Source organism: Rhinopithecus roxellana, chromosome 20, assembly GCF_007565055.1.
Source record: "Rhinopithecus roxellana isolate Shanxi Qingling chromosome 20, ASM756505v1, whole genome shotgun sequence".
Classification (NCBI taxonomy): domain Eukaryota; kingdom Metazoa; phylum Chordata; class Mammalia; order Primates; family Cercopithecidae; genus Rhinopithecus; species Rhinopithecus roxellana.
In genome coordinates this window covers 62,241,843-62,386,021 of record NC_044568.1, presented here as the reverse complement: position 1 = coordinate 62,386,021, position 144,179 = coordinate 62,241,843, and positions in this window count along the sequence as shown.

Sequence of the window (144,179 nt, the reverse complement as noted above, 5' to 3'; positions counted from 1 at the left end):
CAGGTGTTGTGTGTCTCAGTTCCCCTGGCTAGGAAAAGGGATTCCCTTCCCCCTTGCGCTTCCCAGGTGAGGCGATGCCTCGCCCTGCTTCAGCTCTCGCTGGTCAGGCTGCAGCAGCTGACCAGCACCGATTGTCTGGCACTCCCTAGTGAGATGACCCCAGTACCTCAGTTGAAAATGCAGAAATCACCGGTCTTCTGTGTCGCTCGCGCTGGGAGTTGGAGACTGGAGCTGTTCCTATTCGGCCATCTTGCTCCGCCCCACAATTCATTTTTTAAGATATCTTTTGGTGGGCAGGGCCTGGTGGCTCATGCCTGTAATTCCAGCAGTTTGGGAGGCTGAGGCGGGAGGATTGCTTGAGCTCAGGAGTTAGAGACCAGCATAGGCAACATAGCAACACCCTGTCTCTACAAAAAATAAAGAATTAGCCTGACATGGCAGTGTGTACTTGTAGTCCTGACTACTCGGGAGGCTGAGGTGGGAGGATTGCTTGAGCCCAAGAGGTCCAGGCTACAGTGAGCCAAGATCATGCCACTGCAGTCCAGCCTGGGTGACAGAGCCAGACCCTATCTCAAATATATGCATATGAATAATTTCATCAAGAAATCTCCTTAAGATAATTATATCACAACAAAACTAAGTTATTTTTTGTTATATTGTCTTTTTACATTTTTATAACATCTTTATTTTCTGTTGATTGTAAAAGAAATATACACTAATAAAATAATCAGATTAAAAAATTAATTTAGGTTTGGGGTACATATGCAGGTTTGTTACATAGGTGAACTTATGTCACAGGGGTTTGTTGTACAGATTATTTTGTCACCCAAGCACTGTGACTAGTACCCAATAGTTATTTTTTCTTCTCTTCTCCCTCCTCCCACCCTCCACCCTCAGGTAGGCCCCAGTATCTGTTGTTCCTTTCTTTGTGTCCATCAATTCTCATCATTCAGCTCCCACTTACAAGTAAAAACATGCAGTACTTGGTTTTTTGTACCTGCATGAATTTGCCAAGGATAATGGCCTTCAGCTCCATCTATTTTCCCACAAAAACATGATCTCATTCTTTTTTATGGCTGCATAGTATTCTGTGGTATATATGTACCACATAAAATAATCAAATTAACAAACTCCAAAGTGAAAGCTTACTTAATCTTACTTGAAGATTACTTACTTACTGTCAATGATTTGTTATGTAACTTTCTCTTTGGTGTGTATATGAAAAAACAATTTTATTTTATTGTGGTAAGAACATTTAACATGATCTCTACCCTCTTAACAAATTTTGAAATATGCAATACAGTATTGTTTACTAAAGGTACCATTTTGTACAGCAAATCTCTAGAGCTTATTCATATTGCTTAACAGGGAGGGGCTTGTGTAACCCTCTGAATGTTTACATATGTGTTTAGAATGTAAATGGCTTGCCGGGCGCGGTGGCTCAAGCCTGTAATCCCAGCACTTTGGGAGGCTGAGACGGGCGGATCACGAGGTCAGGAGATCGAGACCATCCTGGCTAACACGGTGAAACCCCGTCTCTACTAAAAATACAAAAAACTAGCCGGGCGAGGTGGCGGGCGCCTGTGGTCCCAGCTACTCGGAGGCTGAGGCAGGAGAATGGCGTAAACCCGGGAGGCGGAGCTTGCAGTGAGCTGAGATCCGGCCACTGCACTCCAGCCTGGGAAGACAGAGCCAGACTCCGTCTCAAAAAAAAAAAAAAAAAAAAAAAAAGAATGTAAATGGCTTACATTAACCATATTCTCCAGTGATATACTTTCCACATCTAATGATGAATGTCTGTCCTATATAATATCATTCTTTCTTTGCAATGGATGCCTCTGATTCCCTTTTGTGGATGTATTATACTTTGTTTAGTCAATACTCTATGTACGCAATTTATTTAGTTCTTTCTTTTGTTTTTGTTTTTGCTATTAAGAGTATTGATTTAACAAAAAGCCTTACAAACCCATATGTATGGATTTGTGCTATTATCTCTGTTTAATTCCTAAATTGAAATTCTAAGTTTAAATATAAGCATATTTATGTATACATTTTAATTTTTAATTTTTGTGGATACATAGTGGGTATATATTTTTATGGGATGCATGAGATGTTTTGATGCAGGCATGCAATACATAATAATCACATCGTAGATAATGGGGTATCCATCCCTTCAAACATTTATGCTTTGTGTTATAAGCAATCCAATTATACTCTTTTAGTTATTAAAAAATGTACAATTAAGTTATTATAGACTATGGTCACCCTATTGTTCTATCAAATAGTAGGTCTTATTCATTCTTTTTCTTTTTCGTACTCATTAACCATTCCCACCTCCTCCCCATTCTTCCTAATTCCCTTCCCAGCCTCTGGTAACCATCCTTCTAGTCTCTATGTTCATGAGTTCAATTGTTTTGATTTTTAGATCCCACAAACAAGTGAGAACATGTCCTGTTTGTCTTTCTGTGCCTGGTTTATTTCACTTAACATAATGATCTTCATATATTTTGAGAGGCATTACCATCCACTATCTGATAAGTTTTACAAATTCAGTCCTGTAATTTAATGAAGGGCATATGTTCCGGGAAACACGTCCATAGATGATTTTGTTGTTGTGTGAACATCCAAGAGTGTATATAGTATTTATATAAACCTAGATGGTGTAGCCTACTACACACCTAGGTTATGTGGTATAGCCTATTGCGCCTAGGCTACAAACCTGTACAGTATGCTACTTACTGAGTAATGTAGGAAGTTATAACACAAATTACTAGGCCATAGGAATTTTTCAGCTCCATTTTAATCTTATGGGACCATTGTGGTATATATGGTCTGTTTTTGACTGAAATGCTGTTATGTGGCACATGACTGTATAAAAACCCACTCACATGAGTGTTCCTCTGGGGTTTTCTTGAAGTGGAGAACAACTGCATCTAAGAATGAATCATTTTAGATCAGGGTTGTCTAGGATTGAAATGTCCCGGGATCAGGTAGCATCCAGAATAGCCTTTACCTTTTCTGGTATATGCTGCAAAATAATTGCCAGAAGTATCATTGATAATTTGCATTCTTGGTATATCTACGTAAAGGAGATGTCCTTCGACTGACAGCTGGTAATACTTCTTGCAGATCTCAGCGCTAACTGCATGTTGAGGTTCAGCATCCACTCTGGTGATTTCGTGATTTGAATTTTCAGATCTTGAGCTGTGTAATTTCAGGAGGCTTTCTTCTCTGTCGGAAGGAAGGCTGGAGTGATGCAATTATCCTATTGGAGTACATTTCCTTTCAATTCTGTTCTCAAAATATATTTTTTTCCAGAAGAAAAAATTAGCATCATTTTTATTGGATAGGGGAGGTGTAGGAAGGGGATTTAGATAAAAAGAGTAGAACCATTCATCTGCTTGTATTCCTTTTCAGAAGATGTGGTTAAAGTAGTTTTTTCTAGTCATTTTTACATCTTTTTTTATGGGAAGGACTTGTATTATAGTACACATTTTATTTTGCTAAGTGAGGCAGTTATAGTGCATGCAAACATACACACACACTGCCCACATTCCTTCAAGAAGCAACTAACGCTAGCAACATCATTTAAATAATGCAATAATAAGAATATTATTATTGGCCGGGCGCGGTGGCTTAAGCCTGTAATCCCAGCACTTTGGGAGGCCGAGACGGGTGGATCACGAGGTCAGGAGATCGAGACCATCCTGGCTAACACGGTGAAACCCCGTCTCTACTAAAAAATACAAAAAACTAGCCGGGCAAGGTGGCGGGCGCCTGTAGTCCCAGCTACCCGGGAGGCTGAGGCAGGAGAATGGCGTGAACCCGGGAGGTGGAGCTTGCAGTGAGCTGAGATCTGGCCACAGCACTCCAGCCTGGGTGACAGAGCGAGACTCCGTCTAAAAAAAAAAAAAAAAAAAGAATATTATTATTAAGTCCATCGTTTATTAGCTGTTTGACCTTGGTCAGGTTATCATATCACTCTGTTCATCTATAAAATAGAGTAACTGTGAATATCAAGTGAGATATGTATAATGCATAGTACATGGTAAATAGTATATGTTAGTATATTCTTATTTTTTGTCATTAAAGTTTCCTTTAAGGAAAGGTATGGGACTTGTGATATAATAAGAAATATTTATTTGGTCATATCTGCTCCAGTTCCTGGCACAGAGCTTCAAAAACTCTTGTAATTTCCTGAGTAAATGGGGTGCCAGGATGATCTTTTGTTTCAATATTTGGTTTCTAACCCTTGTTCCTAACAGAAATCCTAAATCCCTTGGTATTTCCTGGGCAATAGAAGCATCTTTTGTTCTAATGAACCAACTTTTGGTGGGCTCCTGAATGGAGAGAGAGAGCTCTCTCCCTCTCTCTGTGCCTGTGTGTATGTATGTTTGTGTGTGTGTGTGTGTGTTTGTGTGTCTACATTTGGGATCGTAAGTATTTAAACTGCCCACACGTTGTCCTTGGTTGATATGTTTTCTAAGTCTCTTTGAATCTATAGATTTTACCTTTTTCATTTTTTTGTTTTAATTGTCATCAGAAACACAAGACACAGTTAGAAGTTTGAAACTTTCAACCTCACCCCACCTCCTCTTGGGGAAAGAAGATTGGGTTAATAAGCCTCCATAATAATCCCTAAAGTACCGAGTTCTTGGTGCTTCTGGGTTGGTGAACACATCCAAGTATTGGGAGGATGGTGCACCCCAACTCCATGGAGACAGAAGCTCCTGCACTTGAGACCCTTCCAGACCTTTGCCTATATCCCTCTTCATCTGTATCCTTGATCATATCCTGTATAATAAACCAGTAAATCTAAGTAAACTTAAGTGTTTCCCTGAATTCTGTGAGCCATCAGCAAATTACCAAACCTGAGGAAGGAGCCATGTGCACCCTCAATTTGTAGGCAAGCTGTACAGAAGTGTGGGTAATCCGGGGACCCCCTACTTGTGAGTGGCATCTGAAGTGGGAGGCAGTCTTGTGGGACTGAGCCCTTGTCCTGTGGGGGGTGCCCTAACCCCACGTAGTTAGCATCATGATTGAATTGTAGGACATCCACTTTGGTGTCCAGAGAGTTGGAGAATCGGTTGGTGTTGGAAAAAACCCCACATATGTTGAATGTAGTAGAGAAAAAGGTCTGGTTTTCTCATACACCTCTGCTTGTATTCATTTTTCTGTCTTAGCTTGGGTTCTCCCAGAAGCACACTCTGAGCCAAAGAGTTGGGAAGCACAGGGGACACGACGGGGAAACAATACAGGGAAGGGCTGATACAAGGAATATAGGAATGATGCAAGGCAGCCAGATACAGGGAGAGATTTTAGGCAATGCCTGCAGTTGGCTGCTGGGGCATTACCCCACGGGGAAGCTCTGGGAAACAGTGCGAAGCACAGACCTCGGAATTTACTAGTGGATGGGTTATGAAGCTGTGGGATGTGGGCAACAACTCCTGGCAGTCATTTGTGAGGATTATTCCTTGAGCGGTGATTTCCTCAGCTCTCCCAGCCTGTCATGCACATGTGCAGACAGAGAGGCCCACAGGTATTGTGATGTAGGTTCAGGCCGTGGGAAGCCGGCAGAACATCTCGAAAGGTGAGGCACTAATAATACCTGCTACAGCCGTGGACTCTTGAACACCTAGCCTGTAAGACCACTTAGGAACTACTGTGGAAAGTCAAAATTCTCTCATCTGTTTCTCTTTTTTCACAGGTGGAGCAAGTGAATTAATTAGGTGGTACAAAAGGCTGCATTTTTTACATATCATGTTCAGTTCTAAACAGAATCTACCCAGCCTTTTGGAATAAAAAATAGTCTATGGTTCTGGACCACAAACATGTATTTTATTTTTTGTTTATTTAAATTTTTTTCATTATGGAAAATTTCAAACATATATAAAGATAGAGTGAATAGCTTAATGATTAATCACATATTCATCACTCAGATTCATCTTGTTTCATAAATAAACCCATCTATGTCCCATACCACTCCCTACTGGATGAATTTTAAGTAAAATATATCATTTCATCCATGAATATTTCAGTGTACTTCTATATAATACAAAAATACTTTCACTATTCTGCTTACATTATTAACAATAATTAATCAATATAATTAAATACCTAGTTCTCGTACAAATTTTCGTGTCTTTTTTTTTCTCCTCCTCTCTGTGCCTATGGGGTGTGTGTGTGTGTGTGTGTGTGTGTGTGTGTGTTTACAGTTGGGATAATAGAGTAAGTACCTAAATTGCCCACATATTGTCCTTGGTTGATATGTTTTCTGAGTCTCTTTGAATCTATAGATTTTACCTTTTTCATTTTTCTGTTTTAATTTATTTATTGAAAAAACTAGACTAGTTGCCCTGTAGAATTTCTAGTACTTTGGGTTTTACTAATTGCAATTTTTTTTTTTTTTTTTTTGAGACAGGGTGTCCCTCCATCACTCAGGCTGGAGTGCAGTGCCACAATCATGGCTCATTGCAGCTTAACCTCTGGGGCACAGGTGATCCTCCCACCTCAGCCACCTGAGTAGTGGGGACTACAGGAGTGTACCATCACCCCTGGTTAATTTTTTGTATTTTTTGTAGAGATGGGGTTTTGCCATGTTGCCTAGGCTGGTCTTGAACTTCTGAGCTCAAGTGATCTGCCTGCCTTGGCCTCCCAAAGTGCTAGGATTACCGGCATGAGCCACTGTGCCCAGGACTAATTGCATTTTTGATGTTATGCAATATGTTCATCTGTTTACTCTGTTTCCATTATATTGATACTTGTATCTAGAAGCCTTGATCTGATTTAGGTTCAATTTTATTGGCAAAAGTATTTCATAAGTGATGTTGCACATTTTCATCATGAGTACTAGATGTCTGATTTTCTCTTTTTGGAAATGTGGGAAGCCATTTATCGCCATTGCCTATCTCAGGAGTTTGCAAAATTCAATTCGATGATTCCTTCTTCCTGTGTTATTTGGAGTGATTATATGAAAAGAAACTTTTCTTCCTCAAATATTTGGTTACCCTGTAGTGTAGTTGGTCTAAGTAAAGCAGCTCAAATATTTAATTTGTTTATTTATCAGTTTTCAGAAAAATGCATTGATTCCCTGGTACTCTAAAGGTGACTAATGAATTTTAACATATTTGATGTGTTATTATTCTTTTTTTTTTTCTTTTTTTTTTTTTTTGAGACGGAGTCTCGCTCTGTCGCCCAGGCTGGAGTGCGGTGGCCAGATCTCAGCTCACTGCAAGCTCCGCCTCCCGGGTTCACGCCATTCTCCTGCCTCAGCCTCCCGAGTAGCTGGGACTACAGGCGCCCGCCAGGTCGCCCGGCTAGTTTTTTGTATTTTTAGTAGAGACGGGGTTTCACCATGTTAGCCAGGATGGTCTCGATCTCCTGACCTCGTGATCTACCCGTCTCGGCCTCCCAAAGTGCTGGGATTACAGGCTTGAGCCACCGCGCCCGGCCGATGTGTTATTATTTTTATTGATGTTTTGGTCAGTCGGGAACTTTTCAGATTGGCTCCTTTGTTTTTGTGATATAACCCCAAATGTGTTAGAGATCTTGCTTGCTTGCCGGTATGACAAGACGTCATCTAGTTTTGTGTATTTCCTGCTCTAGACCTGTAATCAACCATTTTTTTCCAAAGTGCTTTAATTTTTAAATAAAAAGTTGATGTTTACTTACATTTAGAGGGCAAAATCTGCGTGCTTAAGGTGTTCAGTACTGCTTGGTTGATCTTTGTTTCTAGGCTTTTTTTTTAAGTGGCCAACTCTTTAATTGATTTGACAACAGCCATTAACAACCATTTTCACTGATGCCCTTGCTGTTGTGACATATCATGAGTCATATATTATCTTCATTGATAGTGCTTTATGTTTATTTAGCAAGAAATTAATAAGAGCTTATATCAATGTGATTTGGTAAGATCATTTTAGCCTGAGGAAAGAGCATGAACAAAACCACAACCTGGAAAAGGCAAGAAATCCAATTTGGACAGGGTTGCTTGTATAGGTAGGAAAGTGGTAGGTACTAAAGTCTAGAAAAAGTGTGTTGGGACCAGTTTCAGAGCTGGGGAGAAGTGCCAAAGGCTGCCAAGTAGCTGAGAATAGAGCATTGTATCTTTTTTTTTTTTTTTTTTTGAGACAGAGTCTCAATTTGTCACCCATGATGGAGTGCAGTGGTGTGAACACAGCTCACTGCAGCCTCGACCTACCAGGTTCAAGCGATCCTCCCATCTCAGTACCCCAGGTAGCGAGGACTACAGATGCACGCCACCATGCCTGGCTAATTTTTGCATTTTTTGTAGAGAAAGAGTTTTATAAAGATCAGCTCAGGCTGGTCTTGAACTCCTGAGCTCAAGCGATCTGCCCGCCTTGGCCTCACAAAGTGCTGGGATGACAGGCATGAGCCACTGTGCCTAGGCCTGATATGATGCTCAGGGCTAGGCATGGTGGCTCATGCCTATAATCACAGACCTGTTGATGGATCATGAAGAGTATGATGGGCAGCAGATGGTATGGTATGCCAGCATTGGAATCAGACAGACCTGGGCTTTAATCCTAACTTTACCAATTATTGCACAAGCAATAGCTTAATTTTATTTAGGTGATGATAAACCACACAAATATTCCACTAAAGCAAAGGCAGGATGTATGATCACCTACTACCACCTTATATCATTTAATCCAGACTTCAAATTGCCCATGTTCACTCTGCTACCACTTTAGCAATGGGAAGTAAAAGGAGGAAAAGTCAGAATGAAAAGAGAGAGCAGTCTCTTCAATGATAAATAAAATATATCTGCAAATTGTAAAACATTGGACCATGTGGACATATTGCTAGAGCAATATGGTATGAAGTCTCTTAACTCTTTATGGAGTTACTGAGCTAAGATGTACTCATCTTTATGCTGAGTGATTTGGGGTTCACAGACATGGTGACCAGAGAGATCATCAGGACTTTAAGGCAAGAAGAACCTAGAGACCCATAAGACAACTTTCTCAAATAAGAGCCCTTGAAAGTTAAATCTTACTGGTTTCATGGTCACTCAGCTTTGAGTATGAAGAAAGGAGAAGAACAAGGACTTCTGCCTTGAGTCAGTTTTCCTTAGTGAGGGCAGCATAAACCCTGGAAGCATTTGAGAAGATAGTACCTCTCAGGCTTCTTGGCCCTCCTTGACTCTCAGTTTTACACACACACACACACACACACACACACACACACACACACACACAGTCCCATGGATTTTCTTAGCTCTGAACCAGTAAGGAGAAGATCTTAATGAATGGTATTCTTTACACCAATGCACACAGAGAAAGTCCACTTTAAACCTAGATCTTGATAGAATTGTGGTTTATCATTTCTCTTAACTCTTTATGGAGTTACTGAGCTAAGATATACTCATCTTTGTGCTGAGTGATTTGGGGTTCACAGACACGGTGACCAGAGAGATCATCAGGACTTTAAGGCAAGAAGAACCTAGAGACCTGTAAGACAACTCTCTCATTTCACAGATGAAGATACTAATACCCCCAAGAAATTTATAATCTTATAGGAGAGGATTAAAAAAATAAAACTTGAAGTAATTAAATAGTAACCTACAAGGTCACAGGATGAAGGTTTCCATTTTATATGGGTTATATATGCTCTAGGAATCCAACGAGGCATCCATTGTTGTAGCCATCAATGGAGAGAGATAAGAGCCTTGACATTTACTGAGGGTATGAAGTGTGTAAGGGGTTTTATCCGTGTGATCTTGGGTCTAATATTTGCCCAGGGGATTAAAGAATAAGAGGGAAGTATCTGACAGAACTTGGGAAGTTCAAGAAAATGCTCAAATGTAGAAAACTATGGCTTGTCTGGAAGATGGTGGTAGAGAAATGGGATGCACATTTGGATAGAAAAGAAACAAATGTGTGAGAATGAGACACTCATGAGTATGAACCAGGATCTCCAGCAAAGGATTAGCAATCACTGGCTTGGCAGTTAAAATTTGTATTTTAGAAAGAATAGCTCAGGAATTATAAAGTCTTACTGCAGTCACTGATAATTTCATAGTCGCCCTTGTCCCCAAGAGAGCTTAAACCTTCAAGATCACAAAAACAGATGAACTGAACTATTAATATACATTAATGCATTAATTGCATAAAATGACTTTACATACAAAATTTAAATGGTTTTACTATAATTAGTGGGCAGAAAGGTCCACTTTGCACCTATTGTCACCCTAATTTAAATCTTCACATAAAATCCTGTGAAGACTGTTCAAAAATGTAACCATGGCTTGCAATCAGTTACGTGCATTAATATTGTCATGCACCTTTTAAGAACAAATGTTGCCATGTCTTATCATGTCTAATCATTAGCGATCCCTTTAGATTGTCAGCACTCTGGTAGCAGACACTAGCATGCTGATTTATTATGCCATTTGTCTCTCGAAAGACAAAAAACAAAAAAACCCAAAAAACCCCCAAAACTTCAAAACCAAATTCTCTCTCTCTCTCTCTTTCTCACTCACACACACACACACACACACACACACACACACACATACACATATGTTTTCACTGTATATAATGATCTGTTGTAGCACCCTGTTAATACATGTTTTCCTCATACTCCAAGGGCTATCCCTGTGCTCGCAGCCAATGGGAGCTAGCCCGTATTTTTCTCCGTTTTATGTTCTGGGGCCATGAATGGTGCAATGCTTTTGGCTTACGAGCACTCTACCACTCTGTCCAGAGGATGTGGTTTCCTAGATGATGTTGTTAAGAGCTATTTACTACACAGTGACCTTTCTTTCTGCAATTTATTTTGTGTCCTAGGGAACTTTTTTGACCCATATTTTTCCCATAAAGCCTGGTAAAACTGTGCAAATGGTAGACGCAAACTTGCCCCATAGGAACAAACGATTCTATCATGAACATTTGGTAGAGTGTCATGACCGACAGAAATTAGGGACTAATGGAAATCCTTATGGAGGTCATAAACATCACTGCAGCCTAGAGGAATCAGGCCACAATTTGGATAGGAACCTGGAGAAATCGATGGCAAGAGGCATGACATGATTCCTGGGAACTTGGAGGGTCTTTGCTAATGGCCCACTCCAGGAATGCATCTTGGGGGGACGTATGTAGCGTGGTGAAACTGGGGCTAGGGATGGAGCTGGGGCTGACTTTGGAAGAAGTACCTGAGGCTGTGGGGATAAGCTTGGCACAGCCCAGTGCACGTTCTAACCTCTCCCACTCAATCTTTATAAAGAAGGAAACATGTCCCTCCAGGAATCCTGTAATGAGAGTGTTTATAGACTAGAATTGAGTGACAACAGTTCCCCCCACCCCAATAAGAAGAGCTGAGAGAGATGATTTTGCAGTATTTCCTCTCATCAAAGTAACGCAGGCTTGTCTCTTGCTTCCTGACACAGAAAATTGCATTTTGTCACCCATTTGTCAGTTCTTACAGATTTTAAGATAATTAAAGCACATTATAGCAGGTGACAGCTGTTGCCGAATTCTGTGTTGCTAGTTCTTCTGCTTGCTGGATGCCTGTGAATCTCGAATGATGATAGCTTGGTGCTCCAGGTTTAATTAGCTGGTTGTTTGGAATCTGTCTAGGCTCTCAGGTGTGGGGTGAGCAGGCTTGCAGTTTGTCGAATCTGAGCTGTGCTCATCACTGGCTGTTGGAACTGGGTTTGATCAACTCATGGAAGAGCCAGCTGGGGGTGCCCTGACTGTTATCAGACAAGGGCACCAAGGGAATGAGGAATGCAGGGTTTTGGTGATGGCTATTAGGAGAATCCCATGCTGATTGGTTTCCTGATGTTCTTGCATCAAATAAGGCTTTTGCTTTTTAAATTTATTTTCTGATTACATCTCCTTCAAGGCCATGTCTTTTATTGTACAACACAGCAATCATAATCCTTCGGGATTTATTTACAAGTTCGCTTGCCAAAAACTTCCTCACATGCAGAGGGAGATCTAAGTGGTCTCAACTCTGGCTTTTAAGTTTGCCCTCACCCCCAAATCATCCATGTTTTCAAGCTAGTCTTAAAACACAAAAGTGGTTTCAGGAATAATTTTAAAAATTGTCTTTAACTTACATGAAAAGTTCATTTCTAACAATATACCCTGAATCATTACAAGTGATACAGTAGAAGTATAACCGTTTCTATTTTAGAACTGCAGGGAAAGTCTGCTGCTTATAGAAATGACTTATAGTCCCTCAGATCACATGCATTCTTTCAGCCTTTTCTTTCACACCATTCTGCCTTTTTTTGAAATTTTTCTCACTTTTGTACACTAGGCAAATTCATACTCATTTCAAATTTTTTTAAAATTTATTTTTGTTTTTTTTTTTTGTGAGTATATAGTAGGTGCACATGTTTATGGAGTACATGAGATGTTTTGATGCAAGAATGCAGTGTGAAATAAGGTACTGGCACACAGACCACCTTTTTGAAACCTTCTTAGATTCCACCTCGTGGATCTAGGCCCTTTTCTGTTCGCTTCTGCTTCCTGTGCTCTTTGCATGCAAGTTTCTCTATTCAGAATCAAAGTCATTGATACAGCGTATGGTCTACATTCATGTGACTTGATTATTTCATTGTCTTCAACACAGCTTTTCTTTCTTTTCCTTTTTTAAAATTATTTATTGTTTTGAGATGGAGTCTCGCCCTGCCACTCAGGCTGGAGTGTAGTGGCATGATTTCAGCTCACTGCAATCTCTGTCTCCCAGGTTCAAGCTATTCTCCAGCCTCAGTCTCCTGAGTAGCTGGGACTACAGGCACGTCCTGTTTTTATTTTTTTTGGGTACATAGTTGGTGTATATATTTATGGGGTACATGAGATATTTTGATATAGGGATACAATGTGTAATAATCACATCAAGGTAAATGGGGTATACACCACCTCAAGCATTTATCATGTCTTTGTGTTACAAACATTTCAATTATACTCTTTTTGTTATTTCAAAATGTACAATAAATTATTGTTGAATGTAGTCACCCTGTTGTGTTATCAAATACTAGATCTTATTCATTTTATCTAACCATATTTTTGTATCCATTAACCATCCCCACTTCCCCCCTCCCCCACTACCGTTGCCAGCCTCTAGTAGCCATCATTTTCCTTTCTATCTCTATGAGTTTAATTGTTTTAACTTTTAGTTTCCAAAAGTGAGTGAGAACACGCAAAGTTTGTCTTTCTGTGCCTGGCTTATTTCACTTGACGTAGTGACCTCCAGTTCCATCCATGTTGTTGCAAATGACAGGACCTCATTCTTTTTTTATGGCAGAATAGTACTTCATTGCATGTATGTACCACATATTCTTTATCCATTCATCTGTTGATGGACACTTAGGTTGCTTCCAGGTCTTGGCTATTGTGAATAACGCTGCAATAAACATGAGAGTGCAGATATCCTTCGACATGCTGATTTCATTTCCTTTGGATAAATACCCAGTAGTAGGATTGCTGGATCATATGGTAGTTCTATTTTAAGGTTTTTGAGAAACCTCTAAATTGTTCTCCATAGTAGTTGTACTAATTTACATTCCTACCAACAGTATACAAGGTTTCCCTTTTCTCCCCACCTCACCAGCATTTATTATTGCCTGTCTTTCGGATAAAAGCCATTTTAACTGGGGAGAGATAATGTCTTCCTGTATTTTGATTTGCATTTCTCTCCTGATCAATGATGTCGAACACCTTTTCATATGCCTGTTTGCCATTCATATGTCTTCTTTTGTGAAATGTCTATTTGGATCCTTTGCCTATTTTTTTAATGGGATTATTAGATTTTCCCCTATAGAGTTGTTTGATATTCTGGTTACTAATCCTTTGTCAGATGAATAGTTTGCAAGTATTTTCTCCGTCATTGTCTTCAACACAACTTTACTATTTCATGAGGCTCTTTTTGAGGAAGATACAAGTTGTGAATAATTTTATTTTTTACTCCAAGGATTTACAGAGAGTCTTGTCAACTTAATAGAGTGCATCAGTGAACAGTTTACAAAGGACTCTTTGAACCCTTTGCTTCAAAATTCTTGCACTACTGTGTTCACCAATCCTAAACTATGATCCTTACTCAATTCTAATCAGGCCTCTATATTGAAAGATCTGCTTAAAACCAGAATTAAAAGTCTCATTAAAGATCTTGGCCAGGTGCGGTGACTTACACCTGTAATCCCAGCACTTTGGGAAGCCGAGGAGGGTGGATCACCTGAGGTCAGGAGTTTGAGACCAGCCTGGCCAACATGGTGAAACCCTGTCTCTACTAAATAAATATAAAAAAATTAGCTAGGCCTGGTGGCACATGCCTGTAATCCCAGCTACTTGGGAGGCTGAGGCAGGAGAACTGCTTGAACCCAGGAGACAGAGGTTGTAGTGAGCCGAGATCACCTCACTGCACCCCAGCCTGGACAACAAGAGTGAAACTCCATCTTGGAAAAAAAAGAAAAAAAAAAAAAAAGATCTTGACTTTGCCCTGTCCTCTCTGGGATATTACTAAGGCTCCGTTGACCTACTGTTCTCCCTTACCATGGCGAGCAGTAACTCAGCTTTGTTTTATCAATGCATACTTTGGTGATACTTTGGGGAAACCAGCATTTGACACCATCATAGCCCATGTTACTTTGTCTTGGGCTTGATTGTGTCTCTTTTCCCTGTTTACCACAAACTCTTGAGGATAAGAATTATGTCTTTACCCTCCTGCCTATCCTGGGGTCTTATGTGTAACATAGAACCTAATAAATAAATATGCATGTCTTGGAAAATGGACTTAGTGAGATGGAGAGGAAGCTTATGTCTTGATACATAGAGAAAGCATACTGCTTGACCAGATTCAAACTTGCTCAGTGTTTTTCCAAGTCCTTTTCAGCCTGAGTTTTAACAATCTTTATGTTTAGCCCCAATCCATCCACCTAACTATATTTCCAACACATTCTCCACTCCCATAAACTGATCTTCCTTAGTGGTCCGTGCGCTGATGCACCTACAGGTAACCATGTATTCTGTTTCATGTGCTAGGAATGCCTGATGCTAAACTTTGCGCAAAATTTAAGGTCAAATTAATTCTAAATTCTCTAGGTAGTCCTCAACTTTTCCACTACATTTGATTCTCTTTTTACTTTTCACTTTTATAGTACTGGTATAGCCAGAACCTCATTTTTTTTTTTGGCACTGATCTCCCATAACTGATATTTATTCAGTTAATTTTGATATTGAATTCGGGTGCAACATCCTCTACTCATCCATTCACTAATTTATTCAACTAATGTTTATAGAAACCCATTATGGCAATCTACTTGATAATACAAGGGATGCAGCAATGATTAAGACAGCGTGATCTTGTACATTTTAATTTTTTTTTTTTTTTTAGTATCCACAAGTTCCTTAGCACATGGACAAGTAAAACATCAATGCTCAGCCAACTCTTTTGGTTATCTGGTTCTCCCTCCAGGCCTTCTACACATTCATCAAAGCTTTCATGGAACCACAGGGAGGCTGGCTCGATATTTTGTACCCAGTTTTATTGAATATTTCTATCAACCTTGCTAAAAATAAACTTACTGTAGAGAAACTTAACATCAGTAACCATAGTTGCTGACAACTTTTGATTATCTGGAGTAAGAAATGGTAAACAAAAAGTGAGATTAAATTGGCCTAAAATAAATAAGATGGTATAGGACTTTGAATGTTGACTGGTAAGGGGTGGAGAGAGAAGCAGGAAAGTGCAGGGGGTAGTTAGTAGAACAAACAAAAGCCAAGTTGGCTTCAAATAAAGTGGCTATGTGTCCACAACATTGTCCATAAGGAAAGGGCTGAAGAGAGCACTTTCCTAGCCAACTATGACATTGCATGGGGCTGCTTTGTGGGGATCTCTAGGTGGTGAAAATATTTGTCATCAATGGATAGTTCAGAGTTCCCAAGGTTATGTCATCTTCGAAGTTGTGTCTGATGTTACAGGTGCACATACTGGCTGCTGGAAGAAGGGGACAGTCAAGGGCGGGAGGAGGAGCTGGCTAGGTTCATTGTTAGAAATCTATCCACATGATAGCAAGTTCAAGGAGGACCCTAGATCCTGTAGGGAAGACAGAATATCATCAGGAGAAGAAAGCATAGTTGCATTCTTTAGCAGGAGTCAATTTGAAGGGAAAATGCTCAGTAAGTATGCCATACCCAAGACTTTCTTGGATTGGGGAAGCAAGACTATTGGCAACCACACAGACATGGTGCTGGTGCATTTATTACCACATATATAGATAGGTTTGGCAGAATCGGCTCCACCTTTGAGTGGCGTAGAGGTAGAGTTGCAGGTCAAAGGTTTTTTCATACCCAGGGGAACGCTGAAAGTAATAGGTGAAACTGGGACCAGCAGGCGTTGACATTGTAACAGTTTAGTCCTTTTCCATTTTTTCTCCTTTGACACAACTAGAATAGTTTACATTATTTTGTCTTTCTTCTTCTCATGTGGAAGGTAGAGAAATTAATTAGCTGTGAAATGACTCATGCAGAAACAAAGATCAAATATGAAGGGAAAGCAAGGAAAATAAATATAAATGTATTGGATAGCCAACTCCTGAATATTCAAGGCAAAAACAAAACAAAGAAACCACAAAAAACCCACAGGCATTGTTTTGAAAATGAAATAGCGTGCTGATGGAAGATCAGGTGGTTTCACCAGAATTTGAATTAGTCTTCTTGTGAGCGAACCCTTCTTCCAACTTACAAATAGAGAATTTAAGGAAAGATAATACACAACGAAGATTAATATGCAGTCATTGAAACAGAAATTATTGGAATAGCGCAGATTGGAGCATTCAGAAGAAAATCTGTATTACAATTCCTCTTTCATTGTATATGAACCTATTAAAACAATTTGCAACTTTCATTTACCAGAATAGCACTCCCTCTCATGAACAGGTATTGGCACTAACTCAATCACATTTGCTATATTAATTTATTTTTCTTTTATATCACTGATTGCCACAGTATATTCACTTTGATTTAAAAAACCAGAACACAACTTAATTTTAACAAATAAGGTAATTTAAAAGAACTATTTGAGTCCTATACTAAATTGTATTTTTTCCCATAGAGTATTGCCATATAAAGTTGAATTTTCAAACTTTGCTTCCCATTTCTTCCAGCTTTTTTTCCCCCCCACTAGGACTTTTCCATTCTTTTATCTGAAAGAAACAATCCCTTTTCAGTTTTCTTATTAAAAACATTTTACCTATAACTGATCAGAGCATAGTCATCCTAAAAGTAGATTTATTCAGAAGACAGATAATAATCCAGTTGCTGAGAAACTAAATGGGTAAATTAGTTCTTAATTCTGACATGCTCTGTTTTAACACACATTATCAATGTCTGAAATTTTTTTTCTGATAGTCATTTATATTGTCCATATCTACACTTTCTGTTTTCTCTTACGGTAGTCAGGCTCTGCTGAGGTCAAATATAAGGCATTCCCAGAGAGATTATGCTCTGGTTACAAAGCAGAAGACTGGTCATTTCAAATCCTCCCTTCTACTTTTGGCAGATGGCTGTGGGATTGCAAAACTAGTAAGAGCTGTTTGTGACTCAGTTTTTCCAACTCTTAAAAGGGGAATAACATACCAAAATCCATCTTGCACTTACAGAAATTTGTGGAGAATATGTGAAATAATTTGATAATTTCTGTAAAAATGGTTTCTATGTTTTGTTGAAACTATTTTGTTTTAAAATTTCATATATTCTCAGACAATAAAATGGTGATATCAAAGTGGGCTTGATTACCAAGCTTATTTTTATAAGATAAAAAAACTGCTTATCTTACATTTACTATAGGTTTGAAAACAAAACTTTGTTCAAATGAATAATTTTCTGTGGAAAGCACGAAAAAGAGGCTTTTCAAAATGACTACTAAAATAATTATTACCTTTTTGAACTCAACCACAGCATGACCATAGTATAAAATGAAAAAAGAAATGGCAAAAGCAATAATCATTAATAACGCTTCCAATAGTAAATCTAACAAAAATATTACTGATGGAAAAAATTGGCTTAGAAAGTACGTGCTTTAGTATTAGTCTCAGTATTATTGCCATTATTCTAACAACAGAGCATGCATTAAATTGTAAATCAAGTGTAGTGTATACTTGGGGGAGGGGACATACTGTGAGTGATGCAAAATGATTCTTCTAACAGCCTTAGGTCGTAACAATGAGCAGGCATTCTACAGAAGCTCAAAGCAGGAGGTGCATCCCGGCTTTCAGTTGTTAGAGGATGACATGGGCTCCCTTTTGAGTTGGCCAACGCTGTGGTATTTTAGAGTATACAAGAAGAGCATGCATGACTACTGGGTGAGTTTTAGAATGGATTCATCCATATGGAATGGGAATGCATTAGGTGATCTGAAAAAAAAAAAAAAAAAAAAAAATCTCTTCCAGTGTTGACATTCTATGATTCTAGCTAGTCTTTTTGGAAAGAAACTCATAGATTTGATCCTTGTACCTCGGGACTGTATACTCTATAGCAGACACAGAGGTACATATGTGGAGGGTTGTTCACCCACAGAACTGGACACATTTTCATCAACGCCTTGGTGATCATGCTGCTTTTAATGATATCAGCAAGACTTGTTTTTATCATGATCTATTGCCACAGGACTGTGTGTACTGTAAATGTGATTGCTGTTTTTACTCTGAGTATAACTCAGGGAGGAAAGAAGTAGCAGCTTTGCCTCTGGTGGTGAGAGGCAGGAAACGAGAGTCAGGGCATTGCCATGGCACAAGTAATAGCCATGCAATCAGTGATCACTCTCTCCTAGTCCTGATTAAACTGAATGCTGATGGGCTGATTAAGGTCCCTTCTAAACTTCCAGGACATCTGCTACCACCAAATGTTAGTGGCTCATAAGCATTATGCAGTAATCGAAAGTAGAGAACTGAAACTCTTCTTAATTTTGTAACTGTGAAGAGCAAGTATATTTTATCTTTTAGTTTTGTACCTCCAACCTCTAAAAATCATTAAATGCTTCCTTGGAAGGGGTATTTTTTTCACTTACCACCATTATTAGAATAAAAAGTGTGGAGTAATTTATCCATAGATCAGGATCAAGAAATTTGAAAAGTTCTACTCCTTACCTCATGAAGCTGCTAGCACTGCAGATGAGGTGGAAGGAGAGTGATTTTGAAGGAAGGCAGATGTTGTTCAAACTCTGTGCCTGCCACTTGCTAAATGAGGGATCTTGATAGAGTTAATTAGCCTTTGGAGTCTTAGTTTCATCACCTATGGAATAAGGATACCAAAACAATTTATAGTGGTTGTTGTACTGGATACATAGGCAGCAGGAAACAAATGGTGGAGAAGGTCGCATTTGTTGTAGGGATTTGACTATAGACAATTGAGGGATCTTGTTAAAGAGTTTATGCACAGTTACTGCATCTGTGTTGGTTGCTGCAGCTTGCAGTCAGCTTGGTCAGGAAGAAAGATGGAAGAAGATGGGTGAGAAGAAAGATGGCCAAGAAGTAGGAGAGAGTGAGTACAGATTGGAACCTTCAAGGAAGGGCTGGAGCGCTCAAGGATGAAATGGAACTCAGGTGAGGCTCATAGCCTGCAGGCCTCCCACTTCGGTGAGGTGGATGATCCAGCAGTATCTGGAGGAGCTAAAGCCTGGGTGTTGCTTCACTCCAAGGTGAGTCAGCAGATTAGAATGAGCATGAGCTGCAGGAGTGCTGGCAACAGCGTCTGCAGCTCTGCTCCAGCCCTCCGAGTAGCAAGAGAATATGGCATCCATTTCACTTCCACCTTCCATGTCTCATGTAAAATGTCTCCGGTGGCCCAAGTGAATCTAGAACTGTCCAGAGAAAGGGGATTCTTTTCTGGTTAACAGTCCCAGTGAGCTAAGTTAACACAGAACAAAGCCACAATAGGGTAAAGTACCTATTGATATTAAGAATTCCTTCCACCCTTCTTTTCTCTTGATCATCCAGCCTGTTCTCACACCTTGCATGCAGTTGCCATTCTAATTCCTCCTGGTACTCAAGCATACACAGTGAAATTCTCTCTTCCTCAACATATCTCTATATCAGCAGTTCTCGACCAAGGTGACTTTGTCCCCCAGGGGACAGTTGGCAGTGTCTGGAGATATTTGGGGTTGTCATGACAAGGGAGAGAACACTACTGTCATCTAGCGGGTAAAGGTCAGGGATGCTAAATGTCCTGTGATGCACAGAACAACCTATAACAAAGAATTATCCAGCTCAAAATGTCAATGATCCTAAGACTGAGAAACCCTGTTGTGTCTTTACTTGCTCATTTATCTCCATGGTTTCTGAGGAAGAAACATTCACTTCTTTCCTAAAGTCAGTTCCTTCACCTGTTGAAGAAGTCCATTTGCTCGCTTCTCTCTCCATCTACCTCACAGACCAAACAGATTTAAAACAATCACATTTGCTTTTCCTTTATATCTTTTGAAGTTCCATGCACTTGCTAGCCCTTTCTTTCATTACAAACTCTAATCAAAGGATCCAGTGATTACTTGTTTCCTCCATACCCCTGGAGTCTGGTGCCTCTTAGCAAAAACTTCACAGCAAAAATTTTAGATTCGTGAGACTTATTCTGAAAAAACTTGTGGATTTTTAAAAGGTTAAATTAATGGACTTTTTAGTCAAATTAATTTTATTTCTTATATACATGGTCTTCAAATTCTCTCTCCTATCCCCCTCATGAAGTCATCATGTCAAATTTTTATCCCTAATATTGTAACAAAACTTTTTTTTTTTTTTTTTTGAGACGGGGTCTCGCTCTGTCACCCAGGCTGGAGTGCAGTGGCCAGATCTCAGCTCACTGCAAGCTCCGCCTCCCGGGTTCACGCCATTCTCCTGCCTCAGCCTCCCGAGTAGCTGGGACTACAGGTGCCGCCACCTCGCCCGGCTAGTTTTTTGTATTTTTAGTAGAGACGGGGTTTCACCGTGTTAGCCAGGGTGGTCTCGATCTCCTGACCTCGTGATCCACCCGTCTCGGCCTCCCAAAGTGCTGGGATTACAGGCTTGAGCCACCGCACCCGGCCCAAAACTTCTTTTTAATATCTCCAGCGACTTCCAGGTTGCTTAATCCCTTGGTCATTTCCCACTCTTCTTTGTATTCACCTGCTCATCAGTATTTGGCATCTTTTTTTAACTTCTTAATTTTGTTTATTTCAATAGATTTTGGGGAACAGGGAGTGTTTGGTTACATGAATGAGTTCTTTAGTGGTGATTTCTGATATTTTGGTGCACTCATTACATGAACAGTGTACACTGTACCCAAGGTGTCGTCTTTTATCCCTCGCCCACCCCCCACCCTTTTCCCCGATTTCCCAAAGTCCAATGTATCATTCTTACACCTTTGTGTTCTCATAGCTTAAGTCCCATATATGAGTGAGAACATATGATGTTTGGTTTTCCATTCCTGAGTTACTTCACTTAAAATAATAGTTTCCAATTCTATCTAGGTTGCTGTGAATGCCATTATTTCATTCCTTTTTATGGCTAAGTAGTATTTCATGGTATATATATACCACAATTTCTTTTTTTTTTTTTTGAGACGGAGTCTCACTCTGCCGCCCAGGCTGGAGTGCAGTGGCCGGATCTCAGCTCACTGCAAGCTCCGCCTCCCGGGTTTATGCCATTCTCCTGCCTCAGCCTCCCGAGCTGCTGGGACTACAGGCGCCCGCTACCTCGCCTGGCTAGTTTTTTGTACTTTTTAGTAGAGACGGGGTTTCACCATGTTAGCCAGGATGGTCTCGATCTCTTGACCTCGCGATCCGCCCGTCTCGGCCTCCCAAAGTGCTGGGATCACAGGCTTGAGCCACCGCGCCCGGCCCACAATTTATTTATCCAGTCATTGACTGACAGACATTTGGGCTGGTTCCATAGTTTTGCAATTGCAAATTGTGCTGCTATAAACATGCATGTACAAGTATCTTTTTTGTATAATGACTTCTTTTCCTCTAGGTAGATACCTAATATTGGGATTGCTGGATTAAGCAGTAGATCTACTTTTAGTTCTTTAAGGAATCTCCACACTGTTTTCCACGGTGATTGTAGTAGTTTACATTTCCACCAACAGTGTAAAAGTGTTCCCTTTTCACCACACCCATGCCAACATCTTTTTTTTTTTTTTTTTTTTTTAATGGCCATTCTTGCAGGAGTGAGGTGGTATTGCATTGTGGTTTTGATTTGCATTTCCCTGGTAATTAGTGATGTTGAGCATTTTTCCATATGCTTGCTGGTCATTTGTATATCTTCTTTTGAGAATTGTGTATTCATGTCCTTAGCCCACTTTTTGATGGGGGTTTTTTTTCCCCCTGCTGATTTGTTTGAGTTCTTTGTAGATTCTGGATATTAATTCTTTGTCGGAGATATAAATTGTGAAGATTTTCTCCCACTTTGTGGGTTGTCCATTAACTCTGCTGATTGTTTCTTTTGCTCTGCAGAAGCTTTTTAGTTTAATTAAGTCCCATCTATTTGTTTTTGTTGCGTTTGCATTTGGATTCTTGGTCATGAAGTCTTTGCCTAAGCCAATGTCTGGAAGGGTTTTTCTGATGTTATATTCTAGAATCTTTATGGTTTCAAGTCTTAGACTTAAGTCCCAGCACCATTTGTTGAATAGGGTGTCCTTTCCCCACTTTATGTGCAAGATGGAGCAATCTTGGGTTGATTTTTGTATAATGTGATGAGGATCCAGTTTTATTCTTCTGCACATGGCTTGCCAATTATTCCAGCACCATTTGTTGAATAGGGTGTCCTTTCTCTACTTTATGTTTTTGTTTGCTTTTTCAAAGATCAATTAGCTGTAAGTATTTGGGTTTATTTCTGGGTTCTCTATTGTGTTCCATTGGTCTATGTGCCAATTTTTATACCAGTATCATGCTGTTTTGATGACTATGGCTTTATAGTATAGTTTGAAGTTGGGTAACGTGATGCTTCCAGATTTGTTCTTTTTGCTTAGTCTTGCTTTGGCTATGCAGATTCTTTTTTTTCTTGGTTCCATATACATTTTAGGATTTTTTTCTAGTTCTGTGAAGAATGATGATGGTATTTTGATGGGAATTGAATTGAATTTGTAGATTGCTTTTGGTAGTATGGTCATTTTCGCAGTATTGATTCTAGCCATCTATGAATATGAGATGTGTTTCCATTTGTTTGTGTCATCTGTGATTTCTTTCAGCAGTGTTTTGCAGTTTTCCTTGTAGAGGTCTTTTGCATCCTTGGTTAGGTATATTCCTCAGTACCTTTTTTTTTATTTGGCAGCTATCGTGAAAGGGGTTGAGTTCTTGATTTGAATCTCAGCTTGATCACTGTTGATGTATAGCAGAGCTTCTGATTTGTGGACATTAATTTTGTATCCTGAAACTTTCATGAATTTATTTACCAGTTCTGGGAGCTTTTTGGATGAGTCTTTAGGGTTTTCTAAGTATACAATCATATCATCAGCAAACAGTGAGAGTTTGATTTCCTTTTTACCAGTTTGCATGCCCTTTATTTTTTTCTCTTGTCTGATTATTCTGGCTAGGACTTCCAGTACTATGTTGAATAGAAGTGGTGAATGTGGGCATCCTTGTCTCATTTCAGTTCTCAGAGGGAATGCTTTCAACTTTTCCCCATTCAGTATAATGTTAGCTGTGTTTTTCGTAGATGACTTTTACAACCTTAAAGCATGTCCCTTCTATGCTGATTTTGCTGAGGGTTTTAATCATAAAAGGATGCTGGATTTTGTCAAATTCTTTTTCTGCATCTATTGAGATGATCATGTGATTTTTGCTTTTAATTCTGTTTATGTGGTATATGACATTTATTGGCTTACATATGTTAAACCATCCCTGCATCCCTGATATGAAACTCATTTTATCATGATGGATTATCTTTTTGGTATGCTGTTGGATTCGGTTAGCTAGTATTTTGTTAAGAATTTTTGCATTTATGTTCATTAGGGATATTGGTCTATAGTTTTCTTTTTTTGTTACGTCTTTCCCTGTTTTGGTATTCGGATGATACTGGCTTCATAGAATGATTTAGGGAGGATTCCCTCTTTGTCTATCTTGTGGAATAGTGTCAGTAGGATTGGTACCAATTCTTTGAATGTCTGATAGAATTTAGCTGTGAATCCATCTGGTCCAGGACATTTTTTATTGGCAACTTTAAAATGACCATTTCAATCTCACTGCTTGTTACTGGTCTGTTCAGAGGTACTATATTTTTCTGTTTTAATCTTGGAGGGTCGTATATTTCCAGGAATTCATCCATCTCCTCTAGGTTTTCTAGTTTATGTGTATAAAGGTGTTCATAGTAGCCTTGAATAATCTTTTGTATTTCTGTGGTTTCAGTTGTAATATCTCCCAATTGAGCTTATTTGAAGCTTCTCCCTTCTTTTCTTGATTAATTTTGCTAATGATCTATCAATTTTATTTATCTTTTCAAAGAACCAGCTTTTCGTTTCATTTTTTTTTTTTGTATTTTTTTTGGTTTCAATATCATTTTGTTCTGCTCTAATCTTCGTTATTTCTTTTCTTCTGCTGGGGTTGGACTTGAATTGTTCTTGTTTCTGCAGTTCCTTGAGGTGTGACCTTAGATTGTCTATTTGTGCTCTTTCGGACTTTTTGATGGACGTATTTAATGCTATGAACTTTTCTCTTAGCAACACTTTTGCTGTATCCCAGAGGTTTTGATAGGTTGTGTCACTATTATTGTTCAGTTCAAATAATGTTTAAATTTCCATCTTGATTTCATTGTTGACCCAAAGTTCATTCAGGAACAGGTTATTTAATTTCCATGTATTTGCATGGTTTTGAGGGTTCCTTTTGGAGTTGATTTCCAATTTTATTTTACTGTGGTCTGAGAGAGTACTTAATATAATTTCAATTTTCTTTTTTTTTTTTTGAGGCGGAGTCTCGCTCTGTCACCTAGGCTGGAGTGCAGTGGCTGGATCTCAGCTCACTGCAAGCTCCGCCTCCTGGGTTTACGCCATTCTCCTGCCTCAGCCTCCAGAGTAGCTGGGACTACAGGCGCCCGCCACCTCGCCCAGCTAGTTTTTTTTTTTTTTTTGTATTTTTAGTAGAGACGGGGTTTCACCGTGTTAGCCAGGATGGTCTCGATCTCCTGACCTCGTGATCCGCCCATCTCGGCCTCCCAAAGTGCTGGGATTACAGGCTTGAGCCACCGCGCCCGGCCAATTTCAATTTTCTTAAATTTACTGAGACTTGTTTTGTGGCCTATCATATGTTCTATCTTGAAGAATGTTCCGTGTGCTGATGAATAGAATGTATATTCTGCAGTTGTTGGGTAGAACATTCTGTAAATATTTGTTAAGTCCATTTGTTGTAGGGCATAGTTTCTTTGTTGTTTCTTTGTTGACTTTCTGTCTTGATGACCTGTCTGGTGTTGTCAGTGGAGTATTGAAGTCCCCCACTATTATTGTGTTGCCATTTATTGCATTTCTTAGGTCTAGTAGTAATTGTTTTATAAATTTGGGAGCTCCAGTGTTAGGTGCATATATATTTAGAATTGCGATATTTTCCTGTTGGACTAGTCCTTTTATCATTATATAATGTCCCTTTTTGTTTTTTTAAACTGCTGTTGCTTTAAAGTTTGATTTTTCTGATATAGGAATAGCTACTCCTGCTTTCTTTTGGTGTCTATTTGCATGGAATATCCTTTTCCACCCCTTTACCTTAAGTTTATATGAGTCATTATGTGTTACGTGTCTCCTGAAGACAGCAGAAACTTGATTGGTGAATTTTTGTCTATTCTGCCATTCTGTATATTTTAAGTGGAGCATTTAGGCCATTTACATTTAATGTTAGTATTCTATTCATCATGCTATTTGTTGCCTAAATATCTTGTTTTTTTCTTTTTTCTTTTCTGTTGTGTTATTGTTATATAGGTACTGTGATATTTATGCTTTAAGGAGATCCTATTTTGGTGTATTTTGAAGATTTGTTTCAAGATTTAGTGCCACTTTTAACAGTTCCTGTAGTTCTGGCTTGGTAGTGGCAAATTTGTTCAGCATTTGTTTGTCTGGAAAAGACTATATCTTTCCTTCATTTATGAAGCTTAGTTTTGCTGGATACAAAATTCTTGGTTGAAATTGGTTTGTTTAAGGAAGCAAAAATAGGACCCCAGTCCTTTCTAGCTTGTAGGGTTTTTGCTGAGAAATCTGCTGTTAATCTGATAGGTTTTCCTTTATAGGTTACCTCTTGCTTTTGCCTCACAGCTCTTCAGATCCTTTCCTTTGTCTTGACTTTAGATAACCTGATGACTATGTGCCTAGGCAATGATGTTTTTGTGATGAATTTCCCAGGTGTTCTTTGAGCCTCTTGTATTTGGATGTCTAGGTCTCTAGCAAGGTCAGGAAAGTTTTCCTCGATTATTCCCTCAAATATGTTTTCCACACTTTCAGATTTCTCTTCTTCCTCAGGAACACCAATTATTCTTAGGTTTGGACGTTTAACATAGCCCCAAACTTCTTGGAGGCTTTGTTCATTTTTAAAAATTCTTTTTTTCTTTGTCTCCAATAGATTGGGTTAATTCAAAAGTCTTGTCATTAAGCTCTGAAGTTCTTTCTTCTGCTTGTTTGATTGTATTGCTAAGACTTTCCAATGTGTTTGGCATTTCCCTAAGTGTGTCCTTGATTTCCAGAAGTTGTGATTGTGTTTTATTTATGCATCAATTTCACTGAAGAACCTTCCTTTCATATCCTGTATTACAGTTTTGACTTTTTAAAGTTGGACTTCACCTTTCTCTGGTACCTCCTTGATTAGCTTAATAATCAGTCTTCTGAATTCTTTTTCTGACAATTCAGATTTCATCTTGGTTTGAATCCATTGCTGGTGAGCTGGTATAATCTTTTGGGGGCGTTAAAGGACACTTTTTATTTATTATTATTTCTCTTGGAAACTGTGATTTTGTTTTTGTTTATCTTTTATTTTAGGTTCAGGGGTACATGTACAGGTGTTTAGTTACATGGGTAAACTTGTGTCCTGGAGTTTTGTTGTGCAGACTATTTCATCACCCAGGTATTAAGCCTACTATCTATTAGTTATTTTTCCTGATCCCCTCCAACCAACCTCCACCCTCTGATAGGCCCGAGTGTGTCTTGTTCCCCTCTATGTTTCCATGTGTTCTCATCTTTTAGCTCCCACTTATAAGTGAGAACATGCTGTATTTGGGTTTCTGTCCCTGTGTTAATTTGCTAAGAATAACAGCCTCCAGTGCCATCCATGTTCCTGCAAAGGACGTGATCTTGTTCTTTTTCATGGCTGTGTAGTATTCCATGGTGTATATGTACCACATTTTCTTTATCTAGTCTACCATTTCTGGGCATTTAGGTTGATTCCATGTCTTTCCTATTGTGAATAATGCTGCACTGAACGTACGTGTGCATGTGTCTTTATAACAATTTATATGACTTTGGGTATATACCCAGTAATGAGGTTGCTGGGTTAAATGGTATTTCTGTTTTTATGGCTTTGAGGAATCACCACACTGTTTTCCACAATGGTTAAACTAATTTACATTCCTTCCAACAGTACATAAGCATTTCTTTTTCTTTGCAGCCTCGCTAGCATCTGTTGTTATTATTATTTTTTGACTTTTTAGTAATAGCCACTCTGACTGGTGTGAGGTGGTATCCCATTGTGGTTTTGACAAAGTCTCCACTTTTAACAAATAGAAATATCAATCTTTTCATGATAAAAAATGAACTCCTGTGTGTGTGTTTTTTTCCCCTGTAAACCTATCTCAGGAAGTGGCAGCTCTTTCCTTTCAATTATTCCAACCCCAAGCCTTGAGCTAGTCCTCAACCCTTCTCTCTCCCAAACTATATACAATCAATCATAAAATATTATCAGTTTTATCTTCAGTGGACAGAAAGTTTTTTGGCCTTACCCAGGGCCTTCTCTCCAGAGCACACGTTATTAACAATGATCTGCTAATTTTAACATCTTTTGCGGTTGGATAGGCTGAGAATTTCTCAAATCATCTAGTCCTGGCTCTTTTTGCTTAATGATTCTTTCTTCATTTGTCTCTTTCTTCTAGCATTTTAGTGTAAACAACACAAGAAACCAGCCTGCATCTTCAATACTTCACTTAGAAATCTCCTCAGTTAAATACCGAAGTTTATCACTTATAAGTTCTGCTTTCCATACAATGGTAGGTCACAATTCAATGAAGCTCCCTGTCACTATATAACAAAGATCACTTTTCTTTTAATTTCTAATAACACTTTTCTCATATTCTTCTGAGCCCTCTGAGCAGCATCTTTACTGTTCATATTTCTACTAATCTGCTTCTGGCAATATACGTGTTCTCCAAGACAGCAGTCCTCAACCTTTTTGACGCCAGGGACTGGTTTTATAGAAGACATTTTTTTTTTCCCCATGGAATAGGGGTGGTGGATGGTTTTGGGATGAAACTGTTCCACCTCAGATCACCAGGCATTAGATCCTCACAAGGAGCACACGACCTAGATCCCTTGCATGCACAGTTCACAATATGGTTTGCACTCCTGTGAGAATCTAATGCTGACGCTGATGTGACAGGAGGCAGAGTTCAGGTGGTAATGCTGGCTCACACGCTGTTTACCTCCTGCTATGTGCCCTGATTCCTAACAGGCCACCGGCTGGTACCGGTCTGCAGCCTGGAGGTGGGGATCCCTGCTCTAAGATGATAGAGGATTTCTCTACTGTGCTTCTCACTTCTTTCTGAGCTCTCACCAATTGTGCCTTTAATGTCCATATTTCTACTAATAGTCTGTTTAAAGCAACCTATCTATCATGTGCCTCAAAAATGCTTCCAGGCTCTGTCCATCACCAAATTCCACAGCCACTTTCACATTTTTAGGTATTTAATACAGCAGCACACCACTTCCTGGTACCAAATCTGCATTTGTTTCTGGTGGCTGCTGTAGCAAGTGACCACAAACCTGGTGACTGAAAACATCAGAAATTTATTCTGTTACAGTTCTGGAGCCCAGAGTCTGAAATCAGTATCCTGGGTCAAAATCAAGGTGTCAGCAATGCTGCACTCATCCTGGAGTTCCTGGGGGACCTAGGAATAATTTCCTTGTCTCTTCCAGCTTCTAGTGGATACTGGTATTCCTTGACTTCTGGTTGCATACCTCCAGTCCTTAAGGCTAGGATCTCCAAATATCTCTCTACTTCATCTTAACATCACCTCCTCTCTGTGTAAAATATCCCTTGGCCTTCCTGTAAAAAGGATACATGTGATTGCATTTAGAGCTCACCTGGATAATCCAGGATCATTTCCCCATCTCAAGATCCTTAACTTGGTCACATAGACAAAGACCCCTTTTTAGCCACATAAGACAACATTCACAGATTTCAGGAGTTAATGCCTGGATAGCTTTTGAAGGGGCATTATTTAGCCTACTGCAACTTGAATGCCCCTTCAAGACCCTGACTGTGCCTCTGGATGCAACAATCATAGTATAACCAGGAAACAGAAACTACCCATGTGTTTAAAACCCTGAGACCTCACTCCGTTTATCTCCTTGATTGCCCTATTTTCAGCACAGGCACCCCACAAAGCTGTCACAACTTGTCTTCTAGATGCCACACTCATGATTTTCTATTAATCTCAAATGCATTATTTGGGAAACTCCAATAATTTTGTAATTGAGCTCAGCATTGTGGAGTTGGGGTTGCGTCAGCAGCATATAACTGGCATTTTAAATGCACTGAACCAAAAGTCGGGAAACTGGGTTTAAGTCTTGCATGTTACTTTTAAGAACTTGAGACCTATGGCCAGTGACTTGGCCTTTCTCACTCTTAGTTAATTCATCTGCAAAATGAATATTAATGCTTATGGAAATTAAAACGAAGTGACTTAGGAGAAAGGCTTTGCTAACTTAAAGTTTTAGTGAAATAACAAATAAGATGAAGATGATATGAATCTTGACCAAGATGGTCTTAATGAGAGAGATTTCTTTCTCTTTCTAGGCCCCTGACCTCGCTTTTCCTAGAGCATTTAATTTAGAAAACTTGCAATCAATTCTTGATCTACCTCTTTGAGATGTAAATCTTCTCCCAGCCTCTTGCCAGTTTTACAATCAAGGATTGTCTTTCTTAAGGATCTGGGAGTCATTCCTTTGAAATGTAATCATCAAGGAAGATAGTAGCCTTATCTTCCAGTCTCTGTGGAGTAGGGGGAGGGTAGGAGCCTAAACTTCAGTGAGACTCTTGCTCCAGGTTGTAAAACTACCTCTTGTCATGAAGATAAGAGAAAGTTTACTTTTTCTTTGGGTAAGAGGCAGAAGGCCTTATGATATCCCACATCTCAGCTTTTAAAAACTTGCCATGTATTGTTTCAGCGGAGCTGGGTTAGTACTGGTCTCTCTTTCCCATTACAATAGACTTAAGTAAAATCTTCCTTACCTGTTTAACTTTGTCTGATGCAATTTTACTTTGACAATGGTTTCACAAAGTAACCACCACACTTTAATCCCTTCTGTCAAGACTCTCCAATATGAATGTAAAAGTGATATTACTTTCAGAGAAAATTATTGAATGCTTTTTCATTTTCATTCCTCCAAATTTATGTCACATTCATGCTTTGAAGAGCATGAGATCCCCTTTTACTGGATATGTCCTTTTTCATCATCTCATTTTTATCACTCCCCTGTGTAATACCCTAGTTATGCTTATTTTTCCTTATTTGCAGCTGTTAAATGATAATTTTCAAAAAAAGGGAAAATCATGACTCCCATACAGATATAAGAGAGTTGTTAAAGCTTTTATTTAACTCATTAATTAACGAAGGAACTAAGTAGATGTTTAATAGGTTCAAAAGAGAATCCTAGCTTCTCCACAGAAGGGAGGAAAGTCAATTGACTCAGCAGAATTTCTACAGACAATAATTATTTTGCATCACTATCAGTTATCTACAGCTTACAGATATGTAAAATATCTTCCATAGAATCATAATTCTGCTTATGTGTAGACAATGTATAATTTTCCTTTGAAGGGCAAATCTTCCCTTACAGAGCATTAATTCATTTTCTTTTTTACAATATGACACAGAGTTGCAAGATGAAAGTGCTGGAGAACTATTGAAATTCCTCAGAGTTAGGATTTGGTTAACTGTTTTATTTATAGTTAAAAAAAAAAAAAAAGAAAACAAGGTTAAAGTACTTTAATAGAAGGCAGTCAATGAACCTGAGGAAGGATTTAATGAAAGTGCTGTTATGTTAAAGGACAATGAGGTTCAGAATCTCAAGACGGAAATAACTTCATTTTTAGTGCTACTGATGTGTAGGGAGGGAGAAAATATCAATTTGATCAGAGTGCACAAGATTTTTTAATATTTGAAATGCAGTTGGCCTGTTGGATATAACCCATGAGTCCTTTGAGCCTCTGAAGAATGATTCTTTTAACAGCTACCTAGGACCGAGATAATGGAGCCAGGCAGCTCTGGGATGAAGCTGCAAGAGCTTGGGCAGGAGGCAGGCTCAGAAGGGACGTTCATGGGTATGGGATGAAAGGGTGTTACACTGTCTAGTGGTTCATTCTGACCTTAAAAGTCCTCAATGCCAAGTTGCATCAGTGCTGAGTGATCTTTGCTCTCAGTTTAGTGTGCAACATCATGTGGCATAAAGTAGTTATTGTTAAGTGTCCTCACATTTTAGGGACAATAGGAGCAACATGCAAATGAACCATGGGTAGTATTCTTGGCCATATACAATTATGGGTATTTAAAATTTTTAGATGCTAATTAAGCCCGAAGTTCTTTGTGAATAGTGCCAATTTGCCTCCAAATAACATGTTACAGAGATAGAATAATTCACCATAAGTGACTGCACCAGCAACAGTGGCTGGCACATATATAGATGCTATTCGATAAATGTGCTTGGTATTGACTGATTGGAAAAGCATCCAAGAAGAGTTTCCATTTTTCTCCGATAAAACACACTTGATGTTCAGTTGTTGACAAAGAAGTGGCTGACTTCAAACAGTGGTGGTGTGGCCTGCTGCTACTGTCGTGCACACTAACTCAACCTTACTTTTCCTTAGAGTTCCTATTATGTTATGTAATCTTTATGTCCTCTGTTCATCTTTGGGGAGCCAAACTATAGGATTCAGGAACGCAATGGCAGTGTAAATGCAAATAAATGTGCACATTTAATGAAAAAACTCTAGCTTGGGAAACTTTCTTGCACTCTGTGGTTGGAGAGTTATCTAGAATGTCATCGTCCCCAAACATGTTTGTAATCATAGGTATAATGCATCTTGATTTCCAAGTAATAGGCCTATTGAACTGAACAATATGGGAACAGAACACACTGACCTCTCTGATGACAGAAACTATTAACTACTGTCCTTATAAACCACGGGGCCTCCAGGGTGGTGCTTTCAGAGGTGACACGGCACCACCTGCAGCTCTTCCTCCTCCCCCTCTTCCTGCTTCTTTTGAAGGCAAGTAGCTGAATAGGAGAAAACACAATATAAAATACTAAAAAACCCCAGCGAATACAATGTGAAATATTGAAAGAGAGTATTTTTTTTGAAGATGTAAGTGATTATCTATGTAAATTTGAACCAAAAAGAATAGATAAATCCTTTAGAAAATAGGAACAAATTGGGACACATTTTTTTTAGCCTTTCAAAGTCACTTCAGGAAAGATTTCAAAGGTTTTTTTTTTATAACTTTTGCTTTTAATTACAGAAATAATAAATGTCAATTTTAATAGAAAATAAAATTATTTAAAAGAAAACTAAAGTTTCCACCTAGAGAAGAACAATGAGCATAATTTGATATATAATCTTGCACTGCTTTCATGAAATATTTACATATTTATAATTATAAATATTTTATATATGATGTGTAATGATTTTATAATTTTTTCTGTTGAATCATTTAACAATATTTTTGTAGCCTTTTTTCATTTAGTATATTGATGTTTTATGATATCATAAAAATATTTCATTATTGTTTTAGAAGTACAGTTTGCTTCTAAATAAATTATACATGCACATGTGGAATATATATAAATACAGAACAGATATATATTTAATAGGAATACACACATATGTATGTGTGTATATATATATCTGTCACTGCTTTTTATATTATAGCTCTTCTTCTATTATTACATTTAGTTTCATGTAGATATATTCTATTAAGAGTAAATATTACACAGATAGAATGAAGATACTTTGTTATAATTCTTCAATATATAGAATTTGTTTTTACTTATTCAAATATGTAGTCTTTTTCTACATAATCATCTGAATGCTTGCTTTCATAGAGCATGCATACTACTTTATTCTCAAGCAACCAGAAGTCCTTGAATGTTTTCTGAATAATCTATTGACCTATTGTCATCTCAAAACAAACCAGTAGTATTTCTCCCATATATTCGATTATTTTCAATTTTTGTTAATCATACTCTAGCCTATTTGGAACTTATCATTTATCTGTTATTTAAGAATTACATTTATCGCATTATTTTTTTCAATCTTTTATGTGCTTGATATGGATCTCAGATAATGTGTCTCTCAGTAGTTTCTGCTAGAAAATGCAAGAGGACAACAGCAAGGGGAGTTGATCTATTTATTTCAGGACCTTTAGGAAAGGTAGAAGACACAGCAATCTGAACTCTGGTTACTAAACCCAACTCCATTCTTCCTGACAGAAAGCTCTTGTACACAGAAAGAAATGTATCTGATGAATCGTAGCTAAGCAGAAATGAGACTTGTGTATAACAACTATCTGAGGCAGCTCTTAATTAGCCTTTCCTGTTAACAAGTGGTAAGATGAGGCCAGGCACGTGGTACATACCAGAAATTTGGGAGTCCAAAGTGGGGAGATCGCATGAGCCCAGGAGTTTGAGGCCAGCCTAGACAACATAGTGAAATCCCTATCTCTACAAAAAATGGGAAAAAGTAGCCAGCATAGTGGCACATGCCTATAGTCCCAGCTTCTCAGGAAGCTGAGGTGGGAGGATCACTTGAGCCTGGGAGGTTGAGGCTGCAGTGAGCTGTGATCATGCAGCTGCACTCCAGCCTGGGCAACAGATTGAGACCTTATCTCAAGAAAATAAAACAAATAAAGAACAAAAATGGTAAGATGAAACATCTAGCTGTTGAGAAGTCTCTAGACCATTTTAATATCTTTATTCCTATATCCAATGACCGATTCTAAATATAGGCTTGCCTTCTATACAGATTAGTTAAGAAACAAACAGAGATGCTTACAGCTTTTGCTTCAAACAGGTTATCAGAAAATCCTATAGGATCCAGTTTACTGAAAATCTGTAAGGAATAACATTTAAATTCATGGAGTTCATCTTTTTACTCCATACTTCTGAGCTTAAGGAGCCATTAGTCTTGTTTTGGGAATTAAAGAATATTTCCTCATTTCAAAGCTGTTGTAGAAACTGCTTTCCTATATTCTATATCTTATGCAAATCCAGACTGAGATTCAGATAGGATTCAGATAGCATGTTCAGGGTCTCTCTGCTTTTTATATTAAAACTCTAGAAGTTTCTACTTTCTTCTTGAAAGCAGCACTCTTGAATGGCAGACCTCATGTTGGCAAATGATGGATGCCTTCAAAGACTTATTTGACATATTTGATGGGGAAATCATATCAGCCCTTTGGTAGAGAAAGAGGGAAAGTCATTCTAGCAGGAGAATGACAGCCATTTTTATCAAGGGGCTTTGTGTTGTGTTTGATCTCTGCAAGTATCTGCTTGTATCCAAAGAAGAGAAAGTGTATGAAAAGAAAGGTGAAAAAGCAAAGGTCTCAGGATTGCAGGTAGGCTTCCTTAATTATTAGTAAATGAATTTTTACTGACAATCAGAATAATGCTGCAATAAAGAAGTTAACCCCCAGGTAAGACACATACCACTTTCTGGGATAACCTTTGTGTGCAGCTGAGCCACAGATTAACTCTGTGGTGTCCATGGTTGAAGAATGAAGCTCTTTTCCCCTTAGAGTTAGTAATATTGAGGGTATATTTAAAAACAGATTTTGACCTGACATGTTTTATATTCTAAGGGCACTATAGTCTAGGACAGACACCTAAATCCTATATCTAGGAACTGTTATGAGTGGGTTTTTCCTTGAAATTGTTAATTAACTTGAGCATCAAAACATCTCATGCTGAAGATTACAGAGAGAATTTTTATTACCCTGGTATAAAAAGATTAACAGCCATTGATTGCTTTCCTTTTCGAATGTCATGAGAGAAACATAGATATTTATGCAGAGAAAGGTATAATCAGCAGTGGGTGGAGGCAGAAACAGCCATTCCCCGATTAACTTCATGGACATTAATCAGTAGAGAACATCTGAAGGAGTGTGAAGATAGATGCTTGAAATGGAATTGTGTACATATAAGTGAATATACAAATTATGCTATTGTGTCTGATCACTTTTATGTGACTCTAATTAGGATGCCAGCTACACTAAAATCCTTTCCTGTGTACTTTGTGTCTGATGTCTTTCAAGCAGCATTATGATTTGGCTTATCCATATTTTTGGATATAGTTGCGTTCTCATTTATGTATGAATTTCCGTTGTATGAATTTAACATACACTACAAATTACTTATTTTACTATTGATGGGATTTTAGGTAATCTATGAGTTTTTGGCTCTTACAAATATTTATGCCTTGAATATTCTAGACAGTGGATGGCAATCTATGGTTTAGGGCCTGTTACTGTACAGCCGGCGACCCAAGATTTTTTTTAATTTTTATTTTAAAGAATTTTTGAGAACATAAAGAAGATCGTGTGACAGAGGCTGTAGGTAAACTTCAAAATCTAACAGATTTAATATCTAATTCTTTACAAAAAAGTTTGTTTATTATGTTTTAGATCATGACTTTCCTAAGGTCCTTTTACTTATTTATACTGCTTGGGATTCAAAGAGCTTCTTGAAACTGTGGGTTGACTTCTTTCATGAGTATTGTAAATTCTCAGCTACTGTCTTTAAAATATTGCCATGCCCCATTCTTTATCACTTCAGGTTTTGATAATCTAATTATACATATTTATACCTTTTGACTATGGCCCGTATGTATCTTACATTATTTCCTTCATTTTTCCACTGAGTGCTTTAGTTGACTATTTTGTTTTGACCTATCTACCAGTACAGGCATAGAGACTGTGGAGATAAATGCTTAAAATGGAATTGTTTACACATTAGTGAATACACAAATTATGCCATCGTGTCTGATCACTTTTATGTGACTCTAATTACGATGCCACCCACACTAAAATCCTTTCCTGTGTACTTTGTGTTTGATGTCTTTCAGACATCCTTTCAGGTGTCAGAGATATCAGAGATATTACGGGTTTGGTTTTAGAGCACTATAATAAAGTAAATATTGCAATAATATAAGTCACATGAATTTTTTGGTTTCCCAGTACATATAAAAGCTATGTTTACACGATACTGTATTCTATTAAGGGTGCAATAGCATTATCTCTAAAAAAGTAAACATCTTAACTAAAAAAACTTTGCTGTAAAAAAATGCTAATGATCATCTAACCCTTTAGCAAGTTGTAATGTTTTTGTTGGTGGAAAGGCTTTCCTCAATGTTGATGGGTGCTGACTGATCCGGGTGGTGGTTGCTGAAGGTTGAAGTGGCTGTGGAGATTTCTTAAAATAAGACAACAATGAAGTTTGCCACATCCATGGATTCTTCCTTTCATGAAAGAGTTCTCTGTAGCATGTGATGCTGTTGGATAACTTTTTACCCACTGCACAGCTTCTTTCAAAACTAGAGTCAGTCCTCTCAAACTCTGCTGCTGCTTTGTCAGCTAAGTGTATGTAATATTCTAAATCCTTTGCTTTCATTTCAACAATGTGCACAGCATCTTCAACAGGAGTAGATGCCATCTGAAGAAGTCACTTTCTTGGCTCACTCATAAGAAGCAACTCCTTATCCAATTCAGTCACATCTTCAGGCTGCAATTCTAATTCCAGCTTTTTGCTATTTCCACCACATTTGCAGTTCCTTTCTCCACTGAAGTCTTGGACCCCTGAAAATCATTCGTGAGGATTGGAATCAACTTCTTCCAAACTCCTGTTAATGTTGATATTTTGACCTCTTCCCATGAATCACAAATGTTCTTAATGACAGGCAGAATGATGACTCCTTTGCAGAAGGTTTTCAATTTACTCTGTCAAGATCCATCAGAATAATCACTAGTGATGGCAGCTATAGCCTTACAAAATGTATTGCTTAAATAATAAGGCTTGAAAGCAAAAATTACTCCTTAATCCATGGGCTGCAGAATGGATGTTGTGTTGGCAGGCACGAAAACAACATTAATCTTCCTGTACATCTCCATCAGAGCTCTTGGGTGACTGAGTGCGTTGTTAATGGGCAGTAACATTTGGAAAGGAATCCTTTTTCCTGAGCAGTAGATCTTAATAGTGGGTTTAAAATATTCAGTAAACCATGCAATAAACAGATGTGCTGTCATCCATACTTTGTTGTTCCATTGAGAAGGAACAGCAGTGTAGATTTAGCACAATTATTAAGGGCCCTAGGATTTTCTGAATGGTAAATGAGCATTGGCTTAAACTTAAAGTCACCAGGTGCATTAGTCTCTAACAAAAGAATCAGCCTGTGCTGTGAAGCTTTGAAACCGGGCATTGACTTCTCCTTTCTAGCTATGAAGTCCTAGATGGTATCTTCTTCCAATATAAGGTTGTTTTATTTATCTTAAAAATCTGTTTAGCATAGCTACCTTCATCAACTAACTTAGCTAGATCTTCTGATAACTTGCTGCAGCTTCTACATCAGCACTTGCTGCTTCACCTTGCACTTCCACGTTATGGAGACAGTGTTTTTCTAAGGAAAGAACCTCATGAACAACATCTGCTAACTTCAGACTTTGCTGCAGCTTCCTCCCATCTCTCAGCCTTCGCAGAATTGAAGAGAGTTAGGGCCTTGCTCTGAATCAGGCTTTGGCTTAAAGAAATGTTGTGGCTGGTTTCATCTTCTTTCCAGACCATGGAAACCTTCTCCACATCAGCAATAAGGCTATTTTGCTTTCTTATCATTTGTGTGTTCACTGGAGTAACATTTTTAATTTCCTTCAAGAGCTTTTCCTTTGCATTCACACCTTGTCTGTTTGATACAAGAGGTCTGGCTTTCAGCCCATGTTGGCTTTTGACATGCCTTCCTCACTAAGTTTAATGACTTCTCACTTTTGATTTGAAGGGAGAGATGTGTGTCTCTTCCTTTCACTTGAACACTTAGAGGCCATTGTCAGGTTATTAATTGGCCTGATTTCAATATTGTTGTGTCTCTGGGAGTAGGGAGGTCCAAGGAGAGTGAGAAAAATGGGGGAATGGTTGGTCAATGGAGCAGTCAGAATACACACCTAATATTTATCAGTTAAGTTGGCTATCTTATATGGATGCAGTTCGAGGTGCCCTAAAACAGTTACCATAGTAACATCAAAGATCACTGATCACAGATCACCATAACTGATATAATAATGAAGAAAATGTTTGAAATATTGGAAGAGTTACCAAAATGTGACTCAGAGATGCAAGGTGAGCATATTGCAGAAAAATTGTGCCAATAATGCAGGGTTGCTACAAACCTTCAATTCGTAAAAACTGCAGTATCTGTGAAGTACAATAAAGTGACATGTATTAACATGAGCTATGCCTTCTATAATCTTACATCACTTTAATTTGTTATATAAAAACTTTTAAAACATCTATCATGATCTTAATTTCAGACTTTTTAGTTTTAAAACATGCCAGTGGTTACTTTTATAGATCTCAGCTTCTTATTTTTGAACACATTTCTTCCATCTTTTTTTCTATTACTTTGAATATACTATGAATAGTTATTTTAAAGTTATTGTTTAAAAAATCCAATATCTGGATGATATTTGAGTCTTCTTTTTTGGTTTTGATCATTTTGTCCCTCTTGTCTTTCCTGTTAATTATTATTATTATTATTTATTATTATTATTATTATTGAGATGGAGTTTCACTCTTTGTTGCCCAGACTGGAGTGCAGTGGTGCAAGTTCGGCTCACTACAACCTCCACCTCCTGGGTTCAAGTGATTCTCCTGTCTCAGCCTCCTGAGTAGCTGGGATTACAGGCGCCTACCACCACACCCAGCTAATTTTTGTATTTTTAGTAGAGACAGGGTTTCACTATGTTGGCCAGGCTGGTCTTGAACTCCTGACCTTGGGTGATCCATCCGCCTCGGCCTCGCAAAGTGCTGGGATTATAGGTGTGAGCCACCGCACCCGGCCATCCTGTTAATTTTTTAAATTAAACTTTTAATTTTGAGATAATTATAGACTTACATGCAATTGTAAGAAATAATACAGAGTGATCTCATGTACTGTTTATGCATTTTTCCCCAGCGGTAACACCTTGAAAACCTATAGCACAATATCACAACCCTGATAAGGATTTTGATACAGGTGAACTACAGGACATTTCCATCACCACAGTTGCCCTCATGTTGCCTTTTTATAGCTACATCTGCTTCCATCTCATCCTCACCCTCTTCTTAACCTCTGGGAAGCACTAATCTCTTCTCCATTTCTACACTTTTGTCATTTTAAGAGTTTTATGTAAATGCAATCATACACTGTGCAACCCTTTGGAATTGGCTTATTTTCACTCAGCATAATTCTTTGGAGATTAATCCTGGTTGTGGCATGTATCAATGTTCTTTCCTTTTAATTGCTGAGTAGCATTGCTTTGTACATATGTACCACAGTTAGTTTAAGCATTTACCTATCGAAAGATACCCGGATTGTTTCTAATTTTTGGCGATTACTAATTAGGCTGCTATAAACATTCATGTACAGGTTTCTGAGTGGACATAAGCTTTTTTCTTTTTTTAGAAGGAGCCTTGCTCTTTTGTCTAGGCTGGAGTGCAGTGGCGTGACCCTGGCTCACTGCAACCTCCACCTCCAGGGTTTAAGTGATTCTCCTGCCTCAGCCTCCCCAGTAATTGGGATTACAGGCATGTGCCACCATGCCCAGCTAATTTTTTGTATTTTTAGTAGAGACAAGGCTTTGCTATGTTGGCCAGGCTGGTCTTGAACTCCTGACCTCAAGTGATCCACCTGCCTTGGCCTCCCAAAGTGCTGGGATTACAGGCATGAGCCACTATGCCTGGTCATGAGTGGACATAAATTTTTATTTCTCTGGAATAAATGCCCCCAAAACCAAGACTGGTCATAAAGTAGTTGTATGTTTAGTTCTTTAAAGAAACTGCCAAGCTAGGGAAGGCTGGACATGGTGGCTCATGCCTATAATTCCAGCACTTTGGGAGGCCCAGGTGGTCGGATTGCTGGAGCCCAGAAGTTTGAGACTAGCCTGTGCGACATAGTGAAACCCTGTCTCTACAAATAATAATAATAATAAAAATTAGCCAGGAGTACTGACTGGCTCTCACCCTGTGGTCCCAGCTACTTGGGAGGCTGAAGTGGGAGGATCTCCTGAGCCAGGGAGGTCAAGGCTGTAGTGAGCTGGGATCCTGCCACTGCACTGCAGCCAGTACTCCTGCCACTCCATTCCACTCCAGTGACAGAGTGAGACCCTGTCAAAAAAAACAAAAACAAACAACAACAAAAAAACCAACAACAACCCCCCCGCCCCACCCCCCTCCACACACACACACACACACACACACACACACACACACACACACACAAATCTGCCAAGCTGTTTTTCAGAGTGGCTGTATCATTTTACATTTCCACTAGCAATGTATGAGTGACCCAATTTCTCCATATTCTCACAACATTTAGTGTTGTCACTATTTTTTATTTTAGCCATTCAGATAACTGCGTAGTGATTTCACATTGTGGTTTTAATTTGCATTTGCCTAATGCCTAATGTTGAACATCTTTTCATTTGCGTATTTTCCATCTGTATAGCCTCTTTGGTGAACATCTCTTCATGTCTTTTACCTATTATCTAAATGAATAATGAGTTGTTTGCTTCTTTTTTTTTCCCCCCTATTGAGTTTTGAATGTTCTTTATATGCTTTCAATACTAGCCATTTGTGGAATGTGTGGTTTTGCAAATATTTCTACCCAGTGTGTAGCTTGTGTTTTTATCCTTTTAATAGGATCTTTTTTAGAGGAAAAATATTTTTGGGGGAGTCCAGTTGATACATTTTTCCTTTTCTGGATTGTGCTTTTGGTGTCAAGCCTTAGAACTCTTCGCCTAGAATTTTTCTTATGCTTTTTTTTTTCTAAAAGCTTTATAGTTTTACATTTTACATTTCAGCCATGATCCACTGTGAGACTTTTTTTGTGTGTGTAAGATGTGAGACTTAGATTGAGACTCATTTCTGTTGCCCATGGATGTGAAATTTCTCCAGCATCATTTTGTTCAGAAAGACTGTCTTTCCTTCATTGAGTTGATATTGTACCTTTGCCATTACTTGAGCATATTTGTTTGGGTGTATTTTTTGGGTTCTCTATCCTGTTTTAGGACCTATGTATCTCTGCCTGTCAATACCACACAATCTTGATTACTGTAGCTATATAATAAGTGTTAAAATCGTTTACTCTTTTACTCAAGAAGCTAAAAAATGTGTTAAAATCAGGTAGGATGATTGTTCTCACTTTATTCTTCTTTTCAGTAATGTCTTTCAGTTCTTTTTATTTTCTACACAAATTTTAGAATAAACTACCTATATATACAAAAAGTCTTGCTGGGGTTTTAATAGAAGTTGCACTAAACCTTCTGGATAGAATTGATGTATTTATACTATGTTGAGTCTTTCAATCTACAAATATGGTGTGTCTCTTCATTTATTGAAGTCTTCTTTAACTTTTCTTCATCAATAGTTTGCAGTTTTCTCTGTACAAGTCCTATATATGTTTTATTAAATTGAAAACTAAGTATTTCATTTTTGGAAACAATTCTAAATGGTATTTTATTTTCAATTTTGTGTCTACTTATTCATTGCTAGTATATAGAATATAATTATTTTTGTGTATTTATCTTGTATTTTGAAATCATGCTGAACTCACTTATTTCTTTTTTTTTTAACTTTTATTTTAGGTTTGGGGGTACATGCAAGGTTTGTTACATAGGTAAACACATGTGACAGGAAACTGTTGTACATATTATTTCATCTCCCAGGCATTAAGCCCAGTACCCAATAGTTATCCCTTCTGCTCCTCCCTCTGCTCCCACCCTCCCCACGAAGTAGAACCCAATGTCTGTTGTTTCCTCCTTTGTGTTTATAAGTTCTCATCATTTAGCTCCCACTTTCCACAAGCGTGTGTATGTGTATGTTTTTTAATAGGTTCCTTAGGATTTAAAAATGTAAGCAATTATGCCATCTATAAATAGAAACAGTTTTATTTGTTCCTTTCCAATCTTATGGCTTTTTCTTTTCTTGCATTATTGCACTGGCTAGAACTTCCAGCACTACGTTGAAGAAGAAAGGTGAGAGTGAACATCTTTGCCTTGTTCCCAATCTTACTAGGAAAGCAATCACCACTAAGTAAAATGTTATCTGTACTTTTTAAAGACACTCTTCATTAGGTTGAAGAAGTTCTCTGCTGCTCATAGTTTTATTTTATTTTTTTCTGAGAATACTTTTTATCATTAATGGGTTTGAGCTTTGTCAAATGCTTCTTGTACATCAATTGATATGCTCATGTGATTTTTAAATTTAGCTTGTTAATATGGTGGAGTACACTGATGGATTTTCGAATATTAAACCAATCTTGTATCCCTGAAAAGGACTTCACTTGGTTATAAGGCATAATTCTTTTCATATATTGTTTAATGCTGCTTAATAATATTTTGTTAATAATTTTAAATCTGTATTTGTGAGAGATACTGGTGTGTAGATTTCTTTTTTGTACTGTAACCTATTATTCTATTTTCTTGAATAGACTGTGTAGAATTGGTGTTAATTTTTCTTTTCTTTTTTTTTTTTTTGAGCTGGAGTTTCACTCTTCTCACCCAGGCTGGAGTGCAATGGCACAATCTCAGCTCACTCCAACTTCTGCCTCTCTCGTTCAAGCGATTCTCCTGCCTTAGCCTCCTGAGTAGCTGGGAGTATAGGTGTGCACCACCATGCCCAGCTAATTTTTGTATTTTTAGTAGAGACGGGGTTTCACCATATTGGCCAGGATGGTCTTGATCTCTTGACCTTGTGATCCGCCTGCCTTGGCCTCCCACAATGTTAATTTTTCTTTAAGCATTCAGTAGACTTCTCCAGAGAAATCATCTGGGCTTGAAGATGTTTTTAAGAGAAGTTTTTAAGTGATAAGTTCACGTTTCTTAATAGTTATAACATCTTTCAAATTATTTATTTCATATTGAGTGAGTTGTGGTAGTTTGCATTTTCTAAAAATTGGTCCATTTCACCTGAGTTGTCAAATTTGTATGTGCAGCATTGTTTTGCGTAGTCCCTTATTATCCATTGATCTTTGCAGAATATGCAGTGATATCTTCTCTTTCATTCCTGGAATTAGCAATTTATAACTTCCTTTTTCTTTGTCAATCTTGCTAGAGATTTGTCAATTTTAATCTTTTCAAAACTCAGCTCTTTATTCCATTGATTCTATTTTTTTCTGTTTTCAATTTTATTCATTTCTGCTCTTTAATATTTTAATTCTTCTCCTTGCTTTGGGCCTGTTTAACTCTTGTTTTTCTAGGTTTTTGAGATAGGAACTTAGATTATTGGTTGGAAAGTTTTTTTTCTCTTATAATGTAGTAATTTAATGCTTTGCATTTCCCTCATAGCACTGCTTTAGCTAACAGATATTGATATATTGTATTTTCATTTTCCTTCCTTCCTTCCTTCTTTCCTTCTTTCATTCTCCTTTTCTTTTCTTTTCTTTTCTTCTTTTCTTTCTTTTCGACGGAGTCTCGCTCTGTTGCCCAGGCTGGAGTGCAGTGGTGCGATCTCGGCTCACTGCAAGCTCTGCCTCCCAAGTTCACGCCATTTTCCTGCCTCGGCCTCTGGCGTAGCCGGGACTACAGGCGCCGGCCACCACTCCCAGCTAGTTTTTTGTATTTTTTATTTTCTTTCTTTCTTTTTTTTTTTGGTAGGGACGGGGTTTCACCATGTTAGCCATGATGGTATCGATCTCCTGACCTTGTGATCTGCCCGCCTTGGCTTTTTTTTTTTTTTTTTTTTTAATGGAGTCTCGCTCTGTTGCCCAGGCTGGAGTGCAGTGGCGCAATCTCGGCTGGCTGCAAACCCTGCCTCCCAGGTTCAAGCAATTCTCCTGCCTCGGCCTCCGGAGTAGCTGGGACTACAGGTGCCCGCCACCATGCCCAGCTATTTTTTGTATTTTGAGTGGAGACGGGGTTTCACCATGTTGGCCAGGATGGTCTCGATCTCTTGATCTCATGATCTCCTCGCCTCGGCCTCTCAAAGTGTTGGGATTACAGGCGTGAGCCACCGCGCCTGACCTTGTATTTTCATCTTCATTTTCATTTAGTTCAATGTATTCTTGATTTCCCATGACACTTCCCCTTTGACTCACGGGTTATTTAGAAATGCGCTCTTTCGTTTTCTAGGGTATGGAGATTTTCCTGTTGTCCTTCTGTTTATATCCAGTTTAATTCCATTTTGGTCAGAGAACACACTCTGTATATTTCAATTCTTTTAAATTTGTTGAGTTTTTGGCCCGGGATACAGTCTAATTTGGTATATGTCCAATGGCATTTGAAAATAATGTATACTCTGTTATTGTTGGTTGGAGTATTTTGTAAATGTCAATTCGATTATTTTGGTTGATGATGTTGTGTTGTTCTATCCTTGCTGATTTTCTGTTTTGTTCTATCAATTGTTGAGAAGGTGGTGTTGAAGTCTCCAACTACAGTTGTACATTTGCCTTATGCCTTCTTTTACTTCTGTTGGTTTTGCTTTACATATTTTCAGCTGTTGTTTGGTATATACGCATTTGGGATTGTGTCTTAATGGCTGATTTGCCCTTTAAGCATTATATAAAAATCTTCTCTGTCTCTGGAAATTTTCTTTGCTTTAAAATCTACTTTATCTGCTTTAAAATCTACATTACAAAGTGGTTTATATTTAATATAACCATTCCAGTTTTCTGTTGATTAATGTTTGTGTAGTACATCTTTTTCCATTCTCTAACTTTCAACTTGCCTATATCAAATTTTAAGTGACTTTCTGTAGATAGCATATAGTGAAATCATGTTTTACATCCACTTTGCAATCTGTGTCTTTTAATTGATGTCTTTAGACATTTACCTTTTTTTTTTTTTTAGTAAAAAAAGTTTACAGTGGCATAGCAGGAAATGCTTTTTAAGGTATTTTTGTAGAACCTTGATTTAAAAAAAATGTAACTAGAGTGACCAACTCATCCTGGTTTGCCCAAGTCTTTTCCAGTTTTAACACTGAAAGTCCTGTGTTCCAAGAAGCCCCACAGTCCTAGGCAACCAGGACAATTACAGATCATTTTCTTTTAACGTAGTTATTGATATATTAGGGCTTAGGTCTGCAATTTTACTTTATATTTTTGTTTATTCTCTCTGGCTTTTCTTTCTCTGTTTCTTCTTACTGACTTGAAGCGAGTTACCTGTACTTTTTTTTTTTTTTGGAATTTCATTAGGTTTTATCTATAGTGCTTAGGAGTAAATATGTTTGCATAACTTCCTTTAGTGATTGCTATAGGTATTATATTACATATACATAACTTATCACAGTCTACTGGTGTCATCATCTCACAAGTCTGAGTGAAGCATAGAAACTGTACTTTCCTTTAAGTCCCTTACTCTCTGCTGTTTATAATTGTCTTCAAGATTTTCTCTACAGGGCACATTAAGAGTCATATGAAGCAGCGTTAAAATTTTTTTGTTTCTACCATCAAACATAATTTATAAAAGGTATTAAGAAGGAAAGGCCTATTGCATTTACCCATATTTTGCTTACTGTGCTCCTTTTTCTTTATGATACTTCAAGTTTATTATTATTTTTTTCTTCAATATCTCCTCTTTGTTTAGAGAACTTCCATTAGCCATTCTTTTAGGGCAGGTCTCCTGATGACAAATTCTCTGCTTTTCTTCATCTGAGAATATTTTGATTTCCTCTTTCCTCCTGAAAGACATTTCCAGTGGATATAGGTTCTGGGTTAATTTCTCATCAGAAATCATGGAATCTAGAAGAAAGCGGTACCAAAAAATAGGGGAAAATGTCTTGAGAAAGAAACGGTATTCAAAAGATAATCCTATGAATTATGCATCTATAGGTAAAGCGGTAAACGTACAGGCTAAGTATGTGAATTATGTTTTAAGACAGCTTCAGACCTCTCTGTACCTTAGACTTACAGCAGTGAAAAATTTAGATCTGCAGGTTTGAGGGGAGAGATAAAAGGGAGAGGGAAATGGAAGAGGTAGCAGGAGCTCATTCGAAAGCATGTGGCTTGTTTAAACACAAATGAAGTTTCTCAAAAAATGTTTTCTACATTAACATTTTCTACATTACCTTAACCTTAATCAACTTCTGGTTTTTCGTATTTCATCTTGGAAGGCTGCCTCATTTCCTCCCAACAAAATGTTCTAAAGAGATCCAAGAATAGCACCAGTTTTTAACACAGAAGTGTAAAACTACTTTCTGCTTGGGTGAAAGATTTTTAAGACTTGAAAACTTGATTTGCTGACTTGCTGGTTTGGAAATGGTGGCCAAACTACAAATTACCTTGCTCTGGTGATGTTCCAGAAGTAATTCTAGATTATAAGATTTACTTTGGGAGCACAGATATTATTCTTAGGGAATAATATACTAGGAACATACTAGGGAGAGGATTTTGCCATATTTCCAAGTATAGATATACCTCTAAACTTAAGTGAGTAACTTGGAAACATGTAAGAATATCTAGGTAACCTGAGATTAAACACAGGATAGAAAAATTGCCTTTGCTTGCTAAGGAAATTAGGTAAGGCCATCTTAAATCTTTGTTAAAAAGATGTTCTTGGGCCAGGTGCCGTGGCTCACACCTGTAATTCCAGCACTTTGGGAGGCTGAGGCAGGCGGACCATGAGGTCAGGAGATCGAGACCATCCTGACCAACATAGTGAAACACCATCTCTACTAAAAATACACAAATTAGCTAGGCATGGTGTGTGCCTGTAATCCCAACTACTCAGAAGGCTGAGACATGAGAATCACTTGAACCCAGGAGGCAGAGGTTCCAGTGAGCCAATATCACACCTTGCACTCCAGCCTGGTAACAGAGTGAGACTCTGTCTCAAAAAAAAAAAAAAAAAAAAAAAAAAAAAAAAAAAAAAAAAAGATGTTTTTGCGGGTGAAGCCAGAGAAAAAGTCTATTCACAAAAAGGCCATGGCTGCACAATAGTATTTTGCTTCCCTTGTCCAATGGCTATTTGAAATTATGTTGAATTTTCTCTTATCCAATATGAATAACTATAATAAAATATACAAAGAGGAGCATTGAGCTCAACCATCATCAAGTCTGATAATCTTTTACCTAATAGCAACTAAACTACTGTTTGTACTTGATATTTTGTCAGTTTGAATTTAAAAAAGGAATCTCAAAGTTCCTTTAATTGAAGAAATATATATAAATCGATTCCCTCCAATGCCTCTCACTCTAGGAAACAAAATCTAGAAGCACATTGTGCTGTGAAAATCCAGAATTTCCAAAATTTCTGTTACAAGTGGTTTGTAAGTGTCCAAGAAGAAAGGGATATGTTTTTAGTGTGGCCTCAATGGAGAATCTCCTGAAGGAAATAGGCTGTTGGTTTAATTTTGTTGTATTCAATTTTAAATGGTGTTTTCAAATCGAATATTAAAAAATTCAAAAGTGTTACTTTAAATTTGATGGCTTCATATGGTGGTGCTATTGGGTAGAGAACAGATCTAACAGAGAAACATATTCATTAATTACTATTGTAATGATTGTAAGATGAATAATGTTGAGTTTGTGCACTAGAGTTAAAAAAGTTAGCTTATTAATAAAAAACAAAATGTTATGGAAACATGTTTGGCAACAATATGGTTTGAGTTGGAAGATTATTTTCTTATGTTAGAAACTGATAAACTAGTTTTGTCTAACAGAACTTGTCGTGATAATGAAAATATACCATATTACAGTGGATATCGAACAATTCAAATGAGAATAGTAAGACCAGGGAACTGAATTTTTTTTTAACTTTTAGTTAATATAAATTTAAATAGCTTCGTATGGCTGCCGGATTAGACAACATAGCTATAGACTGTGAAAATAAGGACAGTAAAGAAAGGTTGTGATAATTAAATGTTTGGAGTCCTGATTATTTACAAATTGTCATTATAAGTGCCAGAGTGCATTAATGAGAGCACACATAAGGCTGACAAATCATGACCTTCTTTTTTTCTTTTAAAAATGTCTTAGCATCCAATGTGTAAGATCATAATGATCAAATCTCAGACCATCAAACAAGAAACACATGCTATACAAACATTTTTAACCCTAAACAATCATAGAAATTGTTTCATTGCCTCTCCCAATGTCCCCATTCCATTTCTGATTTACTCTGTTTGGATCATGTTAATGCCAGGATCTTTATCTTGTCCTGAACTCCCAGTATCTAACAAAAAGTCTACCACACGGTGGGTGCAATTAGTATATACCGAATAGTTGAAAGTATGCTAATTGTTAGTGCATTTGCCTAGTCTATGGTTCTTGAATGCAGGAAGCTCAATATCTGTCTCCAGCATCATGCACAGTGAATGGTATAGGGCAAGCAGCAGTAAATGCTTGTGAATGGACTGCTGGACTTTGCATCTGTTTGTTCCTCTAATCCTTATCAAGAAAAGTTAAGGAAATATATGCTTTCCCTTTTGTGTAAGCCAGAAAAGTTCAGCGTGAATCCTTCCCCTCTGTTGACTTCCTGCTTATAACTCTGCATGTTAAATGCCGAGTTTATTGCCAAGAGCTATGAGTCTTCTACACTTGGAAGAGAAGTGAAATTTCTGGAACGAATACACAAAGATCTAAGGAAATGCATATATTAAAAAATGTTTTGGCCTGGTGCGGTGACTCACACCTGTAATCCCAGCACTTTGGGAGGCCGAGGCAGGTCGATCATGAGGTCAGGAGTTCGAGACCAGCCTGGTCAATATGGTGAAACGCTGTCTCTACTAAAAACACAAAAATTAGCAGGGCATGGTGGCATGTGCCTGTAGTCCCAGCTATTTGGCAGGCTGAGGCAGAAGAATTACTTGAACCCGGGAGGCGGAGGTTGTAGAGAGCCAAGATCGCGCACTGCACTCCAGCCTGGGCGACAGAGAGAGACTCCATCTCAAACAAACAAACAAACAAACAAACAAAAAATGTTTTGTGGCTGGGCGCAGTGGCTCATACCTGGCCTGTAATTGCAGCACTTTGGGAGGCCAAGGTGGGCAGATCGCTTGAGGTCAGGAGTTCAGGACAAGCCTGGTCAACATGGCAAAATCCTGTCTCTACTAAAAGTACAAAAACTAGTCAGGTGTGGTGGCGCACACCTGTAATCCCAGCTACTCGGGAGGCTGAGGCAGGAGAATCGCTTGAACCCAGGGGGTGGAAGTTGCAGTGAGCTGAGATTGCACCACTGTACTCTAGCCTGGGAGACAGAGTGAGTGAGACTTCATCTTTGTGACTTGCAAGTCATCTCCACTTAGAAGCAAAAGCAGTCTCTTCTTTCTTATGTTGACCATGTCTGCAGCAACAAAGATGCCAACATCTGCTTAACCATCTTTTTCTTAGTACTTGGTATACCCCTTCATTGGAAAGGGTCTTTTTTTTTTTTTTTTTTTAAAGAAAATTATTTTTTTGAGGTGGTGGGACAGAACAGCAGATCTCTTAGAAGGAAGTCAAAGAAGTTGCTGGATTCAGCCTTGGGCAAATGAGCAGCAAGGATGGCTCAGGTCATTGAGATGTGCAAATGGAGTTTTGTATCAGGGCTGTAGTTATCTGTGGTGCTAATGATGTGTGTCCACAAAATCCCCTTAGGCCTTCTTGAGACCCTTGGGGGAGCATTTTCCGTTGCAATCTCTGAAATAATGTGACAACCTCTTGTAAAAGCAAGGGAGGACGGTGACTGTCAAAATGCTGCTCAAATTTCCTTGGAGGTTGCACTCATTTTTATTAAACTGAACTTTGGTCAGTTTTTTTCATAATAAGAAATTAATTGAGGAATTTGGAGGACGTGATTTCTTCTGTGTGCAATCCAGAATGGTTTAAAGAGAGTGTCAGTGGTTGGTTATTGACTAAGAATCTAAGGTGTTCTCGTCCTGTGTTTTATGTATTTTGGTGGACACAGAAAGCACAGGCACATCTCACATACCCCATAAATATATGTGATAGAGGCGGGAGGCAGAGAAATTCTAGGCGGACAGGATGGGTCACCGATAAAACCCCACCTTCAAGCTGAAAAGCCTTAAACCCATGGCCCAAAGTGAGAACTTCTATCCCTGTTTGCCCACTCTCTCCTGATTGGTTCTTTCTGAATAATGTCTTTTTACCAATTCAATGTCGCTTCTTCCGAAACTACCTATAGCCCACCCTGCCCCCCATCCTTGCCTGTAAAGACCCCAGACTCAGTTGGTAGAGGAGAGAAGTGGTTTGACTAGAGAGAGGTGACTTGACTTTAGAGGGCCAGCTAGACTTCAGGAGAGACGGCTTAACTTTGGAGAAAAGCCCCAGAGATGGCTAGACTTCAGATTATCTGCCCATCCTGTCCTCTCTCCAGCTCCCCTCTCCACTGAGAGTCATTTCTATTGCTCAATAAAATACTCTGCCTCCACCATCCTTGAAGTGTATGTGTGACCTAATTTCTTCTCGGACTCTGGACAAGAACTTAGGACCCACTGCATGCAGGTACCCAAAAAAGGCTGCCACACTAGCCCTTTGCCCTTGCTGGTGGAGGGCAGCCACCCCATGTGATGAGGCAAGGGGCCCAATGAGCTGATAACATACTATTGTCCACAGGATGGTGGAGCTAAGAGAGTATTGCAACATGCCCTCTGGGGCATCAGGGGTTGCAGACCTCCTGACCTGGGTGCTACCGCAGGGCCCGCACAGATCCTGCTGGTACCCAAAGCAGCCAGTCAGATCCTGCACTTGCTTACTTACTGCAAGAAGTTGAGTGTGGTGGGTTGAATAAATGGGGCACCCTTGTTGCAAGCCTGACAAAGGAGTTGAGAAAAACTCCTGCATCATCTACACCTAATAGGTACCCACAAATATTAAGAAAACATCCCTCCAGGCTGGGCGTGGTGGCTCACACCTGTAATCCCAGGACTTTGGGGGGCCTAGGCGAGCGGATCACAAGGTCAAGAGATCGAGACCATCCTGGTCAAAATGGTGAAACCCCATCTCTACCAAAAATACAAAAATTATCCAGCTGTGGTGGCACGCACCTGTAGTCCCAGCTACTGGGGAGGCTGAGGCAGGAGAATCGTTTGAACCCAGGAGGTGGAGGTTACAGTGAGCCAAGATCGTACCACTGCACTCCAGCCTGGGCAACAGAACAAGACTCCGTCTCAAAAAACAAACAAACAAACAACAAAACAACAACAACAAAAATCCCTCCGAACCACAGGCAGTTCTTGGATCACTTGCTCAGGGAGGTCTGACAGTCATCCATGAGATGAGGAACCACCACCAGCACCATAGCTTGCCATCCACATTAGTGAGTGAGCTACCTTGGAACTGATTCTCCAGCTCCATTTAAAACTTCTTATTACTGTAGTCCAGGCAAACGTGTCAACTGCAAACCCAGGAGAGACCCAGGATCAGAAGCACCTGTTCAAATTGTCCTTAACTCCTTACCCAATGAGACTGTAGACTTTCTACTTGAAGCAACTGGTACTTCAAAACTTGTTCTCTTGCTGTAAAAATTAGGAAACTAGAAAAACAAGTGAAACTGCTACCGAAGTGAAGGACCGCAATCCGGAGAAAAGGAAAATAAATGATGTGAGCTCTAGAACTACTATGGCTCTAATCACCTGGAGATCCTTTGTGGACAGTGACACAGGAAAGGACAACTCAAGCAGATATAACATTCTCACTGAGTTGGGAAGACAGAGACTAGAGTTAGGGGAGGATGACGTGGGTAGAACTGGTATACTGGAAAAGTGGGAATCATGCAGAAAATAGCTCCAGAAATTAGAACAGAAAAATTAGAATTTTGAGTCTGTTGCTAAATACTGAACTTCGCATATATAGGATGAAACTCCATGAGTGGCATAAAGAACAACTGGGAGAGGCAAGCTCACCGACTTCGAATACTTATACAGTCAGAGAGACAAGTTCCATGCATTACTCCCTAGGACAACTGAGAGGCCAGGCCTCAGCAGTAAGGTGAAACTAGTCCTAGAATAAAGGCTATTCTAATCCATCCCTAGTAAAGCTTAAAAAAGCTTGAAAGTAAAGTGATATGTGCTGGCTGCAGTGGTGTGCACTTGTCCCAGCTAACTGGGAAGCTAATGGGGGAGGATCCATTGAGGTCAGCCTGGGCAACATAATGAGACTCTGTCTCTTAAATCTTTTAAAAATAAAATAAAACCAACGACAACAAAAATAACTGTTGGTGGCATGTGCCTGTAGTCCCAGCTACTTGGGAGACTGAGGTGAGAGGATTATTTGAGCCCAGGAGTTCAGAGGCGGAAGTCAGCTATGATTGCATCACTGAACTCCAGCCTGACATAGTGAGACCCTGTCTCAAAAAAAAAGGAAAGTTACTTAACTGTCTGCCGACACTCTTTTAAGAAAGACCAAAAAAAAAAAATGCAAAAAAGTAAATATATATTTTATTATATACAACATAATGTACTATATATTATATGCAACATGTTATTTATAATAAAATATAGTTATGTATCACAAATATAATAAAATATAGTTATATATTTTACATATGTACATATTGTAGGTCTGTATAGATAAAAGTGTGTATACATAGATTATATAAATATAAAATTGCTATTAACCAAGAGAATATCAGGGAATGTAAACCTACTTAGAAATGGCAAAGGTGATGGAATTAGCTCAAGGACTTTAGAAAAGTCATTTAAAATCATTATGTTTAAAATCTTTAAACGTAATTAGGACAGAAATGGAAGATATGAAAATGAACCATGAAAAAATGAGCATAAAAGTACAATATATAAAATGAAAATTCTATTGAGTCAGACTTAGAGCAGCCATTGAAAAATGAAATATCAGTCAACTTGATGATGTCCTAAAAGAAATTACATAAAATGAAGCACAGAAAGAAGTAAACACATTAAAAGAACAAAATCCCAGTGATTTGTAAGACAACATCAAACGATTGAACATACGTTTAATTGGTGTCCTCAGAAACAGAGGCTCAGAAATAATTTCTGAATAAATAAGGGCTGAAAAATTTCCAAAATTAATGAACACTGTAAAACCAGAGATCTAAAAGTTTTAATGAACCCAAGCAGGATAATTGTGAAAAAGGAAACAGACAGAGTCACATTATAAACAAACAAGATATGAAATCAATATAAGTGTCCATTGCAGATTAATGAATAAAGAAAAAATGGTACATATACATATACCATTTATATACACATATATCATGATATATATATATCACAAAATATTATTCAGCCATAAAAAGAAAGCAGTCCTGTCATTTGCAACAACATGGATGGAGCTGAAGGTCATTAAGTTAAAGGATATAGACTAGACATAGAATGACAAATATCACATGTTCTCACTTATATGTGGAAGCAAAAATATTGATCACACGGAGGTAGAGAGTAGAATGATAGTTAGCAGAGCTTGGGAAGGGTACGGAAAGGGAAGAGGAAGGGAGGTTGGATTAACATGTACAAACATACAGTTAAATAGGAGGAATACGTTTTAGTGTTTGATAGCACAGTAGGGTGACTATAATGAACAGTAATTTATTAAATATTTCAAAATAGCTGCAAGAGAAGATTTGAAACATTTTCAATACAAAAAAAAGATAAACATTTGAGGTGGTGGGTATCCTAATGACCCTCATTTGATCATTACACTTGGACATATGTGTAAAACTATCACGTGTAGTCCAAAAATACGTACAATTATGTATAAATTTAAAAAAGAAAAGAAAAAAGTGGAATACAAAATATGTGTATAATATTATAGAATTAGAACCATTTTAAAGACATAGAAATATGGTAGGAAATAAACATAATCAGATTCATCAAAAAGGAATTTAAAAAACAGATTTCTGAAAACCAGTGATAAGAAAAAAATTGTCTTAAAAAGCAATCAGAGATAAAAGACCCTTTACATATTGGGCAATAAAGATAAGAATAGTTTCAGATGTCTCGTCAATAACTATGTAAGCCTGAGGACAATGGAATTACATCTTCTAACTGCTCAAAGAAGAGGAAGAAAAACAGTCTTGTAAACTTAGAATCTGAAATCCAACCGCAAATATCATTCAAAAGTAAAGGCAAAATGAAGACTTCCAGACACACAACATGAACTTTTTCAGACAAATAAAAACTGTGCAGCAGACTTATACTACAAGAAAGGTGAAAGGATGTTCTTCTAATGTAATATAAATGATAGCAGATGGAAAACTGGCTCCCACATGGAGGAAGGAAAAGTGCTGAGAAAGGAGCAAAATTAATGCACAAAATGATAGTGATGGCTACTGCCAGTGATGGAAGCAGAAAGGAATGTAATCGGTTTTACTTGCACCAGTGCAGTGTTGTAACATAAACTTGCTTAATTGAATAAAGCATAAATTAAGCACTCACGGAAGCAAAATAAAATACAACACCACCACCACCAAGAGTAAATGTACACCAAATTCAGACAGCACAAGCGGTGTGGCAGAGGTGACCGGGAAGACCCAGTCTGGGAGGAGACGCTTTGCCAGTTCTGTCTGCCTCTGTGCTTAGGGCCTACTGAGAGTGTTTGCTGAAAAAAATGGCAGAGCCTAGGAGGCTTCAGAAACAAATTGGATATCTGAGTTCTTACAAGATGATACTCCCCCCAGCATGACATTTTCTGAGGATAATTCAGTTGTTGCTATGCCGTCTGTATGCGCTATGTGGTGGGAGGTACTTATATGCACTTTGATATTTTCCTTATTCATTTGGTTCTGTATCTCTTTTAAAAACATCTTGCCTGTGTAAACGGAGTCTGCCCAGCTCCTCCTGAGCTTGGTGTGCACTCTGTGTCCTGCTGCTGTCTGTGAGATTTCCCCTGCCTTGGTTGGACAGGATAGGTCCACGTTGTCCAAGAGCGCTTCCCGGTTGCTTAGCAACATGGTGCTCACAGACTCTCCACTGACTGGGGGAAGGGAGATGTCAAGGACACAAAAGTGCCAGGCCACAAAGACCCCACTGTGATATCAGAGGTCCTTTCTCACTTGAACAGCACCACTTGTTAAGAGCAAATGTATATATATTTTAAAAGCCTAGGGCATCTGGTATTCCAAGGTGGTCTCCCATCCCAGGACTAAGCAGCCTTGACCCCTGCTTAGCTTCTGAAATCAGGTATGTTCAGGGTGGTGTGGCTGTAGACAACAGCAACTAATTTTTGAGGAAGGACTAATATGAATTAGGAATCCTGGCTTAAGTATTTCTCTGGAAAGAGAAAAATTACTCTTTACAAGAAGCCAGTAACTGTAACTACTCAATTAAAATATTTGATTATATTTCTCTACGTGATATTTTCCTTAGTGATTTCTACAGACCACAATATGTATTTAATAAATATCCTACACTATGGAACCATAAGGAAGAATGAAATTATGTCTTTTGCAGCAGCATGGATAGAGCTGGAGGCCATTATCCTAAGTGAACTAACTCAGAAGCAGAAAATCAAATATCACATGCTTTCACTTATAAGTGGGAGCTAAACAATGAGTTCACGTGGACATCAAGTTGGACATAGTAGACACTGGGGACTCCACAAGGAGGAAGCTGGGAGGGTTTGAGGGTTGACAAATTACCTGTTGAGTACAATGTTCAATATTTGGGTGATGGATACTCTAAAAGTCAGTCCCTACTGTTACACAATATACTCATGTAACAAACATGCACACATATCCCCTGAATCTAAAAAATCAATCGTCTGGTCACTTCCCCGCAAGCTATGTGGGGAACATGAGTCAGGCAAGTTGGCTAGGCGTAGCTCTTTTTCTGAGGGTGGGATTCATAATAAGGTTGTTAGTAGAAAGTGAAGAAGGAGGAGTGGAAAAAAAGGCACTGAGGGAAGCTACAGTTTCCTGAATAAGCGAATCTAAGGTGCATATATTGCATATATGCAGTCAAGTGTTAAACTTTTAAAGCTCCCTAGACTGTATAAACATGAAGGAAAGTCTCTTTATGGGGTGGCAATGATGTTGTGGTGTCTCATTTTGTGAGATAATAAGCCATTTGGGCTGACACTCTCATGGTTTCAAGCACTCCTCCTTGCAGGAAACTCTCAGTTCTCCAGCTCGAAGATTTCTGATGATCAGAGAATGGCAGCTTCAGGGCTCTGGGTAGTAGCTGGTTGCCCAGCCACTAACTGAGGATGTCTAAAACCAACCTTGTTACCTCCTCTCAGTGCAGCAGCTCCTGCTTCCTGCCACAGATGTGACAGAAATCTTTTTTTTAATTTTATTTTTATTTATTTCTTTTTTTTTTATACTTTAAGTTCTAGGGTACATGTGCACAACGTGCAGGTTTGTTACATATGTATACATGTGCCATGTTGGTGTGCTGCACCCATTAACTCGTCATTTACATTAGGTATATCTCCTAATGCTATCCCTCCCCCTGTCCCCTCCCCACAATAGGCCCCGGTGTGTGATGTTCCCCACCCTGTGTCCAAGTGATCTCATTGTTCAGTTCCCACCTATGAGTGAGAACATGCGGTATTTGGTTTTCTGTTCTTGCGATAGTTTGCTGAGTGTGGCACATATACACCATGGAATACTATGCAGTCATAAAAATGGATGATTTCGTGTCCTTTGTAGCAACATGGATGCAGCAGAAATCTTTTTTGATCTTTCTCAGGCTCACTACACACCCTGCCTTTTGTTTTACAAGGTGCCTTATGGAAGGAACCTTTCCCATTCCCACTCGACTCCCGTGTGACATCACACTTGGGCTGTTACACAGATGCACACATGGTGTGTGTGCGTGTGTGTGTGTGTGTGTGCGTCCTCAGCTAGGCTCTTGCTGATAGGCTCTTATCTTTTTTTTTTTTAATTGAGATACAGTTTTGCTCTTGTTGCCCAGGTTGGAATGGAATGGCATGATCTCAGCTCACTGCAACCTCTGCCTCCCGGGTTCAAGCGATTCCCCTGCCTTAGCCTCCTGAGTAGCTAGGATTACAGGTGCTTGCCACCACGCCTGGCTAATTTTTATATTTTTAGTAGAGATGGGGTTGCGTCGTGTTGGTCAGGCTGGTCTTGAACTCCTGACCTTGTGATCCACCGACCTCGGCCTCCCAAAGTGCTGGGATTACAGGCATGAGCCACCACAGATAGGTTGTTATCTTAAATGCCATTTACTTTCCTTACAAGGATTTACGGTAAGTAGCCAAGTGCTAGGCACAGCAGACATACAATACTATTAATTAAACAAACTACCATGGAAATAGGAAGGCTGCTTCAAAGCAACTTAGAATATTTCAGAAAAAATCTAAATGAGAGAGATAATCTCTGTTAATACAGGTTCTGGAAATAGTGCTCTTTGACTAGTTCGTTCCACCCTGGATGTCCATATCTTACTTTATAACGGATAACATCCACTTTATGTTTTTGAAAGGATGGATGACCTTTTTAACTTGAAATTTTATAACAACCTTAAAAATTTCTTTGGAGTTTCTGAACCCTTTTACAACAATAATAATGGTAATACTTATCCTGTGAAGATAATTTACTCTGCATCTGTGTATCCTTGAAATTGACTTGGATTAAAAAAATAAATTTGTGCTGTAAGTCTTTGCTCCTCTTTCCTATGCTTCACAAAATGCTTGTTAGCTAAGGAGACATTTCGGATTACCAGGCCCTGCAGTTGTCTTTCTCCTTTAAAGACTCTTTTCTTGCTGTGCCTGTGTTGAGGGGCAGAAAGCATGGCTTGCTGATGGATTCAGATGCAGGGTGTACCCCACACTCTGCAGCTCTGCCACTCTCTCCTGGCAGCTGTGGTAACTGAAGGATATTGCTTTTTGTATCACGTTATAATCACAGCTATGTAGAAGAAATTCATGGGTAGAGAAATTTTCTGAGCCTTTATAGAGAGTTATTTAAAACGATCACAGCCTTGGATTAGTTGATTCACTCTGCACAATTTTTCATAATAACTTTCCGTGATGGGGTTCAACTTTGAGAGATGGGCTTAGAGTCCTGCCTGAGTTCTAGTCTGGGATGTAGGGTTAAGTTATTGAGATATAGAAGAGTCAGAATCATTACTTTTTACTCTTTATTTTAGGTTTTGCAGGTAAAGGGTTTTCTTTTTTTAATTTTATTTTTTGTGAGTACGTAGAACATGTATATATTTGTGTGGCACATAAGATGTTTTGATCCAGGCATGTGATGTATAATAATCACATAATCAAAAATGGGGTATCCATCCCCTCAAGCATTTGCAATTTGGATTATAAACAATCCAGTTATGGTCTTTTAGTTATTTTAAAATGTGCAACTAAATTATTATTGAGTATAGTCCCTCTGTTGCACTATCAAATACTGGGTATTACTCATTCTTTCTAACTTTTTTTTTGTACTAATTAATCATCCCTACCACCCCTTATCCCCCAACTACCCTTCCCAGCCTCTGGTAACCATCTTTCTACTCTCTATGTTCATGAGTTCAATTGTGTTGATTTTTAGATCCCACAAATAAGGGAGAACACGTGATGTTTGTCTTTCTGTGCCTGACTTATTTCACTTAGCATGATGAGTTCCAGTTCCATCCATATTGTTGCAAATGACAGAATCTTATTCTTTTTTATGGCTGAATAGTACTTTGTGTAAAGGGTTTTCTTGACAGCTTCTCTGCCCATCTCTTTTCCTTCGAAGAGGAAGATGAAGGACTTTCCTTCGAAGAGGAAGATGAAAGTCTTGTTTCCTTAACATTAAGGAAAATATAAAATACAAGGAAAGGAAATATTTTCTCAAAGGTAGGATACCCTAAAGAGTGAAGGAGTGCTGTTTTGACTTGATGTGTGCTGGGAAACATTTTCTTCTACCCAGTGTTCCCCAAATTTCTCCTTGTCACTTAACCATTAACCCTTTATCAGCTGGTGACTATGGTAGAATGGTAACTGTAGGTCTATTTCATAATCTTCTAAGCTACGCAAAACATTGTAGAACTATAGGTGGTCATTTTAAAAAATGAAGATAAATCCTGTGTCTTCCATTAACATACTTTAGTGCTCAAACTTTAGTTAGTAAGTTTTCCTTAATGTTACCTCCAATGCTTCCTGCCAGAATGGAAAACAATTGTCAACTGTTACAGATCAGAGATGCATAGACTGGCATATAGGCCCACGACTATGGATTCTTTATACATTTTGAGGCTGAAAAACCCTCCTTTTTCAACGATTTATTGCCGCTTTCAGAAACTCCCATTAATCTTTTTTATAAATAACATATTGTGCTTTTACACCATGTCTTTCTTCAAGTTATCCACCTAACACACCAGTTGTTGGGCTTTGAATTAGAAGACTTGGAGTCATCTTAGCTTGAGTTCCAAAGCTCCCCAGGCTTCTCCATTATACTTGTCTAAAGCCATTTCCCCTCTATGTTATATTTGTGCAGCTTTTTTCTTCCTAAAGGGATTACATCCACATCTGTTTCTATTAAACACCACTCTGCTTATCTTTTTTTCCCTCCAAATTGTCAAGGGCGCCTCTTTCTTCTTAATTCTGTGTCCTAGCCTCATCTCTATGGAGATTTATCCAAGACCTGCCTGGAGGAAATATCTTATTAAAATGTAAATAGATTCTCAACATTTCAAACACATTCAATTCATCCTAATTTGGCTATTTATTTGTTGAGTTCATGTTTCTATTTCTTAAAAAAATTTAAAAGACAGCAACTTTAAATGGAGTTTTTCATGGTGGGGGAGACATGGCATTTGGAAGTTTATGTATAATTGTTCGTATGGAACAACTATCTGTGCCGTAAAATTAAAAATTTATTTTATATCCCTTTCTTTGCTTTTTAAGGAAAAGAGATATCCAGATTGGCTTGGGGATAAGAATGTTTTCAGTTTTCATACCTGGTTGACTGAGCCCTTTGTCTTTTCTTATTGTGTTAAAGAACTCTGAATCCTGTTTCGACAGATGCAAAATAGAAGTGTGTTTCCTCTTCCCACTCGACTTTTGTAATGCAGTGTCTTTTATTAATAGGAATAAAATTCAGGAAATGGGAAATTGAGACTTGGCTCAAATTAGTTCAGAAATATGGCTATTGCAACTCTATTATTTTGTTCCTATGACAATTTTCAGGAGAGTCAGCACAAACTAAATCAAGTGATATGACTAAAACACTGTGAGTTTTAATTAATTGATCTCTACAAAAATAATCTGGGGACAAAAAGGCTATACAATGGAAAAATATTAGCATAGTGATGACTGCATATAATGAAAGTTTCCTGGGAACTATTTTTATAGCCATCTTTCTCTCTCTGCAATGCTCTCATCCCTTCTACTGAGCTCATGTCACACTTTATGTGAATCTCAAGTTGTCCATTGTTTGGCTGCTTCTGCTTTTGAAACCTGCAGAGAAGCTGGGCAGAGGCTTTAGAAGGGGCTGGTGGGAACCGAAGGTGAGGATGAGGATGATGAGGCTGTTAAGCTGTCACTCAAAGTAAAATGAGGGAGTCCTGTGGATTAGAACTAAATTATAGTGGGAAGTAAAAATATAAAATCATGTACCTGTATGTGTGTGTGCACACAATCTCACTTACCCCCTCCCACAAAACCAGTGAGTAAAGAAATTGAGTATTCCTTGAAGAAAATGAGAAACGAAAACATCCCAGAAGTCAACACAGACACAATTTGTTCACTCATTTATTCATGCATTTCCTTCCATATTTGCTCCTTTCTCAGTACCCTGTGCTAAAAAATATATTACAGGGGTTTAAAAAAATGGCCAAATATCTTTGAAGAAAGTAGAATTAATTTGGGCCAATATTCACATGTGTATAAGATTAAAATGTAATTTAAAAGAGCAAGGGTTTATTGCCTTTACCCCACTGCTATGCACCACTGGGTTAATGAACAAAAGCCCTCTTGTTTTTTTCTTTTTTTTTTTAACTTTTATTTTAAGTTCAGGGGACATATGCAGGTTTGTCATATAGGTAAACTTGTGTCATGGGGGTTTGTTGTACAGATTTTGTCACTCACATATTAAGCCTAGTACCCATTAGTTATTTTTCTTGATCCTCTCCCTCCTTCCACCCTCCACTCTCTGGTAGGCTCCAGTGTATGTTGTCTCCCTCTATATGTCCACATGTTCTCATCATTTAGTTCCCACGTACAAGTAAGGACATGTGGTATTTGATTTTCTGTTTCTGCATGAGTTTGCTAAGGATAATGGCCTCCAGCTCCTTCCATGTTCCTGCGAAGGACATGATCTTGTTCTTTTTTTTATGGTATTTCATGGTGTATATGTGCCACATTTTCTTTATCCCTTTTTTGGGAGTGTAAATTAGTTCAAACATCGTGGAAAACAGCCTGGTGATTCCTCAAAGCCCACTTGTTACTAAAAGAGTTTTTCTTTGGGGATTCCTTTGGTTATACAACAAAAAAGCAAACACGGGGTGAAAGGCTGTGGGTAATGGCTCCTTTCAAGACCGCATCTAGTAAAATTTCCTGAACTGATTCTCCTGGAGTCAGTCACTAGATACATAAGGCCAGGCAATAAATACAGCAGGAATTTGTATGTAAAACTCCTTCCAGCTGCCACAGAAATGCAACAAATTTCAGTTCAGATTTGATATGTAAAATAAATGATTGAGAACAGTGCAAAGGAAATATAGCATTCAATGGACTTCACTAGCTAACAGAAAATGAACCTCTCAAGTCCTGTTTACCAGTGACATCGGTTCATTTCTCCAAACTTGCTGCAGCTTTATATAGATTGTTTAAAAGGTTAGATGCCACGACCCTGCTGCAACAAAGAGATAACACAAGGAGGTGAATGTCAGCAGTGCAGGAATGCACATAAAAGGAAAATGTTTGAGCTTTTAAAGGTGAAAACACCAAGGCAGAGAATTAGAGTAAAATGTTTCCCCTAGTTCAACTGAGAAAGAGAGTTTGATGGGTTGTTTCCCCGGACTAAGGAAAGGAAAGATGTTTATGTGGACTGGATGGTTATAAGATGAATATAATGGTACCTCCAAATGAGCATCATTTTGAGCATCATATATTCTATTCACACCAGGGGCTCTGATTTATAATTACTCTAATTGAGCCCAGAATTGGGACAAATGGATATTCACGTGGCATTTTCTTCTTAGGCACGGAGTATATTGGGCACATACTACCATAACAACTACAGGGTGCAAGTGAGGATTGCTTATTACAGCTTACTTGCAATGGATGTGCATTTCTAGGTCACTGATTCTGGCACTGCAGTGTTCATGGCAAACAGTGCAGCCGGTGTATGAAGGGGGATTTGTATGCAGGATGGTCGGCACAACTGGATGGACTTTAACTGGATCTGCTTGGATGACTAACTCTAAAGGAAGTCTGGGTGTCTCTAGATAGCATCCTACCTAATGGGAAATGCACTTGAGTTTGGATTTGCTGATATCCAAGTACATTAAACGAAAACATATACTGAGCTGCGAACACAGAAAAAAAATAAAGCATTACAAACAGCAAGAGAAGTAGTGACTAAAATGTCTCCTTTAGTCCTGAATTCTGTATCCTATTTTATTGTGGGGGAATCCATTAGGAGAAAAGATAAGATTGAAGATTGAGATCTTCCAAGTAATGCTGAGTACCTGTCTATCACAGCATATCATCTAAGAGATGGTGTTAGCCGGTTTACTCTGCTCTAGGAACACACTTATCTTTTTAAGTTGGTTACATTCAGCCATGATGGTATTCAGGTTGTTGACACAGGATTTATAAGAGGATTTAGTTTTCCTTAAACGGCAATATGAATTCTGAAATGAAAATCTAATCTCAAAACTAGTGCAGGTCAATTTGCAATAACATCTTAAAACATGAGTGTGGAGAATCTTGAAATATTAGGAAGAATAATTTTCCTGTTTCAGGAAAAAGCAGTGTAGGAAGAACAGGGTCATTAGTAGCTGATTTGCTGAGCCAAATGCAGGCCTTCTGACATGTTTAAGCTGATCCAGAGACTGATATTTGCTTAAGGGTGCAAATGTCTATCTCTTTATTGAACTCTGAAAGCACTGCTGGAATATAAAATAGATATCTTATTCTTCAGTCTTGGAAGGAAAATTAGGTATTTTTGAGTATTATTGATTCCAGCCTCTATATTGAGTTTATACAGAAAACAAGGACCTGAGGGGCTCCTGTCTGTTGTCCCAGGGTCACCCAGGGCAGGTTGGTTCTGAAGACATTTACAAACTAGTTACGTATACACACGTGTATACCTGTACATATATTTGTGTGTGTGTATGTGAAGTGCTTTGGAGTGGAAAGAGCCCTGCAGCCGTGGATTCCAATGCAGACTCACTGCTTTAACCCACACAGGTTAGGCAATTTTAGGCACCTCCCCTTGCTTTGGGTTGTCATCTGGCCACGAGGAACCTGCACTCAGTCTCTGCGCTAACATTTCTAGGCTAATATCTTTTGAATGTGTTGAGAAGGATGGTTGATACTAAGTGTGTTTTCTTTGTTTGTGTAGATTTGAAAACATGTAATGGAAGCCTGCTATGTGCCAGACACTCTTCTGGTTGCTGGGGACACCAGAGCAAAGAAAAGAGACAAAAGAAGGTGGCATTTGAGCAAAAATGTGGAGAAGGGAACAGAAAGAGGAAAGAATGTTCTAGGTAAAGAGAAAATCAATTGCAAAGGCCCTGAGGTGGGAGCCTGCCTGGCATGTTTGAGAAAAAGCAAGGAGGCCACTCTGGCTGGAGTAGAGTAAGGGAAGGTTGAGGAATAAATGGTGAAATTGGAGACCAAAAGGATATAGAGGAATAAAAAAAAGGATGTGGGATTTTTCCTCTGTGTCAATTAGGAATGAATCATCATACAGTGTCGAGCCTGGGAAGTGATAGGGTCAGACCTGTGTTTTGAATGAAACACTGGCTGATATGTTGAGAATAGATTCCAGGAGGTGCCAAGGGAGGAAATGGGGAGAAAAGTTAGGAGGCTGTGATGGTAATCCTGGAAAGAGATGCTTACACTGAAGCGTTAATGGAAGACGTAGTGGAAAGGGCTCAGATTCTTAATATATTTTGAAAATTAGAGCTAATTGGGTTGCTAATGGATTGGACATGGGCTGTGGCAGAAGGAGAGGAGACAAGCAGGAACCAAGGTTTAAAGCATTGAAACGAGAAGGATGAGATTTCCACTTAATAAAATTGGGAAGCCTATTGGAAGAGCAGATGTAGGGGATTGGGTGTTTGTTTGGTTAGTGGGGGATAGGCATTCCATTTTGGGCACAGAAAATTTGAGGTTCCTGTTTGCAATCTAAATAGTGATATCAAGGCTGGGCATGGTGGCTCACACCTTTAATCCTAGCACTTTGGGAAGTCGAGGTGGACAGATTGCTTGAGCCCAGAACCAGGAGTTTGAGACCAGCCTGGACAACATGACCAAAAAACCCCAATTGTTCAAAAGATTAGCTGAGCGTGGTGGTGCGGACTGTAGACCCAGCTACTCAGGAGGCTGAAGTGGGAGGATTGCTTGAGCCTGGGAGGTTGAGGCTGCAGTGAGCTGAGATCCTGCCACTGTACTCCAGTCTGGGCTACAGAGTGAGACCCTGTTTTTTTTTGTTTTTGTTTTTGTTTTTTTTTTTAAAGATGTCAGACAGACAGAGTTTGGGGTTTAAGCTGGGAATTGTCAGCATACATCCAGTATTTAAAGCCATGAGTTCTCCAAGGAGTGAGTGTATACATAGGCAAAGAAGACATAATTGGATAAAGCTTGGTGGCCCTACAGTGTTCACAGAAGTCTGGGAGATGGGGAAGAACCATAAATGAAACTGAAGAGAGAGGTCAGTGAGGAAGGAGAAGAAACAGGACAGTGTGGTGATTGGGAAGCCAAGTGAAGAGTGTCAAATATTGCCGTTATGTCAATGTGGGAGAAAACTGATTGAGATGAGAATGACGGGGAAAGAGGCTTCACATTTTAATCTTTCACTAGCTGGAGATGGTGCTGCTTCTGACTTTGCAAACGCTAGAATCTTGGTCTCTCTTTATTACTTTTTATTCCTGCTTGCAGATGGAAGTTCTTTTCTGAGCTGATCTCTCTTGAAGTACTTTGTCAAATCCATCCAATAATGACCAACTCATGCCATTACCATTCTGTTTTCTAATTACTTCCCATAGAGCTACAATATAGAGGTACATGAACTATCTCAATGGTTATCAGACATGATCATTGACCAAATACTTTGCTCCTTCACAATGTGGCTTGCCTTCTTTCCAGCTTGTAATAGAATGTTCCTTACTACCCCTTCTTTAAGTTAATATTGAAGATTTAGGTTTTAAGATTTTGACTGATGACCCCTTGAGAAGCAACGAAATGCTAGGCAGTCCCCAAATTCCAGTGGCCTAAAAGAGCAAGTGTTTATTTTGCACTCATGCAAGGTCTCCTGCAGATTTGGGAGGCTCTGGGGTGACTGTCCTTCAGATCTTGGCTCAGCTTGGCACTTCCACAAGCTCCAAGGGAAGAGCAGATGGTTGGAGAGTTGACCACCAGTGAAGTACTTCCAGTAAGAATTATACACCACCCCCAAAGCAAAACCAGATGGTTGATTCTAATTTCTAAGGCTTGAAGAAGAAGAGGAAAAAAGAAGAAGAAGAAGAAGAGGAAGACAAAGAGGAGGAAGAGGAAGAAGGTATCTGAGAACAGCTTAAAGCTGGCCTCAGAAATGGTTGATATTTTATCTTTACAATCACAAATCAGTGTAAAGTCATATGAATTTACTTTTTATCTTCTAATATAATAGCAAGATAATTTTCTTGAAGAAAATTTGTGCTTACTTCCGGGTATTTCTGAGATTCTAAAGACAGAATAGCTAGCATTCTGTGAACAGGTAAAGTTTTTAGTAAACCTTCAATAATACTCCTAGAGGGAGAAAGTGTACTAAGTTTTCATGGTTTGAACTCTTCCCTGAAGTAATTCATCCCAGTTGTTAGCAGAACCTAAAAATAAAATGACATCAACCCCTCCCCGAGACCTCTGCTCTGTTTCCACTGCGTGTCTTTCCAAGGTCTCCCCTTTGCTGTTTCTACTTTATCTTTCACAAGCTTGTATTGAAGTAGCACCTATTTTTAGCTGCCAGCTACAAGTACTTTAGTTCCAACTGATGATGTCATAAAGCAGTCATTGCACACTCAGTGTAAACTTATTTATTTATTTATTTATTGAGACGGAGACTGGCTCTGTCACCCAGGCTGCAGCGCAGTGGCCGGATCTCAGCTCACAGCAAGCTCCGCCTCCCGGGTTTACGCCATTCTCCTGCCTCAGCCTCCCGAGTAGCTGGGACTACAGGCGCCCGCCACCTCGCCTGGCTAGTTTTTTGTATTTTTTAGTAGAGACGGGGTTTCACCGTGTTAGCCAGGATCCTCATGATCCACCCGCCTCGGCCTCCCAAAATGCTGGGATTACAGGCTTGAGCCACCGTGCCCGGCCAAACATATTTATATATAGTTGATCTAGTATTAATGAGAACAAGTTATTTTAACATTAGTGAAATGTTCAGATCTTAGTGTTAGTCAAGGAAACTGTCTCTTTACTCTGCCAGAAAGAGCATCTTTGTCTGTTTGGATTTTGTAATGAAGTACCGTAGACTGCTTTGCTTATAAACAACAGAAATTTATTTCTCATAGTTCTAAAGGCTGGATGTCTGAGGTCAGGACGCCAGCATGGTCAAGCTTTGGCGAAGGTCCTCTTCCAAGCTGCAGACTTGGCTTCTCATTGTACCCTCACATGGCAGAAAGAGGATGAGAGAGTTCTTCAGAGTCTCTTTTATGCGGGTGCTGATCTCATTCAAGAGGGCTCCAACCTCATAATCTGATTACCTCCCACAGGCCTCACCTTCTAATATCATTACATTGAAGGCTGGCATTTCAACATAGGAATTTGGCGGAAGGGGATGGGCCCAAATATTCAATCCATTGCAAAAAGACAAAGGCAGAATGACCAACCCTATTGAAATCTCTGTATTCCAGTGGATTTGATTACTACTTGTGTATTTGTAGTACAAAGGAGGAAAAAGCAATACAAATAAAAGTGACTTTGTTTTGGACAGGTCTACAACTCTATGAAGATAAGGAATTACTCATATATTAACCTGTCAGTTATGTGTAGTGATATGTAGCTCACAAGTTATTTCATAGATTCACTCTCATTTGTGTCTCACACAGTAAATAGGGAATGTGTTCATTATTTCTATTTGACAAAGAAGTAAATAGAAACTAAAAAGAAAATCCAGACTTGCTAACATTTACACAGTTAGCAACTGACAAAGCTGGAATTAAAACCTGCTATCTGGTTTTCTTTTGTGCCATTTCCACAAGCAATCCTCTAGATAATACAAAGTAAAGAATATTAATTTTTGTATCACGACCTGAAATTTATTGTATCTGATTAAACAAATAGTTGTACTGAAAAGAGCACATGAAGCTGTTCAAGTAGTGCCCTTGGTTACCTGTGTGTCTTCAGCTATTTAAAGTTCCTTTTGTGCACCTGCCCCTGGAGCATCTGATAATAATTCATTTGTGGTCTCTTAAATATACTCCGAACACCAAAGAGGGGGGCTTCTTTTTATGAATAACTCTTTATGAATTAGCAAATTTTTTATTGTTCTTAATTAGTAGAAATGCTCTAGCATCTTGAATAGTGTTCTTGTTTCAGGATTTTGCTCATCTGACTTGTTACAGAGATTACAGCATGTACTGCTCTCTCTTTTAAAATTAAAATTTATTTTTTCATTTTGATAGCTTTTGGGGTACAAGTGGCTTTGGTTACATGAATGAATTGTGTAGTGGGTGAAGTCTGAGATTTTAGTGCACTCAGTCACCCAAGTAGTGTACATTGTACCCAATATGTAGTTTTTAATCCCTTGTCCCACACCCACCCCCACTTTTGAGTCTCTGAAGTCCATTATATCATTCTTATGTCTTTGCATACCTATAGTTTAGCTTCCACTTATAAGTAAGAAATAGAGTATTTGGTTTTCCATTCCTGAGTTACTTCACTTAGAATAAGGGCCTCCAGCTCCATCCAAGTTGCTGCAAAAGACATTATTCGATTCTTTTTATGGCTGAGTAGTATTCCATGGTGTATGTATGCCACATTTTCTTTATCCACTCATTGGTCAATGGGCACTTAGGTTGGTTCCATATCTTTGCAGTTGTAAATTGTGCTGCAATAAACATACATGTGCAGGTGTCTTTTTGATAAAATGACTTCTTTTCCTTTGGGTAGAAGATACCCAGTAGTAGGATTGCTGAATAAGAAATCCGCATACATATTTCCATAGAGGTTGTGTTAATTTACATTCCCACCAGGTGTGTTTAAACATTCCTTTTTCAACACATCCATGCCAGCATCTGTTGTTTTTTGACTTTTCAGTAGTGGCCATTCTTGCAGGAGTAAAGTGGTATCTTGTTGTGGCTTTAGTTTGTATTTGCGTGATGATTAGTGATGTTGAGCATTTTTCACATTTGTTAGACGTTTGTGTTTCTTTTTTTGAGAAATGTCTGTTCATGTCATTTGCCCACTTGTTGATGGGATTATTTGACTCTTCTTGCTGATTTGTTTGAGTTCCTTGTAGATTCTGAATATTAGTCCTTTGTTGGATGCATGGTTTGCAAATATTTTCTCCCATTCTCTGGGTTGTCTGTTTACTCTGCTGATTATTTCTTTTGCTGGCAAGCATGTGCTTTTCTCTTATCTTTTCAATTTGTTGATTATAATTGGAGTTTTGAAATGAATAATTTGAGGAAACTGGATCCAGAGTTATTACTTTTCCACAATAGGATTGAATCATCAGTTGATTTTTTTGGGGGGCATTTGTTAAGTGAATCAGTTCTCTAAAAAAAAGATAGTCCTTGAAATCAGAATTAATTTATTTTTTGAGTTTCCCATTAGGTAATTCTGTACTCTTAGGCAATTTATTTTACCTCTCTGTATTTAGTTTTCTTTCTTAGATGCTTGGAGGGCATCACCACACAATTTTTAATGATGCATACATGATATATTCTATTTTGTTTTAAGTTTGATGGAAAGGGCATCACATACTCTTAATATAATTCTATGATTCATATCTTGTCTAGGGCAACGTTACAACCCTTCAGGTGATCTGGTGAGTAAGCATTCTATATGGAATGAGCGCAAAGCCAAAAATACTTCCGGTATCAGTTTCTCTCTACTAGAGAACCTGCTGAAATAATAAAAATTTCCTGAAAAACAATCAGTGAAAATTTGAGGTTAAAGATATCATTCATTATAAAATTGGACTCCAAAGTTTTGAAAAAATCAAGGTTTAATTTTAAAACTGACTTAAAGGACATGTGCAAAATATATTGGACCAGGATTAGAAAGAGATCAATATGACTTTTCACTTATAAGAATAATGTGATGGTTCACAGCAGGCAAGTGTGATCACTGCAAAATAAAAATGCCTAATAAAATATTTACAAATTTTGAGGGTATCAGAATGCTATGGAAGCAACCTGGATTAGTTGAACCGAAATGCCAGAGAAGAGAGAATATATCAGAGGTGAGATACTGATTTGTAGCTGTGTGTGTGAGTTTTTCAATGGGAATTTTGCGCTGATCCTAATACGTAATGAGAGGTGGGGATCTAGCTCCAAATATTTTGAGACATAGAGGGAAAAGTCCTCCAGTCTTGATGTGCAAAGGGAATAAAGATCCATCTGGGAGGAAATACAAAGCTGGCCCTTCCAGAAATACTTTTTTGGGGCAGATTTTGAGACTATTAGGGATTTTGTGTTAGAGGTCTAGGCTGGAAACCCTGAAGGCATGATAGATTTCCCACAGAGATTATTGGGGCTGAGGAAACAGACCCATCAGGCTATTGATCTAAAATTTTAGAAACCCATGCCTCAGGAATACAAGTGAACCAAACAGAGAAAGTCTTATGCAAACGGCAGCCTAGCTCCAACCCAGATTAATTTACAATTGTTTTGAGCCAATCAATTAATTACTTTATCATGAAATGGGAATCTGTCTCTAGTGGAAGATAATATAATATCTGGATTGTAAACGATTCTTTCATAAACCATATTCAATGTATAATAAAAACCTGTATGCACCAAGAAGCAATCAAATATGACCTATTATGATGGAAAAAGGTGGGTGAGAGGCTCAGACTTAGAAATGATCCAGATTTGGAGTTAGCATAAAGTACTTTAAAATAACTATTAAAATATGTTCAAGAAAAGAGAGAAAACAATGAATAAAATAGATGAAAGAATAGACTGCGTCAACAAAAATTAAAATTGTTAAAATATTCAATGGATATTATAAACCAAAAAATATAACATTGAAAACTAGATGTTCAGTGGAGAGTTATAACAGCAGATTGAAGAGCAAAATACAGGACTGAAAAATTAGAAGGTAGGGTGGAATAAAATACCAAAGTAAACCACAAAGAGGAAAACTAATCATAATAACAACAGCAACACTAATAAAAAACCAGAACAAAGCATAAGTGAAATGTGGTACATGTTCAAAAGGCTTAACATATAAATATTGGAGTCCCACATGGGGAGATGTGAAAAAATGGGCTAGAAGCACTGCTTGAAAAGATGAAGGGTGAGAATTTTCAAAAACATGAACCCACAATTTCAAGAAGCTCAGTAAATTCTAAGCAGGATAAAATGAGAGAAAAGCCACATATTGGCACATAATAGTAACATGGCTGAAACCCAAAGACAGAACAAAAAAAGTGGCTATAGAAAAAGAGTCCTATTATGAATGGGAGTTGACAATGAGAACACATGGACACAGAGAGGGGAACATCACACACTGGGGCTTGCCAGGGGGTGGGGAGCAAGGGGAGGGAGAACATTAGGACAAATACCTAATGCATTGTGGGGCTTAAAACCTAGATGATGGGTTGACAGGTGCAGCAAACCATCATGGCACACGTATACCTATGTAACAAACTAGCACGTTCTGCACATGTATCCCAGAACTTAAAGTTTTTTTTTTTTTTTTTTTTTTAAGAGTCATATTGACAAAGTCTTAGATGAAGAATGCCTTCCAAGGAATGGTGATGGCCAGCTTCTCAACAGAAATGATGAAAGCCCAAAGACAATGGAATAATAACTTCATTTGTTTTTCTTTTCTTTTCTTTTTTCTTTCCCTTCCCTTCCCTTCCTTTCCTTTTTCCTTTTTCCTTTTTCCTTTCCTTTCCTTTCCTTTCCTTTCCTTTCCTTTCCTTTCCTTTCCTTTCTTGCCTTCTTTCTTTCTTAAAAAAAAAAAACATTTATTTTAGGTTCGAGGATACAAACAAAGGCTTGTTATGCAGGTAAACTCATGTCACAGGGGTTTGTTATGCAGATTATTTCATCACCCAGGCATTAAGCCCACACCCAACAGCTATCTTTTCTGCTCCTCTCCCTCCTCCCACCCTCCACCCTCAAGTAGAACCCAGTGTCTGTTGTATACTTCTTTGTGTTCATAAATTCTCACCATTTAGCTCCCACTTATAAGCAAGAAGGTGCGGTATTTGATTTTCTGTTCCTGCATGAGTTTGCTAAGGATGAAAGCTTTTGGCTGCATCCATGTTCCCACAAAAGACATAATTTCATTCTTTTTTATGGCTGCATAGAATTCCATGGTGTATATATACCACATTTTCTTTATCCAGGAATTATAACCTTAAAGTAGTGAATGAAAATAACTACTAGCTCATAATCCATATACGCTAGTGAAATTTTCCTTAAAAATGAAGGCATGATAAATGTTTTCAGACAAATGAGGACTGAAAGTAATTGTCATCAGAAGGTTGTAACTAAAAGAAGTAATAAAGGAGGTTATACACACAGAAGGAATATGATCCCAGATGGAAACATGGAGATTCAGGAAGTGATGAACAATGCCCAAAAGAGTAAACTTGTGGATAAATATTAATGACTATCAACAACACAAAACAATGAACCTAATATCTTGTAGATTTTAAATCATGGGTGGCATGATGCAAATAATGGAAGCAGAGTAAAAGAAGTTAAAGTGTTTTAAAGTACCAGGAAAAATGTACTATTCTGTATTACACAGTACTAAGGAAAGCATGAACATTTAAATCTCCAGCATAACTACTTAAAATAGTCAAAGAACACCTTCTGTAAAGTAAATAGAAAAAAAAAATGGAATAATAAAATAGCCTAATTCAAAAGAAGATGCTAATTGCACTAGATGTTTATGGACTAAATACATGCTAGCACACATGTTTTAGAATATAATCTACATATATAGGCATAAAATATATTGTAATATATGAGAATAGATATTTTAAATTGATTTACACATGTAAAAATATGCTTCAAAATAATTTTTTTTGAAATCAAAATTTCTTGCAAATGAAAGCCATAGTGAGACAACATCTAACACTAGTCAGAATGGCTATTATCGAAATGTCAAAAAATAACATGCTAGTGAGGTCGTGGAGAAAAAGGAATGTTTATACGCTGTTGGTGGGAGTGTAAATTAGGTTACCTATTGTGGAAGACACTGTGGTGATTCCTCAAAGACCTAAAGACAGAATAACATTTGATCCAGCAATCCCATTACTGGGTGTATACCCATATACCCAAAGGAATATAAATCGTTCTATTATAAAGACACATACACATGTATATGTTCATTGTGGCAGTATTCACAATAGCAAAGATATGGAATCAACCTAAATGCCCAGCAATGATGAATTGGATAAGAAAAATGTGGTACACATATAACATGGAATACTATGCAGCCATATAAAGAATGAGATGATGTCCTTTGCAGGGACATGGATGGAGCTGGAAGTCATTATCCTTAGCAAACTAACACAGGAATAGAAAACCAAACACCACATGTTCTCACTTATAAGTGGGAGCTAAACGATGAGAACACATGGACACATACAGGGGAACAGCACACACTGGGGTCTTTCAAAAGGTGGAGGGTGGGAGGAAGGAGAGGATCAAGAAAAATAACTAATGGGTACTAGGCTTAATATCTGGGTGGAGAAATAATCTGTACAAAAACCCCCATAACACAAGTTTACCTATGTAACAAACCTGAACTTTTACCCCTGAACTTAAAATAAAAGTTAAAAAAAGAAAGAAATTAAAATTTCTTTTCACAGGACATATGTGAAATATAGAGAATCTCTTTCAACAAGATAGATATGAGATTTATTTTGTAACAGATGTTGGGCGAGGCATATTCTTACTAAGTCTGAGCTTCCTCTTAGTAAATTATGAGGCTTTTAGAGGCTGAGGCCAACAAACACAATAATGTGTGCATTATCTTCTGCATCTGGAACCATATCTTGCATATAGAAAGATGGCAATGAATATTCATCAGTTCCATTGTGCATCCTGATTCCTAGAGAAAGAACATATATCATTACAAGACAATTCTACTTAACAAAAACCTTAACATATTTAATCATATGTGCATAGTGAGTCTCACAGAGCATTTCCACATATTTTATTTCATTTGTTGGCTGTTCTAACCTTGTGTGATATGTTATTCTGGGGGAATTATTCCAATATTGTACACAAGGAAACTGGGAGAGGGAGGTTCAGTGAGAGGTATAAGAGATAGAACCCAAGTATTCCTACTGCTCATTCAATGCCCATGTGACATTGAAATGTAAGCAACTGTTTAACTGACTTCTCAGGAGCTATTTAGCTAGACTTTAAACTTCGCTGTGCAGAGGGACCATTCTTTTTTTGTTTGTTTTTTTATAGTGACAAGGTCTCACTATGTTGCCCAGGCTGGCATAGAACTAGCCTCAAGCAATCCTCCTGCTTCAGCTCCCAAACTGTTGGGATTACAGGTGTGAGCCACTACTGCTGTGCCGGGTAGCCATTCTTGAATAAGAGGTATTTACAAAGGTTGGTTATTTGCTGGCAATGACAACAAAGCAACCATGCAGAGCCACTCGAATCAATACCATTCTCCTCTGGAACTGGGATTAGATAAACTGGTAGTGAATATGAGAAGGTATAAAGCATGGTGGTGTGAATTCTGGTTTCAGAATACTAATTAGAGTGCAGGGTTTCACAGTGACTTATTTCTATTTCCGTCACCTGAAGACTCCCAGAAGGCAATTGGGCTAATTCACACTGTGTAATTCACCAAACAATTTTAAGGTTTATTTTCTAATAAACTATGGAGAGTTCTTAATTAGTAATTAGAAAATGATTATACCTCATCTGTAAAAAACACACTTCTTTGATTATATTGATGTGACTATGCAATCACATTTCAAATTAGTTCGAACAATGTTTAATGCAGGAATTGTAATTCTGGTTTGATCTGTCAGGTAACTTGGGCAGGGGCAGGTGAAGGGCAGCCTCAAGTATGCACACACGGTGGCTGGTTTCATGTGGTTTCTCAACTCTGTTCTGGTGCTCTTTGAAACACACAGGATGCCAGCGAGGGTTTAATTTCATCATTCAGTCTTAATATTGTACATATTTCCTTTTAAATTATGACACATCAAGATCTTTAGCTTTTACTGAAATCAAGTGGTTTTTATATTTCAGTATTTTTTAGATATTATTTTATTGAGTATAATTTAATTTAAAAATGTTATTTAATCTTGTTTCAGTATATCAATTTTATATTTCAATGTTATAATATTAAGTATGGTTATAATATAATAATTAATTACTATAAATTATTGTATTATGTAATAATACTTAACTTATTAAGTTAATAAAAACATACTGCAGTGAGTCAAGAAATGCTTTTAATGTATTTATAATAATTAGTCGGCCAGGCGCGGTGGCTCAAGCCTGTAGTCCCAGCACTTTGGGAGGCCGAGATGGGCGGATCACGAGGTCAGGAGATCGAGACCATCCTGGCTAACACGGTGAAACCCCGTCTCTACTAAAAATACAAAAAAACTAGCCGGGCGAGGTGGCGGGCGCCTGTAGTCCCAGCTACTCGGGAGGCTGAGGCAGGAGAATGGCGTAAACCCGGGAGGCGGAGCTTGCAGTGAGCTGAGATCCGGCCACTGCACTCCAGCCTGGGCGACAGAGCGAGACTCCATCTCAAAAAAAAAAAAAAAAAAAAAAAAAAAAAAAATTAGTCTAAGGAGAATTCAAGGATAATAATAGTAATGTATTGATTGCTTCAAAATGTAGCAATCCAAACAAATACAGCTGTGGAAAGTTGATAAAGAGTAGGGTTTTGATATAATCCGAAGTGATACTTTTGAGAATGAAAGACAGTGTGAGCCAGATGGGGACATGGTGACAGTAAGTTTAAACTAGCATTGTCTAGGTCAACCTGGGATGTGTGGTAAGCCTAATTATGGATTTGTGTATATGCCTGTGATGTTTCACTAATATGCACCATAGACCTACTGGTACCTAATGAAAAAAGTAGCATTTCCCTTCTGCTATGTATACATTCACTGCATACTTAAATGGCTACCCTGTGCCAGGCACATTAGAAGATGGATACACACAGATTGCTAAGACTCAGCCCTAGCACTTGCAGAAACATCATGTGAACTTGGTAAATCCCGAGGCAGAGGTACCAACAACTGAGGTGGAGGAGCAAACAGGGCTGAGTGACCATCAAAGGCTATGTTTCTCCAGGTGACCTGAGTCTCTTCCTGCCTCAGTCTTTGACTCTGATGTTTAAAAGTTTTCAGTTTTAAACACCCCAAACTGGCGTTTGAATTAGTTTTTTTTTTTTTTTAAACATTGTATAGGCCTATCAGGAAAATGCTTTTAGTTTTAAAAAGAACCCAAATACTTTATCCAGACCAAGCATGTACTGATTCATTTAAAGATGCACTGTCCTCTGGTAGCCTCATATGGCTATTTAATTTGAAATTAATTAAAATGAAATAAAGTTAAAGGTGCAGTTTCTCAGGTGCACTAAGCCATATTTTAAGTGATCAATGGCTATATGTAGCTAAGGATATAGTCTTGAGCAATATAATGTATATTATAATAATCTTAGACATTTCTATAGGACAGCACCAATTCAAACAAATCACACACCTCTAAATGAAATGCACACAGTGACTTCCTCCTACCACTGTGTATTAGTCCATTCTCATGCTGCTAATAAAGGTAAACCAAGACTAGGTAATTTATACAGGAAAAAGATTTAATGGACTCACAATTCCACATAGCTGGGAGGCCTCACAATCATGGTGGAAGACAAGGAGGAGTAAGTCACGTCTTACGTGGATGGCAGCAGACAAAGAGAAAACTTGTGCAGGGCAACTCCCCCTTATAAAACCATCAGATCTCGTGAGACTTATTCACAATCATGAGAACAGCACAGGAAAGACCCAGCCCCCATGATTCAATTACCTCCCACCAGGCCCCTCCCACAACACATGGGAATTGTGGGAGCTACAATTCAAGATGGGATTTGGGTGGGGACACAGTCAAATCATATCACACCATTACCCCTTTAATATCAGAATATTTACACCATCACACACTCTGCCAAAAGTTTGTGAAATGCCTTCATTCACTCTTCATTCAAATTCACTAAATATGTACTATGTGCCAGGCACAGGAATTAATACAATAGAAAGAGGACTTGCATATTATTCTTATTTGATTCAAATTATTATTTAAGTATTGAAATATTGAATATTGAAAATATCTCCTTTTTACATGATTGAGCCTTCTAATCAGGAAGTAAATTAATTTGTTGAACTTCCTAACATAGTAAAATATAGAGGTAACAAATACAGTATAAAATATGGGTGAGGAAAGTAAAATACAAGAATATACTGATCAGTGATCTCAGGACACCTCTATCATTGCTTACTGTGGCATTGCTTCTTTCATTTTTTGAAATACTATAATTTTGGTAACATCAAAGCTCGGAGGAGAAGATTTGAATGTTATATAAGAAAGCATATCTGAGAGTAACCTTCAAATGAAGTAAGTAGGCAGATCCAGGAAATTTATAGAAAAGAAATATGAGAAACACAACTAACAAATTATAAGCAATATGAGGGAGCATTTTCAAAAACGTGGTCAATTATGGTTGATGTGGGCTTTTGAAATCAGTGATAAAGAAATATAATCACATAGAATTACCCTTCCAGACTCTTATTTGGACTTTTATATTCAATGTACTAAAAAGGCAAAACAAAACTTGACAAAATTTGAAGAGATAGTTGGTTTGATCCTGCAGTGAGAAAAGATTATGGTCCTAAAATAGTCTGCAATATGGAGGATTTACCTAGGATTTAGGGGCATTAGTTGAGAAAGCTAGGGTTAAACAATAGAATGAGTTGCTTAGGGAAGGTTAACCTATTTTCTATTTCTCAAGGGCATTTGGCTAGTGTAAGGAAAAATTTGGACTGAGGTTTGTTTGCAAGATGGCATATGAAGGGACCAGGGTTTGATACGCCAGCTGTTTTTCTCCAACCTCCATGTGAGATCAATATATCTTTGCTTTAAAAACCAGTACCATCTCTTCTCAAAGCTAAATTATCCACATTATTGATTTCCCATGAACTCTCAGGTTGGTTTCCTGTGGTCTGTTTTCTGTGAGTGGCCTTAATGTCTATCCCTCGATGCTGGGGTTAGCAGTGACTTCCATGTCACTAAATGCAATGGGTCATCTTTAGTCTCTGCCTCCCACCCCCATCTTCAGGCAGCATTTGGCCCCTTTACTTATCCTTAAAGAGGATTTCCTCATCCTGAAAGCAATCTCTGCTGCCATCATCAATGGCATCACACCATTTTGACAGTGTACCTCTTTATTACAGCCTCTCAATCATCACCTTACTGGAGCCACAAATAACATACTGCCTCCTCTCTGCTTCCCCCAGTTGTTTCTCTTGCTATAAAGTATAAATTTATAATATAAATTAGATCTTATTTTTCCCACTTAATACTTTTCATGCCTCTTCACTGCATTTAGAATGAGATTTAGGCCTCAGCACGTGTCCTGTGAGTCCTGGATCACCTTACCGCTCTCTGAATTTTCAGCCTCAACTCACTAGTTATTGTTCATTCATTTATTCTTTCATTTAGTAATTCTTTCACTCCAACAATTATGTGTTGAGCATGTTCCGGGATCTGAGATTACAACTGTAAATACAGGCTGAAATAATTGCTTTCTTGGAGCTGACACTCTAACAGTAACTGAGAGTGAGATGGTGGTGAGAGACAAGTAACAGGGCAAATAAGGAAGATTACATTAAATGATGATAAAGTCACGGGAGAAAAATAAGGCAGGGAAGGATGTGTGCATGGAAAGTTGAAAATACAGAGAGGGCAGCCGGGGAAGTTTTCATGAAGAAGCTTCCAAGACTTGATGGAAGAGAGGGGAAAGATGACACAGGTGTTTGAGTGAAGAGAATCCTAGGTAGGAAAAAGAGAAGGAGCAACAGCCTAAGGTAGGGGTGCCTATGGCATATTCCAGAATCAACGAGGAGGCTGGTATGAGGACCACCGGTGACACAAATGGGGCTGCGTATGGAGAAACGAGACAGTGGGAGGGAAAGACCATGTGGGACCTTGAAGACCATTGTTAAGAACTGTTTTTTTTTTTTTTTTTTTTTTTTTTTTGAGACAGAGTCTTGCTCTGTTGCCCAGGCTGGAGGGCAGTGGTGTGATCTCGGCTCATTGCAACCCCTGCCTCCTGGGTTCAAGCGATTCTCGTGCCTCAGCCTCCTGAGTAGCTACCACACCCAGCTATGCTTTTATATTTTTAGTACAGATGGGGTTTCACCATGTTAGGCTGGTCTCAAACTCCTGACCTCAAATGATCCGCCTACCTTGCCATCTCAAAGTGTTGGGATTACAGGCGTGAGCCACCAAGCCCGATCAAGAATTGCTTTTATTTGGGATGAGATGAGAAGCCATTAGAGCTTTTGTAGACAGGAAGGACATGATCTGACTTAAGTTTTAGAGGGATCACTTTGATATCTGTGCTAAAATTAGATGGGAACAGCAAGGTTTGGAAACAGGAGAACTTTTGAGAGACTCTTGGAATAATACAGAAGAAAAATGATGAAGGCTTGGACAAGTGTGGTAGCCATGGAGATAAAGAGAGATTGGTGGATTCTAGATGTGTTTTGAGGAAAGACATGCCTGAAACATATATCTTTTTCACTTCCTTGATGACAGCTGCCTTTTTTCTGGGTCAGGGTCTTTGTATGCACTGCTCTCAATGGCAGGCCACTCTTTATTTTTTTAATTTATGTAAGGTAAAGTTCAGACATTTAAAGTGTAAAGTTTAAGTTTTGGTTTATGCATACATACACACATGAAACCATTGCCATAATTGAGATAATAAACATTTTTATCATTCCCCACCCCAGTTTCATTTTGCCCCTCCATGTTCCTCACTTACCCCCACAGTGTCTAAGTGATGACTGATCTGCTTTCTATGATTATAGATTATCTTGAATTTTCTAAACTTTTATGTAAATGGAATCATGCAGTATATGTTCTGTTTAAAATTTGTGTTTAGATACATATAGTGTAAAATTCACCATTTTAACATTTCAAAGTGTACGGCTCAGTGGCATTGAGTATGTTCACCATGTTTTGCCACCATCACCTTTATCTAGTTCCAGAAGATTTTTATCACCGCAAAAGGAAACCCTGTACCTGCCAAGCAGTCACCTCCCATTCTACTTCACCCAGCCCCTGACAGCCAATAATCTACTTTCTGTTTCTATGGATTTGCCTAGTCCAGATAGTCAATATAAATAGAATCTTGAAGTATATGAACTTTCTTTGTCTGGCTTTTTTTCACTTAGCATAATTATTGTGAGGTTTGTCATGTGTTGCATTTATCAGTAGTTTCTTTTTCTTGATGAATAGTTTCCATTATATGGATATACCATAATTTGTTTATCCATTTACCTGCTGACGGGCATTTTGGTTGTTTCTAGTTTTTGGTTATGACAAATGAAATTACTCTGAACAACTGTGTGCAAACTGTTGAGTAAATGTGTACTTTCATTTTTCTAGGGTAAACACCTAGGAGTAGAAAGGCTGTGTAGTCCGGTAATATAGTTTAGGTTTTAAAAAAACCGGCCAACTGTTTTCCAAAGTGGTTGTACCATTTCACATTCTAACCAGTAGTATACGAGAGCTCAGTTGCTTCACATCCTTACCAAATGCTGATAGGATAAAGCTTTTTCTGGAAAAAACAAACAAACAAACACACTATTTTACTGAGTATATCATCATCTTACCACATCATTTGAATTGGCATTTCCTCAATGAATAATAGTGTTGAACATATTTCTGTGAGTTATTTTCCATCTGTATATTTTCTTCAGTGAAGTGTCTGTACAAATATTTTACGTATTTAAAAAATCAGGTTGCTAATTTTCTTATTTTTGAGTTTTGAGAAATGTTTATATAGTCTGGATGTGGGATTTACAAATGTTTTCTTCCATTCTGTAGCTTGTCTTTTCTTTCTCAACAGAGTCTTTCACAGAGAAGATGTTCTTAATTTTGGTGAAGCCAAAATTGTCTTTATATTATTGAGCTGTAATAGTTATTTATATATTCTAGTTACAAGTCCTTTGTCAGATATATACTTTGCAAATCTTCCCCCTCAGTCTGTTTTTGACAGTTTCATTTCCGTGTCTTTTGCAAAGCAAAAGTTTGAGGTCCAGTTTTGTAATTTTTAATTTTATAGTTTCTACGTTTTGTGTAATATTTTAAAGTCTGCCCAGTCCTAGGCCATTAAGATTTTCTTCTGTGTTTTCTTCTAAATTTTAATGGTTTTAAAATCCCATTAAGTAGATAATCCATTTTGAGTTAATTTATGTATGTTTTTTGAATTAATATTATTATTTTTAGTCTAGCCATCCAGTTATTTCAGCATAATTTGTTGAAAAGATTATCATTCCACAGTGAATTGGCTACATATATATGGATCTATTTTGGGTTATGTTTTGGGTTCCATTGATTTATGTGTTTATGTTTTCTTTCTTTTTTTTTTTTTTTGAGACGGAGTCTCGCTCTGTCACCCAGGCTGGAGTGCTGTGGCCGGATCTCAGCTCACTGCAAGCTCCCCCTCCCGGGTTCACGCCATTCTCCTGCCTCAGCCTCCTGAGTAGCTGGGACTACAGGTGCCGCCACCTCGCCCGGCTAGTTTTTTGTAGTTTTTAGTAGAGACGGGGTATGTTAGCCAGGATGGTCTCGATCTCCTAACCTCATGATCCGCCCGTATGTTTTCATGAATACCACACTATCTTAATATATCTTTGTAATAACGCTTGAAATCAAATAGTGTTAACTCCCTGACTTTGTTCTTCCTTTTCAAAATTGTTTTGATAATCTATTTCTTTGCATTTCTATATAATCTTAATAATTCGCTTGTCAATTCTACACAAAAATTTCTTTAGGGATTTTGATTGGGATTTGATTATATCATCTATTGATAAATTTGGGAAAAATTTACATCATAAAAATATTATCTCTTCCCATGACCATGAGCTATTTCTCTATTTTTTTTTAGGTTTTACTTAATTTTCTTAACCATGTTTTGTAGTTTTCTGTGTACAGATCTTACACATATTTTACAATTTTATTCCTAAGTACAGCAGACCCTTGAACAACATAGGTTTGAACTGTGTGGGTCCATGTATACACAGATTTTCTTCCACCTCTGCCGCCCCTGAGACAGCAAGACCAACTCCTCTTTCTCCTCCTCAGCCTACTCAGTGTGAGGTCTCTAAGGGTAAAAAGCCTTTATTATGGTCCACTTCCACTTAGTGAATAGTACATATACTCTCTTTCCTTATGATCTTTTTAAACACATTTTCTTTTCTCTAGCTTGCTTTATTATAAGAATACAGTATATAACACATAAAACATAAAAAACATGTGTTAATTGACTATTATGTTATTGGTAAGGCTTCCGGTCAACAGTAGGCTATTAGTGGTTACGTTTTGGGGGAGTCAAAAGTTGTATGTGGACTTTTGACACTGCAGGGAGAGAGAGTTCATGCCCCTAATTTCTGCATTGTTCAAGGGCCAGTTGCACTGATATTATTGTAAGTAGTGTTTTTGAGAAGTTCAATTTCTGGTTATGCATTGCTAGTATCGACATTTTGCTGAAATACTTGTTAGTTCTGACAACTTTTTTGCACATTTCTCAGGATTTTAAAATAAGTGCTCATTAACAGATTGAAGAAGTTTTCTTGTGCCTAGTTTTCTGAGAGTTTTATTTTCTTGCACGTTCTGTGTGTGTGTGTGTGTTTTAATTTTAAGTTCTGAGACACATGTGCGTAATGTGCAGTTTGTTATCTAGGTAAACGTGTGCCATGGTGGTTTGCTGCACCTATCAACCCATCACCTAGGTATTAAGCCCAGCATGTATGAGCTGTTTTTCCTGATGCTCTCCCTCCCACTGCACCCCTCTGTCTGACAGACCCAAGTGTGTGTTGTTCCCCTCCCTGTGTACATGTGTTCTCATTGTTCAGCTCCCACTTGTAAGTGAGAACATCCAGTGTTTGGTTTTCTGTTCCTGCGTTAGTTTTCTGAGGATACTGGCTTCCAGATCCATCCATGTCCCTGCAAAGGACATAATCTCATTCATTTTTATGGCCGCATAGTATTCCATAATGTATATGTACAACATTTTCTTTATCCAGTCTATCATTGATGGGCATTTGGGTTGATTCCATGCCTTTGCACTATTGTGCAAAGCACTATTGTGAATAGTGCTGCAATGAACATACACATGCATGTATCTTTATAATACAATGATTATAATCCTTTGGGTATATGCCCAGTAATGGGATTGCTGGGTCTAATGGTATTCCTTAGGTCTCTGAGGAATCACCACACTGTCTTACACAATAGTTGAACTAATTTACATTCCCACAGAAAGTGTAAAAGCTTTCCTGTTCCTCCACAGGTTCACCAGCATCTGTTCCGAGATTTTTTTTTTTTTTTCCAAAAGCTTTCTGTCTCTCTATTGAAGTGATCATGTGGGCTTTGTTCATTAGTCTGTGTATATGTTTAATTACATTAATAGATTTTTGAAGGTTAAGAAAGTTTTGCATTGCTGGAATAAGTCACGTACGTTCATGGTGTGTTATCCTTTTTATATATTGTTTGGCTTGATTTGCTAAAATTCTGTTGAGAAGTTGAGAAGTTTTGTGCCAACTTCATGAGGAGTCTTATTTTGCGTGCGTGTTTTTAAAAAATGTCTGTCTGGGCATCACTGACCTAATTCATATTTGTGACATCTGATTCAAACCTATTTATTTATTTATTTCTTCATTTATTTTCTCTTGTCTCATGTTTCTCTTCTGGAAAGGAATGCCATGAGGTGTTTGCGAGCCCTTTCAGATCTCAAAGTCCTTTCCATGACATAGTTTTGAGCACTTTTAAATGAACATGATTTGACCCTTAGTACAATTTTATCTTGGGTCTTATTTATAAAATATTCAACTTACTAATTATTTCTTGAGTAATTGCTGTATTCTAGCTAATTTTTGAGACATTAATCCTTTATTCACAAAGTTTCTATTCTGTGTAGCAGTTAATAAAAAAACAGGAAGGAAAAAAGCAGAACTTCAAAAAGAACATCTTTTGTTTTTGAACAGTGCGGGGAAAGCAGACCAGTGGAACAAATTATTCTGGGAAATCAGTGGATCAACTTAACATTGATCCATAATCTCCCTTAAAACCTTGAATGCATTGTAATTGAGGAGACACGAAATTCACTCAAAAACCTACTCTCTCTCTTAAAAAAAAAAAAAAAGCCTACCCACACCTAATTTGTTAGGAAGTCTGGTCTGATCTACCTCCAAAAGATTTAAGTAATATGCCCCTTTACACCATAAGCAGAGTTCCCAACTAGTCCTAGCACCATGAGTTTGTTTCCAGACTGCAGTCTGTCTTATTTTATTTTTCTCTTTTTGAAACAGGGTCTCACTCTGTCACCCGGGCTGGAATGCAGTGGTAGGATCATGTTTCATCCTCCCACCTCAGCCTCCCAAGTAGCTGGAACTACAGGCACACACCACCGTGCTCGGCTAATTTCTTCTTGTATTTTGCAGAGGCAGGTTCTCCCTGTGTCACCCAGGGCGATCTCAGAGTCCTGGTGCCTGAGTGATCTTCCTATGTTGGCTTCCCAATGTGCTGGGATTACAGGTGTGAGCCACTGCTCCCAGCCCCAGTCTCTCTTTCAAAAGCTCTCCTTTTTCTTATTATTGTACCCTGTGGACATCATTCTTAATTGGCTGACCCCAATCCCCTACACAGCCCATTCTCCTAAACTCCTTCCAGCTGGTTTGGTCCATGAGGCACATATTTAAGAGAAAAGTCTTTTCTGAGAAAGGAACAGAACTAGTTTGGTCTTCGCCCTTTCCCCTTCTGCCCCTTACCCGTTTCTTCTTTTGGAGAACAGATAGTGCTTGAAGGAGCGAGAGCTACATTGCCACCAGGAAGATGAACATAGCACGCAAAGGATGGTGGGCCTGCGAGATGGAAGAACAGGGATCCTTAGTGACATCACTAAGCAGCTACCCTAGCCCTGGTCTACTTTCATCCAGTCTTCATATTAAATAAAAAACAAAACAAATCACAAATAAATAAACTAATAAAAGACACAAAGGGCACATTAGGGTACTCTGTGGCTTGCTAATAGACTCAAAAATGTGTCGCCTACAAATAATTCTTTATTAAAATCATTTTTATAATGAATTTTATTTTTAAAAAGTTTTTGATCTACAGAAAAATTGAGGAGATAGAATATACACCACCCCAGGTTTCCTTTATTACATTAGTGTGATACATTGGTAATAATTAGTGAATCAATATTAATACATTATTATTTTTAAAGTCCATACTTCATTCATTGTGGATTCCTTAGCTTGGGATTTCAGTCCAATATGGGTTTGCTTAGTTTTTACCTAACATACTTTTTCTGTTTCAGGATCCCAATCCAGATCCCACATTACATTTAGTTGTCCTGTCTCCTTTTTTTTGTTTTTGTTTTTTAAGGCAAGGCCCTGCTCCGTAACCTGGGCTGGAGTGTAGTGGTGCTCACTGCAGCCTCAACCTCCTGGGCTCAAGCAGTCCTCTCATCTCAGACTCCAAAGTAGCTGGGACTACAGACATGTGCTACCACAGTCGGCTAATTTTTAAAAAAATGTTTTATAGAGACAAGGTTTTTTGCTTTGTTGTCTAGGCTGGTCTCCAACTCCTGGGCTCAAGCGATCCTCCTGCCTCGGCCTCCTAATGTGTTGAGATTGCAGGCGTGAGCCATTGTGCCCAACCGGTTGTGTCTCCTTAGGCTCCACCTGGCTGACAGTGACAGTTTCTCAGACTTTGCTTGTTTTTGATAATCTTGAAATTTTTAACAGCACTGGTCAGGTATTTTGTAGAATGTTCCTCAACTGGGATTTGTCTGATGTCTTTATAATAATTAAACTGAGGTTATGAGTTTTGGGGGTAGTAGATCCCAGAGGTAAAGTGCCATTTTCATCACATCATACCAAGGGTATACACTATAACATGACTTGTCACTGCTGATATTGACCTAGATCACCTGAGATAGTGTAGTGTTTGTCAGGTTTTTAAAACTCTTTTTTCCCCTTTTCATAGTAAAGTCTTTTTTTTTTTTTGACAGAGTCTTGCTCTGTCACCCATGCTGGAGTGCAGTGGCACTATCTCGGCTCACTGCCAACTCTGCCTCCCGGGTTCACGTGATTTTCCTGCCTCAGCCTCCTGAGTAGCTGGGATTACAGGGACCCACCACCACACCTGGCTAATTTTTGTATTTTTGGCAGTGACGGGGTTTCACCATGTTGGTCAGGCTGGTCTTGAACTCCTGACTTCAAGTGATCTGCCTGCCTCGGCTTCCCAAAGTGCTGGGATTACAGATGTGAGCCACTGCACCTGGCCCTAAACTCTTTCTTTTTTACATGTTTTGTTAGATTTACACCTAAAGTATTTTACTTTTTAAGCAATCGTATATGGTATTACATTTTAAACTTCAGTTTCTGCGTGTTCATTGTTAGCATGTAGAAATGCGATCAATTTTTGCATGCTGATCTTATATCCTATAACCTTGATAAACTCAAGCAATAGGGAAAGGGTTCCCTATTCAATAAATGGTGCTGCAATAAGCAGTTAGCCACATGCGGAAGATTGAAACTAAACTCTTCTCAAGGAAGTTATTACAATCTACACTTAAAAAGTGGGGATATAGGCTCCACCTCCTTGAGGACGGTGTATCTACATAAATTATTTGGAATTCTTCAGCACAGGAAATTTATCTCTTTTTCCCCATTTATTTATGTATTTAATCACTTATTTATATTAGTGTGGACACGGGGAAATTTATTTTCTATTTTGGGTTATAGTCCAATAGTAACTTAGTTACAGTCAATTCTCATTACTCCTGGTGGTTATGTTCTATAAAGTTGCAGCAAACAAGGATTTTGCGATGAACCATTGCACCAAGGGAAAATGTATATATCTCCCACATAGATTTTAATCTTAAATCCTACAAACAATTCATCTTGGTAGAATCTAATTTCATTTCATTTTTTTTTTTTTTTGAGACGGAGTCTTGCTCTGTTGCCCAGGCTGCAGTGCAATGGCGCGATCTTGGCTCGCTGCAATCTCTGCCTCCCGGGTTCAAGCGATTCACCTGCCTTGTCCTCCCGAGTAGCTGGCGCCGGCCACCATGCCTGGCTAATTTTTGTATTTTTAGTAGAGACAGGGTTTCACCGTGTTTGCCAGGATGGTCTCCATCTCCTGACCTCGTGATTCGCCCGCCTTGGTTTCCCAAAGTGCTGGGATTACAGGCGTGAGTCACTGTGTCTGGCCTATTTTCTTTATTTTATGAAGCAGACAATAAGGTTCAGAAGTGTTAAGTGACTTGCAGAGGCCGCTCAACTCACTGGTGCCAAAATTGGCCGTCAAACCTGGTCCAACTGGGCCCAGAGGCAGAGCTTCCTGCGTTTGCTCCACAGCTCCATCCTCTGGCTATCTCTGCGTGAGAGCTGAAACAGCAAGGCAGAGTAGTTGCCTTGATGGACCTCAGCTGGGAAGGTGCCTTTTGGGTGACTCAGGTTTTTAGTGCTCTGTGGATGTATGTCTGCAAACGGCAATGAAAGCACCCAGATTACTGGTGTCAGGGTTACAAATAAACTTTAGCAAGTAGGCGAATCCACGAAGGCACAATCTACAAATAATGATCAATTGCATTTTTACAAAATTAGTTCCTCAGGTACATAAAGAAACACATAATCTTGTATTCATAAGGAAATGTAAGGATCAGCTAGTCCAACTTGCACCTCCATGCAGGAATTCTTTATGTGGTTTTGGACAGGTATCACGCAGGCTTGGCCTGCAGTCTTGACACTGGCTATCCTCACACCCTTATGTGTGGCTGCCCTTCAGATTCCACTCAAGGGTCTATCATCAGAGATGCCCTCCCAAACTCGTAGGTTGAGTTCATCAGTTCATGATTTCATACCCCTGTGCACCTGTTCTTCAGGGCACATATTCCATGCTGTTTGTATGTGTACATTTCTTTTTTTTTTTTTTTTTTTTTTTTTTTGAGACGGAGTCTTGCTCTGCCGCCCAGGCTGGAGTGCAGTGGCTGGCTCTCAGCTCACTGCAAGCTCCGCCTCCCGGGTTCAGGCCATTCTCCTGTCTCAGCCTCCCAAGTAGCTGGGACTACAGGCGCCCGCCTCGTCGCCCGGCTAGTTTTTTTGTATTTTTTAGTAGAGACGGGGTTTCACCGTATTAGCCAGGATGGTCTCGATCTCCTGACCTCGTGATCCACCCGTCTCGGCCTCCCAAAGTGCTGGGATTACAGGCTTGAGCCACCGCGCCCGGCCTGTATGTGTACATTTCTTTTTTAATTATCTGATTAAAATTGTTTCTCCACTAGGGAAAAGAAACTGGGTCTTCTTTTACACACTTTGCGTCTTCAGAAACTGAGTGCGAGCAGATAATAACCCATTAATTACTGAATGGGAATAAATGGATGGATGAATGAAGAAGGAGATCATTGCCTCAGAGGATGCTATTTTTCATTTTTGAATCACTACTTATCACCAGGCATAGGTAAGATGTAAAGCCCTGGCTCAAAATGTTATTTTCTGTTTACATATGGATGAGTAAAATCTAAAAGCCTCAATTATTTCAAGGCCCCTGTAAGTCAAACCAATATACCCTGAGGGAAAGAATGATGCTCTACAGAGATCATATTTCAATTTAGAGTAAGATATTCACCCAGGAGTAACTTAATTGTTTGATTATATGGAGATTAGCTGGTTTATAATGCTTCACTTGCTTCTTTCCTTCTGAATATTATTTGTATTTCTGGTATCTCACTAAAAAACCAATATTTTAACTGGATTGGGGGATTTCGAAGAACAGACCCAAATTGGTAAAGTATGTATTAGGCTATAAAAAACATCTTTACATTGTCCACCACAAGGGAAAAATAATTAGACAATGCATTTATTATGTTTCTTTCTTAACACATTAATTTGTTACACAACAATTCTCATAGTTATTGGGCACCCTCGGCCTTGTGCCAGGTTCTGGGCTCTGTGCTTGACTTTTACTAACTTGAGATATTTCCATATGAAAATCATTTATGATATTGACTTCATATAATAATAAACGAGCCAGGCACAGTGGCTCATGCTTGTAATTCCAGCACTTTGGGAGTCCGAGGCAGGTGGATCACCTGAGGTCAGGAGTTTGAGACCAGCCTGGCCAACATGGTGAAACCCCGTCTCTACTAGAAAATAATAAAAAAATTATCTGGGTGTGGTGGCAGGTACCTGTAATCCCAGCTACTCAGGGGGCTGAGGCTGGAGAATTGCTTGAACCCAAGAGGAGGAGGTTGCAGTGAGCCGAGATCACACCATTGCACTCCAGCCTGGGCGACAAGAGTGAAACTCTGTCTCAAAAAAAAAAAAAAAAAAAAAAAAACAAACTTTGCAATTTGAGGAGTCTTTAATTTCTGGTAAGATAATTATAACTTCTTCCAGTAAGAATAAAATATTCTTTTACTTGTATCATAATTGTTTACACAGCCAACATTCCACGTCAAAGAAACATTATGTAAATGGGAGCCCAACGAAGAGATGACATTTGTTTTGTGTAAGTGACTATGCAGTGAAAATGTGACTTATCCTAGGTTATGAATCATGGTTGCTTATTAGTTACAAGCCCCCATTATTATTAAAGAAGTGGTGAAAGAGAGGAAGGAATAGAGGTTAAAATTTGCTTCTATTGCATCTTTGCATTCGGGCACCTCTAAGAGTTGAGGTTTTTAAAAACCATTTTGCCAGCTCATCTTGCTGACATTTTCCTGCCAGTGGATGAAATGCATGATGCATTCTTTCTGTCTCTGCATATATTTTTGTGAACAATTTGTCTGACAAGGAGACTTTACTTAACACAAAAACTGGAAAAGTTAAAGAAACACATTTTGCCTCATCGGAGAGGTGACACTTCTTAATACCACCTTGCTTTCAGTTGGATACTTAATTTTACCATGTATTTTTGAAGTTTGCCATGTTAAGACCTGTCATTCTCTGAAGTCCTCACACATAAAACTTAATCTTTGCTACTTTTATAATTATAGACACTCCTCAGTGTACTATGGGGTTACTTCCTAACAAACTCATTGTTAGTTGAAAATATTGTAGGTCAAAAGTGCATTTAATACATCTAACCTACTGAACATCCTATCTTAGCCTAGCCTACTTTAAACTTAAGTGCTTAGAAGGCTCACATTAGCCTGCAGTGGAGCAAAATCTTTCAACACACAGTCTATTTTATAATAAAGTGTTGAATATCTCATGTAATTTATTGACTACTAAACTGAAAATGAAAAACAGAATGGCTGTAAGGGTACTTGAGTAGGATTTCTACTGAACACATATTGCTTTTCCACCATTGTAAAGTCAAAAAGTCGTGAGTTGAGCTATCGTTAAGTCAGGGATCATCTGTATTTTATTCTATTGAGTCTACCGCAAGTGAAATTCTTTCTACCTATTTAGTAAGAGTAATGCCCATCTTCCTTTTTCTTAAAAATGTTGTTTTACAGATTTATTCTAGGAGTTCTAATGCACAATAATTGATGTTCAAGGAAGTGAGGAAGAAAGGAAAAGAATAAATTATCAAAGCAATAACATGAAGTCCTCACTGAGAGCAGAAGGACCTAGTTGTTCTGATTATATATGTGCTGCAAGTTCTCAATAAAATGAATAGAAAAGACTGTCACATAAGCATTTCATTGATTAAATAGGAGTGCCCACAAAAGTTGCAAAGGAGGAAAAAATGATCACGAAAAAGAGGAAAAGGAATTAGAACAATTTCAGAAACCTCAACCACAAAACAAGGTCCTAGGAAGTAATTGAATAGTGCCACTATGATTCTGAAGGAGTGGGTTTCAACTTTGAAGTCTCTAATAAACAAAGTTTCTTACAGACTGAAGTTAATATCAAGACATGTAATTACTTAGAAAATGGATGTATCAGACTTATTCACAGTCTCAAGTGTGAACCTGTGAACCTACAAAAATAGGCTGTGATCTTACAAAAATAAAGGAATAAATATGTGGTACACTTGTTATATGAAATATCTTTTATTTTATATTTGTTATATAAATATGTTTATATTAATATTTAATTATATATTTATTATATAAATATAGTTATGTATCTATTATCTATAGTTATATATCTGTTATATAAATATAATAATATGTTTATTCTATAAATGTAAGCATAAATGTATATTTATTATATAAATATAAGTATATATTTTATATTTTATAATATTTTAATATATATACTTTATATCTTATATAATTTATATTTTATTGTTTAGCCTGATATGCTAATTCTTTAATACATATTCTTATATATAATATTTGTAATATATATTTTATTTTTCATCTTTCATGTTAATTCTTTAATACGTATTTTAAAAATTACTAAAGTTAAGAATGACAATATATTTTGACTTCCTGGGAATATACTGCAGAAATACTGGTAAATGGGGAAATAATTTAATGATAATGTTGAAATGAAAGAGAATGAAAAGATTTGCCAACTGTTTCCCTTTCCTATCATGACCACCAGAAACATGTCATTCATTAAGGAGTGTACAGCTCATCACTCTGACAGCAGAGGAACTCTTGTAGGAATTTTTCACACAAAATGCCTTTAAAAAAGCTTGAAAATGGGACCAATTCCATCAAAACCAGTGTAAGAAGACAGCAATTAAGAATCAACACATTTCAGTTGGTGAAAATTTCCGGCAAAACAATCCCTGAAACAGAATAAAGCTGTACCATAACACCCCAAACTAACATTTGAAAAATTTTAAAAAGAGAACACCTAAAATCAGATATTCAAAACCTAAGATAAAAAAATAGACAAAAAGGAAGGGTTTTCACCACAGTTGTCTGTACTTAGGAGAGAAATTAAACCTGACGATGTCAGAAATGGCTAACAAATTACAATGGTCTTAAAAGAGAAAAAATTTGAATAAAAATTTAGTAAGAGGCATTAAAGAAAGTCAGAAAAACAAGAAAATTGAAATTAGAAAACAGAAGACAAACTGGGTCAGAGAAAAAAGTGGTTGAAATGAAAAATATTTCTTATATATTTTCTCTTATCTATTATTCAATCATTGATTTGTCATTCATCTGTACATTACACACATTATATATTTTGAATCTTTTCAGAATAGGTTACATGCATGAGGAAACCAGGCTATTTACCCCTTAATACTTCTGTATATATTTCTTAAGGAAGGAGGATATTTATTTGCACAATCACAGCTCAGTAATCAACTTAAGAGAATTTAGCATCAAATATCCCTGTTATCTAGTCTATAGGTTATATTCCAATTGCATCTATGGCTCCAATAATATCCTTTTTAGCTATATTTTTCTAGTACAAGATCCAGTTCAGAATTACATACTGCTTTTATTTGTTATATCTCTTTTTTAAAAAAAGTTTACTTTAAGTTCTGGGGTACATGTGCAGAATGTGCAGGCTTGTAACATAGGTACACATTGTTATGCCTCTTTAGCTTCCTTTGATATAGAGGTCCTTGGCCTACCTGTGTCTTTTCTTGTCTTCTTCTCTCCTCTCCTCTCTTCTCCTCTCCTCTCTTCTCTCCCTCCCTCCCTCCCTTCTTTCCTTCCTTCCCTCTTTCCCTCCTTTCTTCTTTTCTTTCTTTCAGACAGAGTCTCACTCTGTCACCCAGGCTGGAGTGCAATGGCACGATCTTGGCTCACTGCAACCTCCGCCTCCTGGGTTCAAGTGATTCTCCTGTCTCAGCCTCTCGAGTAGCTGGGACTACAGGCGTGGGCCACTACGCCCAGTTAAATTTTGTATTTTTAATAGAGATGGGTTTTCACCAGGTTAGCCAGGCTGGTCTCGAACTCCTGACCTCAGGTGATCCATCCCAAAGTGCTGGGATTACAGGCATGAGCCACCGCACCCAGCCCTGTGTCTTTCATTAAAAAATACAGGCCAGATATTTTATAGAATATTCCTCAATTTGCATTTCTTTGATGTTTCCTCATGAATAAATTGAGATTATGCTTTTGGGCTTGAATACTACATAAGTGCTATGTTCTTCTCAAGCAGTTACACTGGGAAGCTCATAATGGCTCTTTTTGTTGATGCTTTTGCCTCTTTTTGTTAAATTAATTTTGTTTACTTGGTTACCTCTTTTCTCCGTTGTAGGCCTATTTTATTTTGTAACTAAAAGGTATAGGGAGATACTTTAAGAAGGTGTAAACATCCTTTTTATTAAAAAATTTAGTTTAAATTTAGCAACCTTTCATGATTTTTGCCTGAATCAGTTTTTACTCTGATGGTTGTAAATGGTGGTATTCTAACTCCATCAATTTTTCTCTATTTGTTATTGGAATCGTCTTGTGTGGAAGAGCTTTTTCCTTCTCTCACAATTAGTTTGTATCTATTTGCTCTCAGAATGGATTTATGGATTCCTATTTCAGTCCATGGGTTATAATCTTATTTATTTAATGCTCAAATTATCAAGATCTGGTCAGTGGAAACTACCTCAAACTTCCTTCTGTGTTCTTTTATCATATCTCCATCAATTTTTGAAATCTGCCTTGTTTTCTGGCAATGCACTTATTCCAGGCTTATGTAGTGGCTACCCCATCGTTTTCCTTTGGAATCCAGTTTCCTTCCAAAGAAGAATGACATTTTAAAACCAAGATCTAGGACCTAGTTCTACTGGAATGTCATTGAGTTTCAGCCCTTTTAGTAAAAAACTGCTGAAAGCACAGATTTTTCTTTTTTTGTGTGTGTTTAGAGGCGGAGTCTTGCTCTGTCGCCCAGGCTGGAGTGCAGTGGCATGATCTCCGCTCACTGCAATCTCTGCCTCCTGGGTTCTAGCAGTTCTCCTGCCTCAGCCTCCTAAGTAGCTGAGACTACAGGTGCTTGCTGCCATGCTCGGTAGTTGTTTTTCTTTTTTTTCCCGTATTTTAGTAGAGACAGGGTTTCACCGTGTTGCCCAGGTTGGTCTCAAACTCCTGAGCTCAGGCAATCCACCCGCCTTGGCCTCCCAAAGATTTTTCTTTTATAGCAAGAAACATGACCCATGATATAAATCTATTACTCATTTGTTCAGTCCTACAATATGCACAAAATAATTCTAGTTTGATACTGCCCAAGAATTTTCCAATGTGAATGCACCAATTAATACCCCCTCCAGCAGTGTGTGATATTTCTAGTTGCTCTACATCCTCGCCAACATTTTAGGAATGTCAGTATTTTTCTTTTAGCCATTGCAGTCTCTGTACAGTGGTATATCATTGTAGTTTTAATTTTTATTTGCAAGTCCTTGATGACTGATGAGGTTTAATATATATTAATTTATTTATTTGCCTCTTGAATATTTTTGTTTTGATCAAATGCATCTCTACTTTTCTCTTGTGTTGTCTATATTTTTGTATTGGTTGACTATACACTCACACGGAAGTATTCTAGGTGAGTCATTGGTGAGATTTGCTTTGAAAATATTTTCTCCTGTTCTCTGTTTTCCCAAGATCAATAATATTTTCTCCTGTATTTTATTGTAAAAGTTTTTTTACTCTGCCTTTACTGTTAGGATCTTCAAAACCTCTTAATTCTTTTTGTGTATTGTGTGAGGAAGACTCAAGAATCATTTTCTCCACATTGAAATCCAAGCGATCTAGCACCTTTTATTGAAAGGACAGTTCTTCCTTGCACTTCACTGAAGTCTCACCTTTGTTAAAATCCATGAGTCCGTATTGGTGTGGCTTTCCTTTTGAACTTTCTTTTCTGTTTGATTGGAATATGTTTTCTATCCTTGTGTTATGTCATGTTATCTTAATTACTGTAGTTTTATGATACATCTTAATACCTAGTAGTGTGAATCCTTCCACTTTCTATCTACAAAATTGTCTTGGGTATTTGTGAGCTTTTACATTTACATGTACATTTTAATATCAGCTTTTCAATTTCACAATGTAAAAATCCAGCTGGGATTTTCATTTGGATTGCCTTGAATGTGTACATCAGTTTAGAAGGAATTATTAGCTCTATAATATTTTGTCTTGAAATTCATAGACACGTGTCTTGTTTGTTTAGATCTTTTGTATTTTCTCTCAATAATGTCTTCAATTTTCTGTGAAATATTGAATATATTTTATTTGGCTAATCCCTAAGTATTCTTTATGCTTTTATAACTATCACTTAGGAAACTCATTTCTATTTCTTTCTGGTGTATAACAATTAAACTTTTTCATACTGACTGTATTGAGTAAACTTTCCAGATTCATTTATTAATTTTAAGAGCTTTTCAGCTTTTGAATATGTCATATAAACAACTGTGCTGTCTGTGACTAACTAGAGGTATGTTTACTTTTCCAGTCCCTATGCTTTGGTAGTTGTTTTACTTACCTCAATTCACAGCCTAGGACCTGAATTACAATGTTGAATAGAAGTGGTAATAGTAGGTACCTTGTCACCTGATCTTAGGAGGTAAGGTTTTAATGATTCACCAAAAGGTGTGATGTTTACTGTAGGTATTTCATAGATCCCCAATATCAAATTCATATTATATTCTATTTCTACTTTGCTGAAAAAATTGTATAATGAATGTCAAGTGCTTTTCTGATGCCTATTGAGAAGAATGTTTTGTATTTTTCATGTCTTCTATTGTGGTAAATTACATTGTTTGGTTTTTCCAATGTGGAAACAACCTTTTATTTCTGGCATAAATTCAACTTGATTGTGGTGTATTATCTTTGTATATAGTTATACAATTATTGCAATCAATTTTGCAATATGTTCATGATGGATATTAGTCTATAATGTCACTGTTCTTGCAATGTCCTCTTTTGGTTTTCATAGGAAAGTTAGTCTGGCCTCATTAAACAAGTTGGGGCGTGTTCCGTCTTTATTCTGGATATTAAAAAAATCTATTTGCTCTGTATATCTTATGAATCATCAAATGTCTGAGGAGAAAATGGCCCAGAATATTGAATTCACTTTTCTGGGCCTCATGTCTCTCCAACAAATTGGCTTCTTGAGTCCTGGCTGCCTTGGTAGGTCTCTGGTATCATCAACATGATATTTTCTATATTTTATTCATCTTTTAAAGATTTTCTTGGTGAAAGATTCATTTTGCTGCAGACTGGCCTATCATCGCTGAAAGTGGAAGCCTCTCCCTCATTTTTAACCCCATTTCTCCAGCTTTTGTTATTTTTCACAAAGGGCAGGTAGATCAAGAATTTTTCAGCTTGTGTGTTACAAATATTCATTAGAGGCTTTTAGATTGCTGTCTGTGTTCACCTTCTTATGCTTGAATGGTTTAGGAATGAAGAAGAATATTTACCGAGACAAATGCTCTGTCAGTTTGACAACGCTCTTTTCAAACTGGGTGCCTCTCAAAGCAAGTTCCGTATGGTTCATTACTCATTTGCTGCACTATCCTCATCTTTTAAGGTTTGCTTTAGGTGATGCTAGTCTGCAGAAGTTTCTGCTTTTTGTTACATGCAAAGTTTAGTGTTTCTTTTTGTTTTTTAGTTTTTTTTTAGAAGCTTTAGAATAGTTAAGAAATATTCTGTTTGGTTTTGCTAATAAAGAATGCTTATTTTAACTTTGGCAAAATATCATATAAACACACCCTGGAGGGATTTCTTTGGGTAAAATCTGAATAAGTGTTACCTTATGCATGTGTGCACACACTCACAATAATTCTGAAAGGTTAACTCAAAATTTTAACAAAGTAATATTTTCACAGGTAAAAAAATATTTTAGTAGCTTTCAGTGGTAAAATTTCCTGGGAAAGTAAAATAACTCTTTAGCAATTGTACTATACAAGTTTCGAATAATAAATAAAAATGACTCAATTCTACTATTATGTTTAATGTAACTTTTAGTATTTTACCAAAATAATTCCTAAGATTTAGTGGTGGTAATGGTAATGGTAAAATGAATTCGTAGACATGGAGTCATTTTCACCTAAAACAAAAGCAAATTAAAACTTATGAATGAACACGTTATCAGAATATACTTTTCATGAGCGAAACATATGGTCTGTTCATATAAGAGTTTGTTGGGGCCAGGCGAGGTGGCTCATGCCTGTAATCCCAGCATTTTGGGAGGGCGAGGCAGGCAGATCACTTGAGGTCAGGAGTTAGAGACCACCTTGGCCAACCTGGTGAAACCCCATCCTTACTAAAAATATAAAAATTAGCCAGGTGTGGTGGTGTGCGCTTGTAATCCTAGCTACTTGGGAGGCTGAGGCATGAGAATCGCTTGAACCAGGAAGGCAGAGGTTGCAGTGAGCTGAGATCACGCCACTGTACTCCAGCCTGGGCAACAGAGTGAGGCTCTGTCTCAAAAAAAAAAAAAAAAAAAAAAAAAAAAACCAAAAAAGAAAAGTTTGTTAATTCTTGTTTATTTGTTTTGCAGATGAGAAATTGGGGTTTTTAAGATGTGACTCCATTGTCCAAGGTAAGAGTGAATGTGAGTTTCGGAGCTTGAACTCAGGTGTCTCCCTGTGTCATGATTCCTTCCCAAAAACTAACAGTAGACATAATCAGAATAGAGTGAGTTTGAAGCCTGACTCTGGTAATTACTAGCCACATTGATTCATAAAATGTGGAGAATAACATCAGCAGAGACGTTGTGTTGTAAAGATTAATGGAGTAGTGTGTGTGCTTGTAAGAGCTTACTAGGATGCCTGGTGCTTTTTAGGAGATCAACATATTTTCTTATATTCTCTGTAGAAGAGAATATTATTTTCTGCTTGTGTGTGATACTAATTCCTTTGCTTGTGTTTTAGATCCTCTTTTCTTCTTCTCCTCCACCATCTGCTACCAGTTCCCCAACAACCTTACCCCTTCCCCACCTTTGTGGTTTCCCAATTCCAACCTCTCTACAAGCACTTAGTGGACAACTATGGTTGTCTCTCCTATTTAGAACAAAACATCTTCCATCCAATATATACATACCCACCGTCTTTGCCCTCTTTTTCCTCTGTCAAGTTTCTTTGCAAAAAGGTCTATATTTGTTGTCTTCATTTTTACCTTGTATTTTCTTGACAACCTATTGCAAGACAATTTTGCCCTGGGCTGTTCACCTGAAACCTTGGAATCATTGTGCATGCCTTTCTCTCCCTCTCCCTCAGTCTTATAGTCCAGTTCATTCCATATCCACACTATTTCTAGATACAAATTTACTTTATCCACAAATCTTTGTATTATTCTCATTTTTTGTATGACTGATTCCAGTTTTAACCATAGTTCATGAAACAAATACAGGACGTAGTGTTAGTTGCTATTGGCTTCTGATCCCAGGTGACTACTTTTTTGATGTGACATGGATAATTTGCTTTCATGTGCTATGACTCAGTGTGTGTGCTTAATCTGGAAAAATGGGAACAGTAAAAACTGTTAAATGTGTGTTGTGAGGGATAAATAACAAAACTCATATAAATCACTTACAGTTTCCAGGCACAAAACAGGTATTTATATTTTTTGTTGCCTATTTTAAAATTCATGTACTTGTTTCAAAGACGTTCTCGTCACTGACACCAATGTGATGTTGCTAAAATATTTATTTACACCTTAAAATCCTTATTAGTTTTCAGAGAAAACTCAAAAAGTACTTATCTGACATCAAAGTGTAATCTGACAACAAACAGCATCCTGTCACTCTCCAGTTTGATTTCTCTTCTACAACTTTTAGCCTTGCCATAGATCGAACTTCATTCAACAGTTATTGTTACTCAAATAAGCTTCTCTGTTCTTGTACATGTAGTTGGATCTTCCTAGAAGGCTCTCACTTTTCGTACCTTTATCCTGCTTCCTTGCTATGTTCCAAGAACCAATTTAAGCATCATCTCAAGAAGTGCTTGGATATAAAATAGGCAGAGAAGTTTCAATGTTCCTAAAGTTCGAGAGAAAATAGACACAATGCAATAGAACAAATAATGAAAAAATAATTTAAGGAAAGTTTTTTGAAATGAAGGTATATGTGGACAGCCGGGAGCGGTGGCTCAAGCCTGTAATCCCGGCACTTTGGGAGGCTGAGGCGGGCGGATCACAAGTTCAGGAGACTGAGACCATCCTGGCTAACACAGTGAAACCCGGTCTCTACTAAAGATACAAAAAATTAGCCAGACGTAGCGGCATGTGCCTGTAGTCCCAGCTACTGAGGAGGCTGAGGCAGGAGAAATGCTTGAACCTGGGAGGTGGAGATTACAGTAAGCTGAGATCACGCCATTGCACTCCAGCCTGGGCAACGGACTCGGTCTCAAAAAGAAAAAAATGAAAAAAAGAAAAAAGGTATATGTGGACTTATATATTGAAAGGACGCAGCACAGACATGGGAAAATTGATCAGAATGCTCAACTCTGAGATATATTATAGTAAAACCATTAGACTTTATTGATAAAGAAAAACCTTTGCGCATCCAGGTAACAACACCAAGTCACATATTAAGGAACCATAATAAGTTTGACATTAGACTTTTTAATAGCAAAATTTTGTGACAGAAGACAATGGGGTAACATAATTAAGATGTTTAAAGAAAAAAAACTGAGAAAAGTGCATTATACTTGGCCAAACTGTCATTCAAGTATAAAACTATAGTCAAACTTATGAACTTTTGAAAATTTTGGGAACTTTTTTAGTGAACCAATCCTGAAGAATCTACTAGAGAATCTGTTCAAAGATGAAGATCTAACAACCATTTTATAAGAAATAAAGAATAATGAACAGCATATTAAAATGAATTCACAGAGTAAAATCAGCAAAATCCATGAGATGGAAATTCTGTAGGACAACTGATCAGATATATTCAACAAATAAATTACCAACAAAACAAGACAGAAAGGGATTGAAGAGAAACATGGATTAAAAGAGACCTAAGAGACATGTCAATTAACTGCATTATATGAATCTGATCCAGCTTTTTGTTGAAAAGGCAAATGTAAAATTTAAGAACTAATTGGAGAAATATCAATATTGCTTGGATATTCGGTGATAAATAATTTTGTAGAGATGTTTTGATAATGATTCCTATGGTTTGAATGTGTTCCTCAAAGTTCACATGTTGGAGACTTAATCCCCAGTGCAACAGTGTTGAGAGATGGGACCTCTGAGTGGTGATTAGGTCTGAGGGCTCTGCCCTTCTGAATGGATTAATGTTGTTATTGGGGGAGTCGAATCATTACTGTGAGAATGGGTTTGTTATAAAAGTGAGTTTGGCCCTCTCTCGCCCACTCTTTTGGGATGACGCAGCATGAAGGCCTTTGCCAGATGCTGGCCCCTCCATCTTGAACTTCCCAGCCTCTAGAACATGAGCCAATACATTTCTGTTCATTATAAGTTACCCAGTCTCAGATATTCTGTCATAGCAGCATAAAACAGGCTAAAACAATGATACTGTGGTTTTATTTAAAAAAAGATATAATATTGAAAAAAAAACATACTGAAATATTAAAGATCGTTAATATGATGTCTGGGTATTCTAAATATTTTAGTGGAGGGGTATGTGGCTGGAGTACAAATGAAAGAAAATTGCAAAAGCTGTTTCATGGTTATATGGGAATCCATTCATTTGTATTGTTTTTTTTTCCTGCTTTTGGTTCAATTATAGTTTTCCATAAGAAAAAAAAATTAACCCTAAACAGATGGGACTTATAGAGGTAGGAACACTTAATAGTGGAAAGCAGTAACAGATGGTCATCTGAGAGTTGGGGAGGGGCGGATTATGAAACTACAAAATGACAAAAATGTTATGAGCAGAGTTATTAGACTTACACCATTTAGCAGAAGGGCTGACACGCGTCAGTAGTCCCTGAGGACATTACTGTGTTACCTACGGGTCTAATAATTCATCTCACAAACAAAGACAATGAATAATCTAGCAAATATTAAATTATGTTTTGCATAGTCTGTTTCAGGAAGCAGAGGTTCAGTTAATATATTTTACAAAATTTTCATTAACGTCTTGTCACGTTTGAGATTTCTCAGCATACAACACGATTTGGTCCAGAATTCCCATGACACTGTGGCATATGTCTGAGATGATGTAGGAGCTGTGGAAGTGCACTGCTAAGATCTCCATCAAGAGAACCCGCCGCTGATAGCACAGTTGACTGACAGCACCAGCTGCCACCACTTGGGTTCCTCCATTGCATTCATGCTGAGACCATGCTTCTCCTGGGCTGCTTCCAGTCAATGAGCATGGTGGGGGCTATTACTATTGGCCCATTTTTGCCTAACTCCGAAGTCCTTTAGCAAGCAGCTTTTGATCAGGGACACTTCATTGGCCTGGTTGAAGTTTTTGCAAAAGTAGGCTGTGGAATGTGGAATTCTTCCTTCCCTCTTTTCTTTCACAGCTATCATCCTGCGTCACCATCTGAGGCCCTTCCATCTTTCTTCTACTCCATTCCTTTCTATCTGTCACAGGAATTTCCCCCAATAAACACCCTGTGTATCTAATCTTGATTTGGCTCTGCATCTAGAAAGAATTGAACTGTCAGAGACAGGCACTGAGAAGATCAGTTGAGAACACTTCTTGAGAACTCAATCGGCTTGCACTGCGTCTTTCGTTTTCCATTTCAAAAAGGCAGTAAGAGAATTAAATCAGCAAAGAGTGAATTATCATGCTAAATTCTCAAAAAAAAGGCTTGATTCTTGATGAAGGCAGCCAGGGGACTCTGAAACTTCGCTTTGGATTTATGCATATGGTTAACTGTCATTGCAGGGCTGGTGGTATTTTGAATTTATTACTTTCCGAATGGGTATTATTTTTTTCTTAAGGCACAAAGGACTATCTTGAATGACATGGTTTTCCAATACCTACAGCTTTATATCTCTAATTACTCATCAGAGAAGGTAGGAAATAAAATAGTTCCTAAGCATATACATATTTCAGGTATCTATTTCTGGAATGAAGATTTCTACTTGTTTTTAATTTTTTTGCTGATATCCTTTTGATTATTCATCCCCATCCAATTATCTCACCCTTCTGAGGTGGGCCTACCTCTTGATGGTGGTGGGTAAGGCACAAACAGAGTAGTTTGTGCAGCCACCTGCCACAACATGTAGCAACCCAAGCTGATGCAGAAAAGCTTCCTGGAGAGTGATCTCCATCCTGCTCAGGGCTCATCTTTAGCCCTCATGTGACAGTGCTGGCCAAAAGGAACTGGGTGAGTCAATGTACTTTAATATATCCTGTCTTAGTTGTTGTGGTTAAAAACCTCACCTGCAAAAGAAACAGCAGGCTGGCACCAAGTCTGAGACGTATGTAAGTTCTCTGGCTGAACACTTTTTCTGATAACTGGATAACAGTGTCAAGGACTTATCAATATGACTCCAGCTATTATCATTGACACAAAACACTTTCTAAACTTCACCCCATCTCCTCCCTCCTTTTGAGGTCTTAAGACTTCGAGAGCCACACCTTCCCGACCTATTTTTCATGTCTGCATCTTCAAGATGTCAACTGAGTTGTGTCTAATTCTATTTGAATATGTTTTATTTCTTTAAAGCAAATCCATCGAACCAGATATGTCTCAATGTGTAACAGTGGAGAGATTTTGGTAATGTGCGTTTTCTATGTATGTATTTCTTAATATAACTTTGTATTTTAATAAAATAAATGTCCTTACTGATCTTGTCAGGATATTCAAATTTAGCTTTATTTTTTCTTTTATCATAAGCACTAAGTACATGCAGACTCTATTTGCAATACTGTAATAGTGATGTATACCCTTAAATTCTCAATGTTTCCTTTGGGGCAAGAATAAAATGTATTTTCTTTTTAGCATTTTGGTGCTATACTCATGCAGACAAGGACAGCCATTCACAACCTGGTACAAAAGTCATCCATCTTGAGTTGAAGGACAAAAAAGAAAGCATATGGCAGTTACATATTAAAAAATCAGAAATTATACTTCCTAACGCTTTGGCCAACATGTTTTAAATGCATATTTGGTATGACAACATATGGCCCAGAACATCATTGTTTCTAGGATGGGATTAGAAAAGGAAAGGTTGCTCAAACTGGGAAAGATATATATATACACACACATATATTTGAGATGGAGTCTTGCTATGTCACCCAGGCTGGAGTGCAGCGGCGTGATCTCGGCTCATTGCAACCTCCGCCTCCCGGATTCAAGTGATTCTCCTGCCTCAGCCTCCCGAGTAGCTGGGATTACAAGCATGCGCTGCCACGCACGCCTGGCTAATTTTTGTATTTTTTGTTAAAAGGGGATTTCACCATGTTGGCCAGGCTGGTCTTGAATTCCTGACCTCAAGTGATCTGCCTGCCTCGGCCTCCCAAAGTGCTGGGATTTCAGGTGTGAGCCACCATGCCCAGCTGAGATTGATTTTTAAAACTGACACTAGAACAGGTAAGGGAAGAGTTAGTATAGTTGGAGTTAAAGTGAGAAACGCAAACCTGACCCCATGATTTTAAAAAGGTCAAGCTAACCCTGTTGTGACCCTCATTCCAAACACTGTTCAAGTGAAACAATCTCAGGGATGTGGCTGGCACCAGTGACCTTTGTGTTCTTCAATCTAGGCACCTTCGGCCGGGCACGGTGGCTCACGCCTGTAATCCCAGCACTTTGGGAGGCTGAGGCGGGTGGATCACCTGAGGTCGGGAGTTCGAGACCAGCCTGACTAACACGGAGAAACCCCATCTCTACTAAAAATACAAAAAATTAACTGGGCGTGGTGACTCATGCCTGTAATCTCAGCTACTTGGGAGGCTGAGGCAGGAGAATCGCTTGAACCCGAGAGGTGGAGGTTGCGGTGAGCGGAGATCGCACCATTGTACTCCAGCCAGGGCAACAAGAGCAAAACTCCGTCTAAATACACACACACACACCCACCCACACACACACACACGAAATCTAGGCACCTTCAAAAGTAGCTGGCTCTAAATCTTGGAGTAGAAAGAGACAGGACAAGCCTCCATTTGTTTTGTTTTTTTCATAATGTAATTAGCATTTTAAGGAACTACTGTGATGTTGAAAATAGAAAACAAGGATCACACTTAGGTGGTACAGGGATCTTCCCCTTATCCACAGTTTGCTTTCTGTAATGGTTTGTTATCTGCAGTCAACTTTCTGTAATGGTTTGTTATCTGCAATCAACTGTGGTCTGAAAATACTAAATGGAAAATGTCCGAAATAAACAGTTCGTAAGTTTCCGATTGTGCATCCTTCTGAGTAGCGTGATGAAATCTTGTGCTGTCCCACTCTGTTTCCAGTGGGTCCACGCTGTATACACCACTCTGCCTGTTAGTCACTTAGTGGCCATCTCTGTTATCAGGTTCACAGATCACAAGAAGAAGGATGAGTACAGTAAAATTAGTTATTTTGAGAGAGACAGACCACATTCCATAACTTTTATTATAGTATATTGTATAATTGTTGTATTTTATCATTAGTCATTGTTGGTCTGTTACTGTGCCTAATTTATAAATTAAGCTTTATCATAGGTATGTAGGTATAGGAAAAAAACGAAGTATATTTAGAGTTCAGTACTATTCAGGGTTTCAGGCATCTACGGGGGTTTTGGAATGTATTCCCTGAGGATAAGGGGGACTACTGTAGTTCTGAGAGCTCTAAAGGGAATTCTCAAAGGCTCTTCTTAAAAATCTCTGCTTAATTTCAGCGGTTGCTTGGTTTTAAAACATTTATTGGCTGGGCACAGTGGCTTATGCCTGTAATTGTAACACTTTGGGAGGCAGAGGCGGGTGGTTCACTTGAGGTCAGGAGTTCAAGACCAGCCTGGCCAACATGGTGAAACCCCATCTCTAGTAAAAATACAAAAATTAGGCTGGACACGGTGGCTCACACCTGTAATCCCAGCACTTTGGGAGGTCGAGGTGGGCGGATTACCTGAGGTCAGGAGTTCAAGACCAGCCTGGCCAACGTGGTGAAACCCTGTCTCTACTAAAAATACAAAAATTAGCCAGGTGTGGTAGCACATACCTGTAATCCCAGCTACTCGGGAGGCTGAGACAGGAGAATTGCTTGAGCCCAGGTGGCGGAGGTTGCAGTGAGTGGAGATCGTGCCACTGCACTCCAGCCTAGCAGACAGAGCGAGACTCTGTCTTAAAAAAAAAAAAAAAATTAGCCAGGCTTTGTGGCACATGCCTATAATATCAGCTACTTGGGTGGCTGAGGAACAAGAATCACTTGAACTCGGGAGGCTGAGGTGGCACAGAACCGCGATCGTGCCACTGCACTCCATCCTGGGAGACAGAGTGAGACTCTAAAAAAAAAAAAAAAAAAAAAAAAAAAAAATTAAATAAATGTAAATAAAATAAATAACATTTATCAAGCCACATTTTGCAAATGTTCATGGCCTTGCACCTGGATTTTAAAGTTTTAAAATTTGAATGTATATTCTATGAAGGTGCTCTGGATTCTGCTTTGTTTTGCTTTGTCTCTCCAGAAAACAATATATGCAAGTTATTTTAGAAAATGTTCTACTATCATTTATTTTATTGTTTCCTTATTTTGATTTTATCATCTTTCTCCCATATCTTCAAGTCTAACTGCTAATTACTCTTTCCTCAAATTCTTAAGATTAAAACAAAATTGATATCTCACTCCGATTTGATGCACTTTACCTTCCATAGCAAATATTTATTATACCCGTAAGTATTATATATACTATAAACCTAATTGTCATTACAAACTGGAAGTGTGCATTATCTATTGTCTTAACAAGATTACTCTGAATTATTGTTTTCTTCTGTCTTTTGTGAAAGCATGTTATTTGTCTCCCTAAAACTTGTCAGATAGTGTTGTTTTAACTTCTTCTTAAACACTTTGGAATCTTTCGGTAGACATCAACATGAACACTTTTCACTTTAGCATGAAAAGGATCTCACTCCCCATCTGGGAATATTCTTAAGCAATTACTCTGATTAAAAGATAATTTAGTTAAATTATCTTGCTTTTTGTCCTCTTTGTTGGTTGATGAATTTTCACAACTGAACATCCCCCTGTTACCCCAACCCAGATCAAGATCTGAGACTTTACCAGCCACCCCTTCTCCTGTTCACTAGTTGCCTTCTCCTAGCTACCATCACCTCAAGTTAAGCACTTCCCTGACTTCTAAAATTATACATTAGTTCTCCTGGTTTAAAAAACTTTATTTAATGTATATTTTTACCTGGCTTTTATATACTCAGTGCTACTTTTGGTAGATTTATTTTTGCTATTCTACAACAAAATATCCTTACTGTTTTAGAATATTCCACTGTATGAATATTTATTTATGCAGCTATTAATAGACATCTGGGTGATTTCTTGTTTCTACTATACTGAACATATGCACACCCTTTAGCCCAGCAATTTTATTGCAGGTATATAACCAACTGAAATGCTTATGCATATTCACTAAAAGACAGCTATCAGAATGCTTATAGTAGCAACATTTGTACTATGCTTAATGTACATTACTAACTGCATTATATGGATATTTGTATTTTGCGGAACCATTTTGCGTGTGAGACATATAAAGAAAACCTGCTTTTCTTTTATTTTTTTTTTATTTTTTTTTTGAGACGGAGTCTCGCTCTGTCGCCGGGGCTGGAGTGCAGTGGCCGGATCTCAGCTCACTGCAAGCTCCGCCTCCCGGGTTTACGCCATTCTCCTGCCTCAGCCTCCCGAGTAGCTGGGACTACAGGCGCCCGCCACCTCGCCCGGCTAGTTTTTTGTATTTTTTTTTTAGTAGAGACGGGGTTTCACCGTGTTAGCCAGGATGGTCTCGATCTCCTGACCTCGTGATCCGCCCGTCTCGGCCTCCCAAAGTGCTGGGATTACAGGCTTGAGCCACCGCGCCCGGCCAACCTGCTTTTCTTTTAAAAGGCAAATAGACACTTTAAACCAATGGTCTTTTAATTCCCATTCCAGGACAAGACAAAGGCAATGGGCAGAAAAGTGTACAGCCATTTCTGTCACACTGAGAATCAAGCCTGGATTACCTCCAATAAGAAGATAACACAGGTCTATTATAAGGACACGATTTTTCTGGATAAGACACAGTTCTCTTGTGTTCAGACAGATTGCTTTTCAAATCACTCTGTATAGGGATGGGTTAAGCCCAGCTCTAAAATAAATATTTATATGCCCTAAAGTTTCCAACTAGGAAGGCAGAAAGACTCAGATATCAACGCCCAGCATGGGCAGTGACATGGGTGAAATGTGGCATTGCTGGCATCAAATTTTCTCATCTTTCAACTATTGTCTGTTTTTCTAGAGCATTGAATACATCCTGATATTTGAGAACCCGTTGTTAGGCAATGCATTTGAATTATTAATAAGAATGAAGAGGTAACCATGGCAAGAGAGGAAAAAAATAAAGCTAGCTCTCCAGGCTGCGGAGATGGTACCTGCAAACTGCTAAGATACATAAAAGCAAGAGAATACAACGTAGAGCACAGATGCTTAAACGCACTTCCTTTCTCTCATCCACTACCTTAAAGGTAGCAATTATGCTTTATGTGTCCATTGTAACAAATGTCTTCTCCATTCATCTGTGGCCAGTAGTTTACAAGGCAAGGATTGCACACAAGGCGACTGTTAGGTTTTCTCTCCTCCCTTCCCCGCCCCCACTCCCACACATTCCCTTGTAAGAGGAACCCTCTCATCCATGTCTCAAACATACTAATTACTGCAATTAGCATGTTTCCTACCAACCCTTCCTGTAAATCTTTGGTTCAAGGAAGTTTCCTTCCATCCCTCACCTAGAAGAAGGTAGACAAGACACAGGCTCAGCACTTTCCAAGTCAAAAAATATAGTCAGGTCCTCACCAAACATGGGCAATTCTCTGCTCTTTGTCTATGCATTTCCTCAACCTTACATTGACTCAAGGAAGATACGCCTCCCCTTAGGAGAGCCAGGTGAGTTAGAAACCATTGCCGTAGTGTGCCCAAGTGTGAAAATTATTAAAATACCCTTTTGTACAGCTCCTGGCTAAGAGGAGACAATAACTGGGAGGGCTGGAGTGCAGGTCTTTAATCTTCTACAGGAGTCACTCCTAAAATTCGATTTGTTCAATAGAAGGGGTGCTGGAGTACCTACTAGAAGTCAGGCCCACACTGTGCTCTGTACTTGTCTGTACTTGACACACATTTCTCTTGGGGGCCTTTTTTTTTTTTTTTTTTGACGGACTTTCACTCTTGTTGCCCAGGCTGGAATGCAGTGTCGCGATCTCGGCTCACTGCAATCTCTGCCTCCCGGGTTCAAGCAAGTCTCCTGCCTCAGCCTCCCTAGTAGCTGGGATTATAGGCACCCACCACCACGCCCGGCTAATTTTTTTTGTAATTTTAGTAGAGACAGGGTTTCGCCATGTTGGCCAGGCTGATCTTGAACTCCTGACCACAGGCGATCCACCCGCCTCGGCCTTCCAAAGTGCTGGGATTACAGGCATGAGCCACTGCGCCTAGCTGTCTTGGGGGCCTTTTGGACTTAGGAGGAATCCAGATCACATAGAGAGATATTCCACTGTAGGCTAGAGTAACACACAGGGAGTAACACACTGAGATGAAGATGGGGACCCTCCTCCTTGCCTAAACAAGTCAGCAAACATTTCCTGAGGAGGGGGACTTGAATGTGGTAGGGGATCTACAATGCTGTCCACCCTGCTGGTGATAACTCCTTGAAAGCTTGTAGCCTTGTTACCTTGCTCACCAAACTACAAAGCATCCCCAGAATAATAAATCCAAATTCTTTTGATGGCAACCGAACACCCTAATTACCATTCAGCATGGTTTTCTTGCTCTTCCCTTCAAGCAATACTAGTTTCTGTCCCTCCTGCTTATCCTTCCCCCTGTACTGCCATTTAAAATGTATACTTTTCCAATTGTCACTTATTCAAATCCCCTGTTTTCTTTCACAGTCCAGCTAAAGGCTTACTTTCTCCAAGAAACATCTGGTTACATACACATATTTCTTTCACTATACCTTCCGCCTCTATTGCAATGTCATAAATTTGTTTTGATGTTATTTTGAAACAGTTTCTGTTGTGTAAGGGTACCTTGTCTCCCTACAGGGATAACATTCCCAAAGATGACAAATTCAGGGTTCTAGCAGATAGTTCAAAAAGCAGGAGGTTATGAGAGAGAGTACCTCCCCGCCCTGATCCTCAACTCTCAGGCTGAGCTGTTCTCTGGATAGTGCAGCAGCTAAAGTCTTGGTTTCAATGAGGATACATTTCCCCATCCCCAGAACCTGTGTGGAGCAGTGGTCCTCTAATGTGGTGTTGGTGAAGAAGGATTTGAGAGGGAAACACCAGGAAGCCCACAGCTCCATTTCCCCTCCCAGATTCTACAGATGCAGGGTGGGTGGTCTCTAGGGAGACTTCTTCAAAACTAAGATGTATTAGTTTCCTAGGACTGCTGTTACAAATACACAGACTTGGTGATTTCACAGAAGTTTGTCCTTGCATAGTCTAGAGCCCAGATGTCCAAAATCAAGGACGATGCTTCCTCCAGAAGCTCCAGGGAAGAATCTGCTGCCTACCCTCTCCTGGATCCTTGGTGGACTTTGGCTTATGGCGGGATGACTCTGATCTCTGTCTCCTTGATCATATTGCCTCTTTCTCTTTTCTCTGACACATAAATCTCCCTTATGCATCTCTTGAATAAGGGAACATCATTTGAATTTAGGTCCCATCCAGGTAATCCAGGATGATCTCTTCATCTAACAGTCCTTCATTTAATTACATCTGTGAAGACCCTTTTCCAAATAGAGTCACATTCAGAAGGTTCTGGGAATTTGGACACGAACCTTTTTGCAGGCCATCATTCAACTCCCACTACATCAGGTTTCTAACAGTACCATGGTAATCGAATTCTCTGAATTTTCCTCTAACCATGATGATTTACAAAGCATACTCATCATTCAGCTTAAGTATGACAAATAATAAAGTCACTTTCTGCTCCTGAGTTATTGGCTGAAATGTATACAAGGAGCATTTGCAAAGTGCTTTCAGGAAAAAACAGATAAACTAACTCTGCCCCCAAGGATATTATAATCCAGTAGGAAAAGTAAATATGTACACACGTTTAGAAGAGTTGAATGAATGTGAAAAACACAATACTGTGAAGCAAGATGAAGGAGAGAATAAAGGCTGTTCCTTTTCTCTCTCTCTCGTCCCCCACAGCACTCTTGCTACCATGCATTCAGACACACTATGTGCATCACAGCTGTCCCATTAGCTTTAGGTCACTTCTCTCATGGACGGTGAAGGCCAATGGATACCCTTTGATAAATATGACTTTCTGGAGTTCCCATGAGCCCCAAATCTGAACCTGTCATACAGAAAATATAGATTACATTAAATATATGGCAAACGCCTCAAAAAATCTCAAAGAAAAGCCAAAGTATAGGAGTAATATTATTGCTTCAACTTTATTTTCTTTAGTAATGTGAGTCTATGGATAATTTTATATAAAGAAGATATATAAGATATATAGTATGCAATAAATATAGATGACATATAAAGGATATAGGCATATATAATATCTACTCTTTATAGAGCTTCAGTTGCCTATATTTTATACAGGATTGGAAATACACATACAATATTATCTAGCACTAAAAATTTTTAGCAATTTTAACTTCTCCTTTGTGGGAGCTTTCAGATTTCCACTTCTGTCTTTATCCACGATTCTGTGCCTTTATCCATGCAGAAGTAACATTAAATCACTTTCACATAAGGACTTAACTTCCACTGCCAGCTCGGGGTCAACAGTCAGGGCTGGGATGGAAAGAAGTGCTGATTAATAGGGCTTTAAAGACTGGTTCAGATGTCTTAACACAAAGACAAATATCTGAAATGGTTCCACATCTTTTCAGTGGCTCAAAACTTCATTTACAATCATTACTTCTAGCCAAATTATATTGGACTACAATTTCCCAGTGACAAAGGCGTGTTTCCTTAAGTTTCTTTTTGCCCTTCAAGGACAATCCAAGGAGACAGTTAATTCGTTATAGATATACATAAAGAACATAAGGAAATAGGGAAAGGGACAGTCTCCTTAGAGAATCTGGGAGAACATAATGGATTGTACATTATGTTTAAAGAGCAGACAGAAGGAGGAGCACAGTGAAATGCCTTAATAAACACCATGGGCCGCTTGAAAAAGAAGGTGGCTTCGTCTAACATGGATACAGATTTTTTCACAAAGCGTTTCTCTTCTTAAAGGACTCATCTTTCTAACCCTGAGAGGTTAGCACAAGTTAAATAAGAAAATCTTATTCATCAAAGTCAAAAAGAGAATATTTATAGATTCTATGCCTTGTCCCCACCCCAGTTCCCCATATACAAAGAGTGCTTCCTAAGAGGAAAACGACCTGAAGTGGTAGAATTCTTTAATTTTTGAGATGAAGTTTTGTTCTTTTCGCCCAGGCTGGAGTGCAGTGAGCAATCTCAGCTCACTGCAACCTCCATCTCCTGGGTTCAAGCGATTCTCGTGCCTCAGCCTCCCGAGTAGCTGGGATTATAGGTGCCCGCCACCATGTCTGGCTAATTTTTGTATTTTTAGTAGAGACTGGTTTTCACCATGTTGGCCAGGATGGTCTCAAACTCTTGACCTCAGGTGATCCTCCTGCCTCAGCCTTCCAAAGTGCTGAGACTACAGGCGTGAGCCACTGTGCCTGGCCAGTAAAATTTTGTTTAATGAATTGCTCTCACTGTCTTATAGATTAAAAGGCACCGTATTGTCAGTTTATCAAACTATCAACACAGATTGAGATGCAGTTCTTATATGCCTGCTGGATTTGAGTTGTTAGCTCAGAGCTGATTATCTCACAGTTTTTTCAGTGAAAGCAAAGCCCAGGAGCTGTAGATTCCGAGAATCTATCCTTCAGAAAGGCCAGCAGAATACTGCTTTGTGAGGGTGCTGTGTTTCCTCAGCCACCCCACTCAGAGCAAAGCTTTCGGTAGCAGCTCTCTGTCAACTACAAAGCAATAGTTTGAAGAATACGTAATAAAAAAAATCAATGTATCTACCTATGTTAAAAAAAATTCAGTCTGCTCTTTCCCTGTGGAATTTTTCTGAAGGAGGAACCTTGTGGTGCAAAGGAGGACTCTAATTTTTAGCAAAATATCTATAATACAGCATGTCCAAATCTGCAAACTTTTAAACTGATAACTAATTCACATGTACATGTTTTGCCAAAGAATGCTTATCAATTTGTTTGTCCTTTGGGTCTAAGTGAGGGGCATTCCACAGAGACTTGGAAGGTGGAAAAGAAACAGAGCCAATAGTTCTCATGTAGCAATAGTGGACAGAGGGAGGGTTTTAGCAAATGGCAGACCTGACAATTTGCCAAGATTTCAGAATGTTCTCCCCCGTATCGTCAACTTCAGGGATGTAGGCAAACGAATTTGCTGGCAGAGGTGCCTTAAAATCCCTGAACTTACTAGAGACAGTTTCTCTCTTGACTCCTTCATTCATTTTGAAAGACTTTAATAATTCCTTATATTAATTCCTGATTAGCTTGAAATACCTACTGTCATTTCCATTCGCCTAACTAAATTTCGACCAATTGCATAAGGAATAAAAATTATTCTCAGATCAACTGCTATGATGTTTAAAATGTGAAACAGTAAATTTTATTTAACTCAAACAACTATGGTGACAATTAATGTTCCTACTAAGTTAGATAATCGTGGTCATTTCCAAATATACTTCATCCTCTGACACAATCAGGAATCATGTGATCATGTGATTGGTTGATTGATCTGCATCCATTTGACCACGGAGCACTGTACCTCACATGGACCACATCACTGAGTGTTGACAGTGATACCATCAATCATTTAATATAATTTCCAGTTTATGTTTGAGGACATCAAGGCTTAGAGATGCAGCATGACTTGTCCCAGGTTTCACAGCGAGGAAGGATAGGAATTTGAAATCAAATCAGATACTGTGTTAATGTCCAAACCCCCAAACCCTTTCAGCTGTGTTAACTGACTTTTTTTTTACCATGACTTGTAAGTAATGTTGGAGAGTGGTCATTATGATCATTTTTGATAATCAATGTAAGGTAACAGTATACCAACCAATGTAAGGTAACACTACACCAACCAACTACACAATGGTAGGATTGTATACCATTTGTATACCAACACTATACAATGTTTTGTGACAGCGTCAGCATTCTTAGTCTTTCCCTCCTTGCCAGACATTGTGGAAGTCTGCCCAGCCAGTTTTTGGTAGTAGATATGTGTCTTCAGAAATGGCACGAGAGCTGACACCATGGTTGCCAGGAGAAGGAGCCTCCTTCTGTAAGAGCCTCAAATTTTCCAGAATTGGATTAAGGAAGTTGATGGAACTGGTGGTCCTTGGAAAAAAATATGTCAATATGTATGTTTCATAAAAGACTCAGGAGAATACAGGGAGTATGTCTGTATACAGGAAGAGTCAGGAAAGCTCTAACAAGGGGCTGACTAAAGATCTGGATTTAGCGGCCGGGCACAGTGGCTCACGCCTGTAATCCCAGCACTTTGTGAGGCCAAGGTGGGCAGATCAATTGAGGTCAGGAGTTTGAGACTAGCCTGGCCAACATGGTGCAACCCCCTCTCCACTAAAAATACAAAAATTAGCCAGGCATGGTGGTGGACATCTGTAATTCCAGCTACTTGGGAGGCTGAGGCACGAGAATTGCTTGAACCCAGGAAGTGGTGGTTGCAGTGAGCCAAGATCGCGCCCATCAGGATTTACAACCACCACCACCACAAAAACATGACTCCCCAGATCTTATGTCACTAGGAGACATACTCCTTGTATTCTCCTGGGTCTTTTATGAAACATACATATTGACATATTTTCTTCCAAGGACCATCAGTTCCATCAACTTCCTTAATCCAATTCTGGAAAATTTGAGGCTCTTCTGGAAAATTTGAGGCTCTTATAGGAAAGACATGCTTTTGTTTTTTTTTGCTGGGAACATTGCAGCAGTAGAGCTTTCTGTCTGGCAGGCTACCTACTGAAAATATGCCCACTGGACTTCACAGTGAGAGGTTTGGCTTCACCTGGGGGCAGGAAATCGTATCACTAGCAATTTTCCCTGCCAATCCTTCTACATGACAAAGCACATATGGATGCAAATAAGCTAATCCTTCTCTGGAAGAGCAAGCTGCACCTGGAAGTCAGCTCATAGGCGTGCCAGACGGAGAAGATGTTTGTGAGGTACCTGGGGGACTGCCACAAAGCAGACTGGGAAAATCCCCACCTGGGCTGCCTGAGATAACACCTAATCATCTACTGGGATAATTGGCCTCTGAAAGGGATATATGCTAATAATAGAATCAAGTCACTAGGTAATTAAACTCTTAAAATGTTAGGAATATTTGCCTATGGATTAGGGAATTCCTGATGATGAAAAGCCATCAAAGTTCAAATAAATTAATAAAATGTAGGTCTACAGGAAGGTATTGTGGATCCTGTTAGGTGGGAAAAAATATACTTAGGGAAAGGTCACTTTCATGTAGAGTCTGATGGATCTTTGCAAAAATTGGGAACCTCCCCCGACTATCACCAAACCACCAAAATAGTGATGTTGGTACAGAATATAATTAGAAACAGAAAAATATTCCTAATATAGTTGGTCGATATGTGGTCCAACTCACTTTCCAAAATATACTCTCTTTTATTTCTCTGTCTACCGTGAATTTCTTAATGACAAGAGGTGGTTTTAAAACATGTCTGCGATATCATTGATAGCCCTCCCATCAAAAGATGGGAATCTCTCCTTTCACCCCTTGGATATTAGTGACTTGCTTGTAACCAGTTAGGATGCAGGGGAAGTGGTGTTGAGTGATTTCAAAGGCTAAGGGAGGAAAGATGATGTGGTTTCTATCTGGTTCTCTTGGGATCCTCACTCTAGAGGAATTTAGCCTTCATCTATTAAATGACTATCCAGAGATCCCTATACTGGAGAATGTACAAGAAGAAACTCTTACCTGTAGCTCTAGCCACAGTCCTAGCTTACTACCAGCTTAACTCCCAGCCATGTGAATAATCACATCTTGTACAGTTCATCCAGTCAAGCTTTTAGATGACTGCAAGTCACAACCAGCATCTGATTGCAACTGCATAAGAGATCCCAAACAAGAGCTGCTTAGTGAGGCTATTTCCAAATTCCTGAACCACGGAAGTGTGGAAAAATAAAATGGTTGTTGATTTACACCACTAAATTTTAGAGTAATTTATTATGTAGCAGTAGTAACTGAATAAATCTATGAAAAGCATTTTTTTACAATTTCTCCAAATTTCCAAGTAATAATAGCTAACATTTAAAAATGCTCTTACAGTTGATACAGTACAATCGTATAGATTATCTCATTTGATTTTTATAAATATCATGTGAAGAAGTATAATTATCATGAATCCCTGAGACAGAGACAAATGCTTAATATCCCACATAGGGCCTAGATCCATGTCATTTTACTCCAACACAATGGCCTTTGACACTGTGCTGTCTCTCAAATGTGGCAAAATAAGTAGTTAGAAATTATATCTATTAAAAAACACTAGATGATAATAGAAAAACTAACAGCATTGGTTCTTTGCTTGTTTCCAGATTGACTATCTCTTTATACATTTATATGTTCTTATAAAATTTTAAAAAGTCATAATAAAGCAATTCCTGGAGAGACTAGATGGCAGCCAATTCTTGCTTTTTCTTATATTTGTAAATAACATGGAGCTTTCTCTATGATTTTACCCTTGACATTACAAGGAACAGACCAAATTCAAGAACTGAAACAAAGTTGAATTTTAACCAGGAATGGAGAGACTTATATTTAATAATATCAACTCTCTGAATTTTACGTCTTTAAACATACATTGAGAATTGATTAATTGAGGTCCTTAAAATTTAGAATTTGCTTAATCCTAAAAGACTTTGCCAAATCTGGCATGCTGTCTAGGTAGTTTGAGTTCTCCTCTATTACATTTTTACAATGGATACATCAACAAAAGCACATTTACTTTTTCCTATTAAAGGCATTGATGTGATGCAAAGAAGTATAAAATGTTCTTCCAGCCTTACAAAAGCTTACAGTCTGGTTGGGGGTTATTCAGAGATAAATTTGCATAATAAAGAAGCAAGTATGCTGAATTAGGAATATATTTCCCTATATACCTGAAGGGAGTGTCGTACAGATTAAGAATAAAAATGCTTTCTAAGTCACAAAACACTAAGCAAATGCAATATGAAATATATGTGTAAAGTAAAACAGGAAGTTTTATCCAAAATGGTGTTTGGATCCCATGGTGCTTCTGCTCAGTTTTTAGAAAGTTGTATCCTACTGGCTTATTCCACAGTGAAGTTGTTAAACTGTACCTTACTGTCTGATTCAAGAAGAGATGGTCCATTGCTGGCTACTAACCCTTCTAATTACATATATCACATGGAAAGAAAAAAAAACCTTTTCTAAGAATTTCAATCAAGATAAACATTAGTAAGATTCCAGGAAAAATTCACCATCTAGTATGGGTCACCAAAATTCAAGGTTAAACTGTGGTTCATTAGCAGTGAGCATGCCTGATTAAAATGAAAAAAGACAAAAAGAATGATGAGATGCATAAACCATGTCTACAAATTTCTTAGAGCAAATTACCAGTGGTCTATGAGAATAAAGATTTACCTACTCGGTGGTTATTATGAAGTCTTAATTTGCATGGTTATTTTTTTCTACTACCACAGGACATATTATGTTCCTGAGAAATAAACTGGAGAATTGGGTATAGTTCTCTTATACCAGGCATCTAATTTAATGCTATTAGGAAAATATTGCCAAGAAATATAATGGTCTCTTGAAACATAAGGAGTACAGAAGAAAAGATGCCTTGTTCACTGGGATGTTTAAAAACAAACCACCATTCCAAAATGCCCTTCCTAAAGTGATTCGAAACACCAGCAAGGATGAGACACTGACTTTTATATCAAGACACCAAGATCTCAGTATGACTCGCATGTTGTACTGTAACCTTTTGGCCCACTTTTGACTTCAGTTTCTTTCCTATTTAAAATAGAAATATTCCTATTTCCTATTTAAAACAGCAGTAGTGGAACTAATAACGTTAAAACAATTCTTATTGAGCACACAATTCAGTGTGATGAAAAAATGGAAGTGACTAATTCAGGCAACATGGGGAAATAGACACAGAAAAATTAGCAAGAAAAATCTCTACATAGTTTGGATGTTTGTCCCTGCCCAAATCTCGTGTTGAATTGTAATCTCCAATGTTGAAGGTGGGGCTTGGTGGTAGGTGTTTTGATCATGTGGGCAGATCCCTCAAGCATGGATTGGGCCATCCCCTTGGTGATGAGTGAGCTCTCGCTCTGAGTTCACAGAGTCCTCCCTCGCTCTTGCTCCTGCTTTCGCCATGTGAAGTACCTGTTTGCCCTTTGCCTTCCACCACGAGTAAAAGCTTTCTGAGGCCTCCCCAGAAGCAAATGCCACTATGCTTCCTGCACAACCTGCAGAGCTCTGAGCCAATAAAACTTCTTTTCTTATAAACGATCCAGTCTCAGATATTTCTTTATAGAAATGCAAGAACAGCCGAACACAATATCAACATTGACTCCCCAGATCTTATGTCAATAGGAGACATACTAGTGCTATCAAGAGTGCTATTTATAATATTGTAATAAAATAGTGGTATGAAAATATAGCTGATTTTTGGAGTTTCTCAGCCTTGGAACTATTGACATTTTAGACTAGATAATTCTCTGTCATGGAGGGTTTGTTTGTTCACAGGAGGATGTTTTGCAGCCTCTCTGGTCTTTACCCACTAGATGCCAGCGCTGTGTCCCCTCCAGTGGCCACCCAAAATGTTTCAAGACATTGCCAAATATCCTTGGAGTTATTTATCATTTATATTTACCACTTTAAATGGTAAATGCCATTTAAAGGATTTTAAATCCTTTACCATGGAAAAAAAAATCACCCCCAGTTGAGAACCATTGTGACTAGAGTCACTAGAGAATAACTTCCAGCATCAAATTTTACTTTATATCAGTAGTTTTGGGAATGAGTTCCTTTGTGATGATTTCTGAGATTCTGATGCACCCGTCACTTGCAGTGTACACTGTACCCAATGTGTAGTCTTTTTTTTTTTTTTTTTTTTTTTGAGACGGAGTTTCACTCTGTCTCCTAGGCTGGAGTGCAGTGGCGCTATCTGGCTCGCTGCAAGCTCCGCCTTCCAGGTTCACGCCATTCTCCTGTCTCAGCCTCCTGAATAGCTGGGACTACAGGCTCCTGCCACCACACCTGGCTAATTTTTTTGTATTTTTAGTAGAGATGGAGTTTCCCCGTGTTAGCCAGGATGGTCTCAATCTCCTGACCTTGTGATCCGCCCACCTTGGCCTCCCAAAGTGCTGGGATTACAGGTGTAAGCCAATGCACCTGGCCCCCAGTGTGTAGTCTTTTATCCCTCACCCCTCTTTCCACTTTTCCCCTCCAAGTCCTCAGAGTTCATTGTATCATTCTTATGCCTTTGCTTCCTCATAGCTTAGCTCCCACTTATAAATGAGAGCATATGATGTTTGGTTTTCCATTTCTGAGTTACTTCACTTAGAGTAATGGTCTCCAACTCTATCCAGGTCAAGCACCAAGTATGTTGTGATACCAGAATATGACAACATTGTATACTGAAGCTGTCCCATCCCTCCTTTTCAACAACTTTGATAATTATAGATGCCATCCTCTTCTGTGCCCAGTTGTAAAACTTGCTGAGCTGTTTAATAACATTCCAAACCTGTACTGGTTAGGAACGGAAAACATCTTCAGACCCTGTAAAATAGATGACAAGGCGTTCTAAACTATTGACACAGCTAAGAAACTCGATGAACAGAGCTTCTAAGCTGCTATCCGGAGGCCGACAGGAATGGTGTGGAGTTTCCCCAAATGAAAGCGCTCATCTGCACAGTCATAAAAGATAACCCATTACCATGGCAGGAAATCAAAACTGCAATAAATTTTAAGAAAGAAGAATGATGAAGGAGAAATGGTAGAAAATCTCCAGTGTGAAGATGCTCAGCACATAAAAATGAAAAGAGCAGTTCAGGCCATGACAGTTCTGCATAGGGAATGACCTTGGGCTGACTGCTGGTGAACTAGGGAACACTTAGAAAGCTGGTGCAAATAATTCAAGTGGTTCCAGGCATTAGTGTTTAGACAAGCCTTTCTCTCCTTCATTCAAATTATTTTCAAGTTAACTGGAAATAATGGCAAAGAAAACCTTTGTCTTTGATTCTGGCTGTAGAGAAATTCCATTTGGAATCTCTTAAACAGCTCATGAAATTAAAACTCACACCTGAATTAAAAATCTCCACCTTCCTTTATTTGTGCTACATTTTAGGGCATATTCTGTAGGAGATTTTTGCCCTAGGAACTTCAAAAGCTCTAGGAAATATTTTTAGTAAGCATGAGAAGAAATAATTGACCTATTAGGTATTTATAATAAATAAAAATTTGTTTTCATGAGTTACCTTTTCTAAGGTAATGGGTTTATTAGGCTCATATTTATAGGGAATTGACATTCCTATCTCTCTACTTATTATCTTCCAAAGTTATCTACATTGCTTATCTACTACATTAATAAAATTAAAAAAAAAAAAACAAAATATAAGCTGGGCATGGTGGTGCATGCCTGTAATCCCAGTTACTCAGGAGGCTGAGGCAGGAGAATTGCTTGAACCCGGCAGGCAGAGGTTGCAGTGAGCCGAGATCACACCATTGCACTCCAGCCTGGGCAACAAGAGCGAAACTCCGTCTCAAAAAAAGAAAACAAACAAACAAACAAAATATAGAAACCTAGATTCACAAAACACAATGATAGAGCAATTTTTTCCATTGTTTCAGAAGAATCTATCACCTATTTCCTTAAATAAAAGGTGCAGTTTGGAGGCTGGGTATGGTGGCTCACGCCTGTAATTCCAGCACTTTGGGAAACCGAGGCAGGTTTCCCACAAGGTCAGGAGTTCAAGACCAGCCTGATGGTAGTAGAGATGGTGAAACCCCATCTCTACTAAAAATACAAAAAAATTAGCCAGGCATGGTGATGGGCGCCTGTAATCCCAGCTACTCGGGAGGCTGAGGCAGAGAATTGCTTGAACCCGGGAGGTGGAGGTTGCAGTGAGCCGAGATCACACCACTGCACTCCAGCCTAGGCGACAAAGTGAGACTCCATCTCAAAAAAAAAAAAAAAAAAAAAAAAAAAAAGTGCAGGTTGGAAAGGGTATAGGAGTCAGGTGATCTGAAACACATCCTCTACCATTCACCAGCTACCTGATTCTGTTAATTCATTCATTCAACATTGCTCAGAATCACATTTTTCATATATGTGTTCAATATAATAATTATATATAGGTTGAGCCTCTCTAATCCAAAAACTCAAAATCCAAAGTGCTCCAAAATCGGAAACTTTTGAGTGCTAATATGACACTCAAAGGAAATGCTCACTGAAGCATTTTGGATTTTCAGATCAGGATACTCAACAGGTAAAATGCAAATATTCTGAAATCCAAAATAATTTGAAATCTGAAACACTTCTGGTCCCAAATATTTTGGGTAAGGAATACTCAACCTGTACTATTCACTGGGTGGCTGTGAAGACATGAAGAAATGGCCTAGAGGAAAATGCTTTGCAAACTGTTAAGTTCTATTCGGTGCTGGTATTGTTAGTATTTTATTATTGAATTAACATAAAATGTGACTATAACGTGGTTTATGAAAAACTTTCAAGCATGAATATGACCAAGAGGCCCTAAAGGTTTTCCTCAGCTTGATTAAACATTACACAGGCTTATTCTTGACTGAGGCACTGACTTCCCTTTCCTTAGAGAATTTTCTTTGGAAAACTTGCAGTCGGGCAAGATTCTTCTCTGCCTCTTTAACATGTAAATCCCTTAAAAAGCCTGTTTCTATAACCCAGGAATATCTTCCGCAAGGACCCAGGAGCCATCTCTTTGAAATGTAAGCATCAAGGGAGATAGCAACCCTATCTCCAGTTTCTGTGGGAGGGTAGAAGTCTCACTTCCCTGGGCACTTTGCTCCAAGTTGTAAAACTACCTCCTATCATGAAGATTAGAGAAAATTCACTTTTCCTTTGGCTAAGACCAGTGAACAAATACCGATGGCCTGTGATCCCCCTACACTTCAGCTCTGAAAAACTCTCCTACTCTGTTTCAGGGGAGTTAAATTCAGATTTTAGTTCTGGCCTCTCTCCCATTGCAATAGCTTTGAATAAAGACTTCCTTGCCTACTTGATTTTATCCTGTGCAATTTTTGCGTTGACATCTATATGCAAAAGAACAAAGATATACTGGGATTCGTTTGCAGAAAAAATTAATAGCCTCTGGGATCCACTTGTGATTCCACCCTGGTTACATCACCACCACTCTCTAATAGATTGTAACCTCCAGGAGGAGAGGGACTAACCTAAAAACCGACAACATCTAACAGTGATCTCTCTACAGAAGCATGTACTTGCACCTGTGAATCAACACGTAGATATTAATGTCTTCAGTGCCTGAATCTATTTCAGTTTACATCTCAGAGTTTAACTTATTTGAAGCTGGAGGACATGAAATACTTCCTCAGATAACATGGTGAATGGGTGTCTCTACACTTTTCCCTACAATATTACATGTTGAAAGCAGATTGCAAAATAAATGCACTTCAATGTAACCTTACAAAATGATGATTTTTAGAGATGTATTACAATAGTTAGGTAAATGTACAAAGCTCAAGAAATAGCAATATCAAACTTTTGTCAATATGAAATACAATTTAAACTTAGTTAATTTAACTCTAAAATGTTGTTGCTGTGAGATGCAGAAAGAATAGGTATGGTACAGAATCATGACAAATAAAAATACTTCTGTCTTAGGAAAAAAGCTAGAGAGTAGGAAACTCCTCTCTTAAAATCCTTCAACAGTTTCCAATTATAGCAGTCCTTCCCTTATCCAAGGTTTTACTTTCCATGGTTTCAGTTACCGACAGTTAATCATGGTCTGAAAATATTATGTGGAAAATTCTAGAAATAAACAATTCATAAATTTTAAATTCCACCTGTTCTGGGTAGGGTAGGGTGCTGAAATTTCAGACTGTCCTGCTCCGTCTTACTGGGATGTGAATAATCTCTTTGCCCAGAGTATCCATGTGGAATTCTCAACACACCCATTGGTCACTTAGGAGCCCTCTCAGTTATCAGATCAACCATCATGGTACTGCAGTGCTTGTGTTCAAGTAACCTTTATTTTACTTAATTGCTCTATTTTGTTATTAATTATTGTTGTTAATCTCTTACTGTGCCTAATTTAGAAATTAAACCCTATCTTAGGTATGTATGTATGTACTAGAAAAACATAGCACATATAGGGCTTGGTTTCAGACATCCACTGAGGGTCTTGGAACATATGCCCTGCCGATAAGGGGGTGTACTGTACATAAAGCATAAAGTAAACTATCTTACCATACCAAAAACTTTGACCAAATCTGGAGCAGATCAAATTTCTCCCCTTATCTCTTTGCATTTACTTCTACAACCCTCATATTGAATGTCTTCTCATAAATGGAGAGGAACTGCCTCTGAAATCTAAGAACCTGCAAAGTCAAATCTATTAGTATTACCAAAAGGCTTCATTGAAATAATACTGTTTGCAAATGAGTAATACAATCATTGTGTCACCTTCAAACCCAAAGTCCTATGAAATCTCCATCCCCTTACATCTCAACATGATGAGTTGTCCACATTTTTCAAACAAAGCTCACACCTATTACCTTTGCCAGCAGTGAGTTAAGTATTATTATTATCAAGCCCACTTTATTTGTGAGACACTTGATGCTGAGTTTTTTTTTTTTACAGCTTTCTTGAGGTATAACAGATATACAAAAAACCTGCTCACATTTCATATATACAGTTAGATGCTGAGAGAGTTTAAGTATCTTACACGTTCGTTAAGGTGCAGCTAAAGAAAGATCTGAAGTCCATTTCCATATGTGATGATCAAATCCTGGGGTGAAAGAAGTGGTCTTTGATTTGTTACACTGCACTGTGTGTTCCCAGGACAGGGCTAGAAGTGAAGTGATAAAAGATGGACATCACATCCCCAGACAACCAGAAGGACTCACTTGTTTTTCCCTGTCTTCTCCAGAGCACGTAACACAGTGAGAAAGACAGGTGCTTCTCTGTGCAGTCACAGGAAAATAAAGTCCATAGTGGTAGAATGGCCTTGGACCCAGCTTGACTTTCCTAAAGAACCTGACTAAGAATATCCTCTCCACAGACAGGCCATGTCCTTGGTGGAGAATCACTGTCCTAGGTGCTGAAGGCCATGGAAGCTACTTCTTAGAGGGAAGAGTGCTGTGGAGTCTCTAGCCTAGTATAGCCACCACCATGTGGCTAAGTCCTTTATCTTTTACTTTAAAGTGATTTGTGTTCTTTGCCTGGGTCTCTTCATATCTCACTGTCAATCACTTTCTCCCTTTTGAAAAACATGCAGAGGATTGCAAAACTAATAAGTGGTAGATTGGTGCTTCAGAAATTCCAATTGCATATCCAATACCCTTCTACTCTGTGCTTAATATTTAAAGGATTTCTTTAATGCAAACATTATAAATCACACGATTGACCCCAGCCAAAGTTTAAAATAGGAAAACTGTTTTGGAGTTCAGTTTCTGGTTAGGATGTGAATGATGCAAAGGACCGCTATTTCTGAATGTAGCAATAAGGGGAAAAAAACCCCACTTTTCTATAATGCTATAAAAGAGCAGTGGATGCATAGAAACCTTAATGAGCTAAATTTCAGAGAGGGATGAGCAAAGAGCCACAGATGCTTCCACACATATGGGCAAATGTCCAACCCTACTGTGGTTATGTGGGGCAGTAAACTTGTCATGGATAGAAGAGGAAGGGAGGAGGAGAAACCAACCAGGCTTTGACAGCAGTGTGAGCCAGCAAAAGAAAATGAAATCTGTGATTGCTCAAATGCAAAAATTGTTTTTCAGGTCAACACATCCCAATTCCTGAGCATTTTTTTCCTGAGAAAGTAGCAGAAATGGTTATGGAGGCAGGGCTAGAAGGTAGAATAAATTTTGGCCATTTCATGGTGCTCAGATCTCAGGGCTCTGCCAAAGTTGCATCCGTAAGTGAATCGTAACAAACTAAGCTATCAATCAAAGTCGTTCAGGTTCATATCTTGGGAAGATCATAGGGCTTTATTTGTCCCTCAGTTGTAGCAATAGTAGTGAAGAAAGTTGGGGGTTGGGGTTAAGGTGAAGTACAAACTGAGATGTCCTAAATCACATTAGAAATCAGTCATAAGTTCCGAGTAGCTGCAGCTGCAGTCCAGCCTTAACTCAAATCAAAGTAAGTAGAATTTAAAAGAACAGACTTCACATTGACTGTGTGATTGAAGAAAGTTCTTGTACACTGTGAGAAAAAAGAGAAGAAAGAAAGAAAAAGGTATTATTATTTCATTCTCCACTGTTCTTTAAAACACTATGACTGGGATATTTATAAGATATGCAAAGAGGCAGATACCTTGACCTATAAAATAGAAGATAATTCAATAAAGGTGGAACTACTAATGACTCACATAATGAAATTTGCTGAAAAAGATGTGAAAACAACTGTTATAAATATGTTAAAGAATTTAAATAAAAAGATGGGTTGGATGAGTTATGAGATGGTGGATTTTATGAGGGACCTGTAAATGTAAAAAATACAATGGAAATAATCTTACTTAAAAAATTAATTTTGAAAAAATAATTGAGTGCTTCTAGAGGCTACAGTTCTTTTCCATCCAGACCTCTTTAGGTGGGCCTCTCCACAGTGCTGCTTGGGATTCCTTATAATATGGTGGCAGTGTTCCAGGAGCAAGTGTCCCAGGAGACAGGAAGTAGAAGCTGCTAGTTTCTATTGTCAAGCAGCCACAGAACCTAAGTATGAGGTTGGAGACATAAACCTCATTTCCCAATGGAAGAGTGTCAAAGAATTAGGGGATCATTATTACACCCCCCTCAATAAAAGAATGGGTAAACAAACCTTGGTATACCAACATGGTATATTTCTACTTAACAATAAAAAGGAATGGAATACTAATACATACAATAACATGGAAGTATTTCAAAAACATTATGTTTAGTGAGAGAAGGTAGAATCATAGTAGTAGACACTGAATCACTCAATTTATACGAGGTTCAGGAATAGTCAAAACTAATTTATGGTGATAGAAATCAGAAGAGCAGTTGCCTCTGGGGGTTCACTGGACTGAAATGGGGCACACGGAAAGTGTGGAGGGACGAAATTTTCTCCATCTTTATTTGCATGTTGGTTTCATAGGTTTATACATGTGTCAAAACTCATTAAACTGTACACTTAAGATATTTAACTTTTTCTGTACATAAATTAGACTAAAATAGAACTGATAAAAAACAATTATTGAAGCACAAGCACCTGTACTGGTTCTATACTGGATATTGATTTGGACAAACTAGCTATAAGAAACGTAATTAGGACATTTGAGAACATTTCATTGTGTTTAGGTATAAGATAAAAATGTTTTGATCTGTAAAGACCAAAATAGTCAACTGAAAAAGCATATTATAAATGTTTGCACAGTATGATCTTGTACTATTAAAAATATTGCTTACATATATTGTAGGAAAAATGTAGGTAAATATGCTCTAAGAGCGTTTTTGTGGTAATCTCTGTCTTGAGAATATTATTTTTTATTTTGTATTTTCTAATCTTGTAAAATGCACAAGTACTGTTTTTATAATAAAAAAAGTTTATATGAATAACTTGCATTTCGTTTTTGAAAACAGTTGAAAAATCTTTTCTAAAACCCTGCTCCCCATAATGCCGTTTTTACCAAGTGTGAATTCAATTAAAATGTATTATGTGCAGCATTTAAGAGAAGATTGAATAAAGCATGGTAACAGGTAACCTTCCTTAGACCCTTCACATATGTTAATCACTGTGTTTTGTGCTTGCATTGAATTCTTGAAATAATCTTATGAGAAAGGTATCATTACCACTCCTACTTACAGCTGAGGAGCCTAACGCAGAAAGCTAGCAAAAGGCTGAGTCCCCACCTGTCATCACGCAATGTGTTAATGCTACCCGTACATCGTCTCCTTCACTTTCAAGGCACCATTATGAGACTGGAGATACTCAGAGAACCGAGAATATAAAGAGTGGAATAATTTGCCCAAGGTCACATAGCCATCCAGTGGTATAGCCAGGATATGAAAACAAGTATGTCTGCTATTGACCAGCAAATGCTATATTGGCTTTATAAAAGCATCCCTGGCTTTATCAGTGGGACGCAGTATCTTTAGCCCTAGCCGAGACTATAACTCCGTGCTTCCACTGCACAACTTATAAAATGCCCAGATAAGAAAACTGATATTTATAAAGTGTTATTTGAATGAAATGAGCCCATTCATTTCTTTATAATCTAGAGCTAAAGCCTGATCACCAGAACATTGCAAGTTCGGAACATATTATCTTGGCCTGCTGCAAAATTGCTTTCCCTGAGTTCAGCGTTCTGTTCCTAGTGCTTATTGAGGGATAAGTCAAGAAAACATTTCATGAATCCCATAAATGTGTTTGCAATAGAGGAGTCATCAGAGAACGTTTTGCCTTACCTCTCACTGTCCTATAGATAAGGTGAAGTTCCCGATGAGAACTATCTTTTAAAATTAGGTACTGGGTAAAACTGCATTCCTTGAGAAATTCCCTTAGCATTTATTTCATTTTTTATTTTAAAAACACTTAAATAGTGTTTACTTTGTGCCAGCCACTGTTCTAAATACTTTACTAATACTGGTGCATTTAATTTAATGCTTGTAACATGCCATGAAAAAGTTTCTTCTCTCATTTCCATTTAACATATAAGAAAACTGAGGCACAAGGTGGTTACTTAGTTTGCTTAAGGTCATACAGGTTTTCTTTCTTTACTTACACTTTTTGCTTTGCAAACAAATGTGTTTTCTTTCATACTGTGCTTTCTAGGAGGTTCAGAGGCAGACTTTTTACCCAACGCTAACAGTTGTGTGGGATGCTTTCACCTGTAAACATGTTCTTTGTTTTCCTTCATAGTTCTGATATTGCATTATATTTTGCATTGTTTTTGGTTCCTCGATGGGCAGATAAAGACATAAAAACAAGAATGGAGCCAAAGATTGAAATATGGGTAAAAGTAAAATTGTGTATGCACCTCCTGTATGCTAAGCCAAGTACTTTGTAACATGAAATCAAGAAAAAATGATGTCTGTATTTCATTAAATGTTTAAGTTCCAAATAAATTAAATCTTGAAACAAATATATAAATGGAATTAATCCAAATAAGAGATGATATAGACAAGAGGGAGGATAATGGTAATACTTTTTTAATTTTTGGAGCAAATTCAATGGGTTCAGAGAAAAAAGATGAAAGTATGTATGTACAGAAGTTTGTCATTGTACTGCCCAGAGCTTATCTTCTTGAAGTGATTTTTCTATTGTAGATGCCAGAAAAGCAATAAATTTAACAAGGCACAGGAAGGCATTCAGGAGCCCAACTACATAAACCACTTGCTGGAACACAATAATACTAAGAAATACCAGTTCTTGTCTTTTGTTGCAGATAAGATGCTTCAGCAATGACAACATTTCATTTGTAATCCTTCACAGCCAATTCCGATTTAGTACTGAGGTGAGAGTCTAGGTTTGCAGCTGAACCAAAGCTACTTCACACAGTGAAGTATTTTTCAACTTGGTCCTTATAATATTCCTCTGTTAGAAAAGTGATGAGAACTGTTTTCACGGGCAATTGAGGGCTTTTGCGAAAATACACATTATTTTATTTGGATGTTATTTCTTTATCAAGAGGCTTATTCACTGATGACTCTTCTAGAAGTCACGCTAAAGATACTGTCAATATTGTCACATGAAGTTAAGAGTCCAGCAGCCTGTGGAACCTTTCTCCGATCTGAGGAATCACGTATACAAGGCAACGTCTCCCCTGTGTGTGGGAAGATGGTGAACTCTGTTTCTGGGTATATCTGTAAGTGTTAGTTTGCTAGGGCTCCCCTAATGAGGTACCACAGACTGGGTAGTTTCACCAACAGAAATGTATCCTCTTGTGGTTCTGCAGCAGCAAGTCCTCTGAGGCCTCTTTCCTTGGCTTGTGGATGGCTGTCTTTTTCCCTGCCTGGCCACATGGACTTTCCTCTGTGTCTGTGTCCCAGTTTCCTCTTGTCAGTCAAATTGGATCAAAGCCCACCCTAACGACCTCGTTTTAACTTAAATATCTCTTTAAAGACCCTGTTTCCAAGCAGGGAGACATTCTGAGGTACTGGGAGCTAGGACTTCAACATAAGAATTTGGGAGGACATGGCCCACAGCACGGTGACATTTAAAGTCTTTCAGCATCTAATTATATGTATTAAATATGAACAGTGTTTTGTATTTCAGTTATACTCCAAGAAAGCTGTGGGGCCCCCATGCTTCACTCGTCTCTCTGCCTTGTTCTGAGTGGATTTGGTATTTAGGGGCCAAGTGATCAATCGCAGCAGTCCCGTTTCTCAGAAGCCACAGAATGACTTAAAAAGCTGCTGATTGGGCCGGGCGCGGTGGCTGACGCCTGTAATCCCAGCACTTTGAGAGGCTGAGGCGGGTGGATCACTTGAGGTCAGGAGTTTGAGACCAGCCTGGCCAACATGGTGAAGCCCTACTCTCTACTAGTACTTCTCTACTAAAAATACAAAAAAATTAGGTGGATGTGGTGGCAGGTGCCTGTAATCCCAGCTACTTGGGAGGCTAAGGCAGGAGAATCGCTTGTACTTGGGCGGCTAAGGCAGCCGAGATCGCGCCATTGCCCTCCAGTCTGGGCGACAAGAGCGAAACATGAAACTCTGTCTCAAAAAAAAAAAAGCTGCTGATTGTCTGCTTACAGCCATTTGCATAGACTTTGGGAGAGAAGGACTTTGATATGGTTTGGCTCTGTTTCTCCACCCAAATTTCATGTTGACTTGTAATTCCCAATGTTGGGGGAGGGACCTGGTGGGAGGTGATTGGATCATGGGGACAGACTGTCCCCAGGCTGTTCTCATGACAGTCAGTTCCTGAGGCCTCCTCAGAAGCGGAAGCCTGTACAACCTGTAGAGCCACGAACCAATTAAACTTCTTTTCTTTATAAATTACCCAGTCTCAGGTAGTTATTTATAGCAGTGTGAGAATGAACTAACATAGACTTCAAATAAAAAATAAATTAGTGGCCGGGCGCAATGGCTCATACCTGTAAACCCAGCACTTTGGGAGGCCGAGGTGGGAGGATCACGAGGTCAGGAGTTCGAGACCAGCCTGACCAACATGGTGAAACCCCATTACTACTAAAAATACAAAAATTAGTCAGGTGTGGTGGCATGTGCCTATACTCCCAACTACTTGGGATGCTGAGGCAGGAGAATCACTTGAGCCTGGGAGGCAGAGGTTGCAGTGAGCTGAGATCGCACCACTGCACTCCAGCCTGGGCAACAGGGCAAGACTCTGCCTCCAAAAAAAAAAAAGTTAGAATCTTGGTTTTTCTAGCTCTTGTGTGGCATAAATGTGAAATGAGAAAATACCCCAAACTAGAGTTAGGAATAAAAGTGACATCAATTTCTGAGGTCTCTGCTGAGTCTGAAGAAAGAGCTCAAAGGGAAACAACAGGAGCCACTGCTCCCTAAGAAAAACAAATTCCCGATTCTCTTGATGCGGGACAGAAATGTCAAAAATTGTATAGCTTCATTTTTACACCCCCAAATATGCTCCCAATGGAAACATAGTGCTAATGTGTATATTTTTCTCTAGTTATTACTGGTTCTGTTAACAAAGGTTAGTATACAGCATATTTGCAAACATGCAGGACCACAAATAAAATCTCGTTTTCATACATCTAACTTAACCTTATAATTTTTCCTATTTTATTAAAAGATATTTTTCAAAAAAATAAAAAAGATGTCTTTCTTGTAGCACATTATTCCTTTATCTGCTCTGTGATCATTATTCTCTCATAATTAACATCCAGTAACCATTCCCCAAGATAAATCTAATATTTCCTATTTTTCTTCTTAAAACACACAAAAAATCATTCCTTTCAAAGCACATCATTGTGACAGTTAATTTGACAGTAATCAAATGTAATTGTAGGACATATTAATTTCTTGTGTTCAATATGCCATATATTCATGGCTTATTTTTTTTTTTCTATTTTATTTCAATAGTTTTTGGAGAACAGGTGGGTTTTGGTTATATAGGAAAGTTCTTCAGTGGTGATTTCTGAGATGTTGGTGCAGTTTTCATCCAAGCAGTGTGAACTATACCCCATATGGAGTCTCTCATCCCTCATCCTCCTCCCTCCCTTCCTCTAGAGTTCCCAAAGTCCATTGTGTCATTCTTATCCTCATCATGGCTTTTCTGATGGACACATCGTGTGCTAATTGACTGTGATCATTAATTTTTGTGTTCAACTTGGCATTGCTGGGTTGTTAAAATACTGTACACACATATATAAGCTTAGTGTGTCTGAAGTAACAGAGAAGGTATTTAAAGAGCCACAACTGCTTGTTAGAATGTAAATGTAGTGAGTATTACAAATACCTCAAATTTCCTGGGTGTAGAACCACCTAAGCACTCCAAGATACCCTTGTTTCTGTCTATGGTAAAGTGCCCACACTAAAACAATCAAAGCTTATGCCTGCTATCTGTATATAATCAATTATCAGGTTTTTTTTTTCAGCATTTTACACATGTGATCTGATTATTCCTAGTAACTAAGACAGGCATAAAAGGATGTTAAAGTGTGCAGATGCAAAATATTTCTGGCCACCACATACAGAATCTTCACCTATAATTTAGGAGAACACTTCTTTGACCCTATTTTATTTCTGTTATTTATGTATTAGAAGAAGGGAGAGAAAGAGCAGGAGGAGGTAGAACAGAAGCAAGAGGGGGTAGAGTGAGAGAAAGAGGAGCAGGAGGAAGAGGAGGAGGAGGAGGAGAGAAGGGGAGAAGAGGAAGAAGGGAAATAAGAGAAAGGGAGAGAATAAACTTGAGATTTTGGTGTCCCTGGCTGAAAAATATAGATTCCTGGACTCCCTATTGTAAAGTAATGGATGTGCTTTGGTCAAGGATGGGCTGAGGTAGGATGTATACATCCTGCGTGATACAGGGGGATTGGAATGTAGGCGCACAATTTCATGTATAATGTAAACACAGCCATGTAGCCCAGAGAGAGAAAGAGCTAAGCTGCTGACCCTGAGGGACAGAGCCGACAGTGTAAGAGAGCTGCTGATGACAGAGCTGCTGAATAAAGCTGTATTTCACCTACCTATGCCCCCCTGAGTGTTCTTTCAGCTATCTGCCATTCATCCACCCACTCCCCTCGGACCTCACTCAGCATGGGCTGGAACCAGACCTTGACCCTAACATATATCAAGCCTATCAAACGAATACAAATCTCTTCAGGTGGTTCTAATTGTCAGCAGGGTTGGCGATAAGTGGGTTAGAAAATCCTGAGATTGTTGAGGGTGAACCTTCCTGGGTCTGGCAAGTGTTAGTGAGCTTGTCTGCTGGTGTTCTCACAATAGCCTTCAATGCCTCACTCCTAAAGAATGGGGATTGTGGGAATCCTAGACCCCATGGTAGGCCATTTGGGAGAATTTGGATCAGAGAGGGATTTCTGGTCTCCTAAAATGATAATGAACTTATTGAGGATAAGAAATGTGTCTTTCCCAACTCTACCTCTGTTGCTCACCAGGATGCCTAGTGAGGAATCGGTGACAGTAAATGTATTGAATTTGATGCATTATTAGGCCATCTGTTTCCCCCTGTTTACTGTGGGTTCTGCCCAAAGCTAAATCCAAGCAGAGAACTTACTTTGTTGAAAGTTATCATGGCTAATAAGAAACCTGTGATGCAGGAATAAGTTTGAAAACAAATGTGTCTACACTGAAGGAGCATTGGTTGAATTTGAACCCAGGAAATGACTATTTCTATTTTGCCTTTACTCAGACATACAAACCCAACTCCATTTTGGTGGGGTCATGTCGTCACAGGGGAAGAGAGATCCAAAAATGTCAGATACAGGAAAACAGAAAAGTACAACTACTTTATCAGCTTTTTACCATTCACCTGTGGGAAACAAGCAATGGCTAATATCCCAAATCCAGGATCATACGCATCTTTCAGTAGAATCAAGCAGGAAGTTTTTATAGCTTCAGATATATGTTTTGAAAGGAAAACATTTTCTGCTCAACTTTAATTAAAATAGAACAATCTATCTGCAAGAGGGCTCTCACAAAAACAAACAAACAAACAAAAAACAAAGCAAATTTCACAAGGAAAGGTGGTAATCTTGAAATGTCATTTATTTGTTCAAAGAATAATTACATTTTATAGCCCAGCTCTATGAGGAATTCCAATATGAAGCAAGTCTTTTAATATGCTTAAATAAAAAGATTCTTAATGCCATGACTAGTTTTTAATTGAGACCTTATTAAACACCCTATTGTGTAAATAGGAAACAATTTCAGTTTGAGTGTTTTCATTTTCATTAAAGATATTGCAAATGGATTCATAGAAATTTTTGTACTTTACTGAAGTAATTTTGGAGCCCCATACTTTGGTGCAAAAAATAATAAGGACTAGCCTTGCACAATATTCTTTGTACCTTGCAGTGTATGGCAAGACATCTGATTGAGGGTTGAAGAGCATTACATTTTAGATAAGGTGGCCGACTGTATAAACACATTGTTTCTGTAAATTTCATACTGCCTTGTTATTCTGGCACCTGCTGTTCAAAAAAAGAGGAAAGCTGAAGGAAATAAAACTCAGCACAAAACAGCTGCATCTAAAGTGGAGACTGCTGGGATGCATGAGGAGGAGGCACAAAGGGAAAGACAAGATGGTTTTAAATGTTTCTTAAATGTGGGGAAAAAGTTTGTTTCCAATAGAGTATTATTATATTTAATTGAGAAAAAAATAAATAAAGTGAAGGGAAATTTGAGAGGAAAACAACAAGGTTTTGACTAATTGTAGCTCACAGACCCCTAGAGCTGGAATGGACTTTACAGAATCCCAGTCTTGTTGTGCAACTAAGGAAAGTAAGGCTCACGGTGGTATTTATGTACTAAATACCCACTTAATGAATAAAATGCCCACTGCATTTATGTATATATGCATTTTTTTTTAAAATTCCTGGAGGAAAGATGAAAGATCAGTATTCACAACACATTCGAATGATTTTGAATGCTGAGCCCCCAAGTCTTCACCACTGGGGAGAGAGGCTTTGTCCTGTGGCCACAGCCCTGGTGCCAGAGAAATGGGACTCCTGGGTTCCTCAGAGGCTACACCGTCTCACTCATCACGCAGCTTACAGAGGTAGAATCTGAGGGCCTCGCTGGATGCTAGAGATTCTTACAGTATAGTCTGGTAGTGAAAACCCTCCTGGAAATGCTTCTGAGAACAAGAGGTTGTAGCTTTAAGCCATGTATCCAGCATCCACCTATGAAGTTGAGTTCCTGGAATCTTCAGGATTCTACCCCAGGGCAGCCAGGCGACTGAGAAGAACACAGGTTTCTTGTCAGAACATTCTGTGTTTCAATTTTACCTCTGCAAAGGGCTATTCTTGTAACCACAAGTGAACACTGAACTCTCTGGATCTCTATTTATTGTAGCGAAAAACTGAGATACAGCATATAGAATGCCAAGTAATGGCCTTTTCTGCCAAACACAGAGGAGTCGAACAGTAAATGTGCATTCATTTCCCTCAAATTCCAGAAGATATTTCTTTGACTTAGTGCAGAATTTCATAGAATTAATTTCTTTTTCTTGGTTACCTAATTTGCAAACTGGAATTAAGAACATTCAAAATCCTCTTGGATCGCTCGTTAAAATGAGTGATGAGCAATTTCCTGGAAAACAATGAACATTAGTTATCAGTCACTCTATGAATAAGTTTTATTATTGGCTCCACTAATTTTTTCATCCTTCTGTCTAAATACCGGTCCCAGCTTGAATGCTGTCTTTTCACGATGTAATGGGCTACAACAATTCACAATACGTAGATGAAGAAAGAGGTGTGTGTGGCATGGACTGAGCTATAATCTAGTTAGCCTGGAGATCAAAGTTCTGTGGTGGAGGGGAGCTTACTGTTTTTTTAAAAGGTGGTTATTCCGTGCAGCATGCTTTTGTTAGGTAGGTTGATTCAGGTATAATGTTCTAGGAGGAGAACATTTAAAAAAATCACTCACAAAAAATTAGCAAGAGCCACAGACAGAAGAGAAAACAAGAAAAAATATTTAAAAAATGTTGCATGGACTATAAATTATGTCAAATAAGAAATATCACTTATAAATTCATTTACATCATAAATATTTAAAAAGAGATTCTAAGATTTGTTAATATTTCCACAGTTCCTTTCTACAGAAGGATTAAAAAATATTCATTCATTCATTCAGCTCCATTCATTGAACACCTACAATAGAGCAGCAATGATTGTGCTGGACAACAAACAAAACTGGAGCTAATTTTCTAGTGGGGAGAGGGAGACAGCAAACAGGTGATGTGCTTTCAGGCACTGGTAAGTACTATGATGGCAGATTGAGAGAGGGCCTAGCAGGCAAGCAAACAAGGAGCCTGGCCTGTTTGTGATAAGGTTGTCAGGCATGGCCTCTTTGAGGAGGTGATACGTGAGCAGAGATCCAAATTAAGCAAGAGAGGGAGCCATATGGAGGTCTAGAGGAAGAGTATTACAGGTAAAAGAAACAGCAGTAAAAGACCTTTTTTTGCAGATAGAAGGGAGCGTGTCACGTATCCAGAACAACAAGAAGGCCAGGTGACCCAGAGATTGGAGAAAGTGAGAAAGGACCTTTCTCCATAGAATGAAGGATAGAATGATGCCCAGAGGAAATGGAGTTTATACTCAATGTTATAAGAAGCTGTGATGGTTAATTTTGTGTGTCAACTCCGCTAGGCTTGGTGCCCAGTTGTTTGGTCAAATAGCAGTCTAGATTTTTTTACATTTAAATTAGCAGACGTTGAGTAAAGAAGATTATCTTCCATAATATGGGTGAGTCTTATCCAATCAGTTGAAGGCCATAAGAGAAAAGACAGATGTCTCTCAAAGAGGAAGGAATTCTGCTTCCAGACTGCATCATAGAAATTGTGCCTGAGTTTCCAGCCTTCAGACTCAAAACTACAACATCTCTTGGCAGAATTTCCAGGCTGCTAGCCTGTCTTGTGGACTTTGGACTTGCCTGCCCCCACAATTGTATGAGCCAATTCCTTAAAATAAATCTCTTTCTACATATATACAACTGATTGGTTCTGTGTCTCTGAAGAATCCTGACTAATAAAAAAGCTATCAGAGTGATCAGAGCAGGGCACAACATGATCTAACATTTTTAAATGATCACACAGATTGCTAGCAGGGATAACAGACTCTTGGTGAAAAGAGGGAAGTGGGAAAACCAGCTAGAAGACTGCTTCTGTCTTATAGGTGTGACCTGGCAGTGGCCTGAATTTGATCAGAGGTGTTGGATTTGAGGAATATTTTGGAGGATTGTTGAACAAATCAGGTAATGAATGTGAGAGAAATAGAAAAGTCAAGACTTAAGTTTTGAGCTTCAGCAGCTATGTGAATGGTGTCCTAGTAATTAAGACACTTCTGGAAGCCTGGGCAGGGAGCAGGTGTGCAGAGGAGGAAAAGTAGTTGGGGGTGGGGTGGGGAGGGATGTATTAAGGATCAAAGCTTTTATTTTGAATGCATTAGTCTCATGTTGCCCATTAGCTGTCCAAATGGAGATGTCAGGTAGAATACGTGATGCAGGGACAGGGCTGGAGATCAGCACCACTTAGGTGACCAGAGCATTGGTAGAGGTTGTGCACTGACAGCTAAGAGCACAGTCTCTGGAAACCAGACCATCTAGATTCACATCTCAACTCCACTCCTCACAGATTGAACTTGATTGTCCTGGCCTTCTCATCTGAAAAATAAGGATGAAACTAAACATACTTTATTGAAGTGACACGAAGATTAAATTAGTTAACGTATATAAGCACTTAGGATGATGGCTGGATCCTAGAAAGTGTGATGTCAATGTTATCTATGATTACAATCGGAGGTCAGAGTTTGTTTGTTTGTTTGTTTGTTTCTGGCCCATCAGATCGATTGCTAGATGGAGACAGGGGATTGGGGATTGTTTCCCAAGCATACCTACTTTGCATGGATTTTGACTGCTAGCCCAAAGAGGTCAAACTACAAACATTGGGGTGAAGCAATTTTTTTCGCGGGGCAGTGAGCACTTTCAGAGCAATGAAACCTGATAAAGCTCCACTCCTTTAAATATGACCTTTGTCCTCCCTGCTTTGTTTTCTTTATTGTGCTTGTCACCTTCTCACATACCATCTATGACATGCTGATTTATTTGTTTACTTTCCGTCTCCTGAGCTCTACCTTAAAAAGCAGGGATTTTTTTACTATTTCTTTTAAACTTACTATTAGCACCTGGAAGAGTGCCTGACTCCATCAAACTATGGGGAATAAATGATATTTCCTGGCACTTATTGTTCCTTTTCTTTGTTTCTTACCTTATTTATTCAAATATTTTTTTCATGTGAAAACCGTATCAAAAAGAAGGCTGTACATTAATATGCTTCTCTGGACCTGTGGACCTGTGCATAATGTCAGTTTTCATTGAGACAAACCTCATCTATGAAATGGATGTTCAGAGAAACCCGCTGATGGCAATTTCAGTTTTGTCTTTGGAAATCAATTGTGGAATTGACATATGGTCTTCTGAAAGCGATGGTACTTTACTTGCTGTTGGTTGTCCACTCTAGTTTCGCTGCCAGTCTACATGTGGGCAGCATTCCACTCCAGCTGCAAATTCGAATCACAGATTTTTGCTCAGCAATGCTTGCCAATGAGAGGCATCGAGAGCTATGCATTGTGGAAGTTGATACATGGCCCAGTCAATCTATGACTTATGAGACCTATTGCAAGTCCAAGGAACTGTATTGATCCTGCAGAATGGACTGGAAACTGACTTTCATCTCGCAGAACCCTCCAACTTGCTCCTGGTCTGTTTATTCCCTATGGATCACTTGCATCATGCAACTTTGTTCCAAAATCATTAACTTTTATTTCCCTTTACATTCCGTCATGATTTTTACCTTATGTATAAAGAGTGGACAAATTGATGTCTTTATTTAGCACAAAAGCTTCAGTCTTGTTTCAGTGTCAGCTATTCAGAGGCAGTTAATTTTATCTTCTCTCACTGCATGGGTTTAGTACACAGACACTATTTCCTTGGAAATGTAGACATTGTGTCAAAATAAGGTACATTTGATCCCTACACTACTTGTGCCAGCAATTATTAATGATCATCCTTAGAGTATTGTATTACTAGTAGTCTTTTAAAAATATTTCCCTAGTCTCTTGATTAGATTAATCTTAATATTAAGACTGTTGACTAATTTCTCGTTGTGGTTGTACCAGCCAGCACATTATTGTACAAGGAGTTCAACAAATGATGGGCAAGGTGAGTTAAATATTCATTCCTGAGGCTGTTTGGGAAGGGACATTGACTGTCTGCTGCTCTCAGGTTTTCCTTTTATCTATAGAAGGGATGAGAGGCTGAAATAGGGATTTCCTCTTCAGCCATTCTCTTTGTTCTTGAGATGCAGGTGTGGACTGCACTTCAAGATATCACCTAGAAAACATAACCAGTTCCCCGATTAGGTTATGATCCCTTCGTTGTGCCTTTGAATTCCGAGCATATTTTATTTCATTGGAGGATGGCCATTACATTCTAATAACTAAAATTATAAGATGTTCTAGACAGAAGGAAGCTTATAATTCTTCTACTGGAGAATGTTCATTATGCAGATAAGTAACGAGGACTGAGAATTTCAGAACTTACTCCAGGCCACAGGGCCATCAGCTTATCTGGGACGAAAGTCCATGGCTTCTGAGCTCTACCACAGTATTACAGCTTTTTTGGCGGTAGTTACTCATTTTTCCTGGGCATTTATTTAAGGTAGAACATTTAACACAAGTCTGCCTTCTTTGTCAGAGGTGACTGGTTGTTCCCACTGCAGTCAAATCTGGCAGGGAGGTCAGTCTGTGAGCGTGCGTCTGAAAATCACACACCGACTACTTTCTTGTGGCTGCTTTACTCAGAATTGTCACATTATTACCAGGTCTTTCCTGTTACTATGTTCAGTTCACCTGAGGGGAGAAAATTGAACTGAGCAGTGGAAGATATGTGGACAATCAAAAAAAAAAAAATTAAATAAACATTTTTTCCCCTAAGGTGGAAAGGAAGGTGAAGGAGTCAAATAAAACCTTCTAAGAATAATGCTTCCTTCAAAATAAATGTCATAGCCCTCGTCTTGACTTTGTTATGTCAATACTATTTTATCCGTACTGCACGACCTGCAGAGCTGATGCTACTTCCAAGGGTGAGGAACCTCCCTTTGTTATCTGCCAATATAGCTACCAATTCTCTACGTGTGAATGGAAGGACAATTCTTTTATTATTAAGCAAGTATATAAGTTTATTATACAGTATGTCAAATAAAAACTGCTAGGGAGAAAAAGAAGAAAAGGTAATTTTGGTGACAGGTGAAAACTTTAGTCATAGGAACATCTGAGTTTAAACATAGTTTCCGAGTTTGCAAGTTATACACTAAATCACACCACCATATGGAGAAGATGCAGGCAAAGCCACAAACGCTAAGAAAATGAGGTCACAATTGTGGAAAGGAGACATTTTCCCCCTTTTTACGTGCCCTTCATTATATGCAGATTGCTCCAATGTAAAGGGATACATATTGAACCCGTTTTCTATAATTTAACTGAATTACAAGGTTCATCTTTATATATAGCTAGAAAGAATTCAGACATAAGAAAGGGTATCTATTAGCTCTTTTTTTTTTTTTTTGAAATGGAGCCTTGCTCTGTCACCCAGGCTGGAGTGAAATGGCGCAATCTTGGCTCACTGCAACCTCTGCCTCCCCGGTTCAAGCGATTCTCCTGCCTCAGCCTCCCAAGAAGCTGGTACTACAGGTGCCCGCCACCACGCCCAGCTCAGCTAATTTTTGTATTTTTAGTAGAGACCGTGTTTCACCTTATTGGCCAGGATGTTCTCGAACTCCTGACCTTATGATCCGCCTGCCTTGGCCTCCCAAAATGCTGGGATTACAGGCGTGAGCCACCAAGCCCAGCCTAGCTCTGTTTCTTAACATGAAAACAAAATCTTTGCATACAATTTTAATAGCAATTCAAGTGGTAGAAGATCAGGTAACAAACTGTTTATTTAAAACCTATTTTACTTTAAAGATGAATCTTTCATTCTCCTCTCCACTCCCTTTATAATGTTCATCCATTAATTCCTTCATTCATTAAAATTATTTGGCATGAATTGAAGTTGTTTTTGAAGTACCTTTCCCAGAAGTAATCAACACGAAGAGTTATTGCTGTGTTCTGTCACCATTTTTACTTTGTGACAAAATAGAAACATAGAATTGGACCCTTTGAGGAGGATTGACAGCTGCAGTGGTGACAAAAGCTGATCTTCCTGGAGGAACAGGGTCTAAGTCACACCATTCAGATGTCTGCCAAATTTCAGAGGCTAAAATGACAGTACAGGGGAAAATGATAGCCCTTGTGGATTTACACTGATTTTCTGTGCTTAATAATGGACAGAATTGTTTGCAGATTGCTCTTTACTTTGGAGCAATCTGCATACAACCAGGGGAAAGGAGAGGAGAGAGTCTGAAAACGCTGCAGCAGTGAGATACCCTATACGTAGACGACAAAGTCCTTTTCATAATTGTGTGGCAGGCAGAATAACGACCCTCCACAGATGTTCACACCCTGATCCCTGGAACCTGTGAATACGTTACCATCCATGGCAAAGGGAACTTTGAAGATGTGATCAAGGGGATGCACCTTGAGCGAAGGAGAGTAGCCTGGATTATACAGGTGCATCTAATCTAATCACAACCAGCCTTAAAAGTGAAACACATTTTCCTGGTTTGGTCATAAAGAGGTGCAATAAAAACAGAGGGAGAAGTTCGAGGTGTGGGAGGGAATTGCTCTTACTCCCTTTAGAGATGGAGGAACGGGGGAGACCAGCCAAGGAATGTGGGTACCCTATAGAGGCTGGGAACAGCTTTCAGCCAACTATTAGTAAGGAAATGGAAGTCTTAGTTCTACAACCATAAGGAAGTGAATTCCACCAACAACCTGTACGAGCAAGGAGAAATCTGTCCAGCCTCCAGAAAAGAACACAGCCCTTCCAATACCTTTACTGTAGCCTGGTGAGACCCACATCAGACTTCGGACCTGCAAAACTGTAAGTCCCTATATTCGCTGTGTAATTTGTTAGAGCAGCAATAGAAAATGCATACAAATGGTTACAGATCAAGAGACGTCTCATTTGGGTAGGTGGAATAAAGCAATGCTACATTTGCCCTTACATCTTGAAAACAAGCATTGACAATTTAGGCAAACGTCCAGATTAAAATAATGAATAAAAGGGCACATCTACACAATAGCCAGAATTGTTATTTATTATCAGAGAATGGAGCTTTTCATTTTCAGACAGGCCTAGGAGGTATGAGACACAGCCTTTTTGTTGAGGTGTTTTAAAAAATAATTTGCAAATTTTGTTAGTGAATGATTCCTCTTCTTGTTTCTGGGTAAATGTCATATGTAAATATATTCATTGTAATCAGATTTCTTGAGGTACCCAGCAATTAGGTTAAGCTTGTACCAATTCCTTTGCTTTTTATCTCCATAGTTAATTGAATCTTCTACAAAACTCAGTGCTTGAATATAGCCCTTTAGCTCACTTACTTTTAGTTGGCTATTTCTCCTTCTCTTGGGTCTTCTTTTTGGGGATCCTGAGGATCTCCTTGTTGTACATTAAGACTTTGCATTGAAGGTCCTCCTGAATGTGCAAAACTGTAAGTGTACTCAGGCCTCACACAGAGGTTCTGGTGCTGCCTGGATCATTGCTTAGGTTTAAATTGTATTGTAATTTTACTTGTTCAAAATACGATTTCCTTTTTTTCAGCATATAAATTACTTAAAGAGGCAGAATCTGAGAATCAAAGGTACACATACACAGATAGGCCTAGTGTGGTCCATCCTGTATTGATACAGGCTCTTTAGTAGGCACAAGCTATTGTGTTTGTGCCTGTGTGTTGTCTTTGTGCCTGTGTGTTATGTTGTGTACAAGTGAGACGGACCCATTCTTCCTTAGGTTCAGGCCACACCATTTTAGGTCTACTGGGGACGGAATTGTATCTGCCACCCTCCAACTCATATGTTAAAGCCCTAATCTCTGACTGTTTCTGGAAGCAGGGTCTATAAGGAGGTAACTGAGCTTAAGTGAGGCCAGAAGCAGGTGGTCCTAATCCTGTAGGTCTGGTGTCCTTTTAAGAAGAGGAAGAGATGCGAGAGCCCTCTCATTCTCTCTTCATACTCACAACAGAAAGACAATGTGAGAAAACAGTGAGAACGTGGCTATCTGCAAACCAGGAAAAGAAGTCTCACCAGAAATGGAATTTACTAGCACCTTGATCGTGTACCTCTGGCTTCCAGAACTGCGAGAAAATAAATTTCTATTGTTTAAGCCGTGCAGTCTTAAATGTGGTGTTTGTTAGAGCAATTCTATCAGACTACTGTTAAGCCACTTCCAGGGGTTTTTATTTCATCCTAGGAAGCCCTTGATGCAAATTAAGCTTGGGAAGGTGGCACCATCCAATTTACATTTGAAAGCAAACATTTCTGGCTGTTGTATAAAATGTAACTTAAAAGTGGAGACTAGAATGAAAGTGGAAAATCAGCTGAGAAGATACTATTGCGTTCTTTGTAAGAGACAATGGCATTTTTCATATTTGTGTGAGGCAAAAATTATAACTAAATTTTTCAGTTTATAAAGTATGAAGATGGAACATGTATCACAGAAACAGCACAAAAAGTAGTGACTGGAGGTTAGTAGACATATACTATTGAACATTCATGCATTTCCTGTGAGATGGTACAGTATTAACATTATAATTCAAATTTTATTATTCATAATGTAACTTCTAAGTTATTATGAAAAAGATGCAAAGATACATAGCCAAAATGCCAATAAAGGAAATTAAATGAAGTATCAAAAATATTTGATTAACTCAAAATGAGGCAGAAGAGACAGAGAAGAGAGAAACAGATGGGACAATTAGAAATTGTGTATTCTAGTTATAGTTTACTATATTCAAATAGTAAAGTGATAAACCAAAATCAAACTATAGCTAAGGTTATCTTTAATGTAAATGCGGTGAATATGCCAGCTGAAACGTTATAATTGTCAGCTAGTAGGAAAAAAGGAAGATCTAATTAAATACTGTCTACAGAGACATTCTGTCATAATAAAATCAGAGGAAGAGTGATAACAAAAGGATGAAAAATGATACGCCATGCAAACAATAAACATGAAAAAGAAGGGCTATATTAATATCAGACGAGGTAGACCTCAAGACGAGGAAGAATGCTATAGATAAAGAGGGACATTTTTAAATGAAGAAATTCCATTCATTACAAAGACATAATAATAATTACTATATATGTGCCCAATGCTAGAACTTCAGATTCTATGAAGCAAAAATAGAATTACAAGGAAAATAGAAAATTACACGTAGACATATTCACATGTTTTCTCAGTAATTTATAACAATGACTACATTAAAATGTTAGTCAAAGAGTAGAAGTTATGAGTAGCACTATCAACCTCCTTGATCTTACTGACATTTATAAAATATGACATCCTATAACTAGAATACACATTATTTTCAAGTGACATGGAGCTTTCAAGAGATAGATGGTGAGCCGTAAAACAAATCTCAAGGAGTATAAATTGATACAATTTTGGAAACGATATGGAAGTATCTATTAAAGCTAAACTTAGGCCTACCCTATGTTCCAACAAACCCATTCGTAGGTATACGCCACAGAGAAGTGAGTTCACCCAAAGGTGAGTACAAATTATCTACAGCAATTTTATTCATTACACCTTAAATCTAGAAAGTCCATCAACAGGAGAATAGATACATTGTGGTATATTCATATAAGGGAATAATAAACTGTTTGCTGTGCATAATAAAATGGAAGAATCTCACAGATATAATAATGGGCTCAGGAATCCAGTCATGAATCTGGTCATACTGTATGACTCCATGGATATGAAGTTCAAGAATAGCCAAAACGAATCAACAGTAATTGAGGGCAGAAGACTGAAGAGTTACTAATTCTTGGAGTAGAAAACATTGTCTAGGAAGGGCACAAAGGATCATTCTCCATGATGACAATTTGCAGGTTATATGGGTGATTGTAATGCTTAACTTAAATGTAAGTTAAGTCCCAATCGAAGCAACTGACTGTTTAGGTAACAAACACTTGGTTTCAGAGGCTCAGCCTTTGCCCAACACCACCAACTTTATAATCAAGATATGTCATAAGAACCTTGATTTTCCAGTCAACATTTTTAGGAGCTCCCAAATGATGCAAAAGTAGAATTGGATATCATTTCCTTCCCAGATTCATTATTTCCACATCTGATGACTTGAAACGTGTAATCCTTTAGATAGGAGTTTGCAAACAGGTGAGCTCTGTATCAACTATATAAAGAAAATTTCTAGAGCAAATTATTGACTGAGTCAGTCCTGCAATGAGAATATTGAAGGACTTAAAAATATAAATGATTTTGGACACTGTGGAAGCAATTACCACAAACTGATGTGCTAATGGTATGTTATACCAGTGTGGTTTTAGATGGGCAAAACTTTTTGGCTAGTTGAAGTTATGGTGAAGTTGTGGGAAAAAAATGTTGTTTTTCTTTGACAGCACTTCCTCCTTTTTGCATATTTCCTTCCATTAGCCTCCTCTTCCTTTCTTCCCTCCCTGTTATTCCAGGTATGCTGAGTAGGAGGCACCCCTTTTGCAGTAGCCTAGACAAGCTTGGGCACTTCTGCATGGAAACTTTTGATAGAAAGAGAGTTACCGATTGTAAGTTTTTTTAGTTGCCACAGCTGTAGGGACATTAAAGATGTCTTATATACATAGACATGTGTTAGCTTAGCCAGTGGAAAGTGCTGGAGTTTGACCTGACTTTAAACAGAGGCTCTAGTACTTGGTAGTTGTGCAAAGTTGGGCAAGTTACTAAAACTCTGAGTCTCAATTTCCTTATCTGTAAATTT